General features: G+C 41.9%; 1 protein-coding gene across 2 annotated transcripts; it reads right to left on the bottom strand.

Annotated features, from left to right (window-relative positions):
- Positions 1-2388: 2388 nt before the first annotated feature.
- WIPF3 (WAS/WASL interacting protein family member 3) lies at positions 2389-103784 on the bottom strand. Of its 2 annotated transcripts, XM_063100130.1 has the most exons (10): positions 103578-103784; positions 99918-99989; positions 77768-77914; positions 34794-34926; positions 32543-32674; positions 27050-27793; positions 24092-24241; positions 22924-23025; positions 12976-13052; positions 2389-4568 (listed from the first exon to the last, which is right to left on the bottom strand). In XM_063100130.1, exons 3-10 carry the CDS (start codon positions 77855-77857, stop codon positions 4545-4547), a joined length of 1452 nt encoding a protein of 483 aa, XP_062956200.1. In that variant the 5' UTR covers positions 77858-77914; positions 99918-99989; positions 103578-103784; the 3' UTR covers positions 2389-4544. The 2 variants fall into 2 exon arrangements, with proteins under 2 accessions (XP_062956200.1, XP_062956199.1); XM_063100129.1 differs by lacking the exon at positions 99918-99989.
- Between the last annotated feature and the right edge of the window lie 511 nt (positions 103785-104295).

The following is a 104295-nucleotide window of genomic DNA, read 5'->3' as shown; positions in this document are numbered from 1 at the left end:
TTCTAACATGCTACAACCTGGATGAACCTTTAGGACATTATGCTAACTGAAAAAAACCAGTCACAGAAGGACAAATATTTACATGATTCCATTTATATGAAATACCTAGAATAGTCAAATTCATTGAGACAGAAAGTAGAAGATGTGGAAGGGGGAGTTGTTTAATGGGTACAAAGTTTCAGTTTTGCAAGATGAAAAGCATTCTGGAGATGGATGGTGATAGTTGCACAACAGCATGGATGTAATCTACTGAATTGAGCACTAAAAATGGTTAAGATGTACATTTTATATTATGTGTATTTTTTAAAAAGGAAAAAAAAAAAAAAAACCCCATCCTGGAATCTGAAGACTAGATCATCAGAACAGGTGGTGCTGTCTATGTCAAATGTCTTTATTCTAAAGCGTCAGCAGCTCCACAAGAGAGGATGCTTCTTAAAGCAATGCTGTCCACTCTTATAACTTAGATATGCCAGATTGATTCCATGATTCTGTCTCCATTGTGACAGGCAAAGTGCAACCGAATGTCTTGTTCTTTGAGAATCGGAATTAGTTACCTGCAATGAGTGACCTGGGTCAAGGTCAGAGTAGGTGACTGCCTTGTTTAATATGACAAGAAATGGCTAATTCTTGAAACTTTATTCTCAGCTTTTTTTTTCATAAACACACCACACTCCTGTAAAGCTCCAAGGTGACAGAGCATGTGTTAGTTTGGTAGGGCTTCTGTAACAAACTGCGTGACATAGCCAGGAGAAATTTATTGTCTCACAGCTCTGGAGCCTAGAAGATCAAGATCAAGGTGTTGCAGGTTTGATTCCTTCTGAGGGCTGTAAGAATCTGTTCCATGCCTCTTGTCCAGCTTCTGTCGGTGTGCTGGCAATCTTCAGCATTTCTTGGGCTGTAGAAGCATCACCATGATCTCTGCCTTCATTTTCACATGGCATTCTCTCTGTGTGGATATCTCCGTCCAAATTTCCCCTTTTTATAAGGACATGAGTCATACTGGATTAAAGGCCCATCCTACTCCAGTATAACATCATCTTAACTAATTATATCTACAATGATCCTATTTCCAATAAGGTCACATTCTGAGGTACTGGTGGTTAAGACTTCAACAAGAGAATTTTGGGGACATTTAACCCATACCAGAGAGGGTTCATAAAGAATGTCCAAGCCTCCTGGGGCACAAGCTGAGAATTTGGAACTTGCTTCTGGAGTTCATAGCCCTTCCCATTAAGTTGCTCCTCTCCCACACTTAACTCCATGAAGAGTCCCTAAAATCATAGCTGCCTCACTACTCTCCACAGGCAATGAGTTTGAAGTTCACCCACTTGGTAGATTATCTTAGGCTCTTGCTTTTTTCCCCAGTCAGACAGCTCCTTTTGGTCATTAAAGAGTTTATCTGTGCCTCTGCCAATAAGAGAGCAAATAAAACAAGTCAGCCCCTTAACTAATTCTGATGCAAAGTGTGTAGCAGCTAGTTTTGAAATTAGTTTCTAGATGAGATTTATTTTGAGGACATCTATGTATTTTAATTACCACCCTCTCTTTGTTATTCAGCAGCAGAGCTGTATGGCCTGAGCAGCTGAGCAAACATCTAAATGGAATGCCTGGGATGCATCCAACAGAGCCCTGGTTATGACTTAGCATGTAATAAGCAAACTGGTAGCTCCCTAGAGTGTGAGCTGTGCAGTTACCTGGCTCTGTTGTGACCCAAGGGTTAAGGGCTTGCCCATATATTATGTCACTGAATCTTCACCACTATATGCTCAGGTGCATATTTATGTCCCCATTTGACAGATGAGGAAACTGAGGCACAGACTGGTAAGTAATTTATTTTCCCAAACTTGTAAGAGGCTAAATGGAGATTCAGATCTTGTTTGCCTTCCAATCTCCAGTTCTGAGTCAGCTTACCTAGTGGATAAACCTCATTTCCCCTGTACTGTGTTCCAAAAAGTCCACCTTAAAACATCAGAATGGAGATCAGAGGGTTCTACTTTATACAGGAGGCTTTTTGGAGGTATTTACTAAGTTGGGGGGATGGTGGTGAAGTGCCCTTTAACTGAAAGTTGTTCCATTTTAACACAAGTTAGCAGAATTTACAAGTTCATTCTTTATTAAACTGAATAATATAGTGTTACCTACTTAAAAAAAAAATGCACCTGAGAAAGTTTATTTCCCCAACTTGGTTATTCCAAATACCCATCAGATTAGTCAATTCAAAAAAGAAAGTCCCCATTTCTAATAGTATGTTACAGCAAGCACTGGGTCCATGTAAGTATACATTTTGTTTTGTCTTTCCTAGAAGCTCTCCTAATCCTTAAGAATGTTTGGCTTAGATACATTACTGGTGACCATTGACGGGTTTTAACAAGGAAATGACCAGAAACATTTCCACTTATTAAATAAAGTTTATTAGCTACAGAGAAATGAATCTGCAGAGGGAGACATCAATAAATACAAAATACATGTGAAACTTTGGGGGAGCCACAGACCAGAGTGTCAGTGAGACTGGGTGAGGCTGGCAGGGCTCTGCTACTCGGATGCCTCTTTGTGTGAGTTCATGGTCAGGGCTAGATCTTCTCTGCTGAGCGAGCTCTGTGCACTCCCTCAGTGACAGGAGGGTCGGGAATTCAGTGACAGGTCTTGAGAAGAGATGTGATTCCAGATTCCTGAGATTTCTCCCTAATTGCCATTTTTTTGGTTTCTGCTTGTTCCTTCCCTCTGTCCTTACATAGTTTCTTTTTAATTTCTATCTCAGCAGTGTGGAACATGAATGTGTAAACATCTCATCAGGGCAGGCAGTCTGCTCTGAAAGTGGAATTGCCTTTGTCTAGGGCTTTCTTCATCATGATCACTAAAACTTTTGTAATTATTTTACACAACTGGGAGGGAGGTAGAGTGGATACTCTTATAAGAGAGATATTCTGACCTTTCAGAAACCTTCCAGAACCAATACAACAAATCACTTATGCCCAGAGCTGATGACCTGCAAAAGCTTCTTTTCCATTGATTTAGCTGTTAGAATTTGGCTTGATTCAGTCCCCAGAGAAGGGAACTTGACCTTGGCTCAGTTGCTTTTCTCTGGGATGAGAAAGCACAGCACTGATACAGGACACCAGATTAATCTTTACTCCAGACAACAGCTGGGTATATGCAGTCACGTTTGCCAAAACCCTCCTAACCGTCTACTTTTCTGGATGGTTTGATCAGGGTGTGATGGTTTGACTTAAGGTGTAAGTGGATTGTTCCAAAGCAAACTTATTATTCCCTGTTCTCTACCCCCTAGCTCCCTGATTTTCTTTAATCTGTAGCTATTTTGAGCACAGCCCAGGGATCAGTCTGTTTCCTTCTATTTTCTCCCCTTCATCTGTCACAGACTTCCCCCCCTCCAAGGATGGGCAGCATTTGGGGTTAGGCAGTAAGCAAAACACACTTCCACCCCCTTGCTGGCTCAAGAAAAGGGTGAATATGAAGGGGTGCTGAGCTGGCACACATTTTTCCCCACAGAGAAGTGCCCGCCACAAGGAAATGGGGAGCCATCAGGACACTCAGCTTCTCCTCTAGCTTAGAAGGGTTTTGCCTGATGGGTGGTTCCTAAAGGTGGGGGTGGGCACCAGATATTTGAGGCAGATATTTCACGAACCGTTTAGTTCTACACTTTTCCGTGGAAATCCTGCACTCGGGGTGGGGGAGACCTCTGAGATAGAATTAGTGGTTTACTATGAGTAGTGTATGTTTTTAACTTGCAGGGAAAAAAAATACCAAAATGTCATAAAGCTGAACTTATCCAGGCTACCAGGAACTTGGAAGGGACAGGACAGTGACAGACACCTGGGCACTGTAAACAGTAAGAGCAGTGGCTACTTGTAGGATTACTCAGTTACAAAAGGGGCCCTGCGGTCGGCACTGGAGGGGGCCAGGCCCACTCCTGCCTTTACTTTGTGATATATTTACATTAGGCAGCAAAGAAAAATATCCCTGTACTGCAACACGGAAGCGAGACGTGGCATCTCGTTCACTGGAGGCTGCACGGCGGCGTCTGGGTGTGGGGGCACACTGTTTTCTCTGAGCTGTATCATTTATAAGGCATTATTTGGTGTGATTTTGCAGTTGATGCCATGAGAATATAAAATCATGCCAATAAGAAGCTGTTGTGTATACTTAGGACTTTGGGACTACCTGCAAACTAAGGACTCTCTAACAAAGATTCAGAAACTAGGAAGGGCCAGCCCACAAGCATATTTCCAGTCATGGAATGGACACTATAGGGTGGGACAGGGTTCTATCTGTACTGACAGACAAATGCCAAGATGCATTTTCAACATGGAGAAATGCTGGGGGTTTTAAAAAATATTACTGAAATAAAAGTCAACTAAAATACTGCTTTAAAGCCCGTGCAAACCACGTATTTACAATAAATAGATGCACTATTCAGAGCCTGTATGTCAACCGAATTACAGTTGAGTATGGTGGGGTCTGGCACGTTCTCCTGGAAGTGCCCGTCCTGAAATGTGGAACCCAAGGACCCCAGCTTCATCGTCTTCTCACCGGAGTGTCTTTAGAGATAACTGTGGAGACACAACAGAACGTTACGGGTGGGGTTAGAAGACTTATTGACACAAAAGGCCTGCCCAGGTCTGGGCACTGGGGCTCTTCCTCATTCATGCAAGGTGCCAAAGTCAGGGGGATGATCTCATCACGTGCAAGGAGCTGACTTTTACCCAAGGGGTCATGGATGGAAAAGGGATGAAATGGGATATGTATTTGGTGGTATCTGCACCACTGATGAAACTGGATGTGTATTGGATGGTATTTGGATTATAAACATTTATAGGACCAAATGTCAGCAATCTACTTGACAGGAAGCTCAGGGAAAGCAAAGAACTTGCTGGAGATCCCAAGTCAAGACAATGAAAAGGAGAGAAAGGGACCCAGGCCCTGAGACTTCCAGCCCAGGGCTTCCACCCATGTACTGATCACTGCATCCATGAAAGAAGAGAGCGCCTCCTGAAGCCCTGTTTGCTACGTCTAGGACCCAGTGATTTCTACGGATGATTGTTTTGTGTCTCACTGCAGTGAAAATGAATTAAGATGGTATCCAGCAAGATGTAAAAGATCTTCTTGTGAGATGCCCAAAGGAGACTTTACAATTCATCCTTCACTAGACTGCTATGGGCAAAGATAAAAACTATCAGTCTGTTTTCCACACAGCTGCATCATTTCACATTCTCACCAACAGTGCATAAGGGTTCCAATTTCTCCAGTTCCTTGCCAACACTTTTTAGTATTTTTGATAGTAGCTATCCTGATGGGTATGAGGTGGCATCTCATTGAAATTTCGATTTGCATTTCCCTAATGATGAGTGATGTTGAACATCTTTTCATGTGCTTATTGGCCATTTGTATATCTTCTTTGGGAGATGTCTATTCAAGTCCTGTGCCCATTTTTAAATCAAATTGTTTTGTTGTTGAGTTTGAGGAGTTCTTTATATGTGCTGGATATTAATCTTTTGTCAGTCATATGATTTACAACTTTTCCCCCATTCTGTGGGTTGCCTTTTTACTCTGTTGATATTGTCTTTTGATGTACAAATTTTAAACATTCTCATGAAGTCCAATTTGTTTATTATTTTTTTCTTTTGTGTCTTTGATGTCTTATCCAAGAAATCATTGCTAAATCCAATGCTGTGAAGCTTTTGCTCTGTTTTCTTCTAAGAGCTTTATAGTTTTAGGTCTTACATTTAGTCTTTGATTTATTTTGAGTTAATTTTTGTTTATGGCATTAGAAAGGCTCCAACTTCATTCTTTTGCATGTGGATATCCAGTTTTCCCAGCATCAATTGTTGAAAAGACTGCCCTTTCCCTATTGAGTGGTCTTGGCATCCTTGTCAAAAATCATCTGACGAAGGGTTTATCTCTGGGCACTCTGTCCTACTCCATTGGTCTATATGTCTGTCTTCATGCCAGTACCACACCGTTTTGATTATTGTTGTTTTGTAGGGAATTTTGAGACCAGAAGTGTGGTTCCACAAGATTTGTTCTTCTTTTTCAAGACTGTTTTGTCTATCTGAAGGGGTTCTATTATGGATTGCACTGCATCTCTCCAATGTTTAATGTGTTGGAGGCTTGGGGTGGGAAATTCTGTTATGGTAATTGGAAGGTGGGGCCTTGAAGAGGTGATTAGATTGTGAGGACCTTGCCCTAGTAAACGGAATAAGTTGATAGTTTAATGGTGGTTGTGGGCGTGGTTCTGAGGGCTTTAGAAGGAGAGTACATGAAGAGCTATCTCTCTGTTCCACCATTCTGCCATGTGAGACCCCTGTGTCACTGTCACCACCAACCAGGCCTTCACCAGATGTGTTCCCTGGAGTTTGGACTAGCCAACCTCTGAAACTGTGAGCAATAAATTTTGTTTTCTTACAAATTACACAGTTCCAGGTATTTTGTTATAAGCAACAGAAATGGACTAATACATATCCCCTCAGATTCCATATGAAATTTAGGATTTTTTTCTATTTCTGTAAAAAAATGTCATTGAGATTTTGATAGGGATTACCCTGAATCTGTAGATTACTTCGGATAGTACTGACATCTTAACGATATTGTCTTCCAATCCATAAGCATGGAATATGTTTTCATTTATTTATGTCTTATTTAATTTCTTTCAGCAATGTTTTGTAGTTTACATTGTACAAATCTTTCACCTCTTTGGTTGTTAATTGCTAAGTATTTTATTCTTTTTGATGCAATTGAACATGGAATTGTTTTTGTAATTTTCTTTTCAGATTGTTCATTGTTAGTGTATAGAAATGCAACTGATTTTTGTGTGTTGACTTTTTATCCTGCTACTTTGCTGAATTCATTTATTAGTTCTAACAATTTTTTTGTGGAATCTTTAGGATTTTCTATATAAAAATATTTGCAAAGAGAGATAATTTTACTTGTTCCATTCTAATCTGGATGCCTTTTATTTCTTTTTCTTGCCTAACTGCACCAGCTAGAACATCCAGTAATATGTTGAACAGAAGTGGCAAAGGTGGGTATCCTTGCCTTGTTCCTGATCTTAGAGGAAAAGCTTTCATTCTTTCACCATTAAGAATGATGTTTGCTGTGGGTTTTTCATATATGGCTTTTATTTTGTGGAGGTAGTTTCTCTGTATTCCTAGTTTGTTGAGTGTTTTTATCATGAAAGGGTGTTCAATTTTGTGAAATGCATTTTGTGCATCAATTAAGATGATCGTGTATTTTTTCCCCCTTTATTCTGTTAATATAATGTATTACAGTGATCAATTTTTGTGTATTGAACCATCCTGATGTTCCAGGAAAAAATTCCTCTTGGTCATGGTGTATAATCCTTTTAATATGCTGCTGCATTCGGTTTGCTAGTATTGTGTTGTTGATTTTGCTTCAATGTTCATAAGGGGCATTGGTCTGTAGTGTTCTTTTCTTGAAGTGTCTTTGCATAGCTTTGGTATCAGGGTAATGCTGGCTTCAAGGGATGAGTTAGGAAGTATTTCCTCATCTTCAGTTTTCTGGAAAAGTTTGAGAGGGGCTGGTGTTCTTTAAATATTGGTAGAATTCACCAGTGAAGCCATCAGGTTCAGGGCTTTTCAAAACTGGGAGATTTCTGATTACTGATTCAATCTCTAGTTATGTCTCTTCAGATTTTCTATTTCTTTGTGATTTAGACTTGATAGGTTTTATATTTCTAGGAATTTGTCCATTTCATCTAGCTTATCCAATTTGTTGGAATATAACTGTTCATAGATCTCTCTTATAATTCTCTTTATTTCAGAAGAATCAGAAGTAATGTCCCCACTTTCATTTCTGATTTTGGTAATTTGAGTCTTCTCTCTCTTTGCCTTAGTCTGTCTAGCTAAAGGTTTGTCAATTTTGTTGATTTTTTCAAAGAACCAACTTTTAGTTTTATTGATTTTCTCTATTCTCTATTTTGTTCATCTCTGCTCTAATCTTCATCATTTCCTTACTTCTGCTAGCTCTGGATTTCGTTTGTTCTTTTTCTAGTTCCTTAAGTTGTAAAGTTAGGTTGCTGATTTGAGAACTTTCTTGTTTTTTAATGTAATAGTTTATTGCTAAAAATTTCCCCGTTAGCACAGCTTTCCAACTGCTCCATAAGTTTTGGTATATTGTATTTTAAGTTTAACTTGTCTCGAAGTACTTTATCATTTCCTTTCTGATTTCTCCTTTGACCCACTGTTTCTTTGAGTGTATTGTTTAATTTCCACAAATTTGTGAGTTTTCAAATTTTCCTTCTGTTCTGGGTTTATAGCTTCATTCCACTGTAGTTGGGGAAGATATTCTGTCTGATACCTACCTTTTTAAGTCTACAGAAACTAATTTTGTAGCCTAACATATGGTCTATCCTGGAAAATGTCCCATGTGCATTTGAGAAGAATGTACATACTATTGTTGTTGGCAGAGTATTCTATATATGTGTGTTAGATCTAGTTGTTTTATTACGTTTAAGTTCTTTATTTCTTTACTTCTGTCTCGTTGTTTCAACCATTATTGAGTGAGGTACTGAAGTCTCCAACTATTATTGTAGAACCATCTATTTCTCTCTTCAATTCTGTCAGTTTTTGCTTCATATATTTTGATGGTCTGTTATTAGGTGTGTAAATATTTATAATTGTTATATCTTCTTGCTATATTGAACCTTTTAATAATATATAATGTCCTTCTTTGTCCCTTGTAAATATTTTTGATTTGAAGTCTACTTAGTCTGATATTAGTATAGCCACCCCTCCTGTCTTTTGGTTACTATTTGCATAGAATATCTCTTTCCCTCCTTTCACTTTCAACTTATTTGTATCTTTGGACTTAAAATGAATCTCTTGTAGACAGTGTACATTGGATCATGTGTTTTTATCCATTCTGCCAATCTCTGTTTTTTGACTGGAGACTTTAATCCATTTACATTTAAAGTAATTACTGATAGGGAGGGATTTACTCTGTCATTTTGCTACTTGTTTTCTATATGCCTTATAGTTTTCTGGTCCCTCATTTTCTGCATTATTGTCTTCCTTTGCGTTTAGTTGATTTTTTTTGTATTGCAATGTTTAAATTCCTCTCTCATTTCTTTTTCTGTATATTCTAAAGCTATTTTCTTTGTGGTTATGATGATGTTGTAGTCTGTTCAGGCTGCTATAACAAAATACCTTAAACTGGGTACAGTAGTCCACTCTTATTCACAGGGAATATGTTCCAACATCCCCCAGTGGATGCCTGAATCTGGGCATAGCATGAAGCTCTATATATACCATGTTTTTTCTTATACAATCACATTGTATAGGGTGGGTAGTGTATCAAGTGTGGATATGATTCACATCCTAGGCAGGATAGAGCAGGATGGTGTGAAATTTCATCATGCTACTCAGAACAGCATGCAATTTAAAACTTATGAATTGTTTATTGCTAGAATTTTCTATTCAATATTTTCAAACCATGGGTAACTAAAACCACTGAGAGCAAAACTGTGTATAAGGAGGATACTACTGTAATTTATAAACAACACAAATTTATTTCTTATAGTTCTAGAGGCTGGGAAGTCCAAGGTAAAGGCACCAGCAGATTTGGTGTCTGGTAGAGGCTTGCTCCCTGCTGCATAGACGGTGCCTTCTAGGTGTGTCCTCACATGGTAGAAGGGACAAATAAGCTCCTTTGAGCCTCTTTTATAAGGGCACTAGTCCCATTCATGAAGACTTCACACTCATGACTTTATCACCTCCCAGAAGGCTTTGCTTCTTAATATTATCACATTAGGGATTAGGTTTCAACATATGAATTTTTGGGGGACAGAAATATTCAGACCATAGCACATGAAGATTACATTTAACAAACTAAAGTTATAGCACTATCAATTGAATTTATACCAGCTTAACTTCAATGCCATACAAAAACTCTGCTCCCTTACAGCTCCATTCTTACCCCTTTTGGTTACTGATTTCACAAAATTACCTCTTTATTCATATGTACCCCAAAACATAAACTAATAACTATATTAAATGCACTAGTCTCTTAAATTATGTAGAAAACTAAAATAGATACAAACCAAAGTTACAATAGTAGCTTTTAGACTAATAATTTTAAAAAAGTATTAAGTTTCTTAAATCATATAGAAAACAAAAACTGCAGTTCCATACTGTTGTTATAATAATGTTAGCTTTTATAATTGCCCACGTATTTACCTTTATTGAGGTCTTTATTTCTTCATACAGTCCTTTTATTTCACCCTTCAGGACTCTCTTGAGCATTCTTGCAGGGCAAATCTCATGGTAATAAACTCCCTCAGCTTTTGCTTACCTATGAATATCTTAATTTCTCCCTCACTGTTGAAGGATAGATTTGCCAGGTATAGGACTCTTGGTTAACAGTTTTTTCTGTTAGCACTTTGAATATATGGGCCCACTTACCTTCTGGCTGTCAAAGTTCTGATGAGGAATCTACTGATAATCTTACTGAGGATCCCTTGTATATAAGTCACTTCTCTCTTGCTGCTTTCAAGATTCTTTGTCTTTCAAAAATTTTGATTAAAGTGTGCTTCAGGTGGGTCTCTTTGAGTTCATCTTAGAGTTTGTCATGCTTCTTGGATGTTTATGTCATGACTTACATCAAATTTGGGAAGTTTTCAGCTATTATTTCTTCAAATATTCTTTCTGCTCCTTTTTCTCTCTCTTCTCCTGCTGAGACTGCCACAATGAGTTTGTTGGTCTGCTTGATGGTTTCCCACAGGTCTTTTAGGCTCCGTTCACTTTCAACCTTTTATTTTTCTGTTCTTCAGAGCCAATAATTTTGATTGTCCTATCTCAAAGTCCACTGGTTCTTTCTTGTGCCTCCTCAAATCTGCCTATCATTCCCTCTAGTGAATTTTTCATTTCAATTGTATTTTTCAGCTCCAGAATTTTTTGTTTTTTTTTCTCTTTATTAATATTTCCATTTTGTTCATACATCGTTTTCTTGACTTAGTTCACAACTTCCTTTAGTTCTTTGAGCATCATTAAGACAATTATTTTAAAGTCTTTATCTAGTAGGTCTGCCATTAGGTCTTTTTCAGGGACAGTTTTTGTTGAATTATTATTTTTTCCTTTGAATGGGCCATACTTTCCTGTTTCTTTGTATGACTTGTGATTTTTTTTGTTGTTAAAAACTGTACATTTGGATCTAATAATGTGGTAAATCTGGAAATAAGATTCTCCTTTCCCAGGGATTGCTGTTTATTTGTTGTTGTTGTTATTGTTTTTGTTTATTTTATTTTTGATTGTTGAACACTGTCTTTGTGCCAAGAATCAGCATGAACAGTAATCTTAAGGTCTTCTTGGGTCTTTACTAAGCCTGTTCCTTTCTGTAGACAAACACCGTCACTTTCTAATTTCCCCATATATGCAGTTGCTTTTGAATGTCTTATCTTTAATGTTTGGCTCCCAAAAGGGGAAAAAGAGAAAAATAAGGGGAGGGAAAAAAAAGGACACTAGCCCTTTAAATCCCCAGGAAATCACTTCAACCAGATGGAAGGGCTTGCAACAATGGGGGAAGATGCAACAATAATGGCCCACCACCTCTTTATCTGCACCTCTGTGATCAGAAGCAGTGATGAGTGATCAGAGCACAGATTCCTGATATTTGAAAGACAGTGTTTTTTTTGGCCCATCTTGGCTCCCACAAGTTGTGTGCAAGCTGCTCCAGGAACACATGCACAACTGCCTGCCCTGTGGTGGGGTATTGTTGGTTGCTACTGTGCTGAAATTGACCGAAATTAATTGCAATTTACCATTCCAGCCTTCCCAAGAAATTGTAAACCTTCAATAGAACCCAGAGTTCCAAAATAGTTACATTAGACAGATTCTGCCAATGCAACTGTTGTACAGGTGGGGAGACAGATTCTTGGTGCTTTCTACTCTGCCATATTCTCAGAATCCTCTCTACCTATTAAAAATTTTGTGTATATTTTTCCCTGTCTTTTTTCCCCATGTATACATAATTATTTAACTACAACCACACACCCAGTTTTGAACCTGTGGTCATCTGAGAAGGCTTATTGAAATTCTTGGATTAGCCAGGGTTAGAAAAGGAGGATGCTTGTCTGCTAGAGGAAGTATCTCTTCCTTCAAGGAACTCATCCTCGCTTCCAGGAACCTAGTTCCTACCTTCTCAGGTCACTTTCCTTTGATATTACATGCAGAATGGCCCAGTTTAATAGCAAGCCACTCTACTGGTTATCCAAAGAACTCTGAAACAGGAGGAGGCCAGGGTAGGACTAAAAATGTGTTTTCAAAGAAACGAAGGACTATTACTTCTCAACCTTTTGGCTGAGATCAAGTGCAAAGAAATAAAGGACTTTAAAGATCACATGCAGTGAGAGATGTCCTCTCTGCCCAGGTTAGGAAAAACTTCTGTCCAAGCTGCCTTGGTGAGAGTAAGGGCATTTCTTTAAAGTCTGTCTTATCACACAAGCACCTATCTGGTTTCCCTCCTAGTTCTGTCAATTCCCTATAGCCACCAGGACTTAAATTGTGATTTAATTTTTGCCAAAACCGATTACAATATTGGTGGGGAAAAAAAATCCCAAGGGTGCAGAAAGAAACCATGTAATCCTATAGATGGGAGAGAACACTGAATGATGTTATATAAATGTTATAGAGTTTTTCTCACAGGCTTCTTCAGCCATCATCACCAGGGAAAAATGGGGAGTGACGAGGATGACTGTTGCAGAATGATTCTGAGTTGCTCAACTTGCTTTTGCATGTGGTGGTGATTCCCGGGAAACCCCCTTCACCCTTCAGATTTTAGAATTATGAGTGTTTCATTCCAGCTTGACAGGGTACACCAAAGGGCTTTCTCTGAGGGAAAGTCTGAGGAAGAATGTTAAGCTGTTAAAGAGAACGCACATCCTCAACATTTGTGCGCCCCTGAAGCGAATTCCTGATTTTACACACAGAGAGTTAAGGAAGGGTTTACCTGAGAATTTCTGCCTTTGATGTCATCAGGGCTCTGCCCGGCCACCTCGGCCTGGAGCCAGGGACCAGGTGTACGGCCTGAAAGAAACAAGAACCACCTCACATCTACTGGCCCAGGGACCAGCTGAGCACGCTTCACGGAGACACTTTGCTAAACCAGTACTTATGGCGGCAGCAGCAGCAGAGGACCTGAGGGTAACGTGAGCCAGCAACCCGAAACCCTCAGGCTCCTGGCCCTACACCGTGTGTTTCCAACCGCCATCTTCCATGTCACAGACGTGGATACAGAGGAGTCACGCCTGACATGCTGCAAGGAGAACAGATTATTAAGGCCTGTCAGCTAAAAGTACATCAGAGTTCCTTACTCAAAACATCCACCATTTCCAAGCATACTCATGGGTCCATTACCCACCACGTGCCAAGCTCCATGCTAGCGTCAGATAAAAAAAGGAGTAAAAGGTAAGTATCTGCTAATGCAAATCAGGCTTCTGTTCCATGAAGATCCCACTCATTCTGTAAAATAAATTGTGTTTAAATATCACACAAGTTACATATGAATATATTCTCATAATTAAGAATGCAAAGAATACAGAAGAAGATTATAAAGAAAAAAATAAAAACCCCAAATGCCTCTTTTCTGCCTGTGTCTCTCCCAAATCCCAATTTTCTATCCCGGAGTCACCACAGCTAAAAGTTTGGTTTTTATCTCTCCAGGTTTTTTTTTTTTTTTTTTTTTTTTGGCATTTACTTACATATATCTGTATGTATACAGATATATGCTGTGGTTGGTCTATCCAAGTTTTAAATCCCCAGTTCCAAGTCTTACAGAACTCTCCCTTCAGCTGGGTGTTCCAAATAGTGTCTCCTTCTCTGTTTCATTTGGTACAAGACTTTACTGTCCCGCTTCTGCCATGAGCTAGGAATTAAATAACCATGTCCCAAAGCCCCCCCGAACAATCCAGGTTGCAGTCCTACTTAAAGAGCAACATGAAAAGCAGAAATGCTCATCACAGCTTATTGATAACAGTGAAAAACTGATAACCTGTGTTCAACAAGTTTTTAGGTAATCTAGGGTTCAGTATCATATGACAGAGGTCTAAGCAGCTGTTTGAATGTTTACAAAGACTGGCTTTGGGGAGGTGAAACTGTATAAATAGAATGATCTCAACTATTTTTAAAACGCATCAAAAAACATAAATAATATACTAAAATGTTTCCTCCTGGGTGGTAGAATCACCATTTCAAAAAAAAAAAAATCTCTTAAAAAATACTTTCCAAGTTTTCTACAGTAAACATATACAAGGGTACTTTAAAACGACCATGGAAAAATAAAATTAAAGGATAATATAAATCTTTCCATGAACTTTTTGAAGTACCCTCATGTAAGTTATCATAAGAATCTTTCAAAGGAAGATACAGTTTTTAAATAAACTATCATGTAGAAGGGTCTCTGAAGCTTATAAAACATTAATCAAATGGGCGGTAACATTTTCATTAAAACATTTTTTAAATTAATGAGTGTATTTGTTCTAGAATAAAGATGTTTTGGAGCCAAAGACATACGGAGTATAAGATTCTTAGCCAGCTCATTAACTAAGTAAAAAGAAAAAGACAATGATATACAGCCCCTGATTGAATTCCACGAGGGAGGATAGCCTTGGAAATTACTGTTCTTAGATTTAAGGAATTCTGGTCCACTCCAGAAAAACCTTGTAGGCCGGGGTTTCACAACTTCAGCTTTATTGACATTTTGGGCTGGACCGTTCTTTGTTGTGGGGCTGTCCTGTGGGCTGCAGGATGTTTAACAGCATCCCTGGGCACTACTCACTACATGCCAGCAGCACAGCCTCGTCCCACGCCCATGCTCACTTGTCACAGTCAAAAAATGACTGCACACATTGCCTAATGTCCACCGCAGAGCAAAACAGCCCCGATTTGAGAACAACTGGGCAATTAAACAGGCTGTACTAAGGTATGCAATTCCCATAAATATGACTGAAAACAATAGCAGCAAGTTTAAAGGAGCATCAGTTTCTTCATAAAACAGGCAAACTCTGCGTATATTCAAGTAAAAGAAATTTCACTGCTGCTAAAGTGAATAGCTGGGACCTAGGGTTTTAATCCAAATATCTCCTTAAAAGGATTTTCCCTTATGAAATGCCACTAAAATCTCTTACAATTCAAAGAGTAGGGCCATTCTGCTGAAATAGTCCTTCACATGGGCTGTTTCCCCACAGAAAGGTATTTCAGATTCACCAAAACAGGGGTTTTAAAACTTCTGCTACTGCAGCTTACAGTAAGAATTATTATTTACATTTCTACCCAATCTCAAGCACTTACCATGCTTACAGAGCGGACAGTGAACATTGCTGCTGTCTGCTGTAAACAGATGCCCCCTGCCACCATTCACATAGCTGTGGATACAAAAGAGGTTGAAGGAGTTGCTGGCTACAGAGCAGCCCTGACATGAAAGACTTCTCTGAGCTGCGGGGCTTAAAGAAGAAAGTCCGTGCTTGGGCTGAAGAAGCAGACGTCTGGGGGCCAAGCTAGCTTCCAACCTAATTTTTTTGTCACTTGTAAACCAAGCAAGCCTTATATCTTCTTCCAGACACAGAGATATTTTCACTTCAGAAAAAAAAAAAATCCATTTTGTTGTCAAGCAACAAGAGGATGAATATCGCAGGACTTGAAGAATGTCCAGAAAGCATTTACAGATTTGGCTAGCCATTAAAGCAGGGTCTCTTGAGAGCCTCCACAGAATGCCCGCCAGCCCTGGAGTGCAATTCTTGGGGGCTGGTAAGGTGGGTTTGAAAAAAGACAGGGTCCTGTGAGCAGCAGACCTAACTCAGCTCTAGTCCAAGCTAAGGTCCAGCCTGGCACTGGAGTGAAGAGGCAGCCCAATGTGGTCAAAGCACACAGGACACGAAGCAAAGGCCCTTGAGCTCAGCCCCAGCTCTGCCACCAGCTGCACGTGAAGGAGTTGGGCTGGGTGACCTCAAAGGGCCTTTCCTGTTCTTACATTGGAAGCATCTTGACAGGAGACGGGAACTCACTGGAGGATTCTGAGCAGAGGGTGCCGGGACTGGACTTGGGCTTCAGGAAAATCACTAGGGCTGCAGTGTGAAGCAGGGAGCCTGTTGGCAGTTCCTGCAGCCATTTGGGTGGGAAATGACAGTGGCTTGGGCCAGGGTGGGAGTGGCAGAAGAGATGAGAGAGATTGGATTCCAGAAGCATTTCAAAGAAAGACATCCCAGAGCTTACTGATAAGCCAGACATGGGAGTAGAAGAGAAGTCAAAGAGGGCTGTGGGGTTTTTGGTGTAACAAAAAATGAGAAGCAGACTGCGTGCAGCAGAGGGAGGAGAGAGGGGCCGGAGGTGGACGCGGCCAGCACCTCTCACCAGTGGATGGCAATGCGGAGGGCCCCTGGTGGCCTTGAAAAGAGCTCTTGCGATGGCGTGGAGGGGAGAAAGGCTGGGCGGACACGGCTCGCGAGAGAGCAGGTGAGAGCCACTGAAGGCACTGTTTGCCAGAAGAGGAGACAGATGGCTCAGGAAACAGGGCAGGCCAGGGGAGATGTTTTGTAGATACAACACTGCTGCAGGTTCAGATAAAGGAGTGTCCTGGGAAGCCAGGAGTAGTGGTGAAAGAGTGGGATGCGGGAAGGCAGCTTCTGAAGGGGGTGGTCAACGGTGACAATGAGGCCGCTGACACCTCGCTGGGGCAGAGGCACTTACAGCCCAACTGCCTTGCACAGAGGTGGACGTACATACTCTCCCACTGCAGTGCGCAATGCCTACGGATTCTTCCAGTCTTGGGACATCTCGTCGTTTGATTTTTATGACAGGAACTACCCTATACTGTTAAAGTTACTACAGTGCTTGGTGGAGAAGTTCCATTGCTAATGGAAATAAGGCGGCTAGTTTTACTATAGGTGTAATAAAAATAAGATAAGTTAAAATGAAATAAAAACAAAATTACAAGGAGTATTGGAGAGGATGCTGAAACAGGGGGTCAGATCCCTGACCTCCCCTGGCTGTTTCCCTGACCCCCATCAGAGCAGGCCTCACTAGGGGAAAGGGAAGATCAGGCAGGATGGGCTGGATTCCTAGGAGTAACAATCCCGTTAGAGTAGAGCTGATTAAATAAAAACTTCCTTAGGCTCAGACTTGATATGGAGGTCAGGATGTCTGTTCCTTTGGCTAAGACTTGATTTAAAGGTCAGAATGTTTGTTCCTTAAATAAATGCCTTATGGCTTAGGATAAATCTGTAATGCCATCTCCAGTTGCCTTTGCAGATAACAAACTACAAGCCGACTGTGAAATCTCTACACCTCCAGACTTGAGGAGCCAAGGAGGACCTCAGCCAGTATGCCAGAAATAATTACACTGACCTCACCATTGACCGACAGATTCACACATGACTCCTGGGACCCCCCACTCATGATTCTGCTCTATAAATGCTTGTGATTTTAAGTGGTTGAGTCCAGGGTCTTAAAGCTCCTTTAGCTACCAGGGGCTCCTTGGATTGGCCAACCAAATAAACAACGTGGAGAAATTGAAACCCTTGTGCACTGTTGGTAGGAATGTAAAATGGGGCAGCTGCTGTGGAAAACAGTGTGGAGGTTCCCCTGAAAATCAAGAATGAATTTACCAGTGATCCAGCCATTCTGCTTCTGGGTATTGAAAGCAGGGTCTCAAACAGATATTTGTACATCCGTGTTCACAGCAGCAGTATTTACAATAGCTAAGAGGTGGAAGCAGCCCAAATGTCTATCAACGGATTAAAGGATAACAACAAGTGGCATATCCTTCAGCCTTAAAGAGGAAATTCCGACACACGCTACAACACGATGAACCTCGAGGACGTTAGACTACGTAAAATAAGCCAGTCTCAGAAGGACAGATATGTATTGTATAATTCCACTTAGAACATCATAGAGACAGAAAGTAGAAGGGCGGTTGCCAGGGGCTGGGGCAAGAGGGAAATGAGGAGTTGTCTAGGATTTGAGATGGAAACAATCATGCCTGAAACCGGCCACTTCCCCACTGAGCTGGCTGTGGTGAGGATGGTTTTGCGGGCACGCCAGGCTGACACGGCATGGCTGGGCGTCTGTCCCCTGTTCCTCCACCACAGTGTGAACTTGTGGGCCTGTGAGGACATCCATTATCCAATCTTTCCAGTGGGTTAGGGCCTCAGTGAGTATCTTTTCATGGGGTGATGACTTCACTCTTTCTACTTTTTCATTATTTTAATAAATATCTGTGACCTATGCATTTTTTCCCAAAGAGTCCTACTGAAAGGGTTTTTTCCACTTTCTTTTTATTGTGGTAAATACACGTAACATAAAATTTACCATTAATGACACTGAGTACATCCACAGTGTGTAGCCATCACTGCTGTCTAGTTCCAAACATTTCCATCACCCCAAAAAGAAACCCCGTACCCTCAGTAGTCACTCACCATTCCTTTTCCCCCCAGTCTCTGGCAACCACTAATCCACTTTCCTGAATTTGCCTATTTTGGATATTTATGTGCAATAGAATCATACAATATGTGGCCTTTTGTGTCTTGCTTCTTTGACTTATGCATTTTAAAAACATCTAAAAAAAATTAGACAAAATCATTCTACCAAGGAAAGAAAGCAGCTAATACCTGCGGAGTGGAGGCAGTGCAGATGGGTACGGGAGCACTAAGCATTAGGGTATTTGTTTGCTGTGAGTGTGTGAGTGTGTGTGTGTGTGTGTGTGTGTGTGTGGGAGTGTGAGTGTGTGAGTGTGAAGGAGAGAGCAAGCACTGCCACCGCAGAGCGTGAGAACACACTCATCTGACAGCACCAACGCTGTCTCCCCGGCCATGAAGAGCTCGTCTTGGGGAACCAGTCAGTGGTGAGCCAGGAGAAAGCTGTAAGGCGAGACGTAATCGGACAGGCGTACCCACATCTGACTCACACTAATGCCATTATCAAGGTTCTGTGTTATGGCTCACAGGATGGCAGGAACAGGCTCACTTAATTCCGCTAGGAGGCTACTGAAGTATCTCACGTGCGCTAATGCCACATCAATCTAAAACAGGATCTTATTTTTGAAATTGCAATTGCCCTTTCCAGTCTGTAGGATGGCAGTTCATTAACAGTTTTTTTCCCCCTGTTCCTTCCTAAACATCGGGAGATGATTTTTGGTGCACAGACTGCCAACTGCGCCCTCCTGGCAAGCTGTGTGGGGCGGTCGGGGATAGCTTTTCTTCTCAGGGCTGAGGCTGGATGCTATGTGCTCAAAATGCAGGTAACTTTAGAATTTACTGAATCTGAAGATTGATGGACCCCCCCACAGCATGTTACTGAGAAAGGCTGTACAGCAGAAAGAGGTTTTTAAGAAACTGCTTTTCTAGAATGGTTTAGGGCAGATCAGCAAAATATAGACTGAGGACCAAATCCAGCCTGCACTTGTTTTTGTAAATAAAGTTTTACTGGAACACAGCCATGCCCATTCATTTATGTATCGTCTGTGGCTACTTTTGTTTTAAAAGAGCGGAATTGAGTAGTTGCACTAGAGACCTACAGAGCCTCAAAAATTTATTCTCTGGCCGTTTACAGAAAACGTTTGCTGACCCCTGGTTTAGGATAGGGGTCACTAACTGAAAAGCCTCCAGAGGACAAGTGTGTGTAACAGAGCAGTAGGATTTGTGGCATGAAGGTGACTATCCAGCAAACCCCAGCTTAGGGGAAGGAAATGAGCCTGAATGAGCCAGTAACTGATTCCATAGGTGTGCATTTTCCAACAGTGTAGTTATTTCAACACCACAAATAAGTATACTGAATAAATTAAAAAAAAAAAAAAGTCTGCATATTCTTGATTTATAACTTGGTGACAGCATAGTAAAAGGAATTCTCTTCTTCCCCCCTCAGCTGTCTGTCTGGATCATGGGGTCAAATCTCATTTATTAAATGCCTTCCCGGTCCTAGATCTCTGGGAGGAAACAAGTTAACCCTGTTCATTAGCAGCTATATCTTCCTGGCCACATGGATACGCTTATTTCACCCACCCTGGTGGACATGTCCTTCCCTGGTGTTTATTTCCATCTCCAAACTAATGACTGGCATATCTAGTCCTCACACTTGACCTGACCTAGACCCTGACCTCAGTCCCAGACCTGTGGTCCCTGACCCCTCCCAGCCCCAGGACACCTCCCCCTTGCAGCCCTCCAGGCTCTTCAGCTCACCATGACAGGAATCTCATTGCCTCCTCCTGAATCCACCTCCCCTCCAGCTCCTTCTTGGTGCCACATTATCCACCCAGGCCCATGCCAGGTACTTGGGGGACCTTGGCTCCCCCACTTTCCTTGTTCCTCTCATGGCCTGGATCCCCAAACACTGACTACTCTGAGCACTTCCCCATTCATCCCCTTCCATAGACTCATAATAGGTTCCTTGACCCTGGCCTCTACCTCCTCCTATCACGCCACCTACATCTAATCACATCCCTTCTCAGAGTTCACCATGGCAGAGGGGACGCAGCATTGGCTCTGGCTAACACCAACCTGGGTTAGAAATTCTTGGTTCTTTGGGCCGAGCCCGTGGCGTGCTCGGTAGAGTGCTGCGCTGGGAGCGCGGCGACGCTCCCGCCGCGGGTTCGGATCCTGTATAGGAATGACCGGTGCACTCACTGGCTGAGTGCCGGTCACGAAAAAAAAAAAAAAAAAAAAAAAACGACAAAAAAAAAAAAAAAAAAAGAAATTCTTGGCTCTGGCTTCAATTTGCTGTGAGGCTTTAGGCAAGTCACTTGGCCTCTCTGGGCCTCCTTTCCCCTATCTATAAACTCTCTGCATTAGAACGAATGATGAGGTAAGGAAAGCACATGGAGCAGTAACAGGCACATACAAGGTGGTCCACAACAGCATCAGTTATTGTGCTGGGACTGTGGTCATTAAGTATTCTTACTGACAGTTTTTCCCCTGCTCACACACTCAAGTTCTAATGTCTCACAAGGGACAAGGCACACTTATCTCTAGCATTTGCTGCCTGGCCCCTTCTGGGTCCTCTCTGAAACCTGGCTGCCTGTTGATGGGAGGGTATTCCATTCTGCTCTCCTGGCCATGTGGAAAGTTCTGTGAGACAGGCTCTGTGAATGTGAGGAGGGGGGTTGCCTCAGTTTCCTCATGTGTAAGTCACACTGCCTGGGGGAGTGAGTGAGCCTAATTCTGAACACCTAAGCCCTGTGCTCCAATAAGAACATGGACACTCAGGTCTTCCTCTGTCTGACTCCTGTGACTATTTCACAAGATGGGAAGAGGGGTGTTATTTATTGATACCCCCACCCCCAGCCTAACACTTCTGGCAGCCTGTGCAGTGTTATCCCAGCCAGGCCCCCTGTGTCCTGATGCACCTGTTCCTGTGTGGGACTTACGGTTCTTCAATATACCCAGCACTATCATGCTCTTTCCTGGGTTCATGCTGTGCTCTGCCTCGACTGCCTCCCCACCCACATGGAACTGTGACCCTCTCTCTAGCACCTTCCCCCACCCCCGTGCCCCCTGTAGTGTCCCCAGCACTCTAAATAGTCATTGACTAAGACACTCTCATTGCATCACAGCCATTTTGTCTCTGGAGTGTGCACGGTGGGTACCTGCAGCCTCTGGGGGTGCCTGCTGCACAGTGGTACCTGAGCATTTGCTGAGCTGAGCTGGAAGGTGAGACTGACACCTGTCTTCTCCCATTGCTGTGTCTTCACGGCCTATGAACCCTGAGGTGGTGTGATTTCTCTCCCTCTTCCTTTTGCTCTCTCTCAGAGAAGTGATATTTACATATTATTAAGAGAGCATGCAAGCTCACTGCTCTCTAAATGTGCAGTCCCACAGGCCAGCAGAGAAAGATCTGCCCAGGCTGATCTTGAGAGGACCTCTGCCCTGAGCAGACAGCAGGCTGAGTTCCCTCTGCTCTGCGGAAAGCTTTGTCCTACAGAGGGGACTTCCCCAAGGTTCCTCTGAAGGGAGAAAGTCAAAGAGCCTAGTTCCTGACTCCTGGTCTTGGGCTAACCCTTGACACCGATGGTTTTCCATTAGGGTCCACAGGCATCTGGGACTGGGGGCCTTACTTAGGCTGTGGGGTTGGAACACATCCAACCCTCACCCCAGACTGTTGTTGGCTCTGCCCCTTCTTACTGGCACCTGCCCAACCTGACAGGCCCAGTACTGGACAAGAGCTGGCTCATGTTAACTTGCGGGCAGCTGCATTGTGCGGACAATACCTGCCCTTTTTTCTTCAGCCTCCCAGCTGTTTTGACTCTGAGGGGCTGACCAGTCAGCCTCTTCTCCTTCTACTCTTAAGGCTGAACAGGTAAGCCGAGGTAAGGCCTCTCTTGGAGCCTGATGGCACAATTTAATCAGGAGGAGGCAGGCTCTCATTGGCTGTACATTGGAATCACCTGGCAGCTTTCAAGATCCCGGTCCCACCCAGGATCTTCTGACTAGTTGGTCTAGATGCAGCCTGGCCTTCAGGATTCTAGGTCATTCTAATGTGTAGCCAAGGTTGAGAACCATGGACCTAAGGACATTCTCCATTTCACAGTTTGCCAGAGTTCCGAATTGGGGATTTTCAGGTTCTTCCTCATCTATTAATGCAAAGCTCTTGTATCCCATTTCACTGTTATTTTGGGGTTTTTAGTGCCCTAGTCAAAAGCCCCAGAGAAGGGACGGATGAGAGGTAAATGTAGGCATCCAAATCTGGTGCCAAACAATTAACCCTGGTATCCTGTAAAAAGTTTCTAAGCGAACTCAACATCCGAACAAATAAGTATTCCAAAACATCCAGAAGAGTGCACAGCCCTGCATCTGTGCAGTAGTACAGTGAAATCATGTCATCCTTTAAACAGTCTGTGACCAATCAATGAACATCCTGCACCTAATTTTGGAGGCTCAGGAAAAGCCAGGAGTCTTCTCCAGGTGGTACTTACTTCTGGGGATCTTGCTGGGGTAAATCTTCTGGCATGGCTTATATTCATCCGGAGGCGGAAAATCTTCCACAGAATGGAACGTGAATTTAGACTCAAAATCATCTGCACACATGGGAAATGGCAAAGTTTACTCAGGTTACTGTCATGACCCGAGTTTTGATCATTTCCTGGAGCACACAGTTTACTCTGACTGAATACACTGTTTTCTGTTTGCCCACTTAGTGCAAGGGTGTTAATGGCAGGGTATTTCCACTAAGCTGGCCATCCACCTCTCAAGTATTACTGGTTGGCTGGGAAAAGGGGAAGGGGGAAAAGCAAAATCCATATTCACTCCCCATCGCCCACCCCCATGTACTGCAACAGCATCTTAGGGAAGCTGTTGATGGGGTGGCAGTGGTGCAGGGAGGGCCATCCCAGTCCAGAGTTGGAGGTAGGGAACCTGGTACCAAAAGGGAGCGGTGAAGTCCCAGCAGCCTAAAGCACCTGCTGCGCTCCTGGGGAGGGCTTTGGGGGAAGGGAGAGGTGGGTCAAAAAGGATCCTCAGCTTGACTGGTGGAAGGAGCACAGCCTGTGTCCAGTGTGGGACCTGGACTCCCTGGAGCAAACAGGCTCTTCTCTGCACTCTTGATGGCAGGAGAGGAGGGGTCTTGTGGCCTTTTCACAGGCTGAGTCCCTGTTTTGTGATCTGGGCCTTGTGTCTGACAGTAGCCCAGCACACAGAAGGGATCCAAAGGTTTTGTGGTCTCACATCTGACCGCAGGTGCCTTTCCTTCTTACCTCCATATTTTTGCTCTAATTTTTCCCCTGCCTGACGGGCCTTCTGTCTGTTCCCTCCCCTGTTCCAAATCAATCTAGTCTTTCAGGCTGATGCATTTCTCTGTGGACACACATGCACACACACACAGAGCTTAAATGTTGGTTTTCTTCTCTTCTTCTAATCTGAATCAGAAGTCTAGAGAGTGGGTCTTGGAACCACCCAGAAAGCCTTGAGAGAAACCCTACTTAACAGAACCTGCAGGCTGTCCTGTGCTAAAGTGAGCTCCCTGTTCTTTTGAGAAGCATGCACCTGAAATGACAGCACTGGGGGCTGCTGGCAAGCTCTTTCCAGGGGCCAGGAGAAATCACTTCCTCGTCGCAGCCAGCTCGGCTGATGGCGCACCCCACTTACCGATGATGTGCAGGCTTCCGTTTCGCAGCTGGCCTCCAGGCTGCTGGGTCGGGGTCCAGGCTGGGGCCTGCTGGCTCTTGCTTGAAAGCTCTGTGGTGGGTGATCTTGCGGGGGGTGCCGGGGGTGGATTTAGCTTTCCCCCACTGGTCCCTTAGAGAGAAGATGATCGTGCATTCAGACACAGGCATGGGGATGGTGAATGCTATAATCTTATGTGAGAGGTTAGGTACTTAGATCTTTGGATGTAATGTTATGTAGTGAGTAAAAGAGCGACCTCTGGATCCAACCTGCTTGGGACTGAATCACAGTTCTCCCACTGGAATAAGTAACATAGCCTCTTCGGGCCCCATTATGTAAAATGGGAATGAGAACAGTACACATACCTCCTAGGGTTGTTAAGTGCTCAATAAATGTTAGTTGCAGCAGTAATATTAATGATGGTGACAGCCCTCATCATCACATGGTACAGCCCAAAGAAGGGGAAGCACTGCAGAGTCCTATGAACAGAAAGGGCTATCTGGAGGCGAGGACCCCAGGGAGGCCGGGAGAACAAGCTGGCAGGGGCTGGTTCCTCCCCTGTGTTTCTGCTCACACTGGCTCTCCTGCATTGCAAACCCACATTTCTCCTTCCAATCTAAATCCTTCTTGTCCACTGAGCACAACTCAAATCCAACCTACTTCCTCAAGCCCACCCTGATCATGTCTGTGTGGGGCTCACGCTCTCCTCTGCCAACACTTTCCTGTCTGACTCCTTTGGCAATCGATAACCTGCTGTCTTGGCACATTGGTACAGGTATTCCACTGTTGCTGATTTCTTAAGCAACACTGCAAACATCACTCTCCTTCTTGAAATGATGACAATGACACTGCTATTATCCGTGCCAAGATGTTCACAATGACAATCTCTTTATCCCCCAAGTCGGGCTGAAGCAGAAAGTACCCTCATTTTGTACATGGACAAACCAAGTTTCATGTCCAAAGGCACAAAGAGGAGGACAGAGAAGCCTGCAGTCCTGGCCTGCCTGGCTACAGCTCCCCACTGCCACTGCATCTGAGCTCCTCCGCACCCCTTAGCATCCCCCAATGTCCCCCATCCTCCTGCCTCCCTCTTTCTGGTCTCCCCTTCCTAGGCGTTGGGATTCACTTGCTCCCAGGAGCAGACTAAAGGAGCTAAGGGCTAAAGGCGCTGCCAACCCTCTTCTGGATGAGGAGCTGCCCCTCGCGTGGTGAGAGAGAAGGAAAGGAAATAACGCTGCTGGAGCCCCAGCTACACGAAAGCCCCTTATCCACACTGTCTCTTCTAATATTCACAACGATCCTATGTGAATGGTGTTTTTATTCCCATTTGTCAAATAAAAAACATCAAGAAGGTTAGAGTAAAATCCACCTGGCACAAGGTCACACAGGAGTGGGTGGAGAACCCAGGATTTGAAATGAGACTCCTCTGACTCCAAAGAATTGTTTTTCCACCACTTTGTGAACATTTGAAAATCACAAATATCAGAAGGGGCTCACCAGGATAAATGCTGAGTTTCATGGTGACCAGTCCGTTGAAAGAATGAATAAAAAAACCTTCTCTCTTGTGACTGAGAGGCAAAAAATATCCAAAACGTAGACTAAAATTTCTATAAAAGTACTTCTTGCAATAGAACAATGATAACAAAACGGACTCAACTTAGATATCTCACACTAGGAATATGGAGTATACTGATTATCGTATTAATATACTTACAAAGAAATTTTAATGATTTGACAAAATTGCTTTTAATATAATATTAAATAAAAGCAGAATGTAAAGCTGTATGTAGACAATGGTATTAACCATGTAAACACGTACATATATTCAGAAAAAAAAATGAAGGAAACATCCAAATGGCAGTTTTCAACTCTGGGTGATCTTATTATGGGTGATTTCAATTTCTTTTTATTTGCTCTACAACAAGCTTGTATTATTTTACTTCAAGGCAATACATTTAAAAAGCTTTCTGCATCAAGACTTTCTGAAAGAACAAGGAGTGTATGTGTGTGGATGTGTGTTTGAGAGTGTGTGTGTGTGTGTGTGTGTGTGTGTGTGGGGACGGGTGGGTGTGCTCGCCGTTTAGAAGGGCACTAAAGGTGAAGGAAGCTTCGCCCCATAGGGAACAGGGAAACCAGGCATAGGGCACGTGCACTCGATTCAACACCATCTGTGCTGAATATGTGAAGGGATTACTAATAATATTTGGCTCAAAACATAGGCCCTCAGTTTTTTTGACTCAGTTGAAGAACCTGTCAAAAACAAGGGAGAATGCGAATCCATCTACGGAGGGCCGGAGAAGATTCTGGCTGGGAGCCAGACTGGAATAATCCAACCCAAGACTAGATTAAACAGGAGACTGGTTTGGGAAACAAGCAAAACAGCCCCCTCCACCACGGGGGGAGGAGTTGGGGTGGGAAGGGTGATAGGAAGAATCCATAACCCTTCTCCAGAGCTCACTGTTGCCAGGCCCTGCTCCAGGACCTTACACAGAGGGACTCACTCAAGCCTCACAACAACCTGGACAGGTAGGAATTGCTGCTATCTATTCATATTTTACAGACGATGAGAAGGAAGCCCAGAGAGGCTAGATGGTTGCCCAGGGTCACACAGCAAGTGATGGCAAGGGGGTCAAGGCCAGAATCCCATGCTTGCTGACAGTGCGATTCTGGGCAAGTCTCCCGGCCTCCCTCACCCTTGGTTTGGTCTCTGAAATGAATACTTCTAACAATAAAGTTGCAAAAAAACGACGAGGTTTTATCCTGCTCTACAAGGGCACTGAGTAGCTCTGGTCTAAAATAGAATCAGAAGGTCTTCCCAAGTGGCTTTGCAGGCCTCTTGCTTGACCCCGAGCACTGCCCTGATTGCTGACAACAGTCAGATGATCCCGATGCGGTGGCCCGGGCCAGCCAGCGCGGCTTCCCCGGGCGGCGGCGGCTTACCTGGGCCTCGGCCGTGCCTCTTCTTCTGCAGGAACGTCTGCGACCCCGGAGGGGCGGGCGGCGGCGCGGGCAAGGCCTGCACGCTGGGCTTCTGCGGCGGAGCCTGGAAGCTGGGGGACTTGGGGGGCAGCGGGGGTGGCGCTTCACTGCTGTTACCTGCGCCCGGCACAGGTGGCGCTGGCCCAGAAGCCCTGGGAGAGCACGAGGCATAGACGGGGAGCGGCGGTGGGGGTGGCGGGGCAGGAGGCACATCTTGGGCGGGGCTGGCAGGCTCCGCATTGAGCCCGGGGTACCCACAAGGCGGGAGGAGAGGGAGCGGGGGCGGGATGGGCGGTAGGTGCAACGGGGCTAGCTGAGTCTTCACTGCCTTGTCACTGAGGACGGGGGCCCCTGGCAGCGGGGGTGGGGTTGGGGGAGGGGGTGGAGGTGGAGGCGGGGGGACGCAGGGGAGAGGGGGTGCAACCACTGGGGGGTTCCCTTTGGTTGGTGGGCCAGGTGGGGACACCAGCGTGGCTTTGATGGGGGAAGAAGGTGGCAGGGGTGGGGGTGGAGGAGGAGGGGGCGGGGTGGGAGGAGGTGGGGCGGGCACGCTGGGGCGAGGAGGGACTGTCCTGGCAGGGCCGTGCGCCTCGGTGGCACTGCCTAGCCTGGGAGATGCAGGGGTGTTAAGTGGGCCGCTGATGGTTTTAGTGGGAAGCCTGGGAGAAGGCGCTCGGGAGCCAGGGGCCTGCCCTGTCTTGCCACCTGGAAGTGAAACAAATTTTGGGTTAGCTCAGCAGTAAAGGAAGGAGAAACCCCAAGCATGTGGGCGGCATGGGGACATTCTCAAGCATGATGTCAGCGGGTGCATGGTAGACCCCTTTTCCTGCATGTTCATGCACAGGCTTCAGTGACAGCTGTCACACAGGAGGGCCAGCTGGACTGGCCCCAAGGTCCTTCCCAGCATTAAGGAGCTGTCCTCCTCCAAGACAGGCCCAGGTCAGACAACCAGCCTTCCTGTTCCATGCCACCTCTACTCTCATCTGCCAAGGGCTTCCATGTCTCCCAGCCCAGGACACGGGGCTGCTCTGACCTCCTCTGCCCTTCCTCACCTCAAGGCTACCCTCATAGTCACTCATGTTACCTGCTCGGTTGATCAGCCCTTAGGTTCCAGTTTGGATCCTCAGGTGTACCAACCAGAAGTCCTGACCGGGAAGGTTTTCCTCACTCCCAGCATTTTGTGAACAAGGACTTTGTTTCTGCATCGAGAGCAGAACATTCATGATTCCCTGAATATATAAGGTAAGTCAGCAGGGACACATTTGCCCTTGACAATCCAGGTCCAATGACCTTGAACCTCCCAGTTCAAAGCCCCTTTCCCAAACATTTATGTTTCCTGATCTCCTGGCTTCTTCTCCCTGTAGATTCTTCACTGCATCTGCCCTAGCTTGAAATTCAATGCCTCTTTTAGATTCAGCAACAACAATATGCTGGCCCGCGGTAAGCATTTGTTTTGGGTGGACATCACAGAAAACAGGGAAGGTGTTCCCTGGGAGGGCCTTGGCTCTCTGCACAACCTTGCACACACTGCTAGTTCTCACCCTTCTTTCCCTCTGCCTCTCTCTAATGGGAAAAAGTTCCTCTCCCTATTTGCTGCATAGAAGTTCTGTAGTCACTGCTTACATATATCCTTGGAGTATCACTGTCCACTCAGGAGGCATAGTAAAATGTTTCTTCCGAATATAGCGCACTCTGCTTGAAAGGGATTCACATGAATACATTTTTCCATATTTCAGCACCCTGATATTTTATAATCCTCATGGAAACGTGGAAAAAACTTGAAAAAATGGTTGCTTCTCACACCTACAACTTTCTGGGTGCTGCAGCATAGGAAATACAGCTTTCACTTCAGATCATAAAGCACAGCATCCATTGGGGGTTCTGAACTTTTCAGTGCATGAGTCTCCAGCACATTTACCCAACAAGGCGCTCAATCATACCCTAAAGTACTTGATGTCAGAAACCAAGGCAACACAGCAAGGCATGGTGAAGGTGACTCTTGGGGCCAAAGCTAAGTGGGCAAGACCTCGGTATCTGGCTTCCCAAATGGGTGACCCACTGGCTATGTGACAGTCCCCTGGACAACACTACTCTGGAGTGGCCATTTGTAAGGCAGGGTGTGACGTCATTATTACTCTGTTGAGGATTTTCTTCTAGGTGATTTCAGAAGAGATCATGTCTTTGCTCTGATGCATCCTCCTTGGCTGACTTGGTCCCCTGGAGGTCAAAGGCAGCATGGCCAGAATAGCAGACTGGCCAGGACCAGGAGCAGAAGGCCCTATTCTGCCTTTCCACGGGTAGGATCTGCCACCTGCCACTCCAGCAATGGACATCTTATGTGATGTCTAAGGCGGGTGTCAGCTCAGAATTCCTGCCTAAAAGTTCTCAAACCTGCTTCCATGGTACACTGACATGATGCTGGAGAACGGAGGCAGCTCCCTAAACGAGGCGAGACTCACCTATATGCCCAGTTGCTGAACAAAATTTAAAGGGATGATACATTAAAAAAAAAAAAAAAAACGTAATTACTTGAAGTTGATACGACAAGCAAACAGAAAGGACATTGTTGGGGGGGAGGGGGGGGAGGGAGGTTTTGGTGATGGGCAACAATAATCAGCCACAATGTATATCGACATAATAAAAAAAAAAAAAAAAAAATAAATAAATAAAATAAAATAAAAAAACGTGAGTAGAGTCTGTCCCTGAATAACCAATCTAAACTTTTTAAGTGACTGAGGACATCATGTGTCCAAGATTCAACAACGCTGAAAGTGAGTCATTCAAGGTACAGGCTCTTCTGCTTACTCAGCAGCCAACCAAATGAGAAATGTGGGCAAAAACATTTGTATCATAACCCGAACAGCAGAAGCAAGGGCGGCCCAGATCCTTGCTGGGCTTATGTTCGTGCCCACTCTGGGGCGGAGGTGAGACACATGGAAGACCCATGGGAGAGAGAGGAAGGAGGGAGGAGGTTGTCCTTCATTACACAAATGCTAGCCATAGAAACCCAAAGAAAACACAAAAGGAGACTGTGAGCGGGTGGGGGAAGGCCAGCTCGAGGGCATCAAGGATGCACTGCCAATACATATCAGGTTTTAGAGCCTGGAGTTTTACCAAAAGATGAAATACCTCTTCCTTAAATGTGTGTATGTTTTCCAGAAGACCCTGGATTGTATGGAAGTCTCATTACACATCTGTACAACCCAGTGATAATGTTCACTCATCCTATCTTATTTTAATTGTCACTCCAAGAGCTCTAAGCAAGAGCCACACTGTGACTTCCAAGGACCCTGGACACTTTTGCCTTTGTGGGCCCCTTCCTCTATAAAAAAATTTTATATTTATGACTGCATTGTTATAGCAACAAATATAATCTTTGACCCTAAAAGTTTGTGTTTCATCTTCTGATTTTAAAAGGAATATAACTATTTTCATGGGCCCCTAAAAGTACTTTGAGTCCTTGACACTGTGCTTACTGTGCCTAATGGGTAAGTCTGTCCTGCTCTAACCCCCACACTACACGTTCACACACTCCAGTCAGCAGTACTGAATGAGCACCTACTACATGCTGGGCATTTTTAAGGCAGTGAACAAAACAGTTTCTGCCCTCATGGAGCTACATTTAGAGCAATAAGATAGTCAACAAACAAATAAACCAGTAAACATATAATTTGTCAAATGGTGATAAGTAATATAAGAAAAATATATCGAGGTAAAGGGGATATGGAATGAAGGGGTGGAACCGGTATATGGGATGATGGTAAAAGTCCTCACTGATAGGTTGATCAAGTGCCACCTGAGCAAAGACCTGAAGGAAGGGAGATGTGAGCCACATGGATTCCTGGGGAATGGTCTTTCAGGCCAAGGAAGCGGCCAGTGCAAGGGTCCTGGGGCAGCAACATGCCTGGTATGTGCAAGAACAGAAAGGGAGCAGGTGGGCAGGGTACAAGGCATGAGCCGCAAGGAGCGCAGCTTCCTTTGGCTGGTCCCTATGGAAACCTAACTGGGGTTATTTCTCCCATCTTTATCTCTGTGAAGAGAAAGTAGTGGAAGTTTTACATCCCAAAGGATAGCACTTGGAAATTTTGAAAAAGGGCACTGAAGAATATCTGTTCTCTTTATCGAGGAAGACCTTAGCACTTCCTCTCCTGCCAAACCCTCAGCAGAAATGAGGAAATGAAATGGCTGCTGAGAAGGCTTAGGCTGGATCTCAAGGGATCCTAGGGCCCTTATCTTTGCTGAACTGTATCAGTGGGTGAAGGCAGCAAATGCACGTCATAATGTGAAACAGTCACAGGGGCCATTGAGAAGGTCGGAAAAGTCACATGGTGGAGGATCCGGTACCAAGAATGTTCGGGGCTTGATATTCCCTGGATTAATGATATTCCTGAAGTTTATTCAGCTTGCTGGCTAAAAAGCACAATAATAGGAAAAATGCTTTTTCTGTTCACAGTCTATACATATTTACCCAATTTTAATCCAATACTTTCAAAATATCTGATGCCCACTAAAACACAAATGATACAGTGGACTTATTGCAAAAATGGCCTCAATTACCCACTTATGCCTGATTTTATAATCTTTGAAACATGATTTTGCAGTTCCTCTCATCAAGAGGGCGAAGTCTTTTTCCCCAGCCTTGTCTCTGGGCCAGCTTTGTGACTTGCTTTGGCAAAGAGGATATGGTAGGAAGTAATACTTGTAGACATCCAAATTACTTCCTAGTAATACTTCCAAGACTAAGCCCCAAGAGACTTTACACACTTCTGTCTTCTCTCTTGGAACCCTGCCACTGCCATGGAAACAAGCCCTGGACAACCTGCTGGATACTGAGAGATCATGTGGATCAGAGGTGACTCAGGCCAGTTGTTCAGCTGAGGCCCCAGAGATAGATGTAGTTTGAGAAAAAGAAGATTAGCAAAGCCACGTACCCAACCTACAGTTGTTTGCAGATGCTTGAGGGAGCTCAGCTGAGACCACCCAAAATACCTAACCCACAGAATTGTAGGCTAAATAAATGGTTGCTTAATGATCCCAAGATTGGGGGTGTTTTGTTACATAGCAATACTTACCTGACATGATGACTGAGAACCATTACAACTCACACATTGCTAGTGAGTCCACAGTGATGTCATTAAGATCTTCCATCAGGATTTGCACCTTCTGTCTATACTTTGCAGTCTGGGCCACCATCATGCCATCGCTAAGTACTACATACTATTAAGTCATTCTTCAGTTATTGCAATGGGATGATTTAGACAGGATGATGATATAAAAGATCCCTTAACAATTCTGTGCTTTAGAAACTTTCAGTGCTTAAGCTCCCAAATACATGATTTCCTACTACTGTTCACTAAAGCATGTCACCTACTGGCAAGTGTGGATTGCCCAGCTGATCTCCTTTATCTTAAGGAGATCGAGACGGCAAGCCACCCAGTGTGAATTCTTCCTTACCTGCTGCATCTCTCTGGCCTGCTGGTCGCAACACAGGGAAGCCACCAGCAAACAGATCTCCCAGGGCTGGGGGTGTGCTCCCGCCTCGGGAGTTTGCAGAACCTCCTCCTTCTTTGTTGGTTCCTTTAGAACCTTTAGAGAGAAGAGGGAGATACACAAGGACTTGTGAGCAGAGCTGAGCGGCCCCTTCCCATTCCAGGCCATGGTCTCACACCGGCTTTGGTAACCTTCTAGTTGTCCCACCTCCAATGTCCCCCTTCCAAGCAGTATCTTCCTGAAGCACCCTCTGCCTTGATACCCTGCAGACTCATGTGCCTAAGCCTGTCTGCTACCCTCCCCAGTCCTACCAACAAACTGCCCATTTGTGGCCAACCACCCTGAAAAGAAACCAAAACAAAGCAACCTGAATACTGCTATTTTGTAGATGCCAGTAAGGGAATGGGCAGCACCTCTCGAATTAGAAAACCCAAACAAGGTAGGTGCAGAGCTGGCACTATTTTCAACTCGGCTGTGGGAGCACTAGACAAAGAAAACTCATGGATTTAATTCTGTCAATCATTTTAACTTTGTGTCCATGGAGCATGGACCAGAACCACAAGCGGGAAGTGGAGGCCCACAGTGATCTGTGCTTTGGCGTTTTCCTTCCTGTCTCCCCAGCTCTCAGGCCCCTCACCCTTCATGCTTCCCTGCACCTGCACCTCTTCTTCTGTGGAATAGAAAGCTCCTGAGCCCCACAGGAGAGGCTCACTAAGCCCAGCCTTCCAGATGTGTACGATTACCAACTACAGAAAATGAGAAGGTATTTTGGCTTAGACAGGAATTCCTGGCAAACAATATTTACAATCTGAAGTTAATATGCATGGAGAAATTAGGGCACAGTGCCCACTGGTGGACAAAAGTGGCCAGATTATTCTGAGTGTTAATATTATACATTACTTATTCATTCGAATGATTAAGACATGGGTGTTCCAATAAAATGCATTTATCTGTTAATTGGGTTTAACCAATTAGATAGTAGGTCTAAGCACAAACTAATCTTTATTGTAATCAATGTTGGAAATATTTCTTTAACAAATTTGTCTACCTATGTGCATTAACATATATAATTACAGTTATGAGATATAATTATATTTTTAGGACTATCTTTGAGAATTACCATCATGCACATCATTGCAAAATATATGAAGACATAATAATTAATACCTTACATTACTCAATAGTTCTGCATATATAATTTCAACCTTCAACAATCTTGATCAAAAAAAAAAAAAAAGAGCAGGTATTATTATCTCCCCCATTTTGCAGATGAGCAAACTGAGTCTCAGAGAGGCTCCTGGTTTGCTTGGTAGCAGAACCAGAACTCAGTATGGGTCATCTGACCTGAGCACAGGACTCCTTTCACTCTATCATACTATAGAAGACAGAGCTGTAGTCATTTGCTCCTGTGAGACAGAATTCTGAATAAATCTTTCCCCTTGTGAAAAATGAAATAAAAACTTTGCATTTTTTTTATGTTGAGACTTTCATTTTTCATCACTGAGTTTGAGGACTATATCGATGCAGAGTAAGTCATCTTTAAATGTTATTCCACAAAGGATGCACAAAATGTGGCCTATCCATACAGTGAAATATTATTCGGCAATAAAAAGGAGTGAATTACTTATACATGCTACAATATGAATGAAGCTTGAAGACATTATGCTAAGCGAGAGAAGCCACTCATAAAAGGCCACATATTGCATGGTTCCATTTCTACAAAATATTCAGAACAGGCAAGTCCATAGAGACAGAAAGTAGATTAGCGGTTGCCAGGGGCCGGGGCTGGGAGGAATGCGGAGTGACTCCTAATAGGTATGGGGTTTCCTTTTGGGATGACAGAAATGTTCTGGTACTAGATAGAGGTGATGTTTGCAACAACATTGTGAATGTTCTAAATGCAACTGAAGTGGACACTTTAAAGTGGTTTAAATGGTGAATTTTATGTTTTATGTATTTTATCACAATAAAAAAATGTTACCGCATGGTGGAGTTCTTTTTCTTTTTAGCATTTGAAAAGCGATGGAAGATATGCCCTAAACCATCTGCAGACCTGGAAGGGAAGCTCTGCTCTCTCGCCCACTTGGCCTGTTAATTGAGCAGGTCTGAGATGGCCTGATATGTCCCGGGTGACACCTGTGGCTCCCGCCTGGGGTGTCTGACTATGCCTCACATGTCTGCCCTGCCCTCAGCTCACAGGAGGCCCTTTACTTACTCTCAATTTGCGGCGCGCTGCGGTCATTGATCTGCGTGACTTTTCGCAGGCGAGTTCCTTGCTGGATATCAGCCAATAACGCACTCCGACCTTTCGGATCTGCCTTTCTCAAGCTGGAAGAGTCAGTGCTTACCTGTATGGGATAAGAGGGATTTGAATATAATGGCATATAACATTTGCAGATAAGCAAAATATCTTGTCTGCTGTAAGCTGGATCTCACTGATAAAGTGACCTACAGGTCTCAGTGGGGACAGCCTTGGGCCCTACTCACATCTCTCTCCCTAGGGACTGAGAATGGACTTTCTTTCAGATGATCCAGGCCCAGTGCCTGTCTGTGCTTAGGTGGCTGGAAGTCTTAGGAAGCCCTAAATCTCAGCCCCTTTCCCTCCCTCCCAAACACATACCTGGGCTTCTGTTGGTGTGCACCCGGCCCTTGCTCCCAGGTTCTGAATGATCACCCTGCCTGGTGCTCCCAGGCCCCTCCTGGGCCAAATCTGTGGCTGACCCCAGCTTGAGGATGGGAATTGTTCCTCTGCCCCGTCTTGCCCTGGACTATTCTCTGAGCAGTGCTGAAGTCCTGCTCGGCCCCTCGGTACTCACATTGTCCCTGCCATTGGGTCCCAGGTGGCCCATCGTGGGCCCATTATGTCTCAACTCAAACAGATTTAGGCTCTAGAAGCTGGTTTTGAGGGAGAGATGGTGGTCTTCTTGTGATCATGGGGCAGAGGGGAGAACTGGGGAGCTCAAGAGAAACTGGGGCCCAGAGGGGTCAGAAAATTGGGGAGTAAGGGAGGGCAGGGGATTACAATGAATGTACGATAACTGCCTACTCTCTGCCTGGGTGTGTTACATTAATCTCCACAAAACCCTGTGAGTTTAAAGTGAGCTGGCCCTCGTTTTACAGTTGAGGAAACTGAGAATATGAAACCGGCTATTTGAGGTCTGTTTGAGCCCCAGATGCGCTGAATCCCAACGGCCATGTGCTTCTCACTTTGCAGCACTGTGGCTGTCAAGGGCACATGCTATATGTAGGATAGGTCTCCTACAGACTGCTCAAATGCTTCACAAATATATTACTAAGAATAGCTTTGTCCTAACTCTGCTTGTAGCCTAGAGATCAAGCTGCTTCTGTTCCACTGTAGCTTGAGCTGACACGGCAGAACCCAGTAGCACCAGAAAGGATGTATGGGAGGTTGGTGGCAAATAAGGGGAGGGAAGGGGCTGCCCTGAAAGACACAGCCAGGAGGGTTCTCTGCATTTAGGATATTTATACCACCCACTCTCAAAAATGGTCAAACATTTCTCAAAACAAGAAATACTTCTCAGCTGTATAGGGAATATCATGTGTCTTTGGGTTTCAGCTTAAATATCACCACTTTGGAGGCCTTTTCTGACTCAAAATCTGAATAAGCCCACTCATGGTTCGTTCTTAGGGCACCATATTCCTTTTTCCTCTGTCACATTTATCACAGGGTATAAGTTTATATTTACCTTTCCATTGTGGAAATTTTTTCATTTGTCATTATTAGTTTAATGTTCATTACCTTCCAAGGACTTTATACTCGGGAAAAAGATCCTGTTTGTTTTGTTAACAAATACATCCCTAAAGTAGAACAGTACTTGGCCAGATAGGCTCAATAACTGTTTACTGGACCAATGCATGAGCGAATAAATAAATGAACGAAACCCAGGATGTGTAAGACACTGCTCTTGCCCTCAAAGGCATGCAGAGATGACAGGTAGACAGGCATGCACTGCAAGGAATTAAGCCACTATACAAGGAAGCATGTGACTGAGCATCCAAGTGAGTCCCACAGAGATGAAGACCATGGAGAGTTCAGAAATGGCCATATTCATCAGGCCGAGCAGGCTTCAGGGAACATGTGAGACCTTTGATGGTCCCTGATGTATAAATAGTATTTACCAATCCTTGCTATAGCCATTTCCTGTTCAGAAAAGGACAAACCAGCGTTGTTGACTAGAAACTCATGGGCTCTCAAGTGTCACAGACAGAAGCAAAGGCAACTGTGGTTTTGGCCAAAATGTGCTGAATCTGCATTTTCACTGGCTGGTACTACTGCATGGGTTGTGAATCTTAAGCAGGCTTTGAAGAGCACAAGCATCAGAGTCTGGTTCTTGTTGACTGAAACATGCTTTTTGAACCCTTGAGAGGGGCTCATGGGTGATGAGCTGTGACAAGGGGCCCAACCATAACTCATGGTAGATTATATGTATATATAAGAAGTGCATATTTAAGTGCACATGTACAGCAGGGTGTTTCTCACACAACATGCTAAAAAAAACCCAAATACTGTAAATAAACTATTAATATCATTTTAAACTGTAAAAGATTTTAAAAGTATCTTCTCATTTAATTTGTAAATAATTAATAACAGGAATAAGGGACCAACATAAATATCATGACCCTAGCCAAAAAGGTATGAACATTTTTGTATAAATTTGGCATTACAATCTTAGGTATGCATTATGGTCAGGGGTTTAGGAGAGAAAGCGCTTGTCATTTTCTTCCTAGGTATAAGATTAACAAGACAGTAAATTATAATGATACTCATGGCCCAATTCAGGTGACAGCCTTGGGGAAGGCGAGGGTCATAATGGTGCCTTCTTCTGTTTAAAGAAGCAGCTGGAATGAGAATACCCTATTCCTCACAAACCCCTGGTGGGGGGAGTTGTCATCTCATCCAGTTTAGACTTGGTTGTCAGTTTATTTCCAAAATGTATCCTCCCCTCCCTGACCTTACCCATCCCAGGCTTTTCAGGTGAGGGCTATGCAGATTACTGCATGTCCTTGAAATAATGGTCTTTAATTTTAGTACTTACTTAGCACATTCCTCAATAAGTTCTTGATGACTACACGACAGATTTGTTAATAAACATCTTCCAAGTTAGCAGAAGGATATGGCCAGTCACAACACATCTACATGATGCAGTTCAACTCTCTTGGCTAAATTTAACATTCTGTCTTTTTTGACTTCTCGCCTTTCTTTCCTGCTCCAATGTCCGCTCTGAGGATTTCCCGCTAGAGGGCTCTCCCCCACCTGACATTAATATGATATCCTTCAATCATCTCTCCTCCCCAGTGAGGTAGAAAAGAATCAACAACCTTGTGGCTAAAGCAACCATATATATTTAGACTTAATGGGTTTTGTACAAAAGGACATACTCATTTGCACACTGAAGATCATATTACACAAACACAGTCATTTTTGTTCCACCTGCAATATTTATTAACAATTCAACCATGATTTGCTGTCTTAAAAATCCCCTACAACCCGAAGAATTCTTGTTACTGTAGTTACAGGATGCAGAAACAGGAAAGAGAAGATTTCCAAATATTTACTGGACGTTTTATTCTAGGCAAATACTGATCATTGTCAACTTCACTAAAAATACAATCAAGGGAGAGAAAGCCACTCCTGGACACTTTTCCCATGGCAAATATATGCCCCCCAAAATAAAAAAAATAAAAAACAAACCAACACAAACAAAAAAATTACTTCAAAGTTTGCTCTTGCTCTTTCTTGTTAACATTGTTATTGAGTGTGACATTTTGCTGAGTTCCACACAAACCTTTTGTTGACTTAGTTCTCCTACAACAAGAGATAAACAGTGAGAATTTTCAAAAGAAATAGCCCAGGATCCTAAAAAGATGCAAAATAGTAGATACATATGCATATTAGCTCATCTTCTTGGTTGTAAAGGCTGAAAAACTGAAGTAAGTCATTTAAGATCAGAAATACAAAAATTGAACAGCAGCACTAATAGAGCTAAGGGTAGGATTAAAAATTGGTGAGGTGCCTTTCCTCTTACCTTGATAAATTATAAAAGCTTTTGCATATGCATTTATTGTTCCAACAAATGAGTTTGGGGGAGGGGGATGACAATGCAGCCCAGATCAAAACTGAAATGCATGTCTTCCTGCTATCTGTCACCCTGCCACACACCATATGCCATTTCTGCATCTGTCTGATACTTGTTCCCGAAAAAAATGCTAATAAAAATCTAGCTGGTTGATCCACATCTATAGGTTATTTCTCTCGAAGATGACTTAAGCCCTATCATTTTAATACAATTTCAGCCTTGCAGTCTCCTAAAGGCAGCTTCTCCAATGTGGTTGTTAAAGATAAAATCAGTGCACAGGTTTCCAGGCACACAAGTCTGTGCATCACCTCAGGCCTCAGCCTACCCCTGCTCCCCCAAACGTGGGGGCAGACAGGCGTTAGCAGCCCGGGCACTTGCAGTTCAATACCGGGTCTGAATCCCAAGGACAGCCAGAATGGCACTGTCTCCCTTATGCTGCTACCGTCTTTATGTAGGACAATGAAGACAGCCTGGAATCTTAAAGAGAGACATGAAGTATCTTCAGAAAAACTAACTCTTCCCTGTCAGGCCGGACGCAATGTTCCCTGCACCCCAATTGTGCATAATTCAAGCTGTTCGAGAATGAGGCATATTGAAATCTAACAATTGTATGTCTCCTTTTAAAAAACCCATATGCAATTCAAATCCATGAACAAAAAGAATGGACCCTCTAATCTCTTTTTCTAAACCTAATGTCTTAAAAGAACCATATACAGACCCGTGACTGTTACCCAGAGTACAGAGCTGACTCACATTAAAGCAGAATTTAGGGCCCTTTCACTGGGGCTATCAGTCATAGGAGAGTCTGGTCCTGTTCTTTACATGCATCAGAAAGCTCACCCATTTTGAGGTTATCTCATCCACTGGCATGGCTTTGGTTACTATGGGCTGCGGCTACCTCCTCGTCCAAGGACCTGGAGGCCATCTCAGACTCTTCCCTTCTCCTCTCTCCCAACAGCCTGTCTGTCACAAGCTCCTGTTGGTTTTTCCTGAGTGCAGGCCACCAACCCTCTGTATTCCATCGCGTGGTCTTCACGCCCCCTGTCCTGCCCTCCTCAACACAGCAACCAGAGTAATCTTTATACAGGACATGTCATTTATCATGTCACTCTCTCCATAAAACTCCTTGCTGGCTCCCCACTGCTCTCAGGATCCAGTTCAAATCCCGTCATATTGCACAGACCCTGAGTGCCCCGCCCAGACTTGCCACTCCCTGAGCACCCACGCTGTGGCTCACCTCCGGACAGGCGCTGGGGCTCATCTTTCTGCTGTTTACTCTTGACTCTTGGCTCTCTTCCAAGAAGCCTCCCAATCCCGGAAGGCCAGCTGAAGAGCCCTGTCCATGTTCCTAGAGCAACGTGCTTACCCTCAGCAGAGCATCTGCCACCCAGATCATGTCACTCCACTCAAAACCGGCAGCGGCTTTCCATCTTACTCAGAATAAAAAGTTCAGAGTCCTCATTCATATCGCCTGCTGGACTTGACCACATTTCCATATGTTACCCTTAGTTTACCTATAAATGCCAGCGTTTTCCTACCCTAACCAGTGTTATAAAGCAGTTCCCCCGCGTGGCAATCCCTCCTTAACTGTAAACTGCTCTTCTGGTGATACAGTTTGGTACTTATTCTTAGCAACAGCAAGAATTTTGATTCCAATATGAATTCCAAGTCCCTTCAGTAGGGAATAGTTAGAAAACTAGGAGAATAAATGTTGGGGATGGAAAGAGTAGAAATGAAGAAATACGGAGAAAGAGGGATCTGAGATGTGTATAAACAGGACTGACAGGTTTTGGAGGCAGGGATTAGAGATTCAACTACTCCAGAACCATGAATTCAAATGGGCATTAAACATATAAATGGTGGACTGTATACTGGACAAAAATATGTCTTTAAATGCATGCGATGATTATATTAATTGATAAACTGGATTTATAAGTAGTTCACAGAAAGTGCTGGAGAGAGGAGGCTTGAAAAGATGGTAAACAGAAAGCAGTAGTACAAATGCCTTGCTTACTAATGCAACCCAATAATATTTAAGATTTGAGCACTGACTCTGTGCCAGGCATTGTGTTAGGAGTGGGGGATACAGTATGGGTAAGACTGTCAGAATCTCGTTCTCAGAGAGTGTATGCATGTGTGTGTGTGTGTGTATTGTGTGTATGTATAGTATCCATATATGAATATATAAATTTGTGTATATATGTATGTATGTGTGTATTGTGTATATATAAAAGTACCCATATATGTGTATACATATACACACATATATAAACATTTGTGTATATGTGTGTGTACACACACACACACATACACACTATATATATTTTCCCTCTCTGCTTATCTTCTAGACCCAAGCCTCCTAGCTGGTCTCCAAAACTAGGATTCCAATCTATTTTTGAGGTCACCGGCAGATGATCTGTTTTAAAGCACTAATTGTCTGACTCCCCTTCTCAAAATGCTTCAGTGGCTCTCCTCTCTAACAAATCAAGGAATCCAGCCATGCTGCCCCAAGGTATCCTTCCCACCGTATTTTACATTTCTTGGTTAGTTATAGACCTCACTTCAACTGCTCGGTATTTCTTCTCTCCTTCTTCCCAGCCTGTGCTCACACTATCACCTCTTCTAGGGATGCCCCCACCCCAGCCCTGCCAGCCCTGCCACACCTGCCACACCTGCCACACCTGCCAAAGCTATGACCTTCCTTTTAAGCTGTACATTGAATACAGATTACTTTATAAATTTCTTTCTTTTTAACTCCCTCAACTAAACTATTCCTTGTATGATCCACTCCCTTGCCCCCAAAGCCCACTGTTAGTAATTCTCTACAGCACTACTCACATCTTCCCTCTCAGATTAATTTGCAAACTGATGTGGTAACAATACTGCGGTCAATTCCAACACATTACTTTGGTGGATACTCCCCTTTCTGTTAAAGCCTTTCCCCCATTCATCCAAACTTGAAACCTTAAAGATACCTATGGCTCCTTCTTTTCTTTCACTGGAAATAACCAATCTTTCACAGAGACTTGACTCCTCTCTACTCTTTCTCTCTACTCTAGTGTGCACATAGAGGTGATCTGGGGTCTGGGTAAGAGAATTAACATGCAAAAGGTGATAACGACAGTGACAGCAATAACAAAAAGAAATGGGAAGGCATTTGTATGTGCCAGGCAATGCCCCAAGTCTTCTGCACATATTAACTCATTTCAAGGCCCTTGGACAACCCTGTGATGTGGGTACTAGCTATGAGTATTATGTCCAGTTTCCAGATGTGGCACAGTGGTGAAGCAGACTATTTACTGCTGGTAAGTGTAGGGCTGACAGGTGAGCCCAGGCCAGTCTGGCTCTCTTAGCCACTATGCTGTGCAGCCTCTTTCATAATGACATCACCCAGGAAAATAGTGAAGGTCAAAACACCCAGGAAATACAAGGCAGGCCTGCAGGTGGGCGTGGAGCAGTCCAATTGTCCTCTGGTCGGGGGCCAAGGTAGATGTTGCTTCACAAGGAGTGTGAGAGCCAGAGCAGGAAGGAGGGGGCAGGAAAGGCGCATCAGAGAAGGAAAAAGAAGGGTAGGGAGAGAGAGTGTGGGTGGAGCTTCTAAGAAGGCTGGGGCCAAAGGAGCTAAGTGCTAGGCATATGCCAGGGCCAGAAAGGACAGCTAAGGCTGAATGACAAACTCTGACAGTAGTTGGATGAGTGCATTAAATGTGAGCCACCAGCAGCCTCGGCAGGGGGAGCACTGAGAGCGCTTTATATGGAAACTGCACAGAGTAACTCTATTCAGTGTGGATGATACCCTCAGCTGTAAATAACCTGTACCTGAAACTCCCTTGTCAGGTAACAGAACCTCCTGGGGGCCAACCTTGCTGGTCCACCTCTTTCTTTTGAATGTTGGCCCTACTTTCCTTTCATGTCTTCCTGTTATTATTATTATTTTTTTGCATAAAACAACAATTTACTATTATCTCTCACAGTTCTGTAAGTTTTCAGCATATGGCCTCCCTTTGTTGATTCTGAAATAATAGGGATTACGAACATTGCTCACACATAAAAGGAGACAAAGGTAACAAAAATAAACAAGAGGAAATTCCAGAATTACTTGAAAGTTCAAGATGTTTCCAAGGTATTGTGCCTGTTATAGATGATAATGTAAATGGATCTAGACTTTCTTTTCTCACAGTATCAGCTGTCACCTGGAAATTCTGTTCACTGTGGCCACCTTGTGTTTCTAATCGGATTTCGGGTTTGGGTTCTGCAACCCTGAAGATATGCTGCCAGAGTGCTCCATGTGTTTCCAAGAGCAACAAATAATGAATAAATGTTTACAACAAGGATGGTTGCAGATCTATAAGGTAAGCTTCGTGCAACCCAGAGAACTCTCCAGGAGCTGCAGGCAGCCCTTCCTGCCTGACAGAGGGTGGGAGCATGCCTGGGGAGCTGTGGACAGCCTCCCCTTTCTGACAGAAAGCAGGAGCACCCTCCCGAACTGCAAAAACTGCTTCTGTGCCGTTAGTCCACCACAGCCATTGCCATAGCCACTGCTGTTGCAAGGGTGGCTCACTGTCACAGCAGCAGCCATGGCCACCATACAAGCAGCCTGCTGACCATTCAACTGCTCTGACACAAGGAGAGTCACCAGCAGAATCTGGAAAAAGAGGAGGACGTCTCTCTCCTCAAACTCCACTCCAGAGTAACAGAAGAAGCAACTGTTCGACCAGATAAATAGGCATCAATGTAGAGATACATGATATATGGAAAACAAACAAACAACAACAAGAAGACAAAACAAAAAAATGTGACACCAGCAAAGGAATTCAGTAATTCTCAAGTACCAGACCCCATAGAGCAGGAAACTCTTGAAATGACTGAAAAGGAATTCCAAGCAACAATCCTAAGGAAACTCAAAGAGACACAAGAAGGCTCAGTTAGACAACACAGTGAAATGAAAAAAAGAATCTAAGATATGAAGGAGGAAATTTACAAAAAGATTAATACCTTAAAAGAGAATGCAGCAGATTCTGGAACTGAAGGGTTCATTTAACAAAATAAAAAACACAAAAGAGAGCTTAAGCATCAGGTTAGAGCAAGCAGAAGAAAGAATTTCTGATCTTGAAGATAATCATTTCAAAATAACCCAGGCAGACAAAAAAAAAAAAAAAAAAAAAAAAAGAAAGATAAAGAAAAAAGAACAAAGAAATGAAGAAAGAAAATCTAGAAGAGCTAGCAGACAATCTTAAGTACAAAAACATCCACATAAATCATGGGTGTTCCAGAAGGTGAGGAGAGAGGAAAAGGCATGGAAAATCTATTCTAAGAAATAATAATGGCAAACTTCCCAGGTATAGGAAGAGACATGGACCTTCAGATCCAGGAGGCTTAAAGATCTACAAATAGCTTCAACCCAAAAAGATCCTCTCTGAGACGCATTATAGTTAAGCTGGCAAAGCTCAAAGACAAACAGAGAATCTTAAAAACAGCAAGAGAAAAACATCAAGTCATCTGTAAGGGAGTCCCTGTCAGACTAATAGCAAACTTCTCCACAGAAACCCTACAGGCCAGAAGAAAATGGGATGATATATTCAAAATACTAAAAGAGAAAAACTGCCAGCCAAGAATACTATACCCAGCAAGATTATCCTTCAGAAATGAGGGAGAAATACTGTATTTCCCAAACAAAAAACAAATACAAAAACAAAAACAAAAAATAAAACTGCAGGAGTTCACCACCACACAAACAGCCCTGAAAGAAATCCTCAAGGGAGTCCTACATCTGGAATCTGAAAAACGATAGTCACTACCACTAATACACAGGAAAGAATAAAACCTACTGGCAGACCAAAAATGCCAATGAGAAAGAGAAAGAAACTAAATCTTACCACCTCAAAAACCCAATGAACATCAAAGACAAAAAATAAAAGGGAAGAAAGTTACAAAAGATATTTAAAACACTTAAATGAAAACTGATAAAATGCCAGGAGTAAGATAATACCTTTCAATTACAACCCTAAATGTAAATGGATTAAATGCCCTCCTCAAAAGACACAAATTGACTCATTGGGTTAAAAAGCTAGACCCAAATATATGCTGTCCTCAAGAGACTCATCTCACCTGTAAAGACACACACAGTCTAACAGTGAAGGGAAGGAAAAAGATATACCATACAAATGGAAACCAAAAGCAAGCAGGAGTAGCTATTCTTATACTGGATAAAATAGACTTTAAACCATAAAACATAAAAAGAGACAAAGAAGGCCACTATATAATGATAAAGGGATCTATCCAGCAAGAAGACATAACAATCATAAATATATATGCACCTAACATCAGAGCACCCAGATATATAAAGCAAACACTATTAGACCTAATGAAAGAGATATATCTTGATAAGATAATAGTTGGGGATTTGAATACCACTCCAATAATCTGTTGGATCTGTACAATCCAACAGCATTATACGGATCATCTAGGTAAAATATCAACAGAGAAATACAGGATTTAAACTAAACTATAGACCAATTGAACCTGGCAGATATCTACAGAACATTTCATCCAACAACTACAGAATATACATTCTTCTCATCAGCACATGGAACATTCTCCAGGATAGACCACATGTTAGGTCACAAATCAAGTCTCAACAAAGTTTAAAAAACTGAAATCATTTCAAGTATCTTTTCAGACCACAACAGATTAAAACTAGAAATCAATAACAAGCAAAACTCTGGAAACTATACAAATACATGAAAATTAAACATATGCTCCTGAATGACCTATGTGTCCAAGAAGATATTAAACAGAAAATCAAAAATTTCTTGATATTAATGAAAATAAAGACACATCATACCAAAATCTGTGGGATGCTGCAAAAGCAGTAATACGAGGGGAGTTTATAGCAACAAATGCTTACATCGAAAGAATAGAAAGATTTCAAATAAACAAACTAATTCTGCACCTCAAAGAACTAGAAAAACAAGAACAATACAATACCGAAATTAGTAGACAGAAAGAAATAATTAAGATCAGGGCAGAACTAAATGAAATACAGACCCAAAAAATGATACAAAAGATCAACAAAACAAAAAGTTGGTTTTTTGAGAAGATAAACAAAATAGACAAACCATTAGCTAGGCTAACTAAAAAAAGAAGAGAGAAGACCCAAATATCAAAAATCAGAAATGAAAATGAAGAAATTACAACCAATTCCACAGAAATACAAAGAATTTCTAGAGATTTATGCCAACAAATTTGAAATGGATAAATTTCTGGACACAAACAAACTACCAAGACTGGACCAAGAAGAAATAGAAAGGCTGAACAGACCAATGACAAGCAATGAGATTGAAGTGGTAATCAGAAGTCTCCCAACAAAACCCAGGACTGGATGGCTCTACTACTGAATTCTACCAAAACTTTTAAGAGGAATTAATACCAATTTTCTTCAAACTATTCCAAAAAATTGAAACAGAGTCCATTCTCCCAAACTCATCTATGAGGCTAGCATCACCCTTATACAAAAACCAGACAAAGATACAACAAAAAAAAGAAAACTGCAGGCCAACATCTCTGATGAATGTAGATGCAAAAATCCCTAACAAAATATTAGCAATCAGAATATGGCAACACATCAAAAAAATTATACACCATGATCAAGTGGGATTCATCCCAGGGATGCAAGGATGGTTCAACATAGCCAAGTCAATAAATCTGATGTACCACATTAACAATATCAAGGACAAAAACCATACGATTATTTCAACAGATACAGAAAAAGCATTTGACAAAATTCAACATCCCTACGTGATAAAGTCTCTCAGCAAATTAGGAATAGAAGAAAAGTATCTCAACCACAATAAAAGCACATATGACAAACCCACTGCCAAATTATCATTCTGAATGGGGACAGGAACAGGACAAAGATGCCCACTCTCACCACTCATATTTAACATAGTATTGGAAGTACTAGCCAGAGCAATCAGGCAAGAAAAAGAAAGAAAGGATATCCACATTTGAAAATATAAAGCCAAAGTGTCCCTGTTTATAGATAACATGATCCAATATATAGAAAAACCTAAAGACTCTACAAAAAAACTCTTAGAGCTAACAAATGATTTCAGTAAAGTTGCAGGATACAAAATCAACACAAAAAAAATCAGTAGCATCCAGTAACAAACTAGAAAAAAAAAATCAAGAAAGCAAGCCGTTTACAATAGTTATTAAAAAAAAATCCCTAAGAATCAATTTAACCAAGGAGGTGAAAGACCTCTACAATGAGAACTACAAATTAATGCTGAAAGAAATTAAAGAGGATATAAAAAGATGGAAAAACGTTCTATGCTCTTAGATTAGAAGAATTAACATTGTAAAAATGCCCATACTACTCAAAGCAATCAACAGATTCAATGCAATCCTCATCAAAATACCAATAATATTCTTCACAGAAATAGAAAAAACAGTCCCAACATTCATATGAAACAACAAAAGACCCCAAATAGCCAAAACAATCCTGAGTAAAAAAAATAAAGCCACACAACACTATCTGACTTCAAATTATACTACAAAGCTATAGTAACCAAAACGACAGGGTACTGGTATAAAAATAGACACTTGGACCAATGGCACAGAATAGAAAACCCAGAAATCAGCCCACTTATTTACAGCCAACGGATCTTCAACAAAGGCACCAAGAACATACACTGGGGATAAGACAGTCTCTTTAATAAATGGTACTGAGAAAACTGGATATCCATATGTAGAAGAATGAACCTAGACCCATACCTCTCATCATGTACCAAAATTAACTCAAAATGATTAGACTTAAATATAAAACCTGAAACTACAAAATTACTAAAAGAAAACAGAGGAAATACTTCAGGAAGTGGGAGTCGGGCAAAGACTTTATAAATAAGACCCCAAAAGCACAGGCCACAGAAGAAAAAATAAACAAATGTGATTGTATCAAACTAAAAAGCTTCTGTACAGCAAAAGAAATAATTAACAGAATGAAAAGAAAACCTACAGAGTGGGAGAAAAATATTTGCAAACTATGCATCTGACAAGGGATTAATATCTGGAATATACAAGGAACTCAAACAACTTAACAGAAAAAAAAAAAAGAAGCAATTAATCTGATTTAAAAATGGGCAAAGGGAGTAAAATAGGCATTTTTCAAAGGAACATATAGACAAATGGACAACAGACACATGAAAAAATGCTCAACATCACTAAGCATCAGGGAAATGCAAATCAAAACCACACTGAGATACCATCTCATGCCAGTTAGACTGGCTATTATCAAAGAGACAGAGAATCACAAATGCTGGCGAGGATGCAGAGAAAGGGGAACCTCCTACACTATTAGTGAGACTGTAAATTAGCACAGCCACTATGGAAAACAGTATGCAGTTTCCTCAAACAACTACAGATAGAACTGCCATACGATCCAGCAATCCCACTGCTGGGTGCATACCCAAAGGAGTAAAAATCTTTATGTCGAAGGGATACCTGCACTCCCATGTTCATTGTAGCTCTGTTTACAATAGCCAAGAGTTGGAACCAACCTAAATGTACATCAACAGAAAAGTGGATAAGGAAAATGTGGTGTATACACACAATGGAATACTGCTCTGCCATAAAAAAGAATGAAATTCTGCCATTCACAGCAACATGGATGAACTTAGAGAAAGTTATGTTAAGTGAAATAAACCAGGCACAGAAAGAGAAGTACTGCATGTCCTCACTTATAAGTGGCAGCTAAAAAAATAAACAAATAAATAAAAAAAGAAAGAGAGATACAACAATCACAATAATTCATTGAACTTTCAAAAATAGAGAACAGAACTGAGGCCACCAGAGGTGGGAGAGGGGGAGTAGGAGAGGAGTTATCAAGAAATTGGTAAAGGGCCACAAAATATGATTACATTGTATAATGTTGAATATACTAATGATCCTGATTTAAGCATCATATATTACACACAGGTATTGATATTCAATGCTGTATCCCACAGATATGTACAATAAATTGTTTCAATAAAAAAAAAAAAAAAAGAAGGCAGTATGATACAGTAGAAAGGGCTGTGTTTAGGGGTCAGTCTTCAATTTACTGTTCTGTTCTGGTTGAGTTTTCACTTAAGGAAGCATCTGGGTCCAGTTTTCTAGTTACCAAGTGATCTTGGTCGAGGAAGTTACCCCTGGAGGGGCCCATCAGCCTTTCAGCAAAGAGAGAGACAGCCCTTCCTTGCAGTTATAAATGAGGCTCCAGAGTCCCGCCATCTTGACTGGGACTCTGGATCCACCATTTATTAGTGGCATGACTTGGGTAAGTTACCAGAACTCTTTAGGCCTCAATTTCCTCATCTGTAAAGTTGGGAAGGGAATAATAACTATCACATAAGTTGTGGTGAGGATTAAATGAGGAAATTTGTATAATAAGCTTAAAATGGGGCTTGGCACCTGGTAATTACTCAATAAATGTTAGCTATTAATATCAGTTCCCTCTAATAGTTTCCAACAGGCTCCCACCTTTTCCTGTTTTAAAGCTTACATCCTTTGGAATTATGCCAGGGATCCAGTAAAAAAAAAAAAAAAAAAAAAATTCCCGGATAGCAGCTGCGCAGCAGGCCTAGAAAACAGCCAGTTCAAATAAGAAAAGAATAAATTCAAAGCAAGAGACTGCATAAAAAGCTGGAGATGCTAGGCATCAAGGGAAGAAAGAATATGTCTGCTTCCTGCCACCTTCTCCCCCATGAAAACAAAAGAATCTGAAATTCCAGGAAAAAGAGAGAACCATCCAAGAAAGACACTGACTTTGAACAACTTAATAGAGTATGAAAGGAATTACCCTATGATTATGATGTTAAGAGTACACTGGCCAGGTCTAGCCAGTTAGCTCAGCTGGTTAGAGTGCAGCCTTATAACACCACGGTCACGGGTTCAGATCCCTGTACTGGCCAGCTGCCAAAAAAGGAAAAAAAAGAAGAGAATGCTGGAAAAAAAGAAAGAGAAATAAAATTATACAATTCTTTTTGGTTCCAAATGAACAGTATTTTTACTTCATAATCCTAAAAATACTGTTTTCCAGAGATTTTCAACTTTTAAAGACATTTTTACAGACAAAGCAGGAAAAACTTAACTATGGTTACACAACAAAAGGCAAATGTTATCATCCTTAACTGTGAAGAAGTTGATAGAATCCAGCAATATATAAAAAGAATAATAAACTACAACTAAGTATGGAGTCTGGGAATCTGAGAATGCAAGATAGGAGAATCTGGTTCAATACGGAAAAATCAATCAATAAAATTCACTATATTAAAAGTCTAAAGAAGAAAACTCACATGATCACATCGATCAAAGCAGAGAAAGCATCTGTCAAAATTAAACATCCACTCATGATCAAAACTGTCAGCGAACTAGGAATGGAAGGAAACATCATCGACCTGATAAAAGGCATCGACAAAAATACTGTAGCTAACATTGTACTTAATGGTGAAATATTCTTCCCCTAAGATCAGGAACAGAGCAAGGATGTTCCCTCTTACCACTCTTTCAACACCACAATGGAAATCCTAGCAAGTGCAATAAGTTACGACTAAGAAATAAATGGTATACAGATTGTAATGGAAGAAAGAAAAATTGGACCTGTTTTCAAACAACATGATTTTCTATGCAGAAAACTCCTAGAACTAGTGTGAGTTTAGAAAGATCAAAGGATACAAGGTCAACACACAAAAATAAATCATATTGCTATATAACAGTAATAAACAACTAGAAATTGAAATTAAAAAATGATACCTTAAAATAGTTCCAAGTACAAAAGGAATACTTATGTATAAATCTAACAAAACACATACAGCACATGGAATCTGAAAACTATAAAAATGCTCGTGAAAAAAAGAAGACCTAAATAAATGAAGAGGCATGCTATGTTCATGAATCGGAGGACTCAGCATAGTAAAGATGACAATTCTCCCCAACTTGATCTATAAATTCAATTCAATTCCGATTGAAATCCCAATGAGATTTTTAAATAGATATAGACATGCTGATTCTAAAATTTATATGGAAAGGAAAAGGAATTTGAATAGCCAAAACAGTTTTGCAAAAGTAGAGTGAAGTTGGAGGATTCACACTACCTAATTTTAAGGCTTATTCTAAACTATAGTAATCAAAATAATGTGGAACCAGCAAAGGGATAGACACATAGATCAATGGAACAGAATAGAGAGTTCAGAAATAGATTCACACAAATGTTGTTAATTCTTTTTTTTACAAAGGTACAAAGGCAATCTAGTGGAGAAATGGCAATCTTTTCAACAAATGGCATTGGAGTAATTGGACATCCATATACAAAAAAGAAAACTCAACCTAAGCCTCATACCTTATATATAAATTAGCTCACATCACAAAGATATGATTAAGTTTTGCAATGATGAGTATGCTAATTACCCTGATTAGATCATCACACATTGTATACATGTACTGAAATATGTACAATCAATATGTTTCAATAAAAATCTTTAAAAAAATTAGCTCAAAAAAGATCATAGGTCTAAATGTAAAATGTAAAACTGTAGTATTTTTTGGAAGAAAACACAGGAGAAATCTTTGTGGCAGGCAGTTAGGTAAAGAGTTTTTGGACATGACACCAAAAGCACAACCCATAAAAGAAAAAATTACTAAGCTGGATTTCATAAAAAATGTAAAGCTCTGTTTTGGGAAAGGCACTATTAAGAGAATTAAAAGACAAGCAAAAGACTGGGAGAAAATATTTTCAAACTGCATATGCAACAAAAGACTTGTATCCAGAATATATTAAAAAAAACTCTCAAAACTTAACAGTAAGAAAACAAGAACCCCAGTTTTAAAAAGAGGGCAAATGATTTAAACAGATACTTCACCAAGAAGGATACATAGAAGGCAAATACGAACATGGAAAGATGTTCAATATCATCAGCCATTAGGGAAATGCAATTTAAACCCATGATAGAATACTACTACACACCTATTAGAATGGCTAAACAAAGCAAAACAAAAACCTGACAATACCATGTGCTGCCTAGAATGTGGTGCAACTGGAGCTTTCATACATTGTTGATGGGATTGTGAAATGGTACAGCCACTCTGACAAACAAACAGCTTTACAGTTTCTTGTAAAGTTAAAAATATGTTAACATACGACCCAATAATCTCACTCCTAGGTATTTACCCTAAAGAAATAAGTACTATGTTCATACAAAACCTATATACAGTTTCATTCATAATTGCCAAAACCTGAAAACAACCCAAATGTCCTTCAGCAGGTGAATGGATTAACAAACTGTGGAATAATACCCAACTATGAAATAATAAGAAAATAAAAAGGAAGATGGCTTCCAGGGATTAGAGATGGAAGGAAGGTGTGACTGCAAAGGGGTAGCACGAGGGTTTTGGGGGCGATGGAGCCATACCCTCTCCTGATGGTGGAGGTGGTTATGCAAACCTGTGCACATGTTGTAATTCATGGAGCTGTTATCCTCCCCTGCAAAAGTCAATCTTACTCTACATCCATTTGAAAAAAATAAAAATAAAAGTAAAAAATACAGCTGAGAAAATCTGGGAAGTAGAAGAAAGAAAAGAAATGGGGCACAGGGTGGGGACACCAATCACCTCATTTCCCACAATAGAGGGTCAAAGCATACTGTCAAATGCTGACCAAAACCAACAGAGGTTTAAGGGTGTTATTTAAAGGTACAAAGGTAACCACAAAGGAAGTAAAAATAGTGCCGTAAGTATCAAAAATAGGCAAGAAGTTGAGGAGGAGGTGAAGGGTGACGTAAGGAAGCTAAATCCTCATCTCTCATAGCAGCCAATAGACGATGTCTCAGCGTGATAAAGAAAGAAATAACGGTGTTGGCATATTATTTAGAGATTGCAACTTAAACTCAACACATCCCAACAAACTTATCCTCTCTCCTCCTCCACCAAAAAAAGGGGACACCGTTAACACACTCAAACTGCACTCGCACACTGTCACTCCTCCTTCATTACAGACTTTCTGCACTAGTTCATTTTTTAACCACGGGCATGTACTAATTTGATATGCCCACTGGGCCTGTTGCTAAGTTCTGATTTCTGTTTGTTTGAAGAACAGAGAGATGATACATCCTCAGGCCGACAAATGACCAGGCCCTTCCCAGCCCAAGTGACCACCTTTGCCTGCCGTGCCAGGGTCTCTCTGACACTTCATAGCCCTTAGGATATCTTTTACAATATGAGAAAGTTTAAACATCCAGAAACAACCATTTCTGACATTTTCCTGAAAAAAAAAGGAGGGGTCTTTCTCCAGCCTTATCTCAAACTCAAGTTTCATTGTCTGACGATCTAGTCTGCATGTGTGTGAGGCCTTCATGGAACAAGGGTAGTGGGCCAGGAGGTACTGCTGGCAAACAAGCTAACAGGAACATGTTCTGGGAAGGATGAGCCACCCTGAATTATACTCCCAGGGGACCCGTGGATCCATGAGGTGCCAGAATGACATCCCTTCCCATTTCAGCAACCATGCCAGGTCCTTCTCACCACCACATGGCTGAATGACTGCAAAACACATCCAGGTAACTCTTCCCCAAACACCATCGGTCCTTCCTCTGGTTAAGAATGTACAGTGGCTCTGATTCAAATATACCTTCACCATGAAGTACATTCTGAAAACTCTTGTGGGTCCTTCTCTCATCTACCTGATCTTTCCCAAACACCACCACCACCACCACCAACACAATCCTATAACTGCAAGCCTTCACAGCTTACAAGCCTTCCATGTACATTCTGACATGTGTGTCTCTCAGCAACCCTGAGGGGTAAATGTCACTTCCTTCATTTTTCACCACATAAGCCGAGGGACTGCTGCATACCACAAGTTCAATCTGAATTCGTTTGAGTCCCTTGATCTATTAAGCACAACATTCTGGTCTAAAGTTCTCCACAAAGACAGCTTTGGATCGCTGCTCTTTAGGGGCGATATCTATGACAAATAACCAATAAACAAACAAGATCTAAAATAAATAAATGACAAACAGAAGTTAGTATAAAGTATTATGCTAATAGGTGAAAACAAAGAGAAAACAAAGGAAATAAGGCAGGAAGGCAGGATTAAGACTGCAGTCCCCCCCACACCATACCCCTTTTCCCTATGTATTTTTTTTAATCTCTTTTGTAAAGTTACATTTCTTTTCCTAGGAAAATATTTCCTACATCTGTATGTATATGAAGAAAGGTCAAAATAAGGAAATAGAGTAAATTAGGTACTTCCATGCCATACTTTGCAAGAAGAGCATATACTCTTCTGTTTCTTCTCCTGGCATCGCTGAGCCAAGCTACAGCTCTCACACAACAAGTCCAAGTGGACGGGGACAAGGCAGGGAGGCCAGACACTTCCACATACTACTTCTGGGTAAGGCTCAGGCATGTGCCAGCAGAGTAGAAACACCTGGACTCTACTCAGTCTGCCTTTGGGCCTTGCTGGCATCCATGCAATATAGGTCATTTCAGAATGAGCTGAGTTTGTAGCCCTCGGCTTAGGTTTCCAAATGGCTGCTGAACATCTGCATGTAAATGTCCCACTGCACCTAAAACTCAATACATCCAAAACCAGATTCATCATTTCCTCCACCTCCCTGCCTGCCCCAAACACACACACACACACCTACACATCTGTTACTCCTCTTGTGACAGGGATCTCAGCAATATCCTTTGAGTCAACCAGACTTGAAACCAACAACTCTCCGTATCAATAACTTGTCAATTTTACCTCCTATCAACTCTACCCCCAAAACTCTAATTCCTACCACCCTTTCTAGTTCCACAACCACTCCTTGTGTCCACACTCTCTTCACTTTTTACCAATACCTCTTCCATCTCAGCAATGGGAGCAGGTCATCTTCAGGTGTGCAGATGGAAGTAGGAAGTCTGTGAGTCATGGATTTAAATGGTTTTCTAATAGGACTTCTGCTTTCAAAACCTTCCTTCTCCAGTTAAACTTCCATGATGTTTCTCTAATTTTCTTCTCTAGATCTAGATCAGATATACACAGAATTTGGACAAAACTCCATGGGCACAGTGTTTAAGGTCTTCTAGAATCTGACCACAGCCCTCATGTCCACCCACGCACACACTCGCCTAGTTCCCCATTCCCTGTCCTGTTCACACACTCGGTGTCTCGAGGTCAATCCTCAGGCATTCCCTCTGCCTGACCTGATGTGGCCTTCTCCACTAACACTCATCTTACAAGGCCCACCTAGGAAGGCTCTTCTCAGAGAACCCTAAATTAATGCAGGAGTCAAAATTAATTATTCTCTTCTTTGCATTTCCACTCTTACCCACTTATTGTGCAATAGCCACATATTCTAAGAGTTTAACCCAGATAAGCAGATATCACCTGGGGTTTCCTGAACCCTTGAGATCTATAGGATACTGCCTCAGTTGCCCTTCTGGATGCCCTCAGGAAGCCAAAGCCTCCCAAAGATTTCTGCAGTGTCAGAAGAGCAGATGTCTCCTGGGCATGTTTGCTTCCACATTCTTACTTTTATATGTCCTGTCTGCTCTACTCCTCATGGTCTCAGAAACAGAGCTCAAAGCCTTCTGCGACAATTCCCACCCCCACCCCACCCCCACAAAAAACCCCCAGACATTCACATAAAGCATTCCTGAGCAGAGTAGACTTTATTGAAATGTGGGCAGAGAACAGAAAGGCTTTCCAACCCAACCATCATCAACAACCTCACACTGAGCACTGGGCATGCCGGCCCTCAAATGGCCTTTGACCTTCTGACATAGAATTTCACCTGGCCCAGCTCCCCTTAGTCACCTACCTCAAATACCAGTGTTCTACCCCCCCACCTTCTGAACTGTCTCCTCCCTCTGCCCAACCTCTCACGCACCAGGCAAGTTCTGCCCCTTGCCTCAGTGGTGCAGTTTGGCCTCTTACTGTTGCCTTGTCCTGCCCTCACGTTCTAGGACCTCCCACCCTGCAGTTTATCAAGATATTTCCCCCAAGACAGGTCCCGCCTTAGGAGGAATTCTGGTGTCAGTCGCAGAGATCATACGTTTCACATCTTGACATGCATCTGTCTTCCCTAAGTAAGTTCCTCGAGGCAGAAATTATGTCTCAATCAACCCTTCCAGTACTCAGCACAATGATGTATATATAACATACACTCTAAAAAATTTGCTAAAATAAAGTTGTTCTTCACTGTGAAAAATACAGTGTGAATTAAAAATTAAAAACAAGTGTTTTTGTCATGAGAATCTCAGAAGGGGCCAACTGGTACACTCGAAGTGTGACTCATACAACACTCATTAACAACACGCCCTGTAAATTTTTATAAAAATGGGGCCACCCAAACCCTCCCTGAATAATACAGTGGCATCTGTTTAACTGAATGCCAGCAGTTGAGGAGAGCAGAAATAAACTGAAGGTCACGACAGCTGCAATGAGTCGAAATGATGGTTATTGTTCTCAATAACCATCAAAATTCCTTTATGGCAATTATGACAGGGAGAGAATTTCGCTTAAATGGAACAGAACAACTATCTGAGGAAGTGAACTGTAACAGAATAAAGGTGGGTATTTTTAGCCCAGTTCTCTCAACAGTATTTTTGTCTCCCACCTCCTAAAATTAGGCCTGCTGATTGTGGCTCTATGCAGTCAGAGTGGGGTAGGCTGACGCCACCATCACTTTGCAAACTGAGACATGTCCCCATATGCTGTCCTTCTTGGCATCTTGGTGAAGTTAACTGCACACCCTAAGAAAGAGGCTATAGCCCTGTTGAGGGGTGAGGTGGGTGGGGGAAGCCATTTAAAGACCAGGAAGCATCTGGAAGTCACAAGACTCTTTAAGAAACAGAATATCAATACAGTTAACAAACACTGACTGCTTTTGATGAGCCAGCTACTAATCTGATCTCTAATATATTTCATTTCATTTTAACTACCAAAAATACTTGGACTGGCAGAAAATATGACTGTTACATGAATGTGAGACATTGACCATAAAAATTAATAATAAACATTTTTAAGAAATCACATTTTAAAAATTCCAATAATCTTTGGTTCTTATTCTGTTCATTTTTAGTAACAATGCTGTAAAAGTGATGATTTTAAAGATGATGAATTTGAACAAAATATAGAAGTTAAGTCGTGATGAACAACCTGATGCTGACAGTGGGGAGGCTGTGCTTGTGGGGGCAGGGCCAGATGGGAAGTCTCTGCCCCTTCTGCTCAGTTTTGATGTGAACCTAAAACTGCTCTGAAAAAATAAAGTTTATTAAAAAAAATCAAATCATATATACACATAGAGATATATTCCAGTGCTTATATGGAAAGATTTTAAAGAAAATCATAATATTGAAGGGCCCTAGTCATCAAAGTCACTGGGTGGAGGGTGGGAGAATGGTGGAAACCTCAGATAACCCCGGTGGCCAACAGCTGGTCAACAGGAGCAGAGATCTGGAAAGTGCATCTTATCATGGGCTTGGTGGACACTTGCACAGAGCTTTTTGATTTGTTTTGTTAAAAAATGAATTAGCTTACGAACCAGAGAAAAAAATCTATAGAAACCAAGTACTGCTGAAAGGGTTTAGGAAAACTTTGTCGAAGCAAAATTTTAAAAAAACAGTTGTGTTAATTTTTTGTGGAATAAGGTGGGGGTGGGGGGCATAATGAAATAAAAATCAAGAAAAATAAATTCATTTATTTTTATTTTTCTGAAATAATTGGAAAAAAATATTGCTATGATCCTTTTAAAAAGAGAAACGACTTAGTTTAGCCTTGGAATTGCCAGGTTATAGGGAAGCAAAGTGTAATTGCACTGTATTACAGGGCTGGGACAAGGGCGAGCTGAGGGAGGGGCCTAGGTGCATAATTAAGAGGTATGTGAGTACCCAGGGGGAGCGCCCTGGCACCGTCCGCTCTGTCCTCTGCTCTGGTGAGGAGGAGGCCATTTTAACCTTCCCTGTTAATGACTAAGGTTCACTACCACTCAGCTCCCGCTCATCCTACGCTGCAATGAATATGTATTACTTGTTGTTCTCATATGTCCTATCCGAGGGTACAGACCAAACGGGCTTCCCTGATCGGGGACTCCCACAGCCTAGCATAGTGATTTGCAAAAAAGAAAACCAGACATTAGAGGAATTTATGCCTATCGACTGGTAGATTTTGAGATTTATTAATGAAATGTGATGAAAGTGAAAAAATATTCCTCAAACTTCCTCCGCTGCCCATGAGGTTCTTAATGACATATCCTATCCCATCAACCTTCAATCCAAGGATATGATACAATTTTTTATTAAGAGCCACTGATCTAATGAGGCAAAATAAATATAAACAAATAAGAATGATAACAGAAAGCAAACCAGAACATTTAAGCTGATGACTTATTTTACTGTTTTTCAAAGAGAGAACTATTAAGGGTTTTTACTCAGAATTTTAAAGAAAGAAGGAAACAAAGTTACTGGTTAAGTATGATCAATATTGGAGGGAAAAACTGTAGTTTTTAAAAATAGATTAGGGAGATACACTACGGGAAGGGAAGTGGAAGAATGGACCAAGGAGGAAGAATAAATATGTATAACCACCGCTTTATACACAGATACGGGTGGGAGGTGGTGAGAGGTTTATAGGGGAAGAAGACAAGCAAAGTCTGTGAGGGAGATATTTCTATCCCTATCTATCTCAATAGCTATATCTAAATACATATTTACATATATACAAGAAATATGCAAATAGCATATTGAGAGACAGAGACTGGACTGTCTGATAACATACAGAATATCCAGTTAAATCTGAATTTCAGGTAATTTCAATAATTTGAATTTCAAGTATGTCAATATTTGCTACATACCTGTACTAAAAAATTGTTTGTTAATTGAAATTCAAATTTAACTGGGTGCTCTGTATTCTTATTTGCTAACCTTGGCAACAGTTGTAAAGCAATAAAGGGATGGTAGAGCGAGAAAAGGTGAAAGAGACAAAAAAAAGGGTGGGAGTGAGATGATCTGTAAAAACGGACTCTCTGTATAGATTGTACTTTTGCAACTACAGGTCTACACTGAGACATCCTGAGGCTTACGATGGGTCTGCCTATCCACTCCAGCCATAACTGAGCCTCATCGGTCCAGCAAGAATCAATCAGGAACAAGGAGATCCCAAGAAGGAAGTCAATGGCTGCTGTGCAGCATGTGAGCTGGGCAATTTGCTTTATGATTGCTGAAAGATTGTCCTATAATGGATGTTAAAATGATCCAAGGTTGAAAGGAATTGACACGACTTTTCATATAAGCTTCCAGAAATAGCAGTTATCTGCCCATCGATTCTGAAACACATTACTCCTGCAGCATACTCGGCAATTTATGTCATTAGGAGCAAAGCCCTAAACTAGCACTGAGAATTAAAAGGCTCCTTCTGGTCAGATATTCTGCATTTTTCTCAACAGTAGGCAAAATAAGACAACACACAAAACAAGAATGAAACAAAACGGCACAAAAGGACAGGATGTGCATACACAGCAGTATGGGTGTGCAAATACAAGATGCAGACTGTGTCTGGAGAGGCTGAATCCTGCCTCATGGGCCTTTCCTCAGGTGTGGCGGGAGCAGCAGGGGGCTCAGAAGTTGGGACTTCACTGAGCTGGTGGAGTTGGTGAACAGCTGCTGATAAAGGTGCTGTGTATTCATTTGCTTGGGCTGCCATAACAAAGTAACACAGACTGGGTGGTTTAAACAATGGAAGTTTATTTTCTCACAGTCCTGGAGGTTGGAAGTCCAGGATCGAGGTGTTGGCATGGGTGGTTTCCTCTGAGTGCCTCTCTCCTTGGCTTGCAGACAGCCGCCTTCTCCCTGTCTTCATGTGGTTTTCCCTGTATGTGTGTACCTACCTGTGTCCTATTCTCTTCTCATAAGAACACCAGTCAGTGGATTAGGGCTTGCCCTATAATCTTATTTTACCTTAATTATCTCTTTAGAGAAGCTATCTCCAAATACAGTAACATTCTGAGGTACTAGGGGTTAGGACTTCAACATGTGAACTTGGCTGTGGGGTGAGAGATATAATTCAGCCCCTAACACATCAGGTCTGCGACATGGTGGCAAGGCTGGCTGGCCATCACCCACTTCCCACTACTGGGCGTCTCCAACATTTACTGCAAAGAACTTGATACCTGTGAACAAAGTCAGTTCTGCTGTGGGGTCATCTACATACCTCAGTGGTCTGAGTTCCTTATCTGTAAAATATGACCCCTCAATTTGACCACGACACATTTTAAGAATGTGTCAAAGTCAAATAGATGTCCAAATTAGTCCACTTGTTACCACATGGTGTTATCGAAAATAAAACACTAATACCAGTGATTACTGGTAGATGTTAATAGTACACCTTGGAATGCCACACTCCATATTTTAGCTTCCAATTTCATCACACTTGGGATTAAAGAATTGAGCCACAGCTGAAAATTCTTTTGAGGGCCTCAGAATAGTGTTCTATAAATACAGAGAAAATTCTGGGAAGAGTGCATCTTTGGTGAAACCTTTTAAATTCTTTCTGTGCTGATGGTCATTATCAGCAGGTGGCTTGGCTGTGTTATATGAACTTTGGTGTCACCAGAGAACCCAAGGGAGGGTGGGCTTTCGCTCACTGGACATGCATTTCCTGAGCAGCTCCCATGGGGTGCACCTCGCTGTTCATGCTGCTGATGCTGTGAAGGCAAGCATGGTCTCCTTCCTTAGGGAGCTTGCCAACGGCTGGTGAAGACAGGTGATAAACAAATCATCCGAGCTGTAATGGTGTTTAAATTTGGTAAGGCTCCTATCCCACGTGAATGCTGCAATGAAATGTGAGCTTTTGTTTTACAAGTTCATATTAATTCTGAAGCCAGGAAAATGTTAGCGGAAGGAAGAAGAGCATGCATGTGCACAGTAACACCACCACCAAGTAGCACTTTAATGGTTCTTATTCTCTGCTAAGCAGTTTACACATACTAATGCATCTACTCATCACATCATCCATAATAAAATAGTATTTTAATAGAGAATGAAACTAAGGCACAGAAAATTTAAGTAATTTGCCCAACCAAGGCCACACAACTTCCGGGATAAGAACACAGGAAATCTGGCTCAGAGGTCCTCACCACCATGCTATGTCGCCTTTCTAAGAAGGAGCCATACCAGCCACGCAGAGGTGTCTGCATGAGAAACACTATCAGAGGAGGCTGCTGCCACTAGTGCTGTTCTCAGGCCTCCAGGGGGTGCCCCAGCCCTCTCTGCCATAACTGCAGACTGGGAGGCAACATGGCAGAGGGGACAGGACACAGGGGACAGGATGCAGGGGAAGGAGTCCAAAGGCTCCACCCACGGTGTGACTCTGAAATGCTGTGTATTAGTTAGCTTGGGCTGCCATAACAAAGTATCATAGAAACTTATTTTCTCATAGTCCTGGAGGCTGGAAGTCCAAGACCAAGGTGTTGGCCAGGGTAGTTTCCTCTGAGAACCTCTCTCCTTGGCTGAACCTTGCTGTGCCCATTTCTTCCTCTATGAATCTGCCTCCGTGATGTGAAGTATGAAGATAGCAGAGGCTGTGGGTGCCCCACGCACACCTGCTCAGCCTATTCCAGAAGCTGACTCCAGACAGCTCCCCTACGTGTGCTCACTACCTATTGGTCTCTGACTGCTGAAAGGGCCAAAGAGTAATCAAAGCTGGTGGGAAAGGTCGAGGCAGGCTCCACACAGTCTCCCAGGTCCCTGCAAGGTGCAGCCCCAGTTGCCCACACACCCTTTCATGGTTTCCTCCCTCCTTACCTCACTTCTGCACTCCCTCATCAGGGCGTCCAGGAATCACCTCCCAAATAAAATACTGCACCTAAACCCTTGCCTCAGAGTCCACTTTTAGGGGAATCCAGAATTAGACCGTATCTATCTCACAGAGTGTGTTAAAAAATCTAATGAGATTCTGTTGGCAGGTATTTTTTAAATTGTCAAACTGTTTACAGCAAGATATTAGAGGATCACTATTGTGAGTAATAATACTAAGGTACTATTCATAGTTGCTATGGAAAAGTCTTTCTGTCAATAAGTGACTCTAGAGACATATCTCTCTTTTTTCCAAACTTGTCCTCCCAACTGCAACTCAGCTGTGATCACCACTGGGTCTGTGTCAGAAATCCTGAGTTGGGTTAGGGGGCAACTATATTTGGCAGCAAAGATAACAAGAGGTTTGGTGAAATGCACTGATTCCTCAAATAAAAAGGGTAGAGGGCCTGCCACCAGGAAGGGGACAGCACACAGGAGGTTATAGTGGGTTGGGGGTCCCGGAGGGTTAGAGCTCTGGGCATCAAAGCTGTGAATAAGGGAACTGGGTGCTGAGCTGATTCCTGCTGGTCTTGGTTCTCCTGGCATCTGTGCCTTTAAAGCAACACATTTCAGAATAATGTGTTTTAATATAGCCACCACATTTCAGGTCCATTCATGTGAGAGCAAGAGTGTGTGCGATTTTGTGAGTGTTAGAGTTTTCATATGGAATCTCATTTGGTTCCTCGAATCAGCTCTAGAGGGCTGGTGTGTTATGGCCACATCCCCTCTTCCTCCTCACCCAGCCTCCCCCTGTTTTACACTTGAGAACCCAGCCTTTGAAGACCATGGTGAAAGCTTTAGAAAAGCTCTTCTCTTCAGGCACTACCTAGCAACAGTTAAAATAAATGAAACAAAAACAAAAGGAAGCAAAAAGAAAATCAAAAGTGCCTCCACTCCTCTCCCTATAGGACTGTCCCCACTGCAGAGCTCAAGAGGTGAAGGGCAGAGAAGTCCAAGGTTATGCAGAGGGCGTTGGACAGGCAGAAGTGAAAGAGGCTTGGCTCCCGGGGCGCCTGTCCAGGGCCGGCCTGGCCTGCACAGCAGCAGCCATGGGGCTGGTCATAGCAGCAGCCACGGGGCTGGTCATGCCAGCAGCCCGCACCGCCACGTGCCAATGCACAGCAGGAAGGAACAGCATAGAACTTCATAAAGTTCACTGAGCCTTCCAGGTCCATCACTTGACCACGGCATCCAAGCCCGGCACTGTCACTACCAGAAATTTTATGTGCCTGGAACACAGACTACATTACTCATTTGAGCAAACGTCAGTGGTAGGGAGGGGGTGGTCTTACATGGCCTCAGTGGGGAGGAGCAGCCATGGTTTTTCGCACATGAAGGTCAGGGACTGATGATTCAGTTGAAAATATCTTGTCAAAAAAGAAAGAGGAGGTTGGGCTAAATAAAGTAACAAACCAAGAACACAGAGATGAGCTGATGTGGAAGTTGGCAGGAGGCTAGGAAATTACTGGAATGGAAATGAGGAAAACATGTCTGCCAAAGAGCACATCTCAGACACGAGGAAGTGACCCTCACATCTTAGTCTGGAGAGGCCCAGGGAGCTGGGAAGTTTCTTCTCTGTCCCCCGATCTCTGCTCTCAGTGTCCTCCTGAGTGCAGCCTTTCCTGGCACAGAGACAGAGGCTACGTGATAGAATCCCACTAAGGTGAGGTTATGAGAGCTGAAAACACGGTGGGGCCGGGCAGAGGGAGTGCCGCGTGAGGGTTTACTGCGCTCCTGGAGAGAGCATTGGGAAACCCAGTGAGCCTGAGCGAGCTCCAGCCTGGGCGCGGGGGTGCAGACAGGGGGCTGAACTAAGACGACTGAACACGTAACATGTGCCAGGCACTGTGTCAATGCTTTTAAAGCATCATTTCAATGAATTCCTGTACAACTCCATAGGGTATTATTATTTGCCTTTCACAGATGAGGAAACTGAGATCCAAAAGGTTGGCCCAGATTTCAGTGACTACTAAACTCTGGAGCCAGGTCCATCTGACATGGAAGCCTGTGACCTTCCCTTCTCAGCCCAGCTGTCCCGCAGTGCATGGGGGAGGTGAGTGTGCTGAGAGGGGCACGGTGCTCTCTGGGCCCCTGGAATCATCTGCTTATCGGTGGATCTTCACTTTCCCCCATTCCCACCCTTGCTTTCCACAGTGGTTCTCCAGTGGGGAAGGAAAGGTGGCATGGTCCCCTGCATGGGTCTGAGTCTCTGTGGTGGCCTGTGAGGTTTGAAGAAGCCCTCGGGTGCCTGTGATGTGACCTTTTGAGAAGGGCGATCACCTTCCCCAGGTGCCCACAAGGAGCCAGCCTTACTGTGCTTACTTTTCCTCCACCTGGGAGAAGCCCCCAGAGTCTGGCTGCTAAACTTTCTCTTCTGTTCTCCTTCATACTCCAAAGTTAATCTCTTTAATTTTATACCAACCACTGCATTTAGTTTTTCCTCCTTTTAGGAATTTCCTATGAATAAAACTTTATTTTTCTACAGCAAAAACTAGATGAAAGTATGGGAAGAAAACATGGCGCTTCTTTAAATAAACACTTTCACATTAATGGAAAAACCCACTCCTTCCAAGTGTAACTGAGCAAGCACTAGTAAACAGATATGTCTTCTGGTAACCTGAAAAGCTTATGAGACGAATGAGTCTCCTGAGAAATTTAAAAATTTCAAGTAATTATTCTTTTATGCTTAAAGACATACCCTTCCCTCTGGCAAAAACAACCCCCAAAACAACCCAGAAGAAAATATAAAATATTTCTCTGATGATTCTTAGCTCTTAAATAATTTTTAACCACTGTCTTAGTTTTAACTTCCTAGAGAGCTCCATTGCCTGACGTGTCTCTGTCTATAACATACATCGACCTAAGATCCATCAGCACAGCCAGGCATCTCTTTTCCCTTTCTCTTTAATGACTGTCTCTTAATTCTTCAGGTGATGTTCTTCTTTAGCAAATAGAGGGTACTTCAGAAAGTTCGTGAAAAGATTTGTATTATCTTTTAATTCTACTTTTCTATGAACTTTTTGAAGTATCCTCATCTATGTGTATTTTTTGTAAGCCATACGCACACTTTGCAAGCTATCTCCATGTGCAAAGGTTTTGTCTCAGAGCTGCCTTTAAAGCTCCTTCCCCCTCACTACCCTCTGGAATCCTTCAACAATACAGTCACAAGAGGCACGTAGTAAGAGGCGAGAGGAGAAAATTCTTCTATATCTGGGTGACCTTGGCGTTAAGAGTTGCTGACAGGTAGACTTCTGCATTAACGATCATGCCCACGTCCTCTGTGCTTTGTCTGAGCTAGCTGTCCTTGTCCCAGGGCAGAGAACAGTAAATGCAACAGTGTCACATAACACTTTGCGTGTTATCTGTTGTTCCCACTGGGTCTCAGGTTTATTTACATATTAAGTAGCAAGGGAGATTACGACGGTCACCCCCCAGCTTCTCTGACATTCCTGGACAAAGACGCTTGTATCAATTCTCATTCATAGGAGAAAAACCCCAAACCATTCCATATTTCAACTCAGTGATTAGAGATGATACTTTAGGTGTAGGGAAGGGAGCTAAAAAAAAACCCTTAACACTAATCCCTAGAAAAACAGGAGCCAGTTACATGGCGGGGGGGGTGGTAGTGGGGGGACAAATCACAGTGACATACAGAATTTCAAGCATACAACCTGTGCCTACATGGGTCTTATTTTTTAAAATTAAAAAGCACATAATATTTGATCTAGTGAAAGCATGCTTCATAACTTCCTCCCTGGTTCTGCCAAATCATCTATATTTTGTATTAAATGTGAGTTTGTTGATGTCCAGAAAAGTTTTTTTTAACTATGGAAAATTGTTCACATATATAAGCGGTGAGTAGTATAATGAGCCCCAGGTACCATCATCCAGCTTCAACAATTATTAACTCACAGCTTATCTTGTTATATCTCTATCCCAATCCACTTTTCCCCTCCAAATCCCTGCTTATTAAAAACATATATCCAGCACCATGCTCTCTGAGAAACTGGTAATGGGCCACAAACAATGATTACATTGTATAGTGATAAATTTAGTAATAAAAAAAACCCCCCAACACTGTATGTATGATGTCATCCACAAATATTTCAGAGTATAGGTATAAAACGAAAGAGCTCCTAAAAATATAAGAAGTATATTATTAAGTAAAATTAAATAAAATTAACTGTAAAATTAACTATAATTCTTGTATATCAACCAATATCCTATCAGTGTTCAAATTTCCCCAGTCAGTAGAGTTTTAAATAAATGCCTGGCTCAGGTAGAGAAAGACCAAGCCATAACATTTGAATCTCAGCATCCCGGAGCTGCCACAAGGCCCAAACAACTTCTTCAGAGAGGGGCTCAGAGCCGGGAGATCCAGAATTCTCATCACACGACCATCACCGTAAACCTTCCAGGGAAATCTGTGTCCTTCCCTTCAGTAGCCTTTGTTCTGCTACTGCTGAAGCTGATTATGAAATGACAAATCAGATGGCAGCTGAAAAAACAAAGCCTCCTCTGAATGTTTAAAATATTTGAACCAGGCTGCCATTTCACTGCCGTGGATGCTAAAGGACACCCCCAGATCCCCATGCATGTGTCACCCACCCAGCAGTGACAGTCCCACAGCTGAGGCCACATGGCTCTCATCTGTGGCTGATTCCAGGTACCTCCTGCTACACCCATGGACCCAGGTCCACTCAACGAAGTATGAGGCACAAAAGACAGAAGACAAACCATCGACTCCTGGAAATCATGCTACAGGAGCAGGTACTGGTACAGTGGATTTGGACGTACCTAGAAGTGGTAACCTCTGTCCACTGTTTTTGGATTATTTTCAGAATGCTGGCCTAACTTTCTCCTTTGGATAATTCAATTTCCCAACCTTGATCTTGACTTCTAGTGTCTGACCTTCAGTGTCTGACCGTCTGCCAGGCACTGAATACAGGGACTTTTCACCTGAGCTTCTCAGCCCAAGTTCTGATTATTTGCCCAGTTGTTTTTTGCTCTCTGAAATAATAGTAGCTGCCATTTATTAAGCAGGCACTTGTTAAACAGCAGCTGTTATTGCTCTCTTATTGGGCCTTCACAGTATACCCATGATTCATTCATTCAAAACATACTTATTGAATGTTAGTATGTGCTGGGCACTGCCCAAGGTGTTAAAGATGCATTGTGAGCAAAACAGATAGAAATCCCGCCCTTCACGAAGCTTCTATTCTAGGAAGAATTAGGAACCTTAGGAAGCGGCAATTATTATTTCCATGAACAGATGAAGAAACTGAAGCTTAGAGTTATTAAGTAATTGACATCATACAGCTAGGAGATGACACAGCTGGGATTCAGCTTCCAACCTGCATGACTCTAAAGCTCGCAGGTTTTTGTTTTTAACACACCGTGCTGCGTCATTACACGATCCCTACTGAAACTGACAGCTTAGCACAATGAGTGCTGAACGGACTACTGTAGGACACAAACCTGTCTTTACACCTTTGCCTTTTAAATATTCTATGTGGTACCAGCGGAATCCTGCTTTCACCAGCTTGAGAACACATTCAAACTCCTCTATTGTGAACAGACCTTATTAAAATGGAAATCTATTGCTACCAAGTACAAAACGGGTACACCGTGTTGCTTTTTGTGAATTTTTAAATGTCTTTATGGTACAGTCTATTCTCTTTGAAAACAATAGCAAATTGCAATGGGGAAAGTTGTGCCAAAGGATACTTTATGGCTTTTTAAATAATACTCAAGTGTTATATTTTTCTGTCCCTAAATTTGTGACTTCTGATACAACTACATTTGCTTTATAAACTATTCTTACTAAAATTTGAATGTGTTCTTATACAACACAACACAGAATGTTGTTCTGGTTTTCAAGACTTAGACATATGGAAGATGTAAAGCAGTGGTTGGTTAGTTTATAGCCGGTTTGCCTGGTGAATTACAATATCTTCACTAAACTCACTAGCTCAGGAAAATTCAATGCTAGGTGCTGAGGGCCTACTATGTGCTTGGTACTGACCTAGGCACAGATCCTCTCTCTCTGAGTTACACTTGCTGCTGTGTAACCATGGGCCCCAAGTTTCTCTCTTGTCTCTCACCTGACTCTGGTCTGTTCAGGAGAGAGGTCAAAGCATTAGTTAGGCATGTCCATGCCTGACGCTCAGAGAAGCAAGCTTAGGAAATGAAAGGTGACTGACTAATCAGAGGACAAGAAGGCTCTTTACAGATGAGGCTTCAAGGATCCCATATGCAGGAAATACTTAATGAAGAGGCAACATATGGTACAAAGTGCTGGTCTGGTAATAAGAACCCAATTCTACTCTCGACATTTTCATAACTGAGCAGTGTTTGGCAACAAGCCCAGGTTTCTCTGAATTCATATTCTAAACTCGTTGGAGGCAAAGACCTAGTAATTCTGTGCAACCAAAGCTCAAACTTGCATAATGGCTTGATCAAGGTTAAGGACATAGTCTGCTGTCACTGAGCTCAAGAGGCAGTTACTGTCCCCACTGTGTGCCCAGCACTGCTAACAGCAGAGACTGTCTTCCTGAGCCCATTGACAGCCAGCTGTAAACTAAAGACTGTAAAAAAACTGTAGAAGACTGTAAAAGCTGTAAAAAACTGAATTCCTTTGCATTGTGTCTGCTTTTTTAGGGCTGATTCTCTGCTGCTAAACCATGGGTTTTATTTAGAGGACAACTTGAAATGTTTTTTTCTATAAAAAGGGGTGGGGGGAAACCAACAAGCAAGTGAGGAAAATGGAACCACAAAGAAAAAAAAAGAAAACAGCAATCTTAAGAGGCAGCTTGGGGTTACAGGAAGAAATCTGGAAGCTCTGTATAAGGGTTGGGAGTGGAACACATTGACTTCCTCGATTTTAGATCCAAAGAGGCAGAAGCAATCTTTGAGAAGGTCTCTGTCAAAGGGAGTTGGTTCAGCAGTTCAGAGCAGGGACTGGTGCCATTCTGCCAGAGTTCAAACCACAGTTATTAGCTGTGTGACCCTGGGCAAGCCACTTCCCGCTCTGTGCCTCATTTAGCTCACCCATAAAACAAGAACAATTGTACCTGCCTCAAACGGTTACTGTGAAGAGTAATTCAAGTAATACGTGCTAAGCACTTAGACCAATGCAAGGTTCACAGTAAGCACTACATTAAGTGTTAGATGCCTACAGCCATCAATACCGCTTATTGCACTTGTACACACTTTGGAGTGCACAGAGCGGTTAGGCTCTGCAGTAGGAGAGCCTGGGGAGGAATTCAGCCACCACCACTTCCTGGCTGTGTGACACTGGGCATGTTAGTAACCTCTCTGTGCTTCAGTTCCCTCATCTGTAAAATGGCACTGCCAATGCCTACTTCCCTGGATTGTTGTAAATATGAATTTAGATAATCTATATTAAATGCTTAGCACAGTGCCTGGTGCACAACAGCTATGCAGTAGATGCCTGCTATTATTATGCATTATTATTACATGGTCCAACACAGCCAATTAGTAAGTAACGATTCATTCTTTTTTCTTTTCAAAATGTTTTCTTCTCATTATAAAATTAATAAATGCTCCATATAGATATTTGAGAAAATGCAGACTCATACAAAAAATGAAATAAAAATCAGTAATCCTCTCCCACCCCAGATACCCAGTGATGGCCATATGTATTCTGTTTCCTTACAGTCTGCATCGGAGGGCGCATGGGCTACCATGCACACACAGTTTGGTTTTATGTAATTGGGACCACACTGCCTACAAGTACCCTGCATTTTTCACTTCATGTTACCTGTCTTTTTATTAAACATTCTAGGAAACATGATTTACTGGCTGCCAACACCCCACTGCAGAGAGGTACTTGGCAGGTCCCTACCCCTCCCCACCTTGCTGCAGCTTTTTCTCCTGGTCATGGCTGGTTATCTAATTGCCAGCAACAACTTGACATTGGTAGTTTTGTCTTTTTTTTCTTTTTATAACAAGAAAGGTGAAGAAGGAAAGAGCAGTTTGGGGGAAGGGGTACGTGGCCCCAAAGATCCCAGGCTCCAAACAATTATGTCTCTCCTAAGCACAACATGGTTCACTGGCGATTTTCTAGGAATCGTTAGTTACACTGGAATTTAGAGGATTTCAAAGGCAAAGAGCCAGAAGATTTGGGTGTAAAACAAAGCTCCGGTTAGGAATCATTGCTCCAGACATGAACCCGAAGTTCCTGGGGGTCACTCTTTGCTATTGTACCCTGTGTCACCTGCCTGCCATAGCCCTCAGCTCAGACACTGCTGTGTGGGAGCGGTTTATGCTCCTGGGCAATGAGATAAAGGCCTTTAGCAAGTGCTTGCAAGCTTTTCCTGCCAAGCTCTAGGCATTCTCAGTGCCCAATCACAGCCTCCTGCACACCACCACACGCCCTTTCCTTTTTGTTCCTGCCACCCCTCCCACCTCACAGCTGTGAAAAAAAGAAACCCATTTAAATGCTGTCCTGAATGGCCCTTTGGAAGTATGAGTGGCAGGTCCTGCCACACCTCTCTTGCAGACCAAGGAAATCCACTGCAGAGATGGCTCGTTTTTCAGTAAAGCAGTGTTACTGCTCCCAGTGCAAACTGGCAAAGAAGAGAAGGGAGAATCAAGTTTTTAAAACTCCTTGAAGACAAAGGTGTAGTTTTGCAAACTGTTAAGCAGAGACCAAATGTCAACTTAATATTATCCTGATAGCTTGGCCTAGCGCAAAAGCCTTCTCCTTATTCCAGTGGCTGCTGTTAATCCCGGGCAAATGTCCTCAATCCCTCATTAGCGACACTAATCAAAGCACCAGAGTGTCAGGAGAACCTAAGTGAGTGACAGCATTTAAGAATTTTTAAGCTTCTCATTATTCCAAATGCACCAGTAAACATGCAAATTACCTTTTCAGAATATAGTGTAATATGCAATTCTACTAAGCGCCCTTCTACCTAGCACCCCCGACCCCCGCATTTTCTTTTTTTACAGCAGCAAACACAAAACTCCAAAAAAGGCTCTCAAGGGACTTCAGAGAACACTCCATTTTCCACATTTTCTTTCACAGATTGGCATGTTTTTCTATACCACATGAGCCCCTGCATGCTAGAGATGGTGGGAAAACCTCCCAGTGTAAGTCATAACTGGTATTTCCTAACACCTAAAAGTCTACTTTGCTCAGGAATCATGCAATCCTTAAACTACAAAGAGAAAAATTATGCCCCTGAGTTTCCTGAATGCAAACAAACAGTCTGGAAAACAGTAATGCGAGAACGGATTAGTGAGGGGTCTTGATCAGCTTCTCTTTGTAATTTTCCCTTTAGCATTTTATTAAATATTACCCACCCACCCCCATGGACAGGCAGAAATACATAGCATCACTGTGTCTTCCTACTTAGAGTGGTGTTTTTCATGGCAAATACGTGATTATCAAGCCAGTTTCCTCTGTGTCTAAATAATAAGATAACGACCTGGCCAAGGAGAAATGTTCCACCCTTGGGATATTTTAGCTTTAACGACAATATTAAAAAAACAATGCTACCCAAATCCAAAAATCTACTTTATAAACAAACACACATGCTGTTTGTAAAGCCACGAACCCTACTGTCAACCTTTGCCTGGGCAACCCAGCTCCAAAGAACTTACCAGCTAGTCAGTGACACGTACATTTGCTTGCTCTTAGGAAGAGTCCATCACACGTGGTGGGACTGTGGCAAGAAAATGAAAATCATGGGCCCCTGAGGAGCTTATTTGCTCATCCTGGACACTACCAAGGGGTCAAAGTACATTGGAAAACAAAAGCTCAGTATAATTCTGATGCATTTCAGAAATCAAATCCGTTATATTTTCTTTAGGTATATTTTAAAGTTACATCCTATAAGCAAAGCAGCAATAATAATTTAATTATAAGTGGACCAATGTGCCACGTGGGCAATTTTGATATTGGTACTGGATTTTAAAGGGGTGAGACAAAGGAGTAGAGCTCAAAAGACAGAGGAAGAGGCAGCAGGAAAAGAGGGAAAACAAGGTGGCCTGTGCTGTCTGACTTCACTTCCAGCCTGATCCAAGACTTTAGCAGGCCCCATCGGCCCTTCTCTCTACCCTACTCCATTCTTGGAAAAAGAAGAGAAGCACATCAGAGATGAGGAGGAGATGGAGATGGGGAAGTGTGGATGGGGGAAGGGAGAAACCAAAACACTTTTAGGCCAATTTCCCCAACCTAATCCCCAGATCTTCAGAGCTGAGGTGAAGTCTGATGGAACGTGTTTCATTACAGAGGATCTCACATATCACAAAAAATTCTCCTCTCCTTGCAAAGATTACATATAATAAAATCTGACATGCTGGTCTGTGAGTACTGACAAAGATTCTCTGCTTGACCAAACTTTAGTCAGGCCCCTGAACCTCCTCCAAGGACCATCCGTGCATTTCCTCGTAAAATCCAGTTTTGGCAAAGAATCCTGCTAAATCGGTTGCACAAGAAGCCCCCACCCTCTGTATCTGACTATCCTCAATATCCGATCAGGTTCATCAACCTCCACCATCCTCCAGGTGATGTCTGATCACTCCAGCCTGTCTTTAGCAAGAATCCTGTTAGGTCGGTTTAGCCAGAAACCCCTTAACCCCGATGTTTCCTCTTAGTAATTTTTCATCCACTGACAATCACCCTGCTCCTTGGCTATAAATTCCCACTTGCCCATGCTGTACTCAGAGTTAAGTCCAATCTCTCTCCCCCACTGCAAAATCTCATTGCAGTTGTCCCTTCACCTATCATGAATAAAGTCCTGAATAAAGTCTTCCTTACTGTGTTTTAACATGTAACATTGGTTATTTTTTTCTTTAACAGCATGAGTGTAGAATCCTGAACACTGGGTATAAAAAGGCTTAATTCTATTTCTTAACCCTATTTAACATAAGTCATTCATTCATTCAACAAGCTCAGTGTCTATTTCAAACCAGGCATGAGAGACACGAAACACCACAAGACACAAAACATAGACCCCAGTCAAATAAAAACAGAATTAAAAACTGGTAATTGCTCTGAAGAAGGGTTTTTAAAAAATATGTATAGTAGCCTGTGTGAGGTAGGAGGAAGTGACATCTTAGCTGAGATGAGCAGAAAGAGGTTCCAGGCAGAAGGAACAGCTAAACGCCTAGGGTAGGAGACCCAGGGGCGCTACAGGAGGTCTGAGAGGTAGGCAGGGGCCAGATCATGCAGGCTGGAGTGGGCCATAGGGAAGGGAGATGGGAAGTCCCCAAGAGTTGAAGCAGAGGAGGGACATGACCTGAGGTCAGTATACCAAGGTCACTGGCTGCTGCTGAGGAGTGGAGAGCTGAGTGAGTCCAGTTGGCTGTAGGACAGGTGTGGGCAAACTTTTTCTTAAAGTGCCAATCAAAATTTTAGGCATTGTGAGCCGAGAGGAAAAACTCAAGGACATGTACATATGTATAAAACAAAAACATATGTAGAAAACACATTCCCACAAAATATTTATTGACAAAATTCAAAATGTAATAATTATAATGGAGTATAATTTTTTTAAATGCAGATCTACGAGTGAGAAGAATGGAATTCTTCTTTTGAGGAACAACAGTTTGCTTAATTGGTGTTCTGCTGCAGTAGTGTAAAAGCAGCCGCAGACAATATGCAAATGAACGGGCATGGCCGGTCTCAGGCTCCAGTGAAAACTATTTATGGACTGAAATTTGTATTTCATGTAATTTTCATGTGTCCTCAAATATTACTTTTCTTTTGATTTTTTTTTTCAACCATTTGAAAATGTAAAAACCATTTTTAGCTGGAGGGCTGTAAAAAACTGGTAGTGGGCTGGACTGGGCGCATAGGCTGTAGTCTGCCAACCTCTGTTGCAGAGTGTTCCGCATTCTGGACGTGTCTAATTGTTTGCTCATGTCTAACTGTTTGCTCTGGATGTGTCTAATTGTTTGCTCATGAATTCATTTTGGGTGATGCTCTGTATTCCTCATAGAATCACAGCAAAGGCCTTGTGATATAAGGTCACTCCATTACACGTGACAGTAAATTTGATCCATTTTAAAGGAACGTTTTCTTTCCTCTTTGTAATCAGAAGTAATCTGTAGGTGATACTTGTGATCCTCAGAACATCCTTCTCCCCAACAACCTTTCACTCAGTGGTACTAGTTTTCATGGGTGATCCTTGACTGACTCAATCATTACATTGGAAGTCACAAAATAATTTTGATATCATTTTTAATGGCTCCCTAGTATATCATTTTTTCGATTATATAAGAATTTATTTATTGAATCTCCTGATACTAAAAATTTAGTTTGTTTCTTTTTTTGTGGTTGCTATAACAAGCGATGCTTTCATTCATATCCTATAGTTATATATTTCTGTACAATCTATGATTAGTTACTTAAGGAAAAATTGCTTCAAGTGAAACTGGGTCATAGAGTATATCCATTTTCTGAAGGGTTTGATCTATATTGATAAATTGTGTCTTAGAGAATTATACCAAGTTTTTTTCCCACTAGGAGTTATAAGTGCCAGGTGCCTAACACTCCAGCCAACATTTTAAAAGTATCATCATCAAATTGATAGATGAAAATGGTTTCTCATCATTTTAATTTGGTTTATTCAACTGTAATGAAGTTAAAACATTTTTATTTCTTCTGCCTGATCATATCCTGTGCCTATTTTTCTTTCTTTTTAAAAAAAAATTTATTTATTGAATCAAAATCGATTATATGTATTTGGGGGTTGAACACTGAGATATGTTGATCAAATCATAATTATTCTTTATGCACCTTGTCCAATCTCTCCCCTTCCCCATTCCCTTCCCCCTCTCCCCATAATTACCCTAGATTACTTCTCTCCTTCTGAAAGAATAATGGTTACTTTGTTGATTTGTTGCCTAGATGATCTGTCTAATGCTGAGAGATGTGATCAGGTCCCCTAATATTGTCATAGAGCAGATGCTTCTTCAGTCACTCTGAAATGGGCTTTGTGGAGAGAGACATCTTCTTCTTTTCTTTGTCTCTGCTGGTGACTCTCCTTGTGTCAATGCACCCCACCGGTTGGCGGACCATCTGCGTGGTGGTTGTGGCGTCTAGCCACTTTCACGGCAGTCATAGTTATTATGGTGGCTGTTGTGGGCCACCAAAAGGAGGTGATGTTTTTGCCATGCTCCCTGGCACTGGCGGTGTGCCTGGTTGTGGGAGGAGGGTCTGGTCCCCTTCTCCATGTCGCGGGTCCCAGGGCATGCCCCGAGGTGCTGGCACAGCATGCCTGGTTGTGGGATGGTGGTCCAGTCCCCTTCTCCATGCCCTGGGTCCCTGCGTGGGCCCCGAGGTGCTGGCATGGTGTGTCTGGTTGTGGGAGGGCGGTCCAGTCCCTTTCTCCATGCCCCAGTTCTCTGGGCAGGCCCCGAGGCACTGGCACAGTGTACCTGGTTGTGGGAGGAGGGTCTGGTCCCCTTCTCCATGCCCCAGATGGGCCCTGAGGTGCTGGTGTGGTGTGCCTGGGTGTGAGAGGAGGGTCCAGTTCCCAGCTCCATGCCTCAGGTCACTGGGCAGGACCCCAGGTGCTGGTTCGGTGTGCCTGGTTGTGGGAGGGGGGGTCCGGTCCCCTTCTCCATGCCCCGGGTCCCAGGGTGGGGCCTGAGGTGCTGGTGTGGCAGGCATGCCTGTTTGTGGGAGGAGAGTCTGGTCCCGAGTTCTATGCCTCAGGTCCCTGGGCAGGCCCCGAGGTGCTGGCTCAGTGTGCCTGGTTGTGGGAGAGAGGTCTGGTGCCCTTCTCCATGCCTTGGGTCCCCGGGTGGGCGCCAAGGCACTGCTGTGCCTATTTTCCTATTAATCCTTTCCACATTGTTCTGTTAACGTTCTTTACACACTAAGGACACTAATTCTTTGCCTTTAATATGTACTGTAAATATTTTTCCAAATTGTAGATAGTATGTTTTAAAAAATATTAAAATTTGTATGGTTATTTCGGTAAAGGGCCACAATAATCAACCACATCGTATATTGACATAATAAAATTAAGAAAAAAAAATTTGTATGGTTATTTTCCTTCTAAATTGTCCTTATAAAAAATAAAAAAAGGAATAAGGGAGGGAATGCAAAAAATTAAGTAAATGTGGAATTATTTTTGTTTATTATGAATTTAAGCATCTTTAAAGAATTCCATAATGAAGTATTAAATTTTATTATTAGCATTATCAAATTCTCTTCTGATTTTCACTATTTATTACATATACTACACAGCTGATTTCATTATGCACAAAAAGTGCGTTGTTTTTAATTCATCATTTCATATCTACTTTTCCATAATCAGCACAGATGTAATTTTTAATTACCACCATGGCATAATACAATTTTTAATTAACAGTATGCATATTTCATTTAGTTCTGATGAACCATTTAAGATCTATTTTTTCACTAGAATAAAGAGTATTGCTGTGCACATCCTTATATAAATTCTTTTTGGCTCCTTTATGGTTAAATTCTTAAATCAGTCTCAAAAATAAAACTTCCAGATTACTAGGGGAAAAACTATGACACATACAGGTTTATTGTTTTGTGCCAGAGAACACTCCAGAAAGATCTGTTCAACATTTACTGAGTCCCAGACATTTGTGTATAATAAGCAATGTTTAAAAGGGATTATTTCCCCAAATCCCCAATAACATGGGTTTTGTTAACTTTATTTCTTCTGGCTAAACTTAAGGGTATATTATGGTATTTGAAGTTACATAAGTTGCACTTCTTCAGGGCTAGCAAGTCTGTATAAGATCTATACGACAGTCTCATGCATGTTTCCTTCACTTATCAACTGTTCATTACCTTGTTGTGATGACCTTGAATTTGACCTTGGATTTGGGGTTGAATTTGGCAGTGAACTTCAATACTTGTTTCTGTTCTTTCTATATCTGTTAGAAAGTTTTCATATGCAACTCATGCTATGTGCTTTCTTTCCACTCTTAAAGGGCAAGGGACAAGTTACAGGCAGGTCTATGCCAATGGCACCTCAGATATGGTCAGTGTGCAGAGCTAATGTCACAAAGGGTGACATCTTGGGCATCTCTCACCTCATGGGGCCTGTGGCCTGTGTCTTTTCAGCAGGGCCCTCAGGCTTCCCCTTCGTAACCAATCCTCCCTGTGGCCATGTCTGACTGGAGGGTTCACCCCAGCCATGGAGATGGCAGGGCAGTTCTATTCCTGGCTTCTGCTGACTTGGCTCATATCATCCCTAAGCAGCTCCGCTTCTGCCATACTTTCCTATCATTCATTTTCTACTGAAAACAGACCCTCAGAGCTGGCACTAGACTTTCTTCACTGAAGTGACATGAGGAACGGAGAATGAACATGAGGAGCCTCCAGGTTTCCCTTAGAGAAAAGGTTTGCTGCAAGCGTTAAGTGCTAGCGTTCTGCTAAAATGGTGGGGTGGGGACGATTTTGCATCCCCCCACCAGGCACTCAAAGGGGACATTTGGCAATATCTGTGGACATTTTTTATTGCCACAATTGGGGCGTGCTACTGGCATCTAGTGGGTAGAGAACAGGGATGTTGCTAAATGTCCTCCAATGCATAGGACAGTCCCCACAACAAAACTTATGCAGCCCCCAAAAGTTGATGGTGCAAAGGTTAAGAATCTCTGTTCTAAAACAAAATGACCACTCTCTGTGCCCCCTCTCCTAAACCCAAACCAAGCTATCAAACCAAGAGGGAGTATCCAGCAACACGAACTGAAATAGACTGAATTCAGTCTAGCGAAGGCAGTGAAATTTCATTTAGAGATTTCATATTTTGTTGTGGTCTTTCTTATGACATTTAACTTACATGAGCTGGAACTAGGGGACTGAAGTCCAAGCTATCATTATCACCAAATTACACACTGAACTTGACCTTACAGTGCCTCATCCACTGTGCTCTTAGGCACAGTCTCTCACATGAGGTTTCCAGTGCGATGGAAAGTCACTTAGGGAGCTTGTACCATGCAGCAGGAAGTAGAAAGGAAATGACACTAGACCGATGAGATAGAGGTAGGAGCTGCCAAGGAATGGGAGAGAGAAATACCTGGGCCAGGCTGGTTTGTAATCAGACCCTGAAGCCGCCAGAGTCAGCTACCTGAGATGCCACCTGCCACACAGGAGCTAGGCAGTGGCTGCTTCTGAACATTTAAAACTTTCAGCTCCAGCATATTCAAGCAGCTTATGCTTCACAGTAAACCAAATAGAAAAAACAAGTCTTACCGAGGGTGCTGGAGGTGGGGGAGGGGGAGGAGCCCCCAGAGGCGGGGGAGGTGGAGGCAGAGGAGGTGGTGGTGGTGGTGGCACGGGCATACGTCACGGAGTTGGTGTCTCTTGCTTATGAATGGTTCCAAGAGAGTGGTTTCTGCTCTGAAAAAGAGAAAAGGGGTAGTTTTAAACTTGGATGTCTTTACTCGTACACAGGTAACACATGTCTTACAGACATATGCATATTATAGATAGTTTCGTTCTTTCACGTGTTTGTTCATTCATTCATTTAATAAATACTGAGTGTTCACTGTGAGGCAGGCATTGTGCTAAGTGCTGGAGACTGACAAAAGTAGCCAGATTCTAGAGATAATTAGGTGACACAACTGAGTTTAGCTATTTGTGTCTTAATATAAACACAATATATAAGTATATAAATAGCCATACCCCATTCCATAATTATTTTTTCAGATAACTGAATTCTACTTTGCTAGCACTGGACTTGTAGTTTTGTCATTCTCGGTGCATTCTGTAAACTCCCATTTTTCTAAGCAGAGCAAGTGGATGAAATCTAACCTTTTCTGAATGTTGCAGTCTTGACATTACTCATGATGCCAGCCTTGAGCGAGGCTTACGGAGGGTGTCAGTCGTTTTCCTGCCTTTTTCTCTACCATCAGTTCTTACTTTGCTTGCTGTTTGTGTGTCGTGATTTGTACATGGCCATCTGCGTGGGAACATGCCACCTCTCCTCTGCATAGACTTTCTATCTGATGTTTGCTACACAGAGGGCTTTTTAGCATGCTCTGCAAACATGGTTCTGTTTCAAACAGTTAATATTGTAGGATGTCCGATCTCAGGATAAATGTGGTATTTCTCTGCGGAGCATGTGTGCACATGTGTGCATCTGTAGACATGTGTCTTAGAACCCCTATCAAGGCACACTGCAAGGACTTAAAACCTGTATTAAAGAAAAACCCCACAGTTGACAAGAATATGGAAAACCTATATGAGAACCTAAAACAATTTAAGCATAACCTGAAATAAACCTTAGACTTAGGCAGGGGTGATTTAGTCACTGGAGGGCCAGAACAGGCCCTGTCCCTCTGTTTTCTCATCTTTCAAATCCTATGGCATTTATTTTATTTCATGTTAATATTCTTATTTCTACAAAGGCAAAAAGCAATTATGCAACATGATACTTTATGCTTAACATAGTCCACTGGATTTTGTTTACCGAATATGTTAGTTCTCTTTATCTTTTATATCTATGTCTTTTATCTACATATATCTTTTATGTACATAGTGGTTACTATCTGACAGGTTAATCATATTAATTTCCACAACAATCTTCTAAGTTCAGTAGCAGTATTCCTATTTCTATAGGTAAGGAAGAGGATATTCACAGACATTAAAACTTTTGCCCCAAATCATACACACCTAGTAACTGGTAGACCAGGGATTGAAACCCAGGCTTAACAGGCTCTAAAGTCCAGCCTCTTTCCAATGTGATGTTTAAATTACTGTGGTAAAATAGAAATGATATAAAATTTATCATTCTAACCATTTCAAAGTATACAATTCAGTGGCATTAAGTGCATTCACAATATTGTACCACCATCCATCTCCAGAACTTTTTCATTATCCCAAACGGAAACCCTACACCCAATAAACAATAACTCCCCACTGTTCTCTTCCATCAGACCTTGGTAACCTCTATTCTACTTTCTATCTCTATGAATTTGCCTATTCTAGGTAACTTATAAATGTAGAACCATACAATATTTACCTGTTTTGAATCTGGCCTATTTCACTTAGCACAGTGTTTTCAATGTTCATTCATGTTGTAGCACATATCAGAAATGCATTCCTGACTATTCCATTATATATATACACACCACATTTTGTTTAACTGTTCATCAGTTGATACACTTGGGTTGCTTCCACCTTTTGGGTCCTGTGAGAATTGCTGCTATCAATACTGGCGTACAAATATCTCTTTAAGACTTGCTTTCAATTCTTTTAGGTATATACCCAAGTATGGAATTGCTGTATCATATGGTACTAGCCTTTTTTCAGCAGGTTTAAGATTCCTCTAAAATTGTATAAAAATTGTAAATGGTATAAAATATACATGTAAGTGTAACTTTTGGGGGAAAGAGTCCATGACAGTTTTTCTAAGAGTTTTGAGGAGGTACATGAGCTGATCATTGAACAAGACCACACTTTTCTGATAAAGTATTTCCCTGAAAGAAGGGGACTGATAATTAATGTGCCACTGCCTCTTTCCTTGATATTAAAACAAGAACAGAATGACTGGAAAAAAAAAAATTAATGCTCATCAGAGTCCACACCATAAAATCATAGTAAAATTTGACCAGAGATCTCAGAGTGAGGTAGCTGCTTCTTCCAGGTCTCATCAGTGTTATTTCATTGCACAATCTGATACACAGAGTAACATAGGGTCAGACACAGGTAGCATTTTACAGGCTGAATGCTAGAGAAACTTGGGTGTGAGCCCACAATTTAGTTGGAAGAAGCATAAATGACCAGCTATTTGTATTTTAACAACCTCTTACACAGAAAGCACTGAGTACATTCTTTATATAATCTTTTATTCAGTGGCAAAAATATTTACTGTCAAAAATTTACAGCAGGAATTAAAGGGTTGGCTGCAGTACTCCTTGTAGAATAAGACAAAACAGAGAGGTCTTCTCTTTCAGCTAAGATGTATGAGAGAGATACATACGAGAGAAGATGGACTTGCTTCCTGGTAAAGAACAGAAAAGAGTCTGGAAGAATAACCTATAAAAACTAAAATGCTGCTTACCTAAGAGTTTTACCTAAGGAAAAATGACTTTGGAGGTAAGTTTAAGGAGCAACCGTTGCAGGGCTGTTTACGTAATCCCTCAGCACACAGCCAGATTACACTTCCCAGCCTCTTTTGTAGTTGTGACCATGTGACTGAGCTCTGGCTAATAGGACGAAGGCTCTACTTAATAGAAATGATGAGCTCCTCTTCTGTTTGGCTGATAAAGATCTTCTGCCCATGACTCTTCTCTCTTTCTTCATCCATGGGCTGAAAGCAAAGGTCCCGTGTGTTGGCAGAGTTGCAAGATGAAAGCAATCTGGGTCCCTGACTCACCTTTTATAAGACCACCTGCCAACACCTGATTAGACTTTACCTACATGAAATATAAACTTTTATACTGTTTAACCATGGAGATTTGGAGTTACTTCGTTATAGCCACTAATATTGAACCTGTCTAACACAGGAACTTGATAGAATACAATCAATTCTCATTATTCACTGTAGTGATGTTCTATAAAGTCATCATGAACACCAAATGTAGTGGATATAGTGGTTAATTTTATGTGTGAACTTGACTGGGCCAAGGGATGCCCAGATAGCTGGGAGAACATTATTTCTAGGTGTGTCCTTGAGGGTGTTTCTGAAAGAGATTAACATTTGAATCTGTAGACCAAGTAAAGATCTTCCTCACCGATGTGGGTGGGCACCATCCAACCTGTTGAGGGCCTGAACAGAACAAGAGAACTCATGGTCAACAGCACTTTGCTCCTGTCTGAACAAAGCTTGTTTAACACACAGATTGGCACATCCCAGCCTGCTTGGGCTTAGGAACACCCGGCAGCACTTCAGCACTATGCTTGGGGGCCTTTTAAACAGCAACATCGCCAACAATAAGCACATATTGAATCAAGTGCCATTAAAAAGAACCCAAGAAGGATGGGTGTTTACAGATGAGCGCTGAAACAAGAAGGCAGAGCCCTGCTGTATCCCACCTCAGCTGGGAACATGCGTGTTGGGTGACTAAAATTGTTTTCCACCTTTCACATGGCTGGGAATGACCACAAAAGCACATGAGTACTGACCTGGAGTTACAAATACATTTTGGCGAGTAGATGAATTCGCAAATATGGAAACTGTGAATAATGAGGATGGGCTATACAACTTTTGGAACCCCTAATATATGCTCAGCACTGTGATAGGGATTTCTAAGACATTGTTTTATGTAACCCTCTCAACAACTGAATGGTAGACACTGACATTCCATATAACAGGTAACCAAACTGTCTCAGAGAGGTTGTACAGTGTCTGATAAATTTCAGAAAGAGCATCAGAGCTGAGTTTAAAGCCCTAGTATTTCTGATCCAAAACCTCATTTCTATCACACCACATTGTTTCATTAACTTGATATGATTCAGGTCATACTACTTCTCTGCTTCCATTTTGCAAAGACTTAAAAATATTTTTGAGATTGTCAAGTGAAAGGACCCTATAGAGATTTGTGTAATTCTTCCACTTGCTCCTCCCTAACCTAAGTGCCCCTGTTCCCCATCTAGCTTTATCTTTAGGAATCTGAGAATGATTATGTGCTACTGGGATTCTTGCTGAAATCACAGGGAATGATTTTTTAAAATCTACGATTAAAGGATATTTTTATGTGCAGTGCTTGACACCTGTGAAGATTTTCTCTTGTCAGATACAATAACGGAGCAATTATCTACAGAAGTATTTATTAAAGTCTAACAGTTAAGAATACAGAGCTCCAGGAAGTCACAGGCTGTACCCACACGCTCTTTGACGCTTTGTGCTCTCCCGACCCATTTAAAAATGTAATTTTGCTCTCAAGTGTATTCAGAATGTTTAGGATAAAAAAAAAAACACCCAGATTCTAAAAGGCTTTTAAACTTTCAACCAACTCTGAAAAACAGCATCGAAATGCACATTAGATATTCAAGCACCACCAGATGGTGCTGAGGGAAACAGAACTAACACCTGCTTCCACGTGAGACCTTGAGTACAGGGGACAGTGCCAGTCTTGGAGTCAGACAGAACTGGTTCCACTTCTGCCTTTGCTTTTTCCCAGCTGTGTGACCTTGGTCAAGTCACTTAACCTCAGTGGGCCTCATTTTGCTTATTTGTAAAATAGGAGCTGTGATGCTTAATTCTTAGTTTGTTGTCAGGATTAAAACAAAAACTATAGATTGCTGTGGGTAATGTGGACATTTTGATGAAATTAATTCTTCCAACCCATGAATACAGGATATCTTTCCACTTATTTCTGTCTTCTTTAATTTCTTTCACCAATGCTTTATCGTAGAGATCTTTCACCTCCTTGGTTAAATTTATTCCTGGTATTGCATTTTTTGGTAGTTATTGTAAATGGGGTTACTTTCTTGATTTCTTTTTCAGATACTGTAATCACCCCAAAGAAAAGATAAGTGTTTAGGTGTTGGATATGCTATACACCCTAAGCAAATCATTCTACAACATATGCATGTACTGAAACAACACATTGTACCTCACAGATATGTACAACTAAAAAAACCCAAATACAGTATATAAGGAACATAGTACAGGTCCTGGCCCATAGCAGACACTTCATCTGAAGCTACATTTATCATCAGCACCACAAATAAGTACAATAAAAGGAGGAGTAAGATAAATGTCCCAAGAGAAGTAGAGATTGCTGAAGGAATGTCGTCATCAATTCAAACCTGAGGAGGGGGCACAATAAATAAACACTTGGGAGAAGCTATTGTATTTTTCAGCAGTCAAAAATACAGGAGTGTGTTCTAGTTAGCAGGAGTAGCGTACAAGCACAGACACAGAAGTGGGAGAACGCAGGCAGCCCAGGAGGTTCTGCAGGTGAGGAGAGAAGAGGAAAGGCTGGAATCACAGAGGGGCTTAAATGACACTCAACTGTTCTGCAAGTGTCTCCTTCACTGGGTAGGGGTGGACATCTGTCTTGTTGTAGCCATCCACCATCTTTTGAACACTTTTCCTGTGAGTCCTGTCTCCTCCAGCCAGAAGCCAGGAACTCCTTTCCCCACATTCCCTGCAGGCAGGCAGCAGGCTGTGACCACCGACTCAGAAGCGGGTAGATGACAGATGAGCAGGGCTCAGAGGACCCTGGGCTAATAGAGAAAGGCCTGGGTCTGGAGCAGGACACCCCTCTCAGCTCTAGCTGATTGATATTCCACGGGTATGCAAGCCTAGTATTAGCTAGACCTCCCATTTTTGTCCAAGAGAAGTCCCATATCCAGATTTCTGTGTGAACTCCCATTTTGAAATGTTGATAAGTAATTCAAAAAGCATTTTTACAAACCAGTGGGCCAACAGGACATGTCTGCAGGTCACACAGGACGCACAGACTGCCCCAGTGCAGCCTCCCTAGCAGGAACTGTTCCAGGCTGGGATGTGGGAGCCCCCCCATGATGCAGGTGCTGAGCTTTCTTTCCTCCTTCCACTCTGATCCCCTCTCTCCCCGCATGATCAGCATGTCAGTACCCATTCAGAAATAGCTGTAGACTGAGCTTGCCTATGTTGTTAATAAAAAAAATCATGTATGTCTGTATTCCACCTGAGCTTTGTGAGTAATTTCACAGAGAGATGACTCATGGGAAACAATTTTACACACTAGTTGTTCTCGTCAAAATTAGTCTGTCAGATTATAGCTGTTCACAATCAGAAAATGTGCTTGTTTTTAAAAAATATAAGCAAGAGGGATTACTGCTACCATTTGACAAAAGCGTTTTTTGTCGGTTCTAAAAATACATTTGAATAGGAATCTGAAAGTAAGGCCTGTGCACTCCTAACTTTTTATGAGTCCTTTGTTTCTTTGGGAAAAGAACAGAGATTTCTCACCTCTGAACTAGTGAAGGTGAATGAACCCCATGGGGCAATTTATATTTCATGCTATGGTCCCCACAGTGTCCTGCCACCTCTAAGGATCAGTCAGTTATTTATCAAAGGTGTCCTGCGGCCAGCAAACCAAAACCCACAAGCCCACGTGCAAACAAGGCACACATAAAAGGGTTCTGAAATGCATGTGCTAAAGTTTCCAAAGCTGTACGTAGAGTCATGAAGGAATTTTACTTTTTAAACCTTCTCTTTGCATGATGGTGAAAACAGTTTATGAGTGATCACTTTCTGTTGTCACTTCCTTATTGTTGAATGAGCAAATTCTCTGGGAGTAGCCCTCTCTGTGGACTTCCCACCTAACAAGATCTAATGCTCCAGCTACCACTTCTCCCAGTCGAGACTGTCCTCTTATTGGCCAAATGAAAGTTGCTGTTCACATTCTCCTCAATGGTATACAAATCCTGGAAATATTTAGGTTTTTTTGGGAGGTGGGGCAGGTGGGCCTGAGTAAGCAGGGGAGCAAGGAACAGGGTAGGGGGAAATAAAAAGAGCAGTATAATAAAAAGCCCTAAGCATTTATGTTCTAGATAATAGTAAGACGAATTAGACCTGACACAGCCTTTACTATATGTCAGGCACTATTCTTCGAGCTTTTCATATATTAACTCATTTAAGTGCCACAACATTCCAATGAGATAGATACTATTATTATCTCCATTTCTCAGATCAGGAAACTGAGGCACAGAGAGGTTAAGAAACTTGCTCAAGGTCACACAGTGAATGAGTGGAGGAGTTCGTATTCAAACCCAGGGCGTCTAGCTCTTAAGCACCATGCTAAGTTAAGTCACTTGTGTACATGACTTTTATAGTTTTGTGACATCCACACATCACCTAAACAAATTTATTTAATATTTATTATAAGCCAACTTGTGCTTTCAGTTAAATAAGTTTATTTTGAAAAAGAAACAATGGAAAACCAATACTACTTGCCATAGAAGGTAATAAGAATAAACACAATACTTATGAAAATAAAAATGTTTATTCTACATATCCTCTGAACTCATCTCAAGTTTCCCTAGTGATGCTTAAACCAAGCTTTGGGGAACAGTAATCTAGAGTGGTATTTACCAAACTTTAATGGAGGAAAAATCACTCAGGGGTCTTGTTAAAATGCAGATTGTGGTTCAGCCGATTTAGTAAATCTGGCCTGGGGGCTGGGATTCTGCATTTCTAACAAGCTCCCAGGTGAGGCCAATGCTGCTGGGCTGGGAACCACACATTGATTGAGCAGCTCTTGAATGTGGAAGCTTTTAAGAAAGGCACAGAGTCTCTACCCTAGACCTACCGAATCAGATCTTTGCGAGTATCTTATCAATAAGAGATTTTCATGCCTGTTAAAGTTTGTAAAGCCCAGTTCTAGAATATCTGGGGTGATGAAAGGGCCTGACTGAGAAGAATTATTTTCATGTAAATTCATTTAATTTCAGCAGGCTGGGTTCATGAAAATGCATGCTGTACTCGGAATTGGAAATGACATACAAAAGGGAAAGGGAGAGCAAGCTTAGTGCCCGTGCACCAGTCACCCAGGTGATAGGAGGGACTTCAACACCTGAGGGACACCAGCCTGGACATCGGCAGCTGAAACCGAATTGGCTCAGCCATGACAGGTTATTATAGTTAATTATCTGCTGAAATGCTTAAAGGATTAATATGGATTTGTCTATGTGAACTCTAAAATGAACAAACCTTAACCACAATCTAATACGGAACCTAGTATGTCACACCTACAATAAGCTCATAAATTGGTTTCCTTTTATAAGACTTATTGAAATGCAGATTTGTTCCCAGATCATTCACTGAATTCATTATAATATTTGAACAGTATTTGGTGAAGGGAAATGTGGAGTTATTGATAATATTTATCATTGACTCAGACACTTAAATTATGGCTGAATGTCATAAAAATCATTGGGTGTGTGGTTCCCAAGGTTGAAAGAAAAAAAGAGTGGTTTCCTATATTTCTTTTCCGCCCTCGAATTCACTAAAAGAAGAACTGCGTTTATTAAAAATACATGACATTAATCACACATTTATAAGTAAGCTTCATTTTATATAACAGTTATGCTTCTGAAAAACAGTATCTCTAGTTTGGGGAAATCGAAGTATTCCTTAAGTATAAAAAAAGGAGTTTATTATTCAATGGAAAATTACAATCAATATTATAAAATAATGACCTCGAAAAGTTCAGTTTCTCCCATTACACTCTTACAACACGCTTCTGACACAAGATGTTGGGGCGTTTCTCCCCACACACTAAGCAAACCACCAGTTCTGCAGCGGACACCAGCTGGGTTTCCTCCAATTCAGCTCAATTCCGACCATCTACCTGGAGGCAGTGTCAGATCCCACAGGGTGAGCGCTCAGTCCACAAGACTGTCCTCCACTTCAGATGCCAGTCACAAGCCTAGGCCTCTGGAACTTCTCACCAACCAGCTATAAACTGGCGTTCCCTCCTTCCTCTTCAGGCTTGACTAATTTGCTTGAGCTGCTCACAGAACTCAGGGAAACACGTTTACTGGTTTACTACCAAGGCGATTACAAAGGATACATGAAGAGATGTGTCAAGTGAGGCATGGGGAAAGGGGCGCGGGCTTCCATGCCCTTCCTGGGCCCACCACCCTCCAGGAACTTCCACATGTCCAGCTATCCAGAAGTTCTCTGAACCCTGTGCTCATGGGTTTTTAGGAAGCTTCATTATGTAGGCATGACTGAAGCATGGACAACCATGTAGAAATGTGACTGGACCTAATACTAACAGACCGAGTAGGGAAATCCAGCAAGACCTGTTTGTTCACATTCTTCCTGGCCTCTCTGTGCAGCCTTCCTTCTTCCTGGGTATGGGGCAGGACCCCTCCTGAAATGGGGGCCTTATCAATCATGATCAGACAAGGTGTGCCAGAGGATTTCTTTATGGCCAGCTCCAAAACAGAAAGGCTGGGGAAGATTAGAGTCCTGCCCTGGAGAGTCAGGAATGCGGAAGAAAACCTATATATACATATACCATAATATCACAGAGTGTAGGATGAGATAGTTAACTGACTGATTATTAAAGAAAGTACTACAATCTAAAATGAAAAGGGATGAGAAATGCAGGAGAAGTTCTGTCCAACAGCAGACCTCATTATCAACGTGGAAATAAAACATACTCTGGATGTTGGATTCTCAAAGCTTACGGTGCCCACTAGAAAAGCCTCACCTGGCAAGTTGGAAGGTGATGTAATCAAAGAGAAATAGTTTGATAGCTGGAAGAACTGGTCTCTAGCTCTGGCTTTAATACCCATCTATTTTCCACCTATGAAATGGTAAAGAGTGTTTCTTCTTTCCTAATTTGCTAAGTGTGAGGACCAAATACTTTTGAGATAAGTATTAAAGAAATTTAAAACAGCATATGGTCCTCTCCGAAAAATGAAGTTCTTTCAAATACAATTTTCTCAAGTAAGGATATGGTGGCTTCTTGGAAATGGAAATACTCAGCAGAGTGGAAGCGGCTTGCTTTAATTTTTAAATTAGAAAACCCACTTTTCATAAGCAGAGTTCGAGGTCTTCTGGTTTTAAAATGGTGGAGTGAAAATATCTGTTCCTTCCTTTTCTTGGAAATCATTTCAAAATAATAAGAAAAGAGAAAATCAGAAATATAAGCTAATTTTCTTTGGTAAAACTAGATTTTTTGTAAGCTTGAACTTCAATAAATGTGACAGGACTGCTCAATGTCAAAGGGTATGGATAAGATGTTGTAGAGGGTAATACTTGTGGCTGCAGACCTCAGACAAAGCCCGCATAGCACTGTTTTTCCAAAGTAGGAAGCACTTGCTCCTCAGCAGAGAAAATCCATCAAGCCTTCTTTAGAATAATGGAAAAGGGTATATAGGATGGTGAGCCAAGACCAGGGAGCAGGAGAGGTGGCAAAGGCAAGCCACTTTAGCAGGTGCACTCTAGAAATCAGGTGGGGCAAAGGACAGAGTGCATCGCGAGCAGCCTTAAAGCCACCATCTCTTCTGTTGGCTGGGGAATGGAGGGTCTGAAATTATTTGCGCGCGCACACACACACACACACACACATTTCCATTTCAATAGGGGTCTTATAACACACATCACCCACCCACCTTCCCCTTCCCTGTGACAGAGTACCTCCATGAGTCAAAGGGAATTCTTTGGTCTAGAACCTGCCTGATCTTTTCCTCAAGTAAATCTCCTGTAAGTACTTGGTCCAAGAGGAATTAACTCATTCTGTGATGAATAATAAAAAAGGGAACCAGTATAAGATCTATACAAAACAAAACAAAACAAAACAACAACAACAAAAAAAACAAACAAACTAGGGGAAAAGGGGAAAGGAACAGGAAGAAGAATAGATGATAGATGAAGAACACTTTTCAGAAAAAACACTGCTGTGAAGCAGATGAAAGCTGTGACAAGGCATATTAATCCAAATAATTTAATGAAACAACGAACCCTTTAAAACAACGACTCAAAGAAAAGAGATAGGGACTCTGAGAAGACATAGCAAGATAATAGAAGATGAAACATAATGTGACAGAATGAAAGAGAAAAATGAAGACCCCACTAGACAAAACCCCCCAAAAACAGGTGTTGTTGAAAATACACTGAGTACCATAGAGGATTGAGAAAAGTGAGCAGAATAAAATGAAAATGGACAAAGAATTTAAAAAGATTAGAGAGAAACTGATACATATGGAAGACAAATGAAAAAGATAACTGGTTCTCCCAAATAAAAGACAGAAATAAATGGAAGAGAACAAAGACTCGACTACGTAATTTTAAATATATAATGTAAGAAAACTTCTCAAAAATAACATTTATTCTATAAATTAAAAAGCCACATGATATCTAAAAAAAGATACAGTTTTAGACACACATTGGTCATGTCATAATATCCCAGAGCAATAATGGATAAGCCAAAAGTTTATACCCAGCCAAACTGTCATTGTAGTAAAAGGCAAGTAGCAAAATTTTTAAACACAAAAAATTTCTGTTACATGAATTTTTATTGAAGATACTACTCCAGGAAAAATGTCAGCCAATCAATATTGAGGAGAAAAAGTAGGGCCAAAGAAATGACAGTGAATATTGAATTAACTGTAGACGCAAGACTAAAACACCTGTGGAATTACGGTAACAGAAAGAAATGTAACTAATATGAACCATGGCAAAATAGAAAGATATAACTAGCAAATGTTATCAGGTAAAAAGGAACATAAAGTGGGAGATATATGTATATTGATTCCTTGGCTATCATACTCAGGTGGTCAAAAATATCTTTAAAATTAATAAATCATGTATATTTAAGAGCACAGAAGTATAATTCAAGTATATTAAAAGATACAAATGTAAATACTAGGAAACTAATGTAAAAACTAAGGAAAGTGATCATACCAACTAAAATTAAATAATAGAAAGGAGGTTTGGAAAGGGATAGAGAAGCGGGAGGAAATGGATATTCTGTATTACTTATGGTCGGAAGATACTCTTTAAATTAAACAACAACAACAAAAAAACCCTCCAAACCCCAGAGGATTGTAGAGGTTATCATTATAAAGGTGTTAAATAAAATTTGTAGGAGGCCACTGATTTGGACTAGGCTCTTGTACTGGGCTCAACAGACCAAACCAATATGGAGTCATTTATGCTAAATATGCTAACTAACTTGGGAGTATACTAAAAGCTGAGCTTTGGTTAGTTACAGCAGCTGAGCTTTAGTCAACTGTAGGAAGCCAGCTGATTCAAATAAGCTGTAACTAATTAAGTTGTTCTTTTTGCCCCACTTCCGTTTTCCATCCATAAATGCTGCCTGATCTCATGCAAGCAGTTCTTAGAACTTGTTCAGAATGAAGCCTGCCTGATTCGTGAGTTTTTTTTTTTTTTCTCAAATAAACTCTGATAAATTTAAATTTGCAAAGGTTTTTCCTTTTTAACAAAGGTAGCTATTAGAAAAAACTAAAAGTAGAGCACATCTCCCAAATGGAATAAATAGATACAAAACAGAAAAAAATACATTAGTGAGAGATAAAAAAGCAAATTAAGCAATTAAAAAAATAGAAAACAGAACACATAACAGGAATAATAACAAACTTATCTGTCATATCAACACATGTAAATAGGCTTAACTCACATATTAAAAGAAAAAGCCCTCAGATTGGATCAAAATTCAACTATATGTTGTATAAAAGATTCACACCTAATTTCCATCAGAAAAGGTTGAAATCAGTACAAAAACAAGACAGAAGGATTCTTCATAATGGTAAAGGGTGTAATACACAAGGTTTGAGTCAGCAGCCATGAATATCTGTAACAAATAGCAGTAACAAAATTAATAAAGCAAAACTACAGAATATTCAAGGAAAGGCAGACAAAATCACATTCAGAGCAAGCATCGTATTGCCTATGTGATATTTATTGGATAAAAAAATAAGATTGTAAACGACATAAATAAAATAATTGAAAGATAGGGAAAAATATATAGGACTATATATCCTGAAAATAGAGGATTCACATCCTTTTAAAGTGTTCCTAAAACAGTCACTAAAAGGACTGTTTATTAGCTGTAAACAGTGCAAAGATAATCTCAATAAATTCTAAAAAGTAGAAATACAACAGACAATATTCTCTGTTCACAATCTTACAAATGAGGAAAATATAACGAAAACTTAAAAAATGCTATCACCTCGAAACTTTTAAACTTTAATAATCAACACCCAGAACAAAGACACTGTAAAAACCAAAATGAATAAACACCAAGAAAATAAGGATAATGAAAACACAGCTTATCAGAACCTCTGGAATACAACTAAAGCAAGGGTCAGTGCAAAAGTCACAGCTGTAAGTAGTTACATTTATAAAGCAAAGAAAAAACTCAAGAAGCATGAATAACAGTAATGTAAATGTACAGGAAGCAGAAGAAAGGAAGGAATTAACATTTATTTATGAATTAAGAACATACTTAAGGAGTTAAAAAAAGATACATGTTAGAAATAATAAATCCAAAAGCTTATTTTCTGAAAAAGAGAAAACAATAAAATTAATAATCATTTCACCTAACGCCAAAATGGGGTGAAGGTAGAAAGATAAAGCACAAACATACAAAATAAGACAAGAGAACGGGAAACTAATGACAGATATAGAAGACAGTAAAAAGCTTTGCTCAAAGCTGGGTAAAGAAATCTGAAAACCTGGGTTGCAATGGGCAGTTTTCTAGGAAAATATGAATTAAAAATTTTTTCTTTTTTTCCTCTTTATTTTTATAGCAGTTTTAGTTTTATAGAGAATTTAAGCAGAAAGTACAGCTAGTTCTTATCCCGCCATACACGTGGGGTTTCTCCCATTATTGACAATATAAATATTATTAAAGTGATTAAGATAAGGGAGTAAATCTAAACAGAACAAATAGGGAAAGCTGTCAAAGATCCAGCACCCTAGGCGTGGCGGCCATATGGCTGAATTCCACTCAACCTCTACAGAGCAGTTAACAGTTAATTACCATGTAGCAGTCAGACCTAAACCCTAGAAAGACAGAATAAAAAAGAAAAAAAGAAAGAAAAAGAAAAGAAAACTACTGACCAATCTCATTCAAGCATAAATAAATAGAATGCAGAAACACACTAAAAATAAAACACATCAACTGAGTAAAACTTAAATGCAAGAATGTTTCAACATCAGAAACTCTACTGATAAAACTCACCACATTAGGGACACAAAAGAAGAAAATCGTAGGATCATCTCCATAGCTGCTCCAAATAATTATAATTCAAAATATATCATGGTGAATAAGGAAAGACTAGATAAATCCCAGTTAAAGTCAAGATCAAGACAAAAACGTCCACTATTGCCACTACTATTTATAATTATACTAGAGGTAGTAGTGAATTCAATTAGATAAAAGAAAGATATAAAATATATAATAGTTGGAAAGGAGGCTCAATTATCATTTTTTCTTCAAATGATACAGCAGTGAACATGAAAAACCTAGGAGAATCCACAGAAAATTTATTTCAAAAAATAAGAGAATTAAAAAAGGTGGCTCTTCAAAACCAATAAACAAAATCCAAAAGTATCCCTGTATATAAACAGTAACTGCTATAAAATATTATGAAGAAAGTTGCGTTCACAATAGCCACTTTAAAAAAGGACACCTAAGCATAAACTTAAAAAAATATGCAAAGACATGAAATAAAATTTTAAAACATTACCGAGAAACAGTGAAGACATGGAAAAACATATTTTACTCTTGGGTAGAAAGACTAAATATCATACAAATGTTAATTTTCTCTATGTTAATCTATAAATTTAAGGTAGATAATAGAGGAAACACCAACTTGTTTGCTTTTTAGAGCTAAGCATGGTGATTCTAAAGTTTGTAAAGAAAAGTAAAATCATTAAATAATAAACAAATTATAAAGCCATACTTATTAAACAATGTGTTACCGGTACACGAAGAACCAGCAAGGTAATGGAACTGAGAGCCCAGCAACGGACCTAAGTATTTTTGGAAATTTTGGCTATAATAAAAAAAAAGAAAGAAACTGCGTATCACTGGGGAAAACATGAAGTATTCAATAAAAATTACTGAGAAAACTGAGTAGCAATCCGGAAAAAAATAGTTAGATATCAATGAAAGAATCTCATACCTTACATTAAAATAAATTCCAAGGGGATCAAATTTTCTAATTTCTGGAAAAGAAAATTATAATCATACTAAAACAATATGTGGGAACATTTAAAAAAAATCTTGAAGCCAGAAAGAATTTTCTAAAAGCTAGAAAAGTTTTCTGCTAAATAATGAGTAATACATACATAAAACCACAATAAACAAAACCAAAAGTCATACTAAAACTAGAGGAAAATTATATTAAAGCAAGTCACACTACAAACTGGGGAATAAGTTACAGTAAAATAAAAATTACAGTAAAATGGTTTTCTTTTACTTCCTATATTTCCTATATAAGGTGTTCCTACAAACCCATAATAAAGATCAATAAACCAATAGAGAAATGGACAACAGGACTACACAGCTCACAGGTAAGTAAACACAAATGGTGTTTAAAGACATTCAAAGATGCTCAACTTTATTTATAATGAGACAATGCAAGTCGAAACCAAAACAAGATAACATTTTTCACCTATCAGATAGACAAAGATCAAAAGTTTGATACACATGTGTTGGAGAGAGTGCAGGGAATCAGCCACTCTCGTAATTGCTAGTGAAAATATAATTTAGTACAAATTTTGTAAAGGGCAATGGCAAACGTATCAAAGCTTTAAAGTGTACTTTCCAATTCTAGGAATTTTTCTTACTGATATACTTACACTTTTGAAAAATAATGTGTTCGGTTACATTCATTGTAGCATTTTTTTTAAGTAGCAAAAGACTGGAAATAACCCATAGGCCCATCAAGTGGGAATTGGTTATTAAATTACTATCCATACCTTGTAATGGCATACTAGCTGTTAAAAAGCATATGGCAACCCTATATGTGCCAATATGGTATGATCTCCAGGTTATATTAAGTGAAAAAAGCAGGCAGCATGAAATGTATATAGAATGAGTATGCTTCTATTTATGTTATATGTGTGTATATATATTTATTCATATGTATACACATATATGCTTATGCTTATATATCTATAAAGTATCTCTGGAACAATGCGTAACAACTAGGTGGTCTGAGAATGGGGTGGGAGAAGGACTTACTTTATACTGTACATCCTTTTTATACTTTTTGAAGTACGTATTATGTGCATTATTACCTATTCTAAAAATTAATTTAAAAAATAGAAGTTTAGGACTGTCAACTAAGAGAACTACTTCCTTTGAGAAACTGTGAAGAAGTATTTTTAAGAATGCTTTGAGCTGTCTGAATTAGGAGACCTCTCTAATTCTAAAAGGTAAATACAAATAAAGAAAGAAATAAGTGGAAATTTTCTTGATGATTTGGTCTAATGGAGCAACTGCTAGAGCCGTCGAGAGCAGTACAAGTGGTGAGGATGGGCTTTGCTATGTGGCTCTGCATTCAGACTTCCTCCATCCACAAGTGTCAGAGGTGACTGATCGAGTGCTCTAGGAAAATAGGCAATAATAGAATAAAATAATTGTCCTCAAACCAATAACAACTCCTAAGGTTTACTTATGTTAACACAGGGTTAACACACATGAGGAATGGTTTTAAGGCATGATTCTCTATTAGGCCCGAATCATTTGTGAGTAAGTTCCAGCTGCAAGTGATCTTTGTCATTTATTAAATGCAAAAACACAAGTATGCTGGTGAGGAGGTGCACACATCTGAAATAACAACTGGGGGATTGTTCCCCCAGCCACAAACTACTGCACCCCTAGATCCTACGGACAGGTATCCTGGCCCATCATTTTTAGCTATACATAATTTATATGAAAAATGTCAAGATGACTACAGGTCAAACACCATCTCTTAAAACTCACTGAGCATTCCTAAAAGCCAGGAAAGCAGAATACCAGGCATAAACTCAGTTTGAAGGTACTTCAAAAAGTTCATGGAAAGACAGAATTAAAAGATAATACGAATCTCTTCATGAACTTTTTGAACTATCCTCGTGTACTCTTCAGCCTTCCTTCTAGAAGTATTCAGGAGAATTTTAAAAACTTTAGGACGTATACATTTAGGTGAAAACCAGAACAATAATAACAAAAAGTCATGCAAAACCTGTTAAAATGTGGGGAAAGTGAATTTTACACTCAGAAAAAATGTTTGATTGCTTGTTTTGTTTTAAGTAGTTATCTCAGCTATTTCTTAAGTTACTTTATTTTTCCTCTGAATTGCTGGAGAGTAACATGACTGAAACAAAAATGTTCCATTCAAAAGTCTGAGTGTTAGAATAAACAACAGCTTTAAGGGACGCTGGAGACTTAAAATCTATTTCTGTGTCATGAAAAGGAAGTAGAAAGTACACTTTTGGTTCTTTTCCTTGTTTCTATCCTATGAGGAAAAAACGTCCCCTGCTCTAATCAGGCAGTAATGATTTATGTCAGAAATATAGGAGAGGGGCCAGGTTCACTTTTCACAATAATTTTATTCCCTGGCCAGACATGGTTGGTGTTTTAATAATGATCTACATCGCTGGGAGGGTGCTTCGTTAAACAGTTCAGTAATGAAAACAATAGTTCACATGTACTTAATATATTCCCTACATTAGCAATTACGATTGTTACTTACATAATTACCTTTCATCCCCCGAAACAACTCTGAATGATAGGTGATATTATCCCACATCACAGATGAAGAAACAAGGCTCAAAGATGTAATCACCCCAAGATCAAATAGCTGGGATATGACAATACCAGATCAGGTCATGTAAGTCTGATCCCAAGCCTGTGTGCCTACCACTGTCTTCCCAGCCTCTGCCAAGCACATCAGTCTCTGCATAGTCCATGCAATGCAGCAAATATTTACTGAACTTCTATATGTTAGGCACTATGCTAGCCATTTCAGGTAATCAATAAATATTTGATTAATAAATAGATCTATAGATACATGGTTCCTGTCCATAAGTAATAGCTTATAATAACAGCTAACGCTTAGTTATTGAGGATTAGTATGTGCCAGGCACTTTTCTAGGAAAAGGCAGAAAAGGAAGAGGAAAAAAAAGAGGTAATAATAAAGCATATGGTATATAAAAAACACAAAGTAAGTTCCAATGTTATTAATACAATAACTGTAATCATGTTATTAAATTCCCTTTCTAAAAGACAGAGCTATTTTTTAAAAAAATCAGCTCTATCTTCTTTATGAGAAACACTGCTAAAACAAAATGATGCTTAAAAGTTAAAAGATTGAGAATACCCAAGGCAGACACTAAAAACTGATGCAGAATCCTCATACATTGCTGGTGGGAGTGTAAAATGGTGCAGCCATTTCGGAAAAGATCGGCAGTTCCCTGAACTGTTAAACACAGAGTTGTCATAAGACCCAGCAATTCCACGCCTAGGTATCTACTCAAGAGAAGTGCAAACACGTGTTCACACAAAAACTTCTACATGAATGTTCACAGAACCATTATTCATAATAAAGAAAATATGGAAACAACCCAAATGTCCATCAGCTTATGAGTGGGTAGAGAAAATGCAGTATGGCCATACAATGAAGTATTATTCAGCAATAAAAAGAATGAAGTACTAACACATGCTACAACGTGGATACACCTCAAAAACATCATGCTGAGTGAAGGAAACCAGACACAAAAGGCCACATACTGAGTAACTCCATTTACATGAAATGCCTGGAATAGGTAAATCCATAGAAATAAAAAGATGGAAATAAAAAATAGATTAGGCTGAGGGGAGTAGACATGGTAAGAAACTACTAATGGGCTTCATTTGGGGGTGATGAAAATGGATGAAATTAAATAATGGTGATGGACACATGAATCTGTAAATATTCTAAAACCAGTGAAATCGTGTACTTTAAAAAGGTGAATTTTATGGTACAAGAATTATATCTCAATAAAGCTATATTTAAAAAAAAAAAAAAACTGGTGTAGCATTACTAATAGCAGGCAAAACAATCCAGGGCAAAAAACAGCAATAGAAACGTAAAGGACTTTGGAAACATGAATGAAAAGGTAATAATTGCTTCCATGGGTTATTGACAAGTAAAATGCATGGGAAGGAAAGCTCTGAACCAGGCCTTCCATGACTGAAGGGGGCAGGAGGTTACGAGCTGAGCCTGGCCGTGTGCAAGGTTATGGGGTGTGCGGCAACCTGCCACCCTGAGTATGGAGCTCAGAGCCAGGCTGTCAAGGAGCTGGACTTTGGGCTTTATTCTATAGGCTTTTAAAGCGAGGAAAGATGTTGCTAGACATCTGTGTTTTAAAAACAGCATCCTGGGGGCCTTGTGTGAAAATGAATTGTAGGGAGAAGAAACAGCAAACAGGTAGACCAATTTGGGGATCCACATGAGGGAGGATGGGTGTTTATTTGAATTATAATAACAGCAGTGGGATGGAGCCAAGGAGGAAATTAGATTAGATGTCTGGGATGGAGGAGAGGAAGAGCCCAGTGTAACGCCAAGGCTCCTTGCCAACGAGTTAGTGTTAAATGCACAAAAGTAGAAGCAAGTGGGGGGTGGTGGTGAATCGGCAAGGAGAAGTGAGTTTGATTTGCTTGTGGCAAAAGGAAATTCAGATCTAAAATTTAGAAAAGAAGCAGGGATGGCGATTTAGAAATCTTTACATAGGCAGTTGGGTCTGTTTCATTCTCTAATGCTAATTCCATGAAGATCTAGAGAAGTATAATATTTTAAGTTACAGAGTCACTGTCTGTAATTTCTAAGTTGGAAACATGGCTAATAATGGAAGTTACAGGTGGCTGATACTGCTAGCTGCCTAATACTGCTAGCTGCCTACTCAATAGCCGTTCCCTCTTCTTTATCATAGCAGAACACCTCATTTGGTGGTGGGGGGGTGGTGGTTGCCATTTACCCAGCTAAAAATATTTTATTTTTCAGACTCTCATACATTTAGAGCAACATTGTGATACCGTGCTGGCCAACGAGATGTAGGTGGAAGTCCTAGGGAGGGCATCACTTTCTGAATAGAAAGGCAAAATCTCCCTACTAGAAAGGCCTTCACTCTTTCTCTGCACCTTGTTTTTCTACTTCCCTAGACTGCAGCCATAAGTCCAGAGACACAGCAGCCACGTTGTGACCATGAGGCAACAAGATTAGAATGAAGACCTACAGGCTAAAGATGGTGAAGGAGGAATATGGAAAGAGGCCAATTCTTTGAGAGCATTATTTGAGCTCCTGCACCAGCCCCAGACCACCTTTCTTGGGAGTCTAGTTCAACAAGACAAATAAACATCTATCTGTTTAAGCCAGATTTGAATGCATGCACTGTTTTTGTTTTGTTTGTTTTGGCAGCTGAATGCAATCCTAACTGATGCAATTCATATCTGAATGTAGATACAGAGGGAAAGAAAGAGAGAGACTAAAAAGACATGACCACCATTATTTCAATGATAAAAAAAGGTTTAAAAATATCATTTTTTCTTACTAGCACTCAATATTTTTTCCAAATAGGGTGTGAAAATTTGCAGCTAAAGGGAAATTATGGATTACCAGTATTAAGAAATTTCATGAGTACACAATCATCTGTTAATGAGTAAATGTGTATACAATGACACCCTTCGGACTTTTTCTACATGAGGTAAAATGATCTGGCTCATTTAAATGGCTTCAGCCAGGATCAGTGTTCTTAAAGATGGGATTGTTTGCCTGAATCTCACAAGAATTATACTCTTTGGAAAGAAGAATCTTTCTATTCTTCCAGGCACTCAGCATAGCTAAGAGAATAGCATGTCCCTGAGCCACAGTGTTCTGGCCCATCACAGAAGAGCTTTTACTGGGCTGGGCTCTGGGCTTATGTTTCCGGAACTGCAGTCAATCTAGGAAACACTTATTACTGCCTTCTACCACAAAACTTCCATTGTCTTTATGGCAGGGACTGTGTTGAAGACTTAGATCTCTATGGCAACAGTGGCTGTTTTGAAGACCTGCCAGGAGAAAGTTATCCCAGGTTCCAGTACCAGGAAATGCTGTGTAAGGGATCTGTTTTTATCTCATGGTCGCTGTGGATCGGGTAACTATTTATGTTTTCCTTTTTGTTTTGGCTGCTGGGAAGCTCTGACAAATTTTTAATCCCATCTCTGGAAACTACTCACACCTTATGATATATTCCTGTTCTCTAAATTACTTCTGATTTTATCTTAGTTTCTAAACTGTGTGTTCCCTTTGGCCCAGTTCATTATCTATTAATTTTATGTTGTTTACTACCTATTTTTGCAAACTTTTCAAATGCTTTATGGAATAGGGAACATTTAAGGCAAATGATTTTTAAATCCTCAGATCATAATAACAATTTAAAAAATAGCTAATTTATTGAACACTGCTATGAACCAGGCACTGTCCTAAGCACTAAACCTATCTTATTTACCCTAAATATGAGAAAAGTACTATTATTATCCCCATTTTACAGAGGAGAAAATTGAGGCACAGAGACGTTAAGTAATTTGTCTAAGATCGTACAGCAAATAAGTGACAAATGCAAGATTCAAACCCAGGTATTCTGTATTACATAAATTATACAAAAAATATTAATTTCTTAAAGAAGTAAAGGTCTGCTGATTTTATAGACCGAGCTTATCCTTCAGCCCTAAAAGAGATACCTATCCTTTATTTCCTTTAGGAGCCATACAATCACGCCAGATGATTTATACCAACAGAAAGGAATAAGACAGTGAAAGTCAAAACAATAGATAACCCCAAAATAATTGGCTTTTGACCTTGGAACATTGTTAAAGACATTCATTCATTCATTCAACAACCTTTAGGGAGTACCCATCATGTGCTAGGCATGGTGCCAGAGCGGGGAACAGAGATGAAGTGGACACAGTACCTGCTCTCCAGGAACTCGGGTGCAATAAGGGACAGTCAGGCAGGTTGAGGGCCCTGTGGTGTTACGGATGGCCTGTTAGGAGATCAGAGCAGGGTGTGACATGATCATTCTGAGATCAGTTTACCGCTTGCCCTCCGTGTCCCATTTTATAATGAGAGGAAGAAGAATCAGCTACTTTATAGGGCTGTTGTAATGATTTTGTACATATCAAGCTCGTAGCCTAGCCCTGGCACGGGTTAGCCATTAGCCCTTAAGGAACAGTGGATGGCAGCCTGGGCGCCTTGCTCTGACACACACATGCACTCACATGGGCTCATGTCCTCAGAAACTCAAACACTGAGGTTGGCCACTGCCTCCTCCTAGCTAATCCCAGGAGCTGACTCTAATTTACAGTCCATAGCCACTATCTAGATCCTGTGTCTTGTTGGAATACATCACCCACACAGGATGAGTATCCCTTCAAGATGCACTTGAAATCTTCCTCCACAGGGCCAGGCCTGCAGAACGCTGGCCCAGCAATTTCCCACAGTTACTCTGCTTCACTTTAACTCCTTGGCACGTGCACACTACAGTTCACTATGTGATTCTCCTGCTGCATGACGGTCAGGTTCCCACTTGAACAGGTCTAAGGAAAGACCCACCTAGAACTGCAAAGGGGGAGTTTGGATTGTATTATTGACTGAAGCCAGTGAGAAAATACATCTGCTGCACCTGCTCAGTGGCAGGTGGAGAATCACACGTCTCCTCAGTTTCGTGCAGTGGCTAAATAAGAAGTAATGAATCACTTTCTCACCAATCCTAACTTATATTTAATAGTTCCCTCTTGAAGTTTGTTTTGTCATGCTATCAACAAAGTCAGTCAAACATTATGATTCCTTTCTAAATATTCCAGCAGCCAGATGGCAAGAACACTATTGTGACAAAGCAAAACTCTCCTAAAGATAACTTCATGATGCATAATTAGGCTTGATGGCACTTCGCTGAAGGGACTTGCCCAGAGATAGCTCTATAGCTGTCCCTCTTAACCCAAGTTCTTTACACCAAAACTTCATAACCCCAAGAATAAGACATCCAACTCTGTAATTTGAAATTGGCTGCTAAAACAAACATGTTTCTCCTTTTTTAAGTTCTGAATTTTAGGCAGAAGTATAAAATTCCTAGAAGACCACACATTAGGACAAATTTCTCAGGATTTTTCCCTAGGTGCAATGTTACTGTACCCTAAAGTTTCAAATATTTCTGCACCAAAGTTAATGTATATTTACAACCCATTTGTTGGAAAACAAATGTCCTTCCTTCTGCTGAGCTGTTTTTGTAGGTTTTTTTAAACTTTAGCATTCATAAACGCATATTTATAAAGTCTAGAATGCAGGAAAAGTTGACTGTTCCTTCTTGGGTGAAAATTCTACTTGTTTTCTCTATTGTTAATTACTTTTGGCTTCTCACATCTATTCTGGGTTATATTATTTATTCTTTGTGTGTGTATTGGAGGGACTGCAAAATCACAACCTGTACTACATGGTTTCTGAACAATACATCTAAAAAGGGTATGGGGAGGCTGGACCATCTGGCTTTCTCTTGTTCCTAAAACTCTATGTTCTTAGACACACATGCTTCCTCCATCCCTTCTGCTGCTGGCTAACTTCAGTCTGTGACACAATGTCACACACAATTAAAAGAAAACAGAGGCTCCTGCAAGGAACAAAAAGGGGGCATGGCAGGAAGCCAGCCTACAAGTCTCTGTCATCCTGACTGCTCTGCCCTGATTCAGGTGGCCAAAATTTGCCTGTTTATGGTTGCATGCACAGAATTTGAAGTCTGTGTACCCAGGTTCTTACCCTTAACTTCCCTGAGTAAGTCACTTAACCTCTGTGACTTTGTTTTCTCATCTGTAAAAAAGGCAGAATAACAACACCTCCCTTACAGAATTGCTGTGAGTCCTGTGAGGTGATGCAAGCAAAGGCATTTTGTAGAGCGCTCCACAGTGTATGTTCCATTTCATTTCCTTCTTAACTTTCTTTTGCTCCTTTAAAAAAATTTTTTTCTGATCTGGTTTTTGTGGTTTTTAGATGTATCTCTAAAATACATTAGCTGGAAAACTGTAGCCATCTGTGTGCTACCACAGTGAGTGGATTTTAACATTAAATTTTTATTTACTTTTTTATTGAGGTAAAACTTACATAAGTCAAGTGCACAAGTCTCAAGGGCATAACTTCCTAAGTTTTTATATGTGTACACCTGTGTGACCACTGCTTAGGTCAATGTGAGGAGCCTTTCCAGCACCCCAGAAGCCTCCCTCATGCCCTGTCCAGGTCAACGCAAGACCCCAAAGCAACCCCTCTTCTGATCTTTATTGACATGGATTTGATTAAAGATTAAAAAAAAAAAAAAAAAAAACACTTTAAGGGAAGGCTGGAGTCTCAGTGGTAATTATTAATGCTGACCACAAGAAATGCACTTCCAATCCTTCCTTTGAAGTGACAAAAGATTCTGGAAAAGAGGAGTAGAGGCACAAACTCTCTAGATAACACAAGTCATGTCAAACAAGACCTCATTTCCAGCCAAGGACCCGAGGCACAGGGAGGTGAAGTGACAGCCCAATTTCCTGCTACAGAGTAACTTTCTTCCAAATGCAGCTGGTCACAAAGCTCCCTGAGTGTCTGTCCCAGGGCGCTCTCCGGACCTTTCGCCGCAGAACTTTTTTCCAGGGAGCGGCGCGCACTCGGTCCCCACGCCGCCCCCGCGCCCTTAGCGGGCACACCCACGCGGCTAGCACGTCATCCTCAGAAGGCGCTGTTCCTGAGAGCCAGTGCCTGTCCACCCACGGGGGCCGATCCCGGCTCTCCCTGAGTGAGAGCCGAAGCGGCCCGAGGACCGCTCCCCCCCCACTCCCCCCGCCACCTCCGGGGTGTGCGTGGGGTGGGCAGGCAGCGGGGGGACTAGACTCTGCCACCTTCTCCCCGACTCCTCCAGAGGGCTTTATGGCCCACCTGTGGCCAGATGTAAATTGCTGGCGCACAGTCTGACTACTGAAGTCAGAGGCTTGGAGATGAGCACGGTGAGGGGTGTCAGGACACCTGCGCTCTGTCACCATGAGCTGTGTGACCTTGGACAAGTCACTTCACATCTCTGGAATTGGCTTCCTCCCTAGGGGCTGCTTCCGTATCCCCCAAGCCACCTCCGGCTCTGCAATCTCCTAGCTCTTCTTTCCTCCGCCCCAGCCCTTCCCGCGACAGTCCCCTCCCCAGCGAGACCCCAGCCTTTTGTTCTGGGGGTGATGCGGGGAAGGGAGGGACAGAGAGCTTCGCGAAGGGCCAGGCCGAGGCGGCCCTGGCGCCAGGGGCTGCTCACCCGGGAGTCGGGTCTGGGGAAGTCACCAGGCCACCCCGCGGTGACCTCGTTCCCTCCGCGGTCCCGTTCCGGCGCGGCCCGGGCTGCGCGGCGGGGAGCGGGAGGAGGGCGCTGGGGCAGCGCAGCGCCCCGACACGGGCACGGGCCGGGGGCCGCAGCGGGCAGGGTCCTCCGGGCACCGGCACGCGCGCAGTATCCCTGCCCCCTCCCGGGGCCACCCCGCCCGGGACCGGGCCGAGCGGCCGCCGCGGCATCGCCTGTTCCCCCCACCCGCGAGGAGGGACCCGGACACGCGCGCGGAGCAGCTACCTGCCGCTGGCCGCGCGCTCCTGCCGCCGTCCCCGCCGCCGCCGTCCCGCGGCCCCGGGCTCCGTCCCGCAGCGCCGGTGCTCCGGGCTGCGTCTCTGCGGCCGCGCCGCGCTCGGTGCGCCCCGCTCGCTCCCCGGCCGCCAGCTCTGGTGCTGCCGGGACGCGGAGGCGGGGCCGCCGCCCCCACCTGCTCGCCGGCTCCTGCCCTGGAGCCGCCGCCGCCGCCGCACAAGGACACGGCCCCAGCCCCCGCGGGCGGGGTCGCTCTGGAAGCCGGGAGGCGGGTCCCTGCCGCGGGCGCGCCTCCCAGGTACAGAGTCCCGAGTATGAGCTGCGGGGAGAGTGGGGCCCAAGGCCGGAGTTCCCCGGATAAGGGCTGTCATGCGGGCGACCCATGGCCCAGCACCACCACTCTGGAGACACAACACTTCTCAATTTATTAAAAAAATTTTTTTGAGCCCTTACTAAAGCTACTGGAGACGTCATAAGCGATGGGACAAGAGGGAACAAGATAGGCTCTTGCCCTCGCTGAGTTCACAGTCTAGAGATGCGCAGTTACTACACATCCCAGAGGAGGTGGTCAGAAGTCTCGTGAACACACATAGAGGGGACACCCAACCCAGACTTGGGGGACAGGGCAGGGCAGGCTTCTTGAGGAACTGATGATGGCGAGGAGAACTGAATGCTGAGCACAAATTATTTGGGTGAAGGGGTGGCC

The sequence above is a fragment of the Cynocephalus volans genome, chromosome 6 (assembly GCF_027409185.1).
Source record: "Cynocephalus volans isolate mCynVol1 chromosome 6, mCynVol1.pri, whole genome shotgun sequence".
Classification (NCBI taxonomy): domain Eukaryota; kingdom Metazoa; phylum Chordata; class Mammalia; order Dermoptera; family Cynocephalidae; genus Cynocephalus; species Cynocephalus volans.
Note: the sequence above shows the minus strand (reverse complement) of the source record. Positions and strands in the feature narration are given on the sequence as shown.

Excerpts from the sequence above, each read along its gene's own strand:
- WIPF3 (XM_063100130.1), bottom strand. The coding sequence starts at position 77,857 with ATGCCCGTGCCACCACCACCACCACCTCCTCTGCCTCCACCTCCCCCG. Across the intron at positions 32,675-34,793 it reads CAGCGCGCCGCAAATTGAGA|GTTCTAAAGGAACCAACAAA; the intron begins GTAAGTAAAGGG and ends TTCTCTCTAAAG. Across the intron at positions 24,242-27,049 it reads GAGGCACGGCCGAGGCCCAG|GGACCAGTGGGGGAAAGCTA; the intron begins GTAAGCCGCCGC and ends CTTCTCTCTAAG.